This window comes from Notothenia rossii, assembly GCF_949606895.1.
Source record: "Notothenia rossii genome assembly, chromosome: 12".
NCBI lineage: Eukaryota > Metazoa > Chordata > Actinopteri > Perciformes > Nototheniidae > Notothenia > Notothenia rossii.
In genome coordinates this window covers 5,054,607-5,198,785 of record NC_136911.1, presented here as the reverse complement: position 1 = coordinate 5,198,785, position 144,179 = coordinate 5,054,607, and the positions used below count along the sequence as shown (strand labels likewise).

The following is a 144,179-nucleotide window of genomic DNA, read 5'->3' as shown; positions in this document are numbered from 1 at the left end:
TGTGTTTAATTAAAGTTATATAGCCACCATAAATGGGGTTGCCATTATGGATAAGGAAACTTTATGGGAACTTAAAAAATTAAGCAGCTTCTTTGAAGTATGGACCACATCATGGCAAGGAATAGTTAAAGTTGTGTGAGTAAAATGCATTCAAATGATATTTACTTTTTTCTATAAAACACCTGGGTTTGATGTCAAACTTTATTGTCCTAGTAGAAGTATTAATTGGTTATTTTAAAAAGATTATAGAGGCCAGGTTAAGAGTTTTATAAACTGAAAAGCACATTGCTAGCATATGTACGTGTCTTGATGTATGGGAATGGGACAGGGTGCAGGACACTGCTGAATGGAAACACAGCCTGAAATACTTTGGGTTCAGTCACTTGAGCTTAAGGGAAGATGCTGTAAAACCCAAGCTGAGTGTCTGGGTTGGACACTAGTTTTAACTTGACTTTGTTAACTCTTTAAAGTGGACCTATCATGCTATATTTGAATAATATAGTGTAGGACCATACCTATATATGGCATATTTATACTTTTTATTTTTCAAAATACCAAACAGATCATGCATTTTAGCCATCCCTAATTTCTCTCAATTTAACACTGTCTTTGATTCTGTGAGAGCAGCACCATCTACAGGCCTGGCATATGTACTAAAGCGTCTCCAGCGCTTTCGAACGGCAATGTCCGTGGCTGTCTCCTCCTGATTGGTGGAGTTGGCCGAATACCCTTAGCGCCACTTCTGTGACATCACAGAAGTGTTCAAATCTGGATCAGTCTGTATCAGATCCGTTGCAGCCCCTTTTTAAGAGATTTGGGTATGGAGGAAAATAGAGAGGGTTGTGTTTTATGACACTTGGTGAGTTCCCTGGAACACCGGGGACACATGTTCATGTATAAAAGACGTACAAAAGTGCATTTTGCTTGATAGGTCACCTTTAAGATTCAACAGAGAGGAGATTTTTAATTCCCAAAATGTAGATGACGGCATAATGTTTATTACACCGCTTTGTTGGATACTCGATGGTTATTGGTCAATTTGAACATTTAAGAGGTTTGCTGATTTTCGCTAACAGACCGCTGCTAAGGAGAACATACCGTTGCTAACGGTAACCGTTTTGCATTCATACCAATCCACAGAAAGAAGTCCAGTCTATTTAACTTCAGTAAACATTAGTTTTCATACATTAGGAATACTATTTGACTATTAATTTTTATATTTGTGGAGAGCACAAAACTTGTTTTCATGATGGCTAAACTGTCCCCAGTAAAGAAAAAAAAAAAAAAAGTTTATGAGGTTAAAAGACAACACGCTCAAATTCTGAGAAATCAGCAGAAGACAGACAGGAAGTAAACACTAACTCGAACAGCACATTCAAGGGAACAGCAGAAGAAGACAGACAGGAAGTAAACACTAACGGGAGCATGGTGTGGCCTTTCAATGGATAGGGAAATGGGAAAAGACTTGGACAGTTACAGAAAACACAGTTAATGTCATTTTAAGTTATGTTGCACATTACATAACACAATGAAAAAAGAAAACCTTCCTTTTGTCTGTTTTTATTTTCATTAATGACCACCTCGCTGCACGTTATCCCTTACTTAATGCATTTGGATCGATACTTACCGAAACTAAAAAGCATAATAAATACGTAATGCATGCGGGAATGTTAGAAATGCCACAGAAAGAGAGTTTAACCCTCAAGACTGATGTGAGAAAATAACATCTGTGCTAGTGTTTCACTGAGCTGTGATTCTTGCAGTCTGCGTTTAGAGCTGAAGGCTTTGTTGTCAAGTTCTAGCCACAAAAATAACTCCTCGCACCAGACTGCACATTGGCCACCAGTACTCCCACAAATATGCACTCATTCATCAAATCAATGCATTCCCCTCCCATTCACAGAGATCTCCTCCAGCAGAGAACAGCACAGCCCAGCGCAGCAGCAGCTAGACATGTCTGTTGGAGACTTCACAATGGTTCAGCAAGCAAACATACTTCCCTTAAGGCCCTTGGGACAAACACAGCATCAAGCGGAGGGACTCCAGGAGTGGTTGCTGCTGTCTTTGTTTCCTTGTGTCTGTGCATGTGTGTGTATTTCTTAGGTTGTATAGTATGTGCACTGCACTGTTGCACCTTGTGTGTTTCGAGATCATCCTCCAGGTAGTAATAATTAGTCTTAATACACTTTTTTGGGCTTCATTTTTTTTGCATCTCTTGACAACTTGGTGTCAGTTATGTAACACACTGAAGGAATGAAGCACACGCCACTTGTTTTGGAGAAAAGGCGTCACCACAGGGTTGGCTGAGTGAAGAGGTTTTATCCTAAGGCGCTCTTGCATGTATTAATGAGATTGTAGTTTTGAAAAATGAAATAGAACAGACGAGAAGATTTTCTTTTAAATATTTTACTTTTTTTTCCACCCTGATCTGTCTTCACTTAAACTACCAACTCCCATGGGCATCAATTATCTTTCCATGTTGATAACTACTCATTAATTATGTAATGTAGCGGTATCTTATAGAAAGGAAGTTAAGTTAACTTTGGGCACCATGGTAGTCAGACATTTTTTGCAAATCCAAGTTAATTTGATGGGATGTGATTTCAAATCAACAAGGTTGTGGATCCTAAATCTATCCTGCTCTTTCAGTGTAGTGGACAGAGCTATCTATGGGTTGGCATGAATCAGTGAGAAGTGGAGTGGGGGGTCCACCCGGCTCGGTACACCACACTAGGCCTGTCAGAAAAAGTGGGAGGGGTGAACATTTCTCACCTTCCTCAGAATGGCACCTTCTAAAGCGGATCCCCTGTCTGCCCGTTCCCCAGGCCCCAGATAAGAAGCTCATCCATCATCCACTGGGGCCGCATTAAATTTTAACTCTGGTTACCGAGTGTGGCCATTCAAACTTTTATCTCAAACCTTCTTTATCTTCTTTTCATTAAGTTCTCAAGCACTAATAGCCCTGCGAGTCTCCGCCGGGGTAAGGATGATGTTCTGAATAATGAAAGCTCATTATTTCTCCACAGAATGCTTGTTAATTCAAATGATGATATTAAAACTATAGTAGCCCTCAGCAGTCGGGTGATTTCTAGCATACTTTATCATGTATCAATATATACTCTGTTTGTCAAAACTGCCCCGAGCCTGGGCTGACATTCTCCTCCCGAGGAGTGGAGTGCTTCAGCAGGGCCTGCAATACTCTAAGGTGACAACTGGCAGAGTTTGTGCCTTTAGGAAAGTATGGGGGGGAAGGAGGGATGAAGGCAGTGATGGGGAGAAGGATGAAACTCAAAGAGCAGTCATTGTGCTCCCATGTCTATTCAACATTTCTCCATCTTGCACACACCCCCCACCCTCCTTCCACTCACAGCCATGCACGAATACACTCACATCTGTCATCCTCATCTGTCTTGCCTGATATGTGCACGTCAGCAGACATTTGCACATATTCACTTAAATTCATATACACACACAGGCACGCGCATGCACATGAACACCCATGGCCATTAACCTTTAAATATACCACTCCAGTATTTTATCTTCAAGACATGACTTATGCCCAGGGATGTGAGTATAATGATTGTGCATGAATGTTGATACCATTCCCTTTTGGGCCAGATTCATCGTAATTCCTCATTACTCATGGACAGTATCCACATCATGTGTTAGTTTAGTTTGTAACCCTAACCCTATCAGAATGGGCTTTTCATTGCAAACAAATGGTGGAAACAATTTAATATATAAATTAATGATTTACTTTTATATATTTAATGTTTTCAAATCAAATCAAGTTTTATTTATATAGCACATTTTTAAACGGTTTTTGGTCGAGCAAAAGTGCTGTACATATAATAAAAAATAACCTACAGTAAAGACACTTTACAGCAAATACAACAGCACAGCAGAATATCAGTATGAGATAACGACACCCTATGTCCTTAGAGCCTCACATCGTACAAGGAAAAACTTCCGGAGAAAAATCCACTTGTTTAAAGGGAAAAAAGGGAGAAACCTTTTTTTTATACTTTTTTTATACTTTTCTTTAGTTTTTGGAGCTACAGCACTATGACACATTGTTTACAATAAAGTTCTTAAAAGGGCTCTATTATGCAAATGTTCTGGTTCATATTTGTATTTAGTGCCTCTACTGTCTCCATGCTGTAATGTTCAAAAAGCTCTTTATTGTTCTCATACTGCCTGTGCTACAGCACCTCTTTTCACCCTCTGTCTGAAACCAGAGCCCAGTCTGCTCTGATTGGTTAGCTAGCCAGCTCTGTTGTGATTAGTCCACTGCTTAGAGATGTCCCGCCCCTTAGCCTACAACATACAGTGTGTTGGAGAATAGAAGTGCAAGTGTAACATAGGCAGGGGGGGAGTGTGTGGGAAAGAAACTCGCTCTGTAGGGAACTTTGTAACTTTAGCCTTTGCAGACCATTAACATGCAGAAAAACCTTTATAATACGGGAAAGAGAGCCCCCCCCAAAAAAAAGCAAAATGGAGCCTCTTTCAAATAAATGTCACACAGTGAAGAGCGTGAATATGACCTTTATTCTAAAAGACAATGCATTTTCTTCGCTCCCAAAGCAATGTTATTTGTGGTAAATGAGCCTGTCTGCTTTGCTCTTTGCAAATGGCTTGTGTGTTGAGGTGTCCTCAAACCAAATAATAGATAACACATATTCAAATTAGAAGAAAGAAGGAGCAAAAAAAATGAATGAGTCAAGTGTTGAATTGCTCTAAATATATCTATTACCTGAAGCGCAGCATTTATGTTTTGGTATCTCCTGAAAAAAATGCCTGTGGTTCTTCGCTTCAAATGCATATCTGGGGGGTGAATGTGATGACAATATGTTTCAAATAGTGTGGAGGGCATATTTACTGTGGATTCATCGAGAGAACAAACCCTGAGAGAAAGAGGGAGGAGAGTGAGGCGTTCAGAAAGGCCTTGGGTGCCGTAGATGACACACTTCGATAGGTGTGCTCCTGGACATGTGTTGTTAACACCGGTCCAGAGATGCAAGCGGAGGAATACATCTTGTGGATTTTATTTACAGTATAGGTTTACAGAAATCCCTGTGAATGTGTGTGCAGGCTCCTTCAGGAGAGAGGTTTTGGTATAGGAGAGTTGGAAGTCAAGAAGCCACGCAGCAAAACATGACAACAAGCCACAGAGGCCGGACTGGTTGGTTCACCCCCCCCCCCCCCGCAGCCTGCAACACCGCCCCAGGCTGACCCAACCCCACTATCTGTGAGCTTCTGCTGCAGGCGTCAGGTTTCAAAAGGGAGAGCCTCCAGCACAATGTCACAAAGCCACAGGCCCTGGAGGCATTGAGCGGTGTTCACATCTGCGCAGCACACACACACACTCATATAAATGCATGCACTCGGGAGCTAGAAAACACACTTGCAACCCAGACCAAAACGGACACAAGTTCTGAAATATTCTGTTAAAGTTTAACGTTGTGTGTTTTGTTATGAACGAGAGTGGGTGGAGGTTACTGGAAGAAGAGGATAGGGGTCAGAAGTAGTAAAATGTACTAATATATACTCTGATATAGAAAAACATCATGTTTGAAAGTACTTACTTATTTACCTGCCAAAGCAGATCTATTGTTTAGTTTGTTAAGAGAAAACTGCTGACCCTACGGTTCCCTATCTTTGTTGGGAAAAGAGTGGTCGTGTGTCGCACTCTTTCCATCAGTTTTTTTTAAATCTTGCTTTATGCCTCTGTTCTTTCTGTTGAAAGGCTTTTAAAGGAGCACAGTGAGTACTGAGAGAGTGGCAGGCAGCCAAGGACAGTGGACCTGGGGGGTAGACGGCATTAGCCGGGAATTAGACACACTCGAGCTCAGACTGGCACACTGGCCATCACTACTGCTACATTGGCCCCTTGGTTAGTCCACAGTGTACCGTGTGTGTGTGTGTGTGTGTGTGTGTGTGTGTGTGTGTGTGTGTGTGTGTGTGTGTGTGTGTGTGTGTGTGTGTGTGTGTGTGTGTGTGTGTGTGTGTGTGTGTGTGTGTGTGTGTGTGTGTGTGTGTGTGTGTGTGTGTGTGTCTGCCAGTTGCCAGCGGTGTTTCACTGTTCCCAGTATCTGGCCAGTCTCAACAAGCACAACCTATCACCGCACCAAAACATAGCATCAATCTGGGATGTAGCGATGATGAAGAGAGATTTCTGGAGATTAGCAGAAATTTGGCTTGTCTTGTTAAGACACACACCTGGACAGATTAGACTAAAGTAATTAAGCCGGGAATTATTTGCATGATTCACCTTGTTTCATCCTGAGTTATCAAAGGCTTGTAATATCAAATATGAGCTTTGTCTGCTTTTCCGTGATTTGAAAGTGAACAAAGAAAGTGACTCACTTGACATATCTCATGCTTCCACTGATCTTCATCTGTCTGTAGTCATGCAGGTAATACCTTAAGTTGCTCAGGTGTCAAAATAAATCACGCTCCTCTGAAGTAATTTGACCTCATTTTACTCTTTGTGCAGACATGTTGATAATATATTACTCTTTAACACACTAGTAATTAACTTCTGCCTGAAGTGTATTGAGAACCCTGAGGTACAGGATGTATGCAAATCCCTACCAGCTATTTGTTAGCATTTAAGCCGTGTTTCCTTAATGCAGGATCACACTTTAGCACATATGTGTTGTAAAATACACTTGTCTTCTTTAACACTTTAATTTATATTTCCATTGCCATAATCTGGTTTAAAAAGCGATTGCTCCCCCCATCTCTCCTCCCTGTCTTTTCTCCCTCCACACAGTATACAGTGTGAGTGAAACAGAGTGGAAACTGTTGTCCTACCTGATAATGGATTTGGTGGCCCCCCTGCAGGCATGCACCATTGGCAGATACTGAATACCACCGAGAGATCAATGGGAGAACGGGACGACAGAAAAGGAGGAAGGGAGGGAGAGAAAGAAGACGAAGAAGGGATGGGGCGGATAAAAACAGAAATCCTGTGGTTCTTCCTGTTCGCGAGCGGGGTTGGGTAAAGCCGCCGCCGTAATCTGTTGTCAAGACACAAGGCCGCTGTAATGTCTTCCATCAGCAAGTGGATTATGTGCAGGGGAATTGTAATTTACACCAGCTTCACTTTTATGTGTCGCTCGGCTTAAAAGTTAATAGCATTTAGCTTAACAATAGCCCAGCCACATCGAAACCGGTGTGCAGCGTACCAATCTACAAGTGAGGTGCCATTGAATAACGTTGTCCCGAACCCAAGACAATAGGGGGTTCCCGCTGAGCTAATTAGCTGACGCCTGCCTATCTACACACCACACATGTCCATTGTTGCTGTCACTGCTAGAATCTCCGTCTCTCTGTATCTGTACACGCTATTGTCTGCTCAGGTTCTCTTCAATAATCCTGTGTAACGCCTGCATGTTTTGTCTTTAGCTTTCAGATCTGAGTCCAGGAATGACATGACCAGACAAGGCTTTATACACCATATGTGTTTTTCTTTAAATTACTCCATTGTCTTGCAGGAATTATAAGCCTTAAGAGGTAAAGCCTCATGTTCACAACTTAAAGAAAAAAAACCTTCAAGGAAAATGCAGACTTATGATTTAAAATAAGACGCTGGCATATCTTAAAGCTATGTCTGAAAGACTATCTCAAAAACACACCCTGTTTTTGATTTGAGACAGCGAGCTATATATACAAAGTGTTTCTATTTGACCCAGACAAGATGTAGGTCACCGTCTTAAAAATAGCGACAATTTGGAGGGCAACTCTGTGATTTTGAACATCCAATACTTTGTGTTAGACTATTGGCTGGGAAAAGAAGTCATAAGATCTTTTAGAAAACACAGTCATTTTCAGGATGCTGGGGTTGACCTCTCGAGTCGCATTCCAAAAACACATACCACCTCTGGAGTAACAAGACACGGAGAGGGCCTACTTCAGATAATTTCCCGAGCCATGTTGCCCTTGGGGGAGTCAGGTGTGATGTTTTGCGAAGGTGTCCTCTGTTCTCTCCGGGAGAAGTTGAGAGGTGAGTGTAAGGATTTAGGAATGGGGTGCGGGTTTAGATTCACAGATAATCTGATAGCATGAGTTATGCATTTGTGCTAGTGTGTGAAAGAGTTCTTCTTTTGACAGCTACAGTACCTGCACAGGTGACATACAAACCTGTCAATCATTGTGCAAGCTAATTGCGGCCTGCGGTTTCATTGCCAGAAATACTTCATACTGGGCCTCTCTGCTTAGAGGACCCACCTACATGCAAGCCAGGTGCCTAGAACAGCTGAAGCCCTGAACAAAATCATATCAAGGAAAGTGAATTGTAAATCTTAATATATCACGGTCTACTATACAGAAGAGAGTTTGGTATGCAAGATGCTTATTTGATGGCCCTGCCTGTAACAAAACCATCCCCCATCCAAGGCTGTCTAAAGACATTAATATAATACCATTTTGTCCAACCGACTAATTGGTTTAATTCCAATAATTGCTATCTGGAATATGTCTACAGGCCACTTTTTTTTAGAGTAGTGTAAAGGGCTTCGGGCAGGGTAATCAGAGGCATACTGTACACGCCTTTCAGGTGGCTCCACCCACTCCCAATTGACAATATTGTGCGCACACCTGGAGCAGATTTCCACAACAAGGCAGAGGAAAAGGCCAATTCATTCAGAGTTCAATTTGGTGTGGCACATGCTGGTAGCACGACCCTAACCCAGTCTCTCCTTTGAGAAGTGTGTTCATTGACCCTTAAGTTGGTAAGCTGCCAAGCTAATGTGGACTTTGTTTTGTTCTCAAGTGATTTTGAGTTGAATGATCCCCCGACTCTTTGTTTGATTGCTGCACTACCACCTTTTCCCTGGTTTCTGCCCAGTCCTGTTAATATGCTTCGTTGTTTTACTACACCCACACCACACTGCAAATAGTAGTGGAGGTGGATGGTGAGTGATTTGATATTTGATCAGGATTTATATCCTGGACCCAGTGTGTGGTTAGGGTTAGGCAACATAAACACTTAAAGGCTATCGTTGAGGGGAAGAAAATGCTAGTTAGCTTTATATTAGAGTACACTTGTATATGTCTGGAAGTAATCTGCTGTAAATGTAAATAAATACCCTTTTAGCTAGCCTTATTAGCTTCTGTCCCCTTACTGCCACACCCAGAGCCTAATATACTCTAAAGGTATATGAGGCGAATAAGTGCAGTCTTGAATAAGTAAAACTCCATTTCAGCACTCTGCTCTATTATTAATACCGAGCAGGCTGATCTTTGATTAAGCTACTCAAGTGTTCTTCCTGTGTGGGATTTTGATTAAGACTGAGCTGTGTCTTAGAGCAGGAGAAAATGGCGGCTTCTTCCTCTCTATCCAACTCGTTCTTTCTGTGTGTGTTTCTGTCTACGCTCTCCTCTGTGTGTTACTAGTTCTTGTTTCCAGCAAGCTAGGGTTAGTTAAAGTTGTTACCAAACAGCCATCTCTCTCTGTTTTCTTACCTTACTTTCCCACCCACACGCTCAAAATGAATCAACCTTTCATCCCTCGTCACCTGTCACCTTATTAACTTGAGTTCCCCGCATATTTTGGTAATGGTCCCACAGAGGGACAATTAGAATAATTACACATATGTGCATACCTAATAATAATAATAAATTATATTTATATAGCGCTTTTCTGTAACTCAAAGACGCTTTACAGTTTGAGGGAGGGGAGACAAACAAGGACAGGCAAAAAAAAACATAAGTCATCTCTGTTGATTTGGAAACCTTTGAAGTTCGTTCAGTGGCACTCTTGTCAACTTTCACCCCATTCATCAGTTCTTGCTGGTATGCTTGCTAATTTTGAAGTGACAAGTTAATTGATCGCTTCTACCAACCGAACTGGTGTAGCATGTTACACATCTGTCATTTAAGACAAAGAAAATTACCAGTGATGCGCTCGTTGCGTGCTAGGACGAATTTAAGTCACCTGTCTGTCTACAGTATATTGTGTTTTCAAGGACCTCTTGCAAAATGTGCCCTTTCTTTGAAGATGCAGTTATTTTAAATGCTGTAATAGTAGATAAGCAAACAATGTAAGTGTTGTATAACTAGAAAAATACAACTCCTAAGACAAGAAGTTCAGTTTGAGAGATAGCAGGTTGATTACAGAGATAAGATTGACGTTTATGGAAACTGTAATAACAACTTTAGACTAAAATGTTGTTTGGTGGAATTTGTAATTCTGCACAGAAGTGCTGGCTATGAGGAAATATCAGAATAATTCACCTCCCTCAATATTACTAGTGGCCAACACTAGAATACGAGGCATTGCTGCAGTAAGAGCATTTACAGTATCATAAATTAATCTCCCATGGATGAAAAAAAAAGTTGATCAAAGCATTCAGCCTGATCAGTTGAAGCTCACTGATCTCTAGATGCTGGTACAGAGGAACTGGAAAATACTTCTTTGTGCACTTGAGTGATAAGAAAGTAAGCGTAACAGCGCTTCCCTACGAGCACGATATTTTCTTCAGCTGTGATGCCAAGGTCTCGTGACGTTCATCGTTGCCTCTGTCGTTAATTTGAACGGCCTGTTTGTCGCACTGAGCCACCAGATCAACCCCTCCTCATACATTACACACACACAAGATGCAGAAGCACAACTGGTGAGAGATGTCACTTGTCTTCCAAAGTCTTTTTATTTTCCTTGAGGTGCTTTGAACAACATCTCAGCGTGCTCCTGCTCTCCTTCTATCCTCTTGCACCCCGTTTTTTCCCATGATCCTTTTATGAACACCTCCTCATGCAAAGCTTCCTTCTCCACTTGGGGCTACTTCTGTTCCATTATGCATGGTGGCGGGATTAAAACTGTCGACGCGATGGCTTTCCCCCCCCGATTCAGTGTCACATGCACACACTAGGCGTCCAATGGCGTGGCAGTGGGGCGCAACAGGGCGCCCCGCTTGGCCACCCACACATCTCGGGGAGTGGGGAATATGTGTGAGGAGCACGGTATCAAACGGGGAACATCTGTGGCCACTGGGCTGTGGAGACCGGGGACAATGGAGGCCCCGGGGCAGCCGCAGAGCCCTGGCCCGTGCCGCAAAGGCTAGACACAGGCTAGGGAGCCAACCATGCACACACACATGAACACACACACTGCAGAGTGGGGACCCATACACACACACACACCCCATAGGAGGCACACAACAAGCCGGTGCAAACTGAAGCCGGAAACACACACAGTTCATGGCAGGAACCTGGCCTGAAACATGTTTTTAGATAGAGGGCAAAAACAGGGAAATATTTTGTATGGGGTAAAACTATTGAAGAATATGCAACCCTACTTTCTTTTACAGTTTTAGATGTTGTCCTGTAGGAGCAAATTCCAAATAAGGCCTTCGCCATCCTCCGCTTTTCACTCCACTCCCCTGTATTTACTTTCCGAGGCATACCCACCATTATTGTTATTCCAAGCAGCTACGTGATTCCATTTTATGTTTCCTGTCCTGTCCTAATACAATGCAGCGAGAACAACTGAGTCACTCATTGCCACGCTACAGTAAGAGCAGAGAGGTAAGTGATTCTCTATAAGCTCCCCGCAGAGACACATCAGTGCCGTTTATTCCTGTAAGGAGAGATGATAACACACACACACACATATTAATGCCGCGACACACATACACACACACACACACACACACAAACAGTCACACACCATTTGAATAACATATTCCACAGCTGCTGCGGCTCTCAATGGCCTCCCATGTGGCTTTTGTGTGTTGACATGTGTGAAAAGTGTGGGCATGGAAACAGACACAGATGCACACGGACACACACTCTCAGAGCAGATCCCGTATGTGCCGTGATGTCACCTTGTAGAAAAATCCCGCTCCACCTTGTCATGTTGTGGTATCCCATGTCTACTATCAAATGCCCACTGACATGAAATATGACGTGGGAGCAGTGTGTGTGTGGACCCAGGTGCATAGACCTCCCATTAGGGATCTGTAGGCGGGTGGTGCTCCATCTCACTCTACTAGGTCCCCGGTGTGTATACACACACGTGCACACACCTGCGTAGCACTAGCAGAAGCTGGAGTTGTGCCATGAGTGAGAGTAGAGTGCTTTATAGAGAGGGCGATACATTGAAATGTATTCGCTTAGAAATGTTAAAATATTGTGGATGGATTTTCCCTATATGTTCTATATTTCTGATGCAGTAGAAGAAGACAGAATAATACATACTTTGGGTTGATTCAGTTCTTTAATTTATTAGTATTTTTTACATTGCAAACATGAACACATGCACAAACATATACATTCATTAGCGCAGTCCACACGGCCAGGTCCCTACAGACGGAGCTTCTGCCATCCTGAATAGACATTTAATTGTTATTAAAGGGACCGTAGTTTGCTAATTTCACGATTTATACTTGGGTATTTCTAGTTTTTCAATAATAATTGCCCTTTTATTACATACAAAGTTGTACTCGATCATCCGTTGGAGTCTATTGATCAATAGAATATATGGATAAGTAACTCTCTAAAATTATTATTTTTTGAATATGTCAGCTGAAGACTATCAGTGCTATCAATTGTATAGCAAGAGATGTTGTGCTTTTTTTACTTGCTGAAGAGCGCATGCTGCTCTCGGAGATATCTTGCATTGCAGTTTCTGATTGACTTGTAATTCACCTCTGTGTGTTTCCGCCCATTCTCACGCTTTAAGTGAGTGAATCCTCTCTCCACTCAGAGACTCGTGTTATTATTAGACACAACCACCACAGTTTGACGGGGTGATTCATTTCACTTGGAGACAACAACACTGGCTGCAAGTCATTTATTTGTGCATCCTGTTGGAGTATTAGATTGCACACTGCATCCTAAATCACACAGACACACACCTAATCAGAGATGCACAAATACATTTTCCATACACACCCTTTTTCACACACAGTGCAGTCAATTGGGGGGTTTTTGACAAGTGATTCCTTCAACTGGCCTCCGGATAGGAATAAAAAGAGAGATAACTGTGGGAAGGTAACCACAATGACTGACTGATATGAAAAGCTTTCATTACTGGTCAGTGAAAAAAAAGCTCAAAGTCAATCAAGAGAGAATAACTTCAAACATATTGTAGTTTGAAGCAGAGGGGTTTGTAGTTTTAGTTCTTAACTTATATGCTAAACATTGTGAACTTTTCACATGAGTAAATTCTGACTGTAACTTGATACTGAGTATCACAAAACCTCAGTTATTTTAAACAAGTGGAGAAGTGGTGTTTCTTGAGAACCAGTTGAAATGTTTCCAATGGCTCCTCTCTAGGTGTATCAAGTAAGTTAAAGAGTTGCATTATATTTAAATTCCCCTTTTGCTCAAAGTGAGGCTAAATATAAGGCACAAAAGAGTGCACTGTGCTTCGAAAACAAAAAGGGGAAAAGTTTTCGAAATCTCTTGTCACCTATTTGATAGGATTAGTGAAAGACTGATGGAAAAATCATGGTATAATTTATGAACTCATACACAGGAAGGGAAATATGAGCCCCCCGAGGAGAGGTTTCTGCCTCTATACAGTAAATAACACACCTCATGTGGACCAGAAGTGCCATTTAATTTAACTGAGCCCAACAACTGATTGACGTTTGACCAATGCCATGTCTCTTTTGCCTTCTCCCCACATTTATCCCACTTCCTTGAACAAAATGTAATTCTGATCCGTTCATTTATGCTGTCATTCACTGTGCAGCACCGATAGTTCACGGATTTAAAAAATACCAACAAAATGTCATTTCTTTGACATCCTATAATACGAGCCTCACCTGGAGAGTGACAGAGCGTGATGGATTGACGCAAACTCGTACAAACACACAGAGGAAAGACTTCAGGAAAGTCAGGGGGAGAGGGTGTAAATGTAGAAAGAAAGAGGGAGGAAGGAGAAGGAGGGAGGGGTGGAAGGAGGAGAGATTGGAGTGAGAGGGGTTTGGTATTTCTGCGGCCGTACACTTGTAAGCTCAAACAGTTTCTTCCCTCCGAGGGACAGGGTCCGTTAAGTGGCTCTCCAGAGCCTACAGTTTAGAAAAGGACCCAGGCAATGCTGGACTAATTTAATCAAAGGTTACAGGCCCAGCATAGAAACACAATATTATGGCGATTGTACAGGAAAAAGAAAGTGGGGGGATGTGTCATTTCACCAGGCGAGGCTTAGGCCTGCTACTTTATCTCAACAGTGTGAAGGCTAAGTCCCTCTACAGTCTCCAACGGCTGGCACTCACACACATTTCCATTTTAGCTAGCGGGCCAGCTACAGAGGCTGATAGCGTAAGACTGGCTGGCCAGCAAGATGAGTGACTGTCAGCCATGGCTGTAAGAAAGACGAGTGTCAAGGTTGTGTCTCTTTGTAAACTCTGTTAAAGCCTTGTGAGAAGTTTTAGATTATGAGAAGAAGTGCTGGAATTAACCATAACAAAAAAGGTTGCAACCATTTTGCCTATAGGAAACTGAAATGAAAAGAAATTCAGGTTTACAGCTTTTGACCAAATCACCTGTATAGTGTCTTGGAATTATCTCATTCATATTTTTTAGACCATGGATTTATCTTACTTTCCCTCAGTAAAACCTTCATTATGTAAACAAATTCCTTTTTTGTGTGTGCCATTTTCACCTGTATTTTCTCCCCTTAAAGTGATACAAAGTAGTTGCTTATGTGAGAGAACGTTCTTGTTTTTTGTGGTTGGGAAACCCTTTATTGTGTTCTTTTGGATCCAAGAGTGGGCGTTTAGCAGCTGTGTGAATACTGGCAGCATTCAGACAGATTGTAATCTGTTTAGCCCAGCTCACTGGCCGTGTCACTGTATAATAAACTGTCATAAGTGTCAGTGTTCCTCACCCCTAGGGATATACTCTGTGCACAGAAGGGAGGGGTTCATAGGTATTAGCTGTAGAGTCAACACAAATACAGACTATACTGGATTACAACATTTGAATAAGCAGAACCCACAGACCACACACTCAGACATGATATCCCCAACTTGGTTATAACAATAATGATCCAAAGCTCTGCTTACAGAACTAAATACCAAACAGATCAGCATTAATTCTTAATCACAAATCCCATAAGTTCCATTCACATCCTCATGGACAGCTGCCCACAGCCAGAGCTGGATCCATAGGCAGAATTAATACAATTGGTCTATTATGAGATTATGAGACATCCCAGACGCACACATGTAGCCATAAATACCTCTCGATTAAAACCAAACATGATTTTTTTCCTAATCATTCTGCATGTGGGGACTGTAATGGTAAACAAAAGGGGTATATTTAGGTTTTATTTCGTCATTTCGGCCACCAAACGGCTTGGCTGTTCTCTCTTTTGGGCAGCTGAGAAGGAACAGGGAAGGAGATTATGTTGTGTGTGTATGCGCAGAACAGCGTCCACACAAACTGGTTGGGTTTATGGGAAAAGGCAGTTACAGACAGAGTATAGTATTCAGTTTATGGGCTGGAATAGCGTTACACGTGCACTATAGAATATATTACAACTGGCGGATAGATAGCTGAAATGTGAACAGCCAGTGCCGTGGCCTTGCTTGATGGTGATGTAGGGGTTGGGTGGGGGGTTGAGGTGGGGGGACTGGTGTCAGGGCTTTAGCCTATCAAAAAGAAATCAGCTCGCCAGCTCTCTGGGTGCAGAAAGGCGCATCTCGTCGGCTTTCACGGACCAAGATTGCTTTCACCTGCATTCCCCGGGGCGACGCGCAAAACACAGGCCTCAGCCGGCCTGCCAGTCACACACACTCATGCATGGACACACACACGTACATATACGCAGAAACACACACACGTTCTCTATATCTTTCATGCCTGACTACAATAGAATCATATTAACTCGCTCCATGCATTCCCAAACATACAGCATTACGTGGGAACGTTGGACGGTGCAGAAAATCACAATTATAAGCGCATACATTTAAAGTGCCTTTGTTCCTGCTTGCTTGTGTGTGTGTGTGTGTGTGTGTGTGTGTGTGTGTGTGTGTGTGTGTGTGTGTGTGTGTGTGTGTGTGTGTGTGTGTGTGTGTGTGTGTGTGTGTGTGTGTGTGTGTGTGTGTGTGTGTGTGTGTGTGTGTGTGTGTGTGTGTGTGTGTGTGTGTGTGTGTGTGTGTGTTTGTCAGCATGTATAGGTGTGTGCTTGCGTGTAAATGCAGGAACATGCATGTGCCTCCGAGTGTGTGTGAATGTGTCTGATAGCTAGTCTGAAATAGTCTGAAAGCTGCATTCAGTTGATCTTCCAGGAGGTGGAAAAATGATGTCAAAAAGGCAAATCTGTATTTACCGGCAGACAGGTATCCTTGACTTGACAGCTCTACAGTCATTATCTGCCTGTCATGTGTCGCCCGGGGCCACCCTGCCTTCTCCCAAAGCCCACGGTTCCCATGCATCAGACGCAGCCCTATTAGCTTACCTGTTTCCAATTCAAAGGCCATCGCCAACCAAAAAGACGCCAGAAGGACAAAACAAGGTGTCATATTTATGAATGTGTCAGCACGGGCCCTCCTGAAACCCAGGGCGCACCTTGAGCAATGAGCCTGACAACTCGACAGGGGCCTTTTCCAGTCAGGAGAAATGATACCTTCAAAAACCACTGGCGGGATGAAACCGGAATCTGTGCCGCAGCGACGGTGACACAAGGGGAAAAGGCGCTCGTAAATCGCCTCGGTATTATTCAGCCCCAATTAGGGGAAACTCAACCTGTTACGTCGAATAGAAGCGAGTGAATATCAAATGCTGGATAATGACTGGATGACTTCAGAAGTTGAACAGAGAGGTGCAGGGAGGGGGTTGTGATGGGGATGATTACCCTCGCGTTGACTCTTCAGGTGTGTTTTCAGGTGTGTGTGTGTGTGTGTGTGTGTGTGTGTGTGTGTGTGTGTGTGTGTGTGTGTGTGTGTGTGTGTGTGTGTGTGTGTGTGTGTGTGTGTGTGTGTGTGTGTGTGTGTGTGTGTGTGTGTGTGTGTGTGTGTGTGTGTGTGTGTGTGTGTGTGTGTGTGTGTGTGTGTGTGTGTGTGTGTGTGTGTGTGCATGCGTGCATGCTGGGAAGTTGAGATCCTCAACTTTTAAGAATATCCAGGTGCAGGCCCTGTTCTACTATGTCTTCATCTGCATTGTGAGTAAATGGTCGGGTAATTGCTTATCCAATTGCAGATAAAAGCCCTGTGTTCTGCCAAGGAGTCACAATTAGACAATGCAAGAGTGTACAATTTTAGCTGGTGATAGGTTCCCATTACCTTCTAATTCAAAACCACAAATCTGGACATTTCAACACATGGGTGGGGCGATACAGTTTGTGTATGGGGGATAATCTTGCCAATTTGTAAATGGTCAATGGGGACAGCAGTCCAGTCTGTGGGTCCAAAATTCCTATACACCTCTCCCAAGCATTATCCTGACCCCTAACCTTTTACTCTCTACCCTAGTGCCCAGGAATGAGCTATATTTTTACTATGTTTAAGCACAAAGCCCTATTTTTAGCCAATTTCCATAGGCTTTGAGAGCTCACAAACAATCTTATCATTTCTTTCTATGTCTATATTTCCCGAAGTCACATATATTTGGTTTCAAGAGTTATTGATCAGAACTATAGATGAGTAGGCCTACAACATTAATCTTTATTTATTTATTATTTCTTTGTTGAAGTTCTCTGCTGGCTCCATCTGCCATCCTGAGAGCCAAAAGCATTACAGCCAGATCAATACCAACTAGCAGCTCAGAGTGTATATCATCAGCAGTGCCATTGATCTCTATCAGCAGTTAAAAGTTTCTGGGGCAAAAACAGGGCAGCTATTTTTCGTTGCTTCTCCTATTCCTTTGAGCGAAGCAGGCAATGCACAGACAGATAGACGCATGGTTTAATGGCCATTCAGGGGCAGACACGTTCTACATCACAATGTTTCATTTAGGAAAAAACTTGATTTCATCTGCCCACGCTTTGCTTTGTTAAAAAAGGATTTTATTCTTCTAAAGACCTGTTGGTAGACCACTTGTCTTAGTAGCTTCTGCGTAGCAATTCTGTTAAGAAAGTCATTTTTTTCCCTTTATGAAACAGAGTTTGTTTCATCTTTACAAACACAATAGCATACTCCATACAGTATATTATGTGCTATATATCAAGCCTAAGACATAGCTTGGTTTGGTTGTTTGTGTGATTTTTTGTTTAAATAATATTTCATATTTTATTACATTTTATATTTCATATTTTTAGTATATATATTTGTGTAACATCATTTGGCAAATAATACTACATGTGTTTAAGAAAAGGTACTTGATAAGTAGCATGAAATCTGCCAATAGTGTATAATATCCTTAAATCAAGACTTGTTTGTTTATTACTGCAGATGTGCATAGTGCATACATGTACACATTATTTCATTTCAGTTTGGTTCTTTATTGGCATGAAATACTACTGTGATGGTTGCCAAGGCAGAAAACACACACACACACACACACACACACACACACACACACACACACACACACACACACACACACACACACACACACACACACACACACACACACACACACACACACACACACACACACACACACACACACACACACACACACACACACACACTCTCTCTCTCTCTCTCTCTCTCTCTCTCTCTCTTTCTCTCTCTCTTTCAGTCGTGGGAGAATGACAGGTGTCCCGGTCCAGTACTGTGGCCCCTCTGGAAGACAAAGCAGCTGGTTGGGACCTCAGGCTGTGTGTGTGTGTGTGTGTGTGTGTGTGTGTATGTGTGTGTGTGTGTGTGTGTGTGTGTGTGTGTGTGTGTGTGTGTGTGTGTGTGTGTGTGTGTGTGTGTGTGTGTGTGTGTGTGTGTGTGTGTGTGTGTGTGTGTGTGTGTGTGTGTGTGTGTGTGTGTGTGTGTGTGTGTGTGTGTGTGTGTGTGTGTGTGTGTGTGTGTGTGTGTGTGTGTGTGTGTGAGGAGAGAGAGAAAGAGTGTGAGAGGGTATAAGGGCTATAAGGGTTTCTGCTCTATTGTAACTGTTGTATTTCAAGACTTGGTGGTACTAGTGACATAAAAGTGCAGTTTAGAAGGCTGAGGGTGGAGGTGGTGTTGTCTGGTGAGGGGACATCCATCCATCCAACCATTAGCATATGGCTATGTGATGGGTTGGGGTTATTTTTGGGGACATGCAATGATGAGAGGAGCCGGTTTTGGATTAACAGGAACTAGTTTGATCTTTTATATCTATTGTCTATTTGATTGTATGATTCCATGAAATCCCCTCCTGGATAAAAACATGTTTTCATTTTCAATACTGAAATAAATAAATACTAAATAAACATTTTCAATATTTTCAATACAATAATTGGCTCAGTAATTGTTACACCGGAGAATTGGCCTGTATTTTTGTTTTATTAATATGATCTTAGTGTTGCTACTTTTGCTAACATTGCTCATTAAAACCAAAGGGTATTGCTAGCCTGGAGCTGATGATCCATTTGTGCCCTAAATTATAACATTACATTGAAAAGAAAAGTGTTCTCATCTGTAAACAAACTCACACTATCAAAGCATCTACAATAATTTACAATATCAAAGATGTTATTAATGGAAATTAAAACACTCTTTTGGCATTACTCTGCATGATACAGTTGTGAAAAGTCACTTCCATATGCGCTGCCTTCTTTATTGATTCCTCCATAAAAGGCTTCACATTAAACAATTAGGACTGATAAGCAAAATGACATATTTAATACTCTGTGCCATTTATCCATGTATTTTATGTCCTTGTTCCGGCTCCAAGATGTTTGGGGATTAAACGTTTCGTCTAATGTATTGGTTTATATGATAATCAATATTCATAACATCAATATGATGCTGCTTTAGGAGTCGCAAGGATGTTCTGTTAAGGTTGCTGTGACATTGGTTAACTATTAAGGTTGTGTTATGGGTGCATTGACATATGATGAATAACACAAAAAGCCTCTGAAGTTCAGGGATGTTTTGCCTCCTGGTAGGTTCTGTGTGTGAGTAACTCTTCTGTCACGAGTGATGAAGGCTGCTGCTTTAGGCTAAGTCCTTTAGAACAAACAAATGTCATTCATTAAGCCATATTTATCCATCTGTCTGCCTCACAGCTGGTCTATCTGCTCATGCTGCTGCCTTTATGCCTGTTTACCTGCTCATGTAGATGGACAGACAGATAGATAGATGGATTGATAGATAGACAGATGTATAGATGGATAAAGGGAGACGCTCGCCTGTCACTCTGACAGCTCAGATCTCTCTACAATCCCACTCAAGTAACAGATGCAGATTTTCCCAGGCCCGCGTCAATACACACACACACACACACACACACACACACACACACACACACACACACACACACACACTCTGCTGCCTCAATAGGGACAGCCGCTCAACCGTTCGGGAACAGAACACATCACACGCTCTCCGCTCGCTGTCATTTCACTAACAGTGGTCCCAACAGCACTTCCTCTCAGTACTTGTCAACCAGCCAGCCAGCCGCTGATCCACTATCTCCTGCCCACATGCAACTCAACAATGTAATCATGTTTTATTTTGTATCTTTGCATTGCTCTTCAGGGGCTGCAGATTCACCGAGTGTAAATTGGTCAGTGGTTATTTGATTAAATGCACATTTGAGTGGGAATATGTAGCACTTGAGCAGAAAACTAGGATGTATAATAACGATCAACAATAACAACTGTAGGTTAAACAATATCGTCTTTTTTTAACCTGGGTCTATGATGGAAATTGGTTGGTATAGTCCCTTATCATTTGTGATCAAAATCGGAAGGGAGCTACTTTTTTTAAAGGATTAAAAGGACATTCTGGCTACAGCAATGTCCAAAGTATAGCCAGCTGTAAACAACAAAGGCTTTAAATTAAGAAAAACTAAAATATTATCAAAAGCGGGAATGTTACAATCATGTTTTACTGCAGATGTTTTACTCAAAATCTATGTGTCTGCTTTAAACGTGTACAATTCTCTACAAAATGAACAAAAACATGACCTTGTATTTATCTGTTTGGATCTAGCAGCTTACAGAAACGAGGAACAGAGCTGGTATTGACTAATACTGCGTAATGTGTGTCTGTGTGTGTGACCGTGTGTGTGTTTACGTATTTCTGTGTGTTTGTGTTGTGTGCCGAGCTTGGCACCTGTTAACAGTGCCAAGTAATGGGCTCTGTTGAAATTTTAATCACCTGCAAGTGCAAAACAAGAGCAATGCAATCAGGACCTAATTAGCACAGCAATTAACACCTCTCTCTCACACTCTGCTGCCAGAGCTCACACGCTCGCCTCGTGCAATCGCACTTTCCCGTTTTATTAGCATTTATGCTTGATTGAATATGTTTTATTTATCAGCAAACATTTGTTTGTTGTTGTGGCACTGCTAGCTCCCCGGGTCCCTGCTGCCTGTTGCTTTTCATTTTTGATTTTGTCTTTACATTTTTGATTATGCCTTTATTATTGTTTACCATTATATTATTTATATGTGGATATGCAGCAGCAACATATGTAGGAAACAATTTGGATCATCCATTTTTTTTTATGAATGTATGCATTGATGGAATCAGATCCTGTTGAAAAATATGTTGATTAATTATTTTCACTAAATTACCACAAAAGCAGGTATTGAGTGACAATAATTAGGGCAATATAAATAGAAAACAAACCATATTTTCTTTAAGAATCGACTGAAAATGTTCTTTATATAGGAATGCCTCAAAAAGTCCAACAGTCTCATCTGAAGCAGGTCATATGGACTCTGGTTGACTAAGCAGTCATGCCTGTCCACGTCATAACGGTAAAATATGAATAATTAGATTTTGATTGACATATGTGACAATTGATCAGTGACCCAAGCAAACAATTGATTACTGTATTTTGACACCCTGTTAGTCCTGCTGTAAAAATGCATATGCAGCAATAATCATGATGTGCAAAACATTTTATTTCATTAAAATGTGTGCATGAGGCCTGACGATGCACAAACAACTCCCATTTCCGCTTGTATGTACATTCTGGATATACCAAGAGAACCAAACACGCATTCAAAGAGTGTGTGACAGTTTTGTTTTAAGTGACGACCAAGTGGACGAGGTCACTGATGACTATTGATCAGGCCGCTGCTCAGCCAGCCTGGTCTGTCATGGAGGGAATGGGGATAGATTTGTGTGTCACTGTCTGTCTGACTGTTGGCCTCCTGGGGAGCGGACGTGTGTGTTTTCATTGGTGTGCTGCCGTTTGAATGTGTGCGTGTGTGCTGGCCTCATTGGGTTATCCATTACAGCCTGTCCAGGAAACCAATAAGCTTCACTTCAACTTGAGAAATATTAACTTTCCCCTGGATGGCAAGCTAATTATGACCACAGAGCCCACACACTCTGCTGGGGAGTCAAGTCAGCCACAATGACAACAAGTGAGCAATGCATCTAGAAATATAGGAAGGGATTTCACTTATCTGTTTATAAAACCAAATATTTGTCTATTCTTTCAATGGCAAATGTTCGACTATTTTCTACGGTGGCCGACAGGTGCAAACTCTACACAATGGCACAAAAGATTTCTGTTAGTAGAAACGCTCTGCAATAATAAAAAAAAAACCCGACTGTGATTACCAGTGTTTGCTCTGAATATTTTTTTTAACTGGATAAGAACAAAATATCTTGTGGAAAAAAAACGTTTGCATTTTTTGAAGTGATATCATCACTTGCATGGCATGACATGTGCAGATGCCCAGACAATGATGAAGGAAAGCATCTGCCGCAGACAGGAAGTCTACTCGCTTTCAGTGTCCGAGACTTTGTTAGCACTCCATTTATCTTTGCAGATGTCCAAATCATGGCAGCGTCTTTGGTGGTATTTTTGGGAAATGTAATGTGCCAGGGCGCCATAGATCTAATTTGATTTGAACAGATACTTTTAGTAGGCAGCGGTGACATCACTTCCCTCTCAGAGTGCATTCTTCGGCGTCTGTGTCATCCGCCTAATTTTGCCGTTTCAACAGATGACTTATTGTAGTTGGAGTGTGTGTCTTGAGTTGAGGATACACATCTCAGGGTCAATCATAACTTCAGTAATGTGCACCCCGGAAAACAGAAACAAGTGTGAATGTAGGACAACAGTGCGCCTGAGCATTTAACCCCCAATCTCTCTTCTCGAATGATCTCATTATCTGTCATTTGCAAATGATCATTATGACCACTGGTGATGAATGTGGACCATTCTATTATGTGCAATCAGAATTACACACTACAGGAGGGGAGTTCATACCGATTAAAGTAGAGACAATCTGAACAGTGTGAAAGCAGCGGTAAGACAAAGCGTCTGATTTGATTAAGCGTTGAGAGTGAGATGTTTTCTTCAGCGACAGTCATCTGATCTGATGCCATTATGCAAGAACCATGCTTATTTTCAAGAAGAAAGGCGAGGGGAGGGCAGAAAGACAGAGGCTTGCGTATGCCATCAAACCCCCGAGGGGCGTCTGTGTTTTTTTGGCGTTCCAGAGCGATGCAGCGATCGGGGCCGCGTGTGACCGTGACGCTGCCTCCTCTTCGGCCACAGTTCAAGACCAGGGGTTGGGAAGCACCCTCGTTCTTTGACACGATTTTTCTCAATTTTCTGCTTGACTGTGATGATGGGAAACGTATGAAAGCACGCTCTGTGCGTTTTCCAAGGCTCGGTGCGTGCTTGATTCCCCCTCACAGATGGCTCTGTGTGGAGCGACGACTGCTCCCACAGATGGAGGATGAGGAGGAGGAGGAGGAGGAGGAGGAGGAGAACATGGCAGCGGAGTTTGAACCAAGAGCCTTTTCTCGCCTCTGGACGTGAAATGTGTGAAAGTCAGAGAAATGTGTTGGTGTCCTTTTGGCTCATGGCACCTCATGTTTGTTCACTCTACTGTGTGTTTATTTTCACTTTTTGCAATCCCAACATTATGTGAAAGAAGACATTTAACATTGAGACGAATCCTGGAGAAGAGAAAGCAAAAATCATGACCCTAACACATCTCCTTATTTATTAACAGTTCATTTCTACTCCAATATACCTGTTCCTCTGTGCAAGCCAGATAGCACTTTTCTAGCATTTTGAAATTGATAGGAACAATGACATCTGATTCTGTCTCAGTGTGATTGATGATTTTCTGCCTTAAAGGTAAATTCCACGCTTGGAATGCTTATACATTAATCAATCACCATGTGTTCAGTTTTGATTGATTGATAGATAGACAGATAGAGAGATAGATAAATAGATTTTCACACAAACCTGAGCGTTTCTTGGGACTTTATCACGAGTAAGACTCATTGAAATCGTGACAGTTTGTATCTGCTTAATGACGAATTCATCTGATTTAGAGCGAAGACACTGGAGACCTCTTTTTGGTTTTTAATTTGGAGCATATTTGCACTGGGGAAATCATATTCTTTGTCTCGTCCTCGCCGGAGACTTTGATGCTGTGTTTTTAGTTGACTAACAGCGCTGTATAACCAGGCCTACGAAGACGGCACATGAAACTAATGGATGGAGATTATTTCATCATTTCAAGTTGTCGGCTGTGATCTTTCTCTAAGATTCTTGTACACAAAAACCGTTGCACGATGTTTTTCAAGCTGTGCATCAAGTGTTTATTTAACATTTCAAAGATACATTTTATTTAATATTTCAATTCTCCATTTTCTTTCCTCTTGAATGCTCTATCACAGTCTTTCATCTACAGCAAAGCCCGCCTCTCAAATGATTTCATCACCTCAAGTTGGTCAGCGTATTTCCTGACCAACACTTTCCTCCTCCCTGTCTCCACCTACCGTCCTCCCCTCCCTCTATTTCCCCCCCGACCTAACCCAATGAAACGCTGCATCAGCTCTTATCAAAGCTTGATGAATTTGGATTTAGAAATGGAGTATTGCCCAGAGACAAATTTATCCTATGAGGGGGAAAAAAGGAAACCTGGCAGAGGAACTTGGTGCGATCATCTCGGGTGTCTGAGCAGACCGGAATTTGCATTAGCACTGTGATCATTAGCATATTCATGATTTACAAATATATGTACAAAATAATGCAGATGCACTTTTTATTCCTCAATATGAGAAGTTTGCCTTTTTGCACAGGCAACAGCATACTGTACAATTAACAGAGAGGAAAGTTTATTTCGATGCCCCCCCCCCCCCCTCCATCTCTATCTCTGCCTCTCACCATAGAGGTAGGTAATTAGGAGTGAGAGCATGGGGGGAGGTGGGAGGTCCTATAATCTTTTGCTGAGAAGGCACCTTGTCCTCTCCCCTGTTTATAACATCATCAAAGTTTTGCCTCTGGGGGCCCCCGGCTTCGTTAATAATTTAGGTGCTTGCTGGCTGAAGCAGGAAACCCTTACTTATTGAGTTTGTAAACCATGTGATGATTTACGAGAACACCTTTGCGTTCGCCACGCTCATTAAATAAAATACTCACCGTCTCTTTCTCTGCGGCCGGGTTTAATCAAAAACATGGAGGTAAACAGCTTCTCTGCATCAAATACACATGTGCCAGGGAAAACAGGCAAGAGATGCAGACAGGTAGAGAAGTGGAGTCAGAACAAGAGGTGTTAAGATGAGGAAGAATAATGAACCTTACACATCAGGCCATACTTCTGACCTGTTGGGTTTCTTTCCTGAAAGAAAGTTCCAAAAACCTACAATAAAATTGAATTTCCCCCCATATTTTACCCACTCATTTATTATTTAACAATGTCTTTTGTAAATTAATTCCTCATCTAAAAGGCAATATCCAGAGTTTTCCTCACAATTGAATAAATGGGGTGGGTCACCCTGCCTTAAGCGGCTGCTAACCCGCCTAAAATCATTTCATTAGTCTGCCGCGGTGGGAGGAAGGTGATTTCACCCTGATGAGGATAAAATGGGCCCGGAAAGTGTTTGAGGTCAAATTGAATGATAAACGAAATGAAAATCAATACGTAAATGCACAGAGTATCTGCTTTCGGTGTTGGGTGAACTCTGTGAGAGAGTTACCGTGCTGTAAGGTGGTTTATTAAGGTTTGGCATGGCAGCTAGCTTGGACATGGTGTGGAGGGTAAGTGCTTCACGCTCAGATGGCAGTCAAAGTGGGCTGTCTGACCTTCATACAGCCCCTTGCACCCCGCTTCAGCTCATGGAATTGATTGTGATGGCATGGCAGAGCCCGGGCCAGGGGACTATACTCAGCAAGGTGCCGTAAAAATTGAATATTTCTTCACCATGGGATTTACGGCTTTTGGAACGTTTCTTACCGCATGTGAAGTGGATGATTGGACAGTGTCTGTGTGTAGGTGTGTGTGTGTGTGTGTGTGCGTGTGTGTGTGTGTGTGTGTGTGTGTGTGTGTGTGTGTGTGTGTGTGTGTGTGTGTGTGTGTGTGTGTGTGTGTGTGTGTGTGTGTGTGTGTGTGTGTGTGTGTGTGTGTGTGTGTGTGTGTGTGTCTACTGTAAATATGTGTGTGGTGTAACGAAGAGGGATGAAGAAGCGGTTGGTGTCACCACTATGTGCAAACAGCTAACCTTTTTGACCCAAAATCCACCTGAAACCCAAGTATGCACAGGAACTATTCAGTCACCTAATTCAGCTTTATTGTAACAACTGTTTACAAGATAGCAAAGACAAACACTTAAAGAGATCAGTTGCTTCCAACCTTAGGTTAACAACATTTATTTGAGTTTGAATTATGCTTTGAATCCCCCTAACGGCAGGGCAGCTAAGGAGGTTTGTTTGTTTTACTAGCTTTGCTGTTGTGTTAGGCCAAATTAACACCATGACATCTCTTCTTTAAACACACATTATGTTGTCTAAACCACCTCTACAGCATGTTTGCGCAGGAAGCAATCATCCATCTTGCCAATTATCGCAAATATATCCCAGGACATTTTGAAAGTAAACATGTAATCTTTCCTCTTCCTCGCCGCGTTTATAAATCCTCTTGACGGGCGTCTGTCACAATTTAGGGGCCCGCAAAGTTCACTTTCTTACTCTCTTTCTCCCGCACTCCCTTTCTTTCCCCTGTGAGGATTTAGATGGTGTCACTCTAATGGGTTTTACAGTTTTTAAAGAGATTATACTTTGGGATTACTACCTGAGCAGGAGGGGCTTGGAAAAGTTCAGCAATGCCTTTGATGTCCTGGAGTGTAAACACAACCTAAGGCTACCTTGCAAGGAGGGGCCCCCTTTTTTGTTATTCGGAGCCGTGGCCCTTAATTGTGGCAGTTGGGACAAAAGGGGAAGAAAAAGTAACATTTTTCTTAAAAGCGACAGGGGGAGGGGCTTGTGGAATGGTCAAGAAAGGCCATCATTTTGCATAATTGTGTAAACAAGAGATAGAGATTCCACGCTAAGCACATCACACGTTTATTCTTTTTAAACCTTTCTCGAATTCTCCAAATGTCTTGAGGGATGTGTCTTTAAAAAGTGAAGTTGTATAAGTTACCACTGTCAGAGGCAATATCTCCTTTCAAGAGAAGAATTACAAAGAAACCTCACAAGGACAGTTAATAAAGCTTTAAATCATCCAAAACAAGCTATCGTAGGGACTCATTACTTGTTGTGTAAAAGAGTCAGGCATCGTTCAATGCTTCACTTCCCTGCTATATTTAAAACTCCGGCTCCACTGAGCCTAAGTGCAGGGATGGGGTTCTCTGTTGGCGTTATGGACATGTAAATGGGCCTTAATGTGTCCACAAGGCCCTCTAAAGGCAAATACCTCCACTCTCACTCAGAGAAGAGCTCCCCTCCGCTCTGCTCGGCGACACTTGTGTGCTTTAGAATTAAAGTTTATGTGGCTGAACGTAGATCTGGGAAACATGAAACGTTTATCGATTATTGTGATCGATACGCATTGGATTGGTCAGAAAAGCCAGGAAATTACAGACGAGATTTAGCAGATCAATCTCTCCACCTTAGATTCTAATATACCGCACGTTTTATTTTTCAGAGTATTTTTAAATATTTAAATAATCTACTTTTTTAACTTATTTTACTCTTTTAATATTTACTTAATTTTTTGTATGTTTCTGTTCTTGTAAAAATGTATCTTAAATGTTATTTACTGTTAAAATAATTTCTATAATAGTTCTATTTTTGCTGATTTAAAAAAAACATAATCCCTTTTAGTGTGTTTACGTATGCACCATTATACACCAAAGTCATTTTCTTGTATGTGTAAACCTATTGGTTCGTATTCTAATTGCTATGATTTTTCAGAACTATAATATAATTTAAAATGCTGTTTTATTGACAACATGTATGACACAGACAAGAGTCCCTAATATAGAATCTTATTATCTACACTCTCTTCTCTCGACAAGAATAAATGTGCTATTAATATATCACACGACCAACGGTAGAAAGAGCAGATACACACAGAGACATGGTGAAAGGCAGAGGAGAGACAAGAAGAACAGCATGTTGTGTCAGTTATAATCCCCATTAACTTTGATTCTGAGTCGCCATCCTGCCCTGTCAAAAGAGAAAAGGCAAATCAATATTGTCATTCACAACTTCAGATTAAACCCCGCTTGCTTTTACTGCCTCTATGTTCTTTCTTGGGCCATTCAATCTGCCGTAACAGTGACAAACACATCTCAATCGATGGTTGGTGAGATCAGCGAATTAACAAGTGCTTTCTTTCCCCCTCCTTTTGTTTCCCCCCTCCAAAATGGGCAGGGAGTGAAGCAATGGAGCAAAACACATAAAAAGACGGCAGTCATCAACAAACACAATAAAACTCTGATCTAGAAACTACTTTCCGAGGCGAGGGGAGTATTGCCGTGCAAATGTTTTTGCAATTTAGAGTCAGTTGCCACAAACCACTAAATGCCCTTAAATAGTACTGTGCAGTTAAGGTTTTCAACAGAAAAGTAGTTCCAGTGCTTTATGTGGGGCCAGACATGGAAATCATTAAAACAAAAAAAAGATGTTGGGTAAAAAGCAAACACAAAGTAAGTATTGAAAATATCCTACGCGATTCATGCCAGACATTCGCATGTATCGACAATGTGGTTTTAATAGGTCCCCGTTGTTCCTCACGGCATCTGCAGAGATGTAAACAAAAGTCAGCGGTGTCTCTTTGCCACATGGACTATCCACATGTGTTTCCGTAACAGATCAAGTGTGCTGGCATCCCAGAGTTCTTTCCTAAATCCTCAGTAATGCTGATACAAAGACTCAGCCTGAATGGCATGGAGGCACAGTTGGCACGCACAGGACTCGGTCCAGAACCAGTTAGGTGGGGGTTGGTGATTAGGTGCATTATAGCTGTCATCTGCAAAAAAGTTGATGACGGGAGATGGGCACTTAGACGTGGCTGATGTCTAAGACAGCGCCAAGGTAGATTATAGCTAGCTTTAGCGCGTGAATGTGTCATGGGATAGGCTCGAAAAGGGAGGATGCTGCTTTGGGTGTGAGAGGTGCAGGTCGAGGTCACGGGTTCACATTCTGAGTGGATCAGCATCATCGCACGCTCAAGTGCTGCGGTAATACTCTGCTCCCATCTACCTTAGCTAGGTAAAGAAAGAAACCTAGATCCTCCTCCTCAGAACTACCTTAACGTCTCCAAACCCAATCTGCATGCAGACGTCTTAGAGAAGAATAGAAGTGTTTAGTTGTTGGATAGAAACCGATGACTGCAGCTTTGAAAGAGTCTTCCAGGGGGTTTAGAGGATCATTCCTCTCTTTCTCATGCAGTAGTCATCTGACTTTTTGACCCGGGAGAGGTCAGAGAACCGGGTGAAACTGGATTAAGACGTGCAGGTAGAGTTGATTCAAAATGACAAAGAGTCAAAAGTGCAACGGCTGCACATTGCAGTAAAGATTTTCCCTCTTCATCTTTGTTTGTTAAACCCAGGAGTTTTTCATTCAAATAGTCTGAAGGGGATTTGACAAGACGTTACACAACAATCGACTAATGTTTGTGATTCAAAACAATTAAAAAGCCAGATGACTCTCATGCAGATAAACCATCTGACTGAGAAACAGGATTTATCTGTCAGGAGTGTGCCAGGCAGAGCCATGTGTTTGTGTTCCAGTGTGATTACTAACACATGGGACAGTGTAAGCATGCATTTGTTGTCGTATAAGTTGCATGCTTTTGTGTTAATGTGACACGCAGTGAACTCACCTGGCTGTTCATTTCTGGTCTTCCAGCCGAGGAGCAGGGGTCACACATCAAAGCGGCCAATGATGATTGAATGAGAAAGGTCTCCGTCTTAAGAGCCTGCCCGAGCCTGCTCCCCTGGATTTAGACACTTAGCGGGGGATAAACAAAAGGCACTGGATTTGACTTCCCGGACACGCAATCAGACACACACACATCTCCATACACACACCTAGATGTACTCTCCTAACCGTGTGCACGTTCAGAACCACGTGTGCTCTTTTAAGGTCTGAACAACTCCCATCTTTTTAATTTCAAACATATCTATGTATTAAAACGGCAATAGAAACATACTTACTACATACTGTTAGTACTTTTAACCATACACTTCTGAAAGAGCATATCTCTATGACATATCATTATCTGTGCATGCCTTTCTACGTCCCCAAAGCCGAAAGGTATTTGTTTGTGTTTTAAATAAGATAAATGACAATGTTTTAGTTTTTCCAACTGCAATGTAAACAGAGATAAACTATTGATATCATAGCAGAGAGTACTGCCAACACACTGCTTGTGACAGGTGTGCTGCTGAGTCTCACCTAAACAACAGAAGTGTTGCATGCCTTCTAAGAGACACGTATGCAGGAATGTGCAAAGTACTGTACTTCTGACACAGGAAATTATTTAGATTGGTTTGATTATTCAGTCAGGTACACACACACACACACACACACACACACACACACACACACACACACACACACACACACACACACACACACACACACACACACACACACACACACACACACACACACACACACAAACACACACACAACAAGGCGTGTCCGCTTTGCAGTGTTGTTAAAGTAGCCAAGTATTTACGCTCCTGCTTGGCTTATCACATTTCAGTATCTTGCCTGAGGCGCTGTAACACAAAAAGATAGATAGCCATCCAGGCATGACCTCAGACATGCACACAACGCGCACAGACACACACACATCACACAAGAAAGTAGATGGATGACAACCCAGGCATGAAGTCAGACATCATCAGTGATTACCTCCTCGGAAAACTGTGATTAAACAGGAGCATAAACAGAACAACAGTTGTGGTTTGAGACAGATTTTGAAGTATTTGAGTGTTTTAAAAGTTCGTTTTTTTTTCTTTACAGTACATGTTAGAATACTATTTCCCAGTCTGTATTGTTCAGATTCACTCACTTGCGGTTGACATGGGAACACCTGAGTTGCCTTTTTCCTGTATCTTAATGTACCTAGACGTATACATGGCTCTGCTGCCTGCGTGGCCTTTGTTGCTCCGTTATCAGAGATCTTGGAATATCTCTTCGGCACACTGAGCCGGAGAAAAATAGAGCTTTGCCTCGGATTGATCGTTTTCAATTATGGTAATCTGTCCGCACATTGTTTGCACTGATAAGCCGGCCGAAAACTTGATCAGATCAGCGCTGATGGTGTATTTTCTGTATGTCAGGGTATGGTGGGAGGTTAGAATCTGAGAGAAGACTTTTTTCCAGGATGTTTTTCTCTCTGTGGGAGGAGTTGAACTCTCTCTTACATTTTCCACACACTTTCCGGGTCGGCCTATCTGCTTTGTAAAGAAATGTAGCTCAATCCTGATCATTTACGGCACGGCAGTTATTCATGTTATTGTCGTGGAGCCAGGTGAGCCAAGCTTCACCTGGCTGATAGCATCTGATTTCACATCAGCTCCTCTGCCTCCACGCCCCGAGGCCACACCGCCGTTTATTTAACTCTAATCATTTTAAGGCATCTTCTCTTTACCACCGTCACTGGAAGATAGATAGATGGAAAATGGAGCAACAGAAAAGAGCAGAGAGAAAGAGATGAAGAAATGTAAATTTATAAACGGATAAAGCACACCTTCAGATCCTAAATTCTATCCTCGTGAAGTCGTCTTTGGTACGAATTCATTTTTCTCAGAAACACATTTATTCCTCTTTTAGCAGACAGTGCTTCAGCCATTCAAACTGTGACAATAATATGATGGGGTTTGCAGGGGGTGAAAGGTCAAATAATGTAGGTGACAGCTTGGACTTTGAAGTTTCGCAGCAGGTAGCCCTCCACTCCCCCGCCTCTCCCATCCTCCCTCAGGCTCTCCGCCTCCCTTCTCTTACGCTCAACACTCTCCATTTTTACGCCTTTCTCTCTAAATATCTGCTCATCCTATGATGCGTGACTTGCGTTGCTTGACATAGACATAATGTGAGCTTTCTACTTTTTTCCTACCAAATTACAAAACCCCACTTTTTGTTCTCTGATTAAATTGCATTGTTCTTTTATTTTGTATTCAACGTTACATGAGCTCTGTAGCCTGTTAGCTGCTATCTTAGCCTTGTTTCACTTTTCCCATGTGACGTGTACGCTCCTGTTGAGTGCCCCACAGCTTGACATTGATACAATTCATTCACAACTCCTTCCTTGTCAACGTGTGCCATGATTCAAGCATGTACTACACCCTGTCAAATTTTCGCAGTAGAAAACAACACTTTTTTGGGAGAGTTACAACCTACGTGAGAAATAGATTGTTTAGTGAAAACACTCTGGAATAGCTTCTCTGCCTTAGGGTTGGAACTGAGATGTGCAACGCCCCCCCCCCCCCCCCCCCCCCCCCCCCCACCCCTCCCAACCAACCTCCAACAGTCAGTCCAAGGCCCACTAAAGCATGTACGCACATGCACACACAGTTATACATATGCACAAAGTTAATGCAAGAACACACATTAACTTATTTAAGACATCTGTAACATGTATGAATGTACTTGCACACTCTCCCAGAGTCTCACACTCCACAGTTCTCAGATCAGTTACTTCCTGTCCCTAGAGTGCCAGGACTGTGTCGAATAAAGAGCAGACATTTGTACCTGTTTCTCCTTCAATGTGATGACAAGCTGTGAAGCAACCACTTCTAGTAGTTCCCTGGGTGTGTGTGAGAGAGAGAGGGAGTTAAACAGAATGGGGATAGCAAAGAGGAGGAAGGCAGACAACGGGGACAGATAGAGAAAAGGGAGAAGAAGACTTAGGGACCGGTGATCAGTGTCCAAACACATTATAATAAGGAAAATATTTTTTAAATGATTTATACGGAGAAGTTCTGTCTCTGAAAATGTGAGAAATGTTTCAAAAGTATTGAGCACATTTCTCTCTTAAAATACATGGGGCACAGTTATTTAGTGACTTAGTACAGCATCCAATAACATTTTTGTGAAGTATGCACTCCCACACTAAGGGGCCTTTGATCCCGGCCCCATAATAAGAGATGTCTCCATCACAAAAAACACATAATCACATGACTGATGGTAATTTCTCTCATTAGGCCACAGTGAGACTTATTTGAATGCATCTGATTTTATTGCGCTGGAAGATCTTTGACTTTAGCTCTTGCATTTGAATGTTAGGAACAGACATAATTGCGCCTCGGGGGATATTTTGCCGTGGTCTTTTTTGGGGGTCATCGCCGCAGGCAGACATGGAATCGCCTCGGGCTATACTTGTGTTCGCCTCTTTAGCTGAGTAAGCCTCAGAGGCCCACAGATTTGTACTGCTGTGAATTTCCTGGATGTCTAATTTTAGATTCTAGATATGTTATTGTCATATACAGTATTCAAGGCAGTTGCACTTTACAATGATATTCTTACGCTCACCTTTCCATAACTGAATATTAAGAAACTTTAAATACAAACATATATAAGATAAAACTAGCATATAAGAACATTTAAAAATATAAGTTGACACGCATTAAAATAAATCCTGTCCTAGAATAAAAGTGAATGATGTGCTGCACGCTAAGAATACATAAGATATGTAAACAGCAGGTCAGAGTACGGTGTATAAATATGCATAGGAATAGATGGATACAACAGTATGAATATGAATTTGACAGAATAGGTATGGTACAGTGTGTGAATAGAGACAGCCAGCCAACTTAAATTTGAATTTACTTCCCTCAAAATAAGCGCATTTACTGCTAAAGGCGTAAAGAAAAGTTATTTATTCTGCAGTAACTTGTATGACCCCTCGCTGAGGATCTCTTCCATTCATGTGTTTCAAGTTGCCCTCATGTTGGACACACTAATGGGCCTTCTCTTTCTCTTTCTCTGTTTCTCTCTCCTTCCTCACGCTGTGCTCTCGCTAATGGACAGATGGCATCCCATTGTTTACTGGGCCAAGGTACAATGCCTTATCGGCCATAGCAGCGGAAACTGGGCTAGCGTTTCTGCTTGACCCAGCTTAAATCTGCCTCCTAAAAAAAAAAAGGAGGAGGGAAAAGGAGGAGGGCGGGAAGAAAAAAAGGGAGGGAGGGTAGAAGGGTGGGCGGCCAATGGAGATTGCTTCAAAAAGAATCCCCTGCAATATGATTTCTGACCCTCTGTTAACACCTCTTTGACCCTGGATTGTGTGTGTGTGTGTGTGTGTGTGTGTGTGTGTGTGTGTGTGTGTGTGTGTGTGTGTGTGTGTGTGTGTGTGTGTGTGTGTGTGTGTGTGTGTGTGTGTGTGTGTGTGTGTGTGTGTGTGTGTGTGTGTGTGTGTGTGTGTGTGTGTGTGTTGTAATGGTCAAACCCACCTCCCCTCTATTCCCCTCCTCGCCTCCCAGTAATCGAGTAAGCTGTGACCGCCACCATCATATAACCACACACACACACACACACACACACACACACACACACACACACACACACACACACACACACACACACACACACACACACACACACACACACACATACACACACACACACACACACACACACACACACACACACACACAAGCCTTGGGGCTAGAGGGGATTTCTTGATGATGGGATGCAATCAGCTCACAGCCAATCAGTAATGAGGGATAATCAGCTGATCGATCTGAGAAGAAGGGCTCACTATGGCTTCACTGTGGGCTATTTTTTATTCAAAAAATGAGCGACAGATATTGTATTGGTCACAATGTGAATGTGTAACTATAATACTATAAAACGTGATCATCACAAAACAATATATAAAGCTCATTGTTGAAACGAGAGATCCAAAACAAAAATATTTAATTTTCATATTAGAGCCACAGCCAGATTAACAGTATCAGGGTGTGAAAGATAAGTGATACGCACATTAGCCAAAAGCCTGCAACAACCAGAGGCTGCTAAACTGATCATCCATGAGATTTTGCTTTGTTTTTTTGTTTTTATTTTTTGAGATATCTCGCAAACATCACTGATGCTTTGTTTCAGTGTGGCTGTGATGTCTTTGTCCTTACATTTTCTGTGGGTACGGCATCTTTTGTTTCGGGACTTTTTTTCTTTTGGGCAGGACATACTAATCAGGTCGATTCTCAGATTTGTTGAGCCACCCAAAAGAACGACTTGTCCATCACATGCCACTGTGTCAGCGCCTCAAGACCCTCCTTTTGACCCCTGAGGGCCATAGACCTGGGGAACTTTTAATTATCCACAGCCCCAGCTCTCCTCTCCCCTGGCCACTGAATGGTCAACAGGCTTTTTACTACTTACCGAGGCATCACAGCCTGAATAATAACAGAAAACAATGTCAGCGCGCAGGGAGAGGTGTCTAAGGGGGGTCTCGGCTGAGAGACAGAGAGACGAACTAAAAAAGAGAGATAGGGGTATCATTAGATAAGCCTGTCGGTTAATTAGCCTTGCTTCAGGAGGTGGGGACCCCCCTCCTGGTGCCAATAATGGCCATCAGGCGTTATCTGTGGTCGCCTATTTTTTATGGACCTTTGCAGGATCCATTGACGATGGTTGTTAAGCAGCATGGAGGGCATATGGAGCCAGGATGGAAACACGCTGTTGTCAGTCAGTTGCACATTGACAGGGAGAAAAATCTAAGTTTTTACGTCGCTGCAGAGGCGGGACTGAAGAGGTTTCGCTCCAGCTGCTTGTTAGCCTTGGACTCTAAAACCAGATCTCCCTCAGTGGTGGAGGATTTCTTGGACTTTTCATCAGGTTAGCTGTGTGGGGTGTCCTGAGAGCCGACTGCTGTTTCACAAGATTTGTAAAACGTTAGCATGGGCACATTTTCCCAAAGACGACTGCCAGAAACTTTGCTCGGGGAGATGTTGAAGGTTTATTTAGATCGGATTTTTCTCTTATTTAAAGAGTCGCTTCAAATACCAAAAAAAATATTTTCCCACTTTCTCCAGACATATATAGTTTCAGTTTTATTTGGCAGGGCTTCCAGATCTACGTTGGCAGATTTACCAGGAACTATAGTCTGTAAACTAATTGTATCAACCAAGAATGTTTGGCAGTGAGGTTGTGTAACAATAAAGATTTTCCTGGAATGATATGAACGTTTTTAGATGTATCTTTTGGATGTTTTAAGCACCCAAAACTAAATATAATTCATTTCCATTTAAGTTGAGTGGCAGCACAACCCTGTACGTCTCTGGCAAAGATCTCAACTGACCAGTATTTAGTTTGTGCAAAAATGTTAATGCAAGACAGAATTTGATTAGGAAATGAGAAGAAGCCCACAGGTTTCCTATATTATGGGTGTTATCAGGGTACAAGACGAATGCATTATTCATAAATGAATTATCAATTCAGTTGAATACATATTAAGAGCTTTGAACACCTTGTTTTTCACTCCCTTGCCAGATATTTGCATCGCATTGTATGGTGCTCATATAATATTTATGTTACTGTATGCACTGGCTGGTGGAGTCCCTTCATAATAGTCCACTTTCTTTGGAATTAATCACAAAATATCTTTTTATTTTGCCTCTAGCATATTCAGGGGGACTCACACTAGTAAGCAAGGACCAATACATCAAACACACCTCCATTTCTTTGTCTCTTTTTTACCTTTTTTTATGCTCTTATTTCTCTTTCACACTTACTTTTTGTCCCCTTTCTCTCACTCGTCTTCCATTTCCCCTCTTCCACCTCCCTCTGTGAGCCTTACAGATGTTTGCCCTTTACCACCACCTTCTCCCCTGTCCACTCCATCCATCCCCCAAACCCTCTCTCATTTTTTGCCATCACCTCTTCATCCCTCCCCCCTCTTCACCCTCCTCCTCCTCCCCCTCGCAGTAGTGGCTGGGCAGGCCGAGCCCTGAGGCGAGAGAAGCAGCTCCCAGATCTGTTCTGTGTCGTGTGACTAGTTATTTTTATCTCAAGTCACTTTCTAGGCCCTCTCCATCCCTTTCTCCTCGCCCCCTCTCTCTCAGTTTCATTTTTATTTCTCCTTCCTCACTTCCTTTTGATATTTTTCACTGGTTTTTGGCAGGGGTCCTGGTGTACTCACTGTACTGTATTTACTTCTTACGAGCTGTGTAAGATAAGACGAGTGGGTAGTGTTTGCGTGTATACAAGCTTGCGTAAGTATGCGTGTGTGTGTCTCTGTGTGTTGAGATGATTCACCTTGCTTTCTGTCATTGATGTTGACAAGCAAAACGACAAACCTGCTCTCACCGCTAGTAAATTAGTACCGCACACAAACATCTCAAGTTATGAATGATTGACAAAAATGTAAATCTCATGACATGATTTAAATAAAGATATGTCTCTCCATCATTATATATATACAACTGCATTAAAGTATATTAGCATGCTGGTACGACTTCCATGCTGTAGCAACAATATATGAACATCAGAATCAGCCTTTCTGGAAAACACCTTAGAGACTTGTCCGGGAGAGTTCTGCTACATGTTGGCTAGAACAAAATATGTTGCCAGGAAAGAGGACACACACACACACACACACACACACACACACACACACACACACACACACACACACACACACACACACACACACACACACACACACACACACACACACACACACACACACACACACACACACACACACACACACACACACACACACACACACACACACACACACACACACACACACACAGCCTGCTCTTCAGGAGGAAGCCCATTGTTCGGAGAGGAGATCGATGGAGAGGTCAGACCATGTCAGAAGAGGTAAGGCAGAAACAAGCAGAAGATTGTTTTCTGCGTCTCTCTCCGCTCCGCTGTCTGCAGACCCCGCTGGTCAGTGCTTTGCAACAGGGTACAACCTCTCAGCTCAGGGAGAAGACGCTGTTCCTTTGCAACAAGTTATTTCTGTGCAAAAAAAGAAAACAAGCAGACTTTTCTGAAATAATTCACAGACAAAAATCACAGTGAGTAGCCTATTTAGTACACAGTAATCAGTTTATCGAATCCCTTCATTCTTACATTACATTTCATTTTGCTGAGGCTTTTTTCAAAGGGCATTCAACCTCGAGGAAAAATGTGGATTCACTTCACTTGCTCATCCTCTCTACTCACCTGCTCCACATTCCCTAATCAGCTCTGGAGTAAATATATCTGTCCACGTCCACCAGCTTGCTTTCAGGTTGTCTTTGTGCCGTGTCCGATCTCCTGCATTAGAAAAACGTCCTGCATTTGCTTGTCTTTGACCAGTGAGTTTCTGATTTAGCCCTCAAGTCTTTGTTTGCCTTTGTCTGGATTTTTGTAACCTTGTGCTTCTTAAAAGTTTTTCGCTTTAATCTCTCCATTACTATCGTTCTGGTTTTAGCTCAAAAAGATGTCAAATGACATATAAATACAAGGTGTTAATATCACCTGAAATGCACCATATTATGTGAAAAGATGAGATTTATTGATTTATTTTAGATTTCTGTGATTTTATATTTCTCTTGCTACAAGACAAGTGAGAGAAAAAATGTAAAAACTTAAATAAAATTAATCCTAAATCCTTCACCTTTTAAGAAAAAAAAAAAAGTATTTTACAGCAGATGATAAAGCATTACTCCAATGCATGTAGCAAGTAATAATATATTATTTAAATTAGATCTGCTTTTGACAATATTTGCAAATCAGTTCAGAAGAATGTAAATAGCACAAGATATGTTGGACTCAAAATAGGATTCAACAGAACAGTGGTGTGCTGTCTTTATCAAAACTGTTAATTCCTGCTGTTATTAGCCATCAGATGTTATTTTCGGATGCTGGCCCCAACTGATAAGTGTGGGAAAAGAGCATGTGGTTCTCCACAGCACTCCTCCACCCTCACCCACAATGCTCTGCTTTGTCCATCTCACCTCCCTCCTGCCTTGTCTTGGGCGCTACATAGTGTTGGCATTGTGCTTAATAAAGTTACAGTGGCCCTAGGACGTATGACTTCCCTGGATAGCAAAAGCCGGCACATCAGGGACGTAACAAGCTGGGACAAAAGAGCTCAATTGCCGCAGCCAGACCAAGCGTAGCTCAGCAGGACTGTGGCCAAAACTGTCCAGTGAGGTTATAACAAGCCATGAAATGCAATTACCATTTAAAAACCTAGCTGCGTGGTGTATTCTGATGTATTTAAAATAGAGGAGATTCTGTCTGGAGGGCAGATCATTGACGTAGCTAATGAGTTAGCCCTGGCTGGCACCAAACCAAGCTAATGATTCACTTGGGCTTTTTTTATGACCCCACATCCCTCACGTGCCTTGTGTCACATCTTTTAGGGTGGGGGTTGAGGGGCTGCAGAGATGCTAGCAGAGCCTGTGTTGTCAGTCTGTATCAGCTGATGAAGGCTGGTTTAACAAAACAATGTGTAATAGTAAATGTAAGGGTGCATGCTCGCTAAGCATTATCAAATGGCTGCCAAGTAGTTGTTTCATTGATACTCACAATATGAAAACAGGAGATATGTCGGAGATGTGTTGACAGTGATTGATAGGGTCAGGGTTAAGGTGGGCAGATTGTTTCAAGGCCAACCTGTGTGCTCATTCCTCAAAATGTTCTCCAAAAAAATATAAGTGTTGCCCTATTGTCACACAATTTACCTTTAGAAATTAAAAGTGATTGCATAAATGGTGGATTTAAATGAAATTATGATAAGATAGCTTGTCATTACCAGCGCTTGTTTCTCAAAACCTTGCTTTTGCATTGCTCTGTTTCTTTGAGATGCTTTCATTTCATACACTGTTCCTACAAAATCGTTATCAAACAGACCTTTAGATATTCTGATTTTCCACTTATATCACATACTCTGTAATATGTTCAGTACTACTGATCTTTCTTTAGTTTTGTTTATTGGTACCGTTGTTCTTGTGTCTCATACTCATTGCTCAGTCAAAGTGTGTTCCCCATACTGCCATGTTGCTTATGTCACAGGCAGCACATGGCCATCTCCTGACTGATGGCACGCTCTCTTTCCCCAGAGCTGCTCGGTCCCCTGCTAGTCTCACCCCCCTGCCACAACATTCCCTCAGGGTGTCACCACCGTGTGTGTGTGTGTGTGTGTGTGTGTGTGTGTGTGTGTGTGTGTGTGTGTGTGTGTGTGTGTGTGTGTGTGTGTGTGTGTGTGTGTGTGTGTGTGTGTGTGTGTGTGTGTGTGTGTGTGTGTGTGTGTGTGTGTGTGTGTGTGTGTGTGTGTGTGTGTGTGTGTGTGTCTGTGTGTGTGTGTGTGTGTGTGTGTGTGTGTGTGTGTGTGTGTGTGTGTGTGGCATTAATCTGTTTGTGTGTGTTGTAGCTCCCCTGTGCAGGTAACTGTGACAGCTCGGTCCACAGGTAATAGTCAGGTGGCTTATAGGAGGACCCCCTTGGGAAGGTCTCCACAAGCCAGACCCAAAGGGACAGTTACAGGGGGGGGCTAACAGATAGTTGGGTCAGTCAACCAGCAGAGTTTTACAGCTGAGCTGAGGTATTCCCTTGTGACTTGCCCACAAACCCAATTTATTATACTGTGCCGGGCTCTGTCCCCACCCGCAAACAAATGTGTGCTTTTGTGTGTTTTGAGTCACAGTCAAACGGATTGGTGGTCTTGGGTTATTCTGAACGCACAGGCAGAGTTCATATGAACGCTGGGCAACATCTGCCGTTTAATGGTAGGGAGGTCAAAATCTGACAAGTGCATGATGAATGGATGGTTGATTTCTGTTTCCCGCTTCTATTTGGTCTGTATGACGCTGGGTGGCTGGGACCAAGGCCATTTATTATAAGGGGTTGGAAGACATCAACTTAAGAGAAACTCATGGCTGTATGACAATCATGCAACCTGGTTGAACTAAATTAACATATGTGTTTATGTGTGTTTGTCTAGGCTCGTGTTTTACTTTTAACAAGTCTTTGTGTAGTCAATGTCTCTATTTGTTTAGCTACATGTCTGCTGTATACTGAGCTTACATGTAAACATGTTCCCATAAGGTAAACCCCTACTTAGGGCCTCTTATACCTCACAGGACAATACATCTCATTACAAGCCCACAAATGCTCATAAGAAAATATATACTAAAATGCATGCCACATATGGTATATATTTGGGACAATATAACACAACTCAGTACGAGCACAGAATTCAGGATACAATTATTTGGTGCAAAATCTGACAAACATCCTCCCTAGAATACTGGGCTCACGGTTTAAGACACCAAAATAAAATACATGAAGAAGACGGTACAGTAGCCAGACAAATCTCTATATGTGATAATTATATAATGATACTTTATTGGTTCCTGCAGGAGATGGGATTTTCTACTGATTTAGGTGCCTGAACTTGGGGCATGAAAGGGTAAACTATCCATGGTTAATCACCTGCTTAATAACAGATACACTTCGAGACATTCATGAAAAAGGTCTTACCTCCACTTATACCTGTGCTTAGACAGGTGGTGATTTGATACCCACACTCAAACTGCAGAGAATTATAGCAGGTGTTTGCAGGATTCTTGTTAGCTCCCATGTGCCTGAACATGCCTTGGCTTACGCTGACAGTAAGTGTGCATTCAGGGGACGGATCAAGGTGGATTTGCACGCATGCTCTTCAAAACTTTTTTATCTTTCCAGACAGACATACTTGGTGTGGATGCTGAAGGGGAATGGGAGGGGAAGACTGTATTATCTTGTCTGTTCCTCTACCCAACCGCACGATTTGAGTCAGACAGTTTACTTGGTCATGGAAACATTCCTACTCATGTGTCACAAGACGGCAGACCTCCCCAATCTTAGCAACGAACCCCATTAAGAAAACTCTCCGACGAGGCAACACAAACAAGATTCTCTTCCTCTTCACTCTTCTTGTCAGGGCTGCCCTTTATCACTCCGCTGGTTTTTATGAAGGGAGGCCTATCTTTGGACTATCATTTGACATCATGTACACATTCCTCCTACCAGATGCTCCCTTGTGATATGCTGTGTGTGTTCCCCCTTCTATGTGACTCAATGGGCTGCTTTCTTCCTTTGTAGCTTCCCCCCTCCATACAAACATATAGACCATGTCAGCCACAAAGTCCATTGAGTTGATTGAGACTGCTGGCTGAGGGGTAAAAAGCCACCACATGACAGTGGGTCCAACCCCTCGCAGAAAACCACCTTTTCTGTCTAAGGGGGGGAACAGACAATGCCTTGTTGACCATATAGAGGGAGTCTACCCCTTCCATTAAAGGCACTGACGCCCAGCTGCTTAAGCACGTCGGCCAAACTATGGACCATTGTTCCACGCAAGCCTGCTTTAGTCACATCCCTTCCTCGATAGGCCCCCAGTGATGATCAATGGCCAGGCCCTGCTGGAGTGGCCGAGGGTCTGTGGCACCCCACAGGTCTCCATACTGGGCCCACTCATCTTGTGACGGATCGCCTGTCACTCTCCACCCTCTCCACACCCCTGGCCTGGAAGAGGCACTCGTACTGTCCCGTCAATTAAACCCACACAGCAGGTCACAGACTCCTTGGTACTGGTTTCTGGATTTGCTTTATCAAACCTCATAGAAACCACAATCTGCATTTTTCATTTCCTTCATATTGAGGTGTAGTTTTTATTGACTGAGTTTGCAGGAGATAGGTGTACCAGTTGTTGTGTTTTTCATCCTGTCTCCATTTTTACGACGGCCTTTAAAAAGCTAATGTCTGTCATCTCATCTGTTTGGTGCAATTAAATTCTTCTTTTAGTGGTATTGAGAGGAGGCCTCAGATAACACGTCCATCAGAGGCGGAGCTGCGTATTGGAGACATGCTCAGTTAGAGCGCACGGTCATAAAGGTTATATTAATGGTTTATGTACCCCACTGCAGCATTGTTAATGGCAAATGGCATTTACTGGGTGCTGCAGAGGAAGGCCATTCAATCCACTGTATGGTTTATCTATCATGTCAAGAGCTCAATAAAAAGCCTTCAGTAATATCAAAGAAGACTCAACACAAAGACTCTACCCCTGGGCTAGGTTTAAACCTTCTCTTGTGTTCTATGCAACAAAATGAATAGTTTATATTTCCAAAATCCGTCTGAAATTAATCAAATTTAATTCCTCTTTTCGCCGTGCCTAAGTACATGCACACGGACACACAGAGACAAACACACACCATGGTATGTCTGTGTGTGCACACACAAGGCAACAAAGCCATCCCTGCACAGTGAAACAAACCCTATTAAAAGAATTTCAGGGGTCGTTTCAAATCTGGCTCTGTGAAATAGCTCACGCCTGAACCAGCGACTGATTTCATGTGCCTTTTTGATTGTTTAGCGTCCTTTTATTGGTGGTGATGTCATCAAAGCGAGTCCTCACGCCATGGCAGAAACTCGCCGGTTTTACAGTTAAGCAATTCCCACTATGCTGGCTGAATGCTGGAGAGGATAACGATAATGATGATGGAGGTTATCGTAGAGTAATTACTGTGCATGGAGGATTCCGCGCAGTGTGAATGAGTAAAACACCCAAGCGAGAGAGATTGAAAGAGGGAATCAGGGAGGAAACATTGAAGGGGAGGGGGTGTGGGGGAGTTGTATCTCTTAATGTGTCGCTTGATTGAAGTGCGTAAGGTTCTGAGCTAATTACATCCAGAACCGCAGCCTAGGAACAGATGCCACACTTGTGCATCAATAAATGCTTATAAGTAACTTATTTAGGGCTGCCTGCCATGCAAGGAAATGGCATGACTTAAAGCACAAGCGCCCGGGGGCTATTCCCTAGCTCTTTGTCTTGTCATCCTGCATCTTTTAAATCTATTCACCGCTTCAAAACAACACAGGCAGACAGCAGGGCAGGCAGAAAAGAAAAGAGTAGAGGAAGGAAGGGAAAAAAAAAGATACAAATATTCACACTTTGCAGACAGTATTATGTTTGCCGTTTGGGTTGTCTGGCATCAAAGAAATGTTGTCTTCTCTTAGATTTGTGAGCGGTAAAGGACTAGTGCTTTCAAGGCCAAGCTCCCGTTTGATGAAATGCAGCTGTTCTTTAAAGTTTTAAGATAAATATGTTTTGACTTGAGTGTAGAAAGATACATTAGCTTGACAAGTCGGTGCTATGTTTTGTTTACTGTTGGTGTTATGGACAGCATTAGGCCTAAACCTGAAAGTTGTCAAACAATTAAAGGTACCTTCCTGCTTGTTTGTTGTATTTCTGGTGGAACGTACACTGACATGCCGGTATCTTTACTGACCGCTGTGAGTGACAGATGAAGACAGACAGGTTGACAGTTCCCCAGTAGAGCACATACGAGCAAGTATGCAATCAAAGCCACACCTTAGCTATCTGCAAAGATAACAGGCAATTAGTGTTGCCACAGACAGGTATTTCCTGTTAAGTACATTTGACAATTCATTTCAATGTTAGTTCTGAATTGTTTGTCAAATAGGTACTACAGCATGTCATATTTCTTTGCGTGTGCATGTTCAGGAGCATGCCGGTGATCCTTGCCTTACTCACAAGCTATTTAAAGCAGAAAAGCTGGGAAATCAACTATGTGTTACATTAAGGGCCTCTGCACATTCCCAAGGATTTGCATACAGAGAGAAAGAGCTTCTTCACTCATTACTGTCCCTTCTTCCTGATGTAAGAGGACGAAAGTCCTTGGGAATTCTGCTTAATTTCGAGCAGCCTGCATGACTGACCAGTGCTAGAAACACTGCAGTGCTTAACACAAAAATGCTAATGCAGAAGGGGAGCAACATTTCCCTCCTCGACTATTTGTTCCCTCTTTTTGAATGCATAAAGCTGTTTTGCAATTGATGATTGTCCCAAAGAATAATTAGACAGGTTTGCATTTTTCATGAGATTAATTCATGGCTTTCTAATGTGCGTTTTGTAACCTCTCACTGCATATATTCCGCGCAATATTAACATATTTGAAATATGTATGATCTTTAAGGAATATGCCATATGTTAGTAGCGGGCTCTGCACCGTGGGTTTAACCATGTGAAAGCAAAATGCGAATAGTTTGTTTTGTAATATTCATATAATAAGCTCTGGAATAAGTTTGAGATGCCATTTTCACGTTGACTTGTCTATTCATGTTCGTTGTGAGCATTGTAAATAAAGATTTCTGTCAACCAACTTTAAAATGTAAAGTAGATCAAGCTATTTTAAAGACATTTTAAATATTTGTGTTTATGTGCATTTGAGCAAGCATCTTCGACACCAACATACTGCAGGCAATTAGTACATTTGTGAACTGTCACCTCCTGCGTGGACAGAGGGTGTATGGCTAATGTTTCCATGACATCACTAGTGTAGTATTAACAGTGTAAATGCACAGTCCTCTCCTCTGCAGTGCCACCCAAATGAAAGGGATATGGCAGGAAGACTACGCATGTTGCTGTTTTATAGGGGCTGCAAGTGGCCTGCTGCCAGAATCTCTGTATTTCCTCCTAGGGCTAATCCATCACCTCCTTTTTTCACCCATTTTTCTGCAGGGGTGCAACATCTCCTGGGATAGATTCACGTTCAGTGGGACACAGCAGTATTCTTTACCCTGTCATTTTTTAGCAAGCTCCTATTCTAACATCTTTAGAAGATCAGAGGGAAATCTTGATTTAATTATTTTAGTTTTAATCTGCGATATTTGGTTACAGGACATCAATTTCATGTGCGCTCTTCCCAATAAAAACTAATAAATACAGGATGTACAGGCTAGAGGAACAGCATCTGTATTTTCATTAACACTCTATTAAGTCAATGTATGAAATGAAAACCCGGTGTATAAAAACCTTTAAACTGTCAGCTAATCAGACTTTAGGCGTCGTTAGTACCAACGCAGCTGGAACATACTTTTCTCCCAGTGTGGAGTGAGTCTTAAAAACTAAGCTCAGCGTGTGATGAATGCAAAGAAAATGTAATCCAAGGTGTCTGATTTTACCTCCGGGGTAGGAGGTGGGGTTGATGTACAATATTTTAATGCTTTAGAAATCAGCGCTCACTATTTGTCGACTTTGGGCAGTGAACAAACACTGGTGTCATATATAGCTCCTAGCCCCCCCTCTCTGCTGCACCCACAGCTGCAACCACCACCCCCGATCGTTTTGATCTAATTTCCTCTTTTTTTTTTCCCTTCTTCCTTTACCTTTCCTGCTGAAATTGATTTCTGCTTGTTTGGTTTGGCAGTAATAAGATCAACAGTAGGATCATGTTTCAATGGCATACTACCTTGAACCCCAGGCAAATGATTTGTCCAAACTTAATAATGGAAATACTTAGGATGTATTGGGAGATGTAAACAGTAGTTGTAATAAAACAGTGCCGCGAGGTAAGGGCTGCTTTAAGTTGCAAAGCCTTTCCACTTATGTTGGCCGTACACACCTCGGGCTCTCCCCAAACACTGCGAATAAAATGTATCCCCATTTAGCCTGGCGAAAAGTCACCCAATAAAAGCTATTTAACTGGAGTGCGGTCTGGAGCGTGGCATGTTCAGCCGCTGCAAAGTTTGACCGCCAATGACAAAGCTGTCAACACAACAGGAAATGGCTAATGCTTCAGTACACAGACAATTACTTTTAGCCTGTCAAACACACATACAGACAAGGTTTAAGTCCCACTACTATAATGCTACAGTTCCTTCTCTACCAAAATCCAACAGCAGCAATTTGGAGGAGGACACATTTTTCATATTTTACTGTGACAGCAATCCCAATGATGGATCTTTACTAGTAACACATGTTGTTTCTCTGAAGCTAGTTGTGTTGTTTGTCCTCCTTGTAAACTGTAAATAGCATCACAATGATAGTAAACTAAACAGTTTCTAGCAACATGGCAGAGAGAAAAATAGTTGTTGTGTGAATGCTGGCTAACAAGTCAATCAATCAACACGTATGGTTTTCTTAAGAGCTGTCTTAACCTACCTAGACATTACAGTCAAACCTCAAACGTGGAAAAGCTAGGCATTTTAGGTTATACTTAGCTTTTCTGAAGATATATTGTATGTGTGTCAGGTTCTAATTTAACCCTCCACAAGTTTTGTTTACAGGCCTCACACCTTGTATGCATTGGCCCACTTGCATTCCTCAAAGTGAATTAGATTAGTTTCACTCCATGCTGGATGGCAGACTTACTCCCTGTCTTCTGCCGTAACCTGAAAACGTATCCATTCAGGAAACGCTTCACATCCTCCTTCTCCCTCCCAGACAGATCTCCTCCATTTCCCCCAAAAAATGATACCTCGAGCAACCCGAGCGTAGCTAAGGGCCTGAAATATAAATGTACCTTGAGTCCTGAAGTCAATCGTCAAATAAATGGCAGTACCCTTAACTGTGTGAGCAGATGTGATCGAGGAGAGTTTCTGCAGCTGCGTTTTTGTGGCTCCATTGACCCAAAATAGACATATTCATGCTGTGTTTAGTTCTGTATCATACCCACTGTTGTCTGCCGCATGAAGTCCTTGTGACCAGGCCGCAGAATCAAGATAAAAACGTAACGGCTGCGAAGAGTTTAAAAAAAAAAGCTCAAACACACAAATCTTTCCACTCAGAGGAACACACAATCAAACATAGATGCATTGAACATTTGGAAATCAAACGCATTCTGAAGACTTAAGCACATGTGTGGGAAAAGACTCAAAATCAAAACACTTGCTCGGTCACAAATATATTCTCCCAGAAATTCATCTCCCAAAACAAAGATCCCATTGAACCAAAAGTCTTTCCAGCCTGTGAAAAATTAAATTAAATTGAATCTCCAAATCCAATTTGTTATCATGATGTTTTTATTTACTTGCAGCTTGGTACAAGTGACTTTGTACATCTCACACAAACAGTAAAAACAGAGAAAAAAAAAGGGGACATTGGGTTTGTTTTGGAGGAGATGCTGATCGTAAGCCGGACATGTTTATACTTAAATCAATTTGTACCCTTTGCTATTGTGAGGCGGTGTCACGCCTCTTGCATCCTTCATGGCCGTTTTTAAAGTTCCTGCAGCACTAATTATTCTGTGTCGAAGAACCAATAAAAAGAGGCTAAGTCAGTGATCAGCCATAACACGGAAAATATTCATCGTTCAGCTGCAAAGGGACCAGTGTTTCTCCTCTGTAGCTTAAATATGTCGAAGTCAGTGTAAACCATGTGATTCTGTCATCTACTGAGGTGTTTGATTTTTTTTGAACCCTTGGTCGGGTGTAGAAATGGAAACTCTGAAAGTTGGTGGAAATAAACAGCAGGCGGACTCGTAAAACACCTGTTTGCAGTATGGAGGCCTGAAAGCAGGAGTTGTTAATAGCCAGCCATAAATCGCTCACTCCATTGTTCTGTCACCAGGTTGCAGGCCTGCATTTCTCTGCGGGATTCATGAGGTAAAACTTTGTTGAAAGTACTGCGCCCTCCCCTTTGACATCAAACATTTTAAAGCATCAATCGCCGGGCGTACCTTTGATACTAAAAAAACTAACTCCTGAAGTGTGACCCTGCAAACACATGCAAATCACATTTTGAATTTTAACTTCTATGCAAGTAATTTGGAATGTCTCCACACGTAAAAAAAACAAAACAATTCATAGATTTGAATAAAATATTGCTGCCTTCTTTTGAGGGACACAATTTGACTACACTGTTAATTAGTCACATTTAACAGCCGCGTTTTGGTGGATTGCTGATATTGTGATTAATGTTTGCACACGCAGATTTATCAGACTTTAGCGGCTGTTGACCTCTCAGCGTGGAGAGGGGGTCTTATTCCTAATCAGTCTTTTGACAACAAACACAAGCTGTTTGGGCCACAGAAAGCATTGAAGGTGTGTGCATTTATGTCTGCGTCACCTGGTCAGTAAATCCCCCACCCCTTTTTATTTTTTTAAAACAGGGACGTCTCATTGATACAAGTCTGACTAACAAAGGAGGAGGCAGAGAAATTGAATGGGGGGGGGGGGGTGGGGGAAAGAGCAGTCGTCACAGACAAGCCTGGACGGGACAGGGGGGAGACCTCTGGCCTTCCAGCAGTCCTCCCTCAAAGTGTCCTTTAGCGGGGGGGTGGGATCAGCTCACTGTATCAAGCTGCAGGAGAACACCTGAGATCAGATCTGCTGATCGCCTGCTGCAGTAAAGGGTCATCCCTGCATTCAGTCTGCTTCTAAAGAGCCAAGCCTCCATTGTGAGGGGAGAACATCAGGGGGTTAGAGAAAAAGAGATGCATTGTGTCTCTTATAGGGACTAGGTGTCAGGTTTTTAATATTTGTTGCAGCTTTTAAGCTCAAAACAGAGGTGGGAGAAGTACTCAGAGCTTGTACTTAAGTAAAAGTAGAATTGGCAGAGTGTAGGAATAATCTGTTACAAAAGTAAAAGTCCTGCATTCAAAATGTAACTCAAGTAAAAGTTGTCATTGTGCAGATTGGCTCATTCAACAGTAATACATATAATATGTTTTGAGTATAATTATTGATGCATTAAAGTGTTATCAAAGCTGGTTATAACGGTGCAGCTGGTTTGAATGACTGTGTACTGCAGGTGTAACTAAAGTCTTATTTAACTGTTGTTTATAGTTCACATCATTAATCCAAATCTGCAAAGTAACAAAAGGTATTAAATAGAGTGCAAGTAGACTATTTACCTCTGAATTGTAGTAGTAAAAAGTATCAAAAAAGTCAAATACAGGTAACTTAAAATGGTACTTATGTGCAGTACTTGAGTAAATCTACTTAGTTCCTTTACACCACTGGCTAAAAACCTCAAGTCAAGCTATCGTTTGATTGTCTATCTGCTTTTAACAGGCGTAAGTGTTAGTTTTATTCATTACATATAAGATCTTATAAGTGTAAGTGAAAGGAATTTGAAACCTGAGTCCTGCTAAATGCTATAGATACTTTGGCTTTAAATGGTGCACAGGAACAGAAAAGGCCACACCAGCTTTTCTACATTCTCCGTCTAGTTAATGTTGGGAGGCTCTAATAAAAAGCCACCATGTGCCAATTGAGCGCCTACAATTAACAGATTAGAGTGATAAAGAGGTTGCATGGCTGGGAGGCATGGGGCCGCCTCCTCGGGCCCTCGGGCTCCACGATGGGCAGGAGCAGGAGGAGGAGGAGGAGGAGGAGGAGGAGGAGGAGGAGGAGGAGGGTGGGGGGGCTGAACGGCTGATGAAGGGCCCAGATAATCTCTTTCCTCCCTCCTCCCCTCTCCCCCGCCGCCCCACCCAAACCCAATCCCTCGCACTCTGTGCCCTGGAGCACCTTTTCACAAATACCTGCTCAATATTCTAGTTGGGGGTGCAGCAGCAGTGGCGGTGGTAGTGGTGGTGGGGGGGGGGGGGGGGGCGTGTGGTGTGTCTGCAGAGGGGAGATACAACACACAAAAAAGCGGCTTGAAACAAAAAGCGGAACATCTGCTAAAGCGATTGCGAGGTAAATATGTTTGACAATTATTGTTTACAGTGACAGTGGTAACAGTTTCAACACCCAAATCAAAAAACCCCACCATTTCTCTATTTGCAGTGAAACAGATGGGCCTACAGCGATCCATTAGCAACCTGTCAAAAGCTTTATTCTCAACTTACTTTTATGTCTTTGCTTCTTTGCTGTGTGACTGAGCAGAGGCACTATCTGGGCGTAATGATTATTATCTATTTGCCCAGCATAAATCAGATACCTACAGCTCATTGTGTATCAGATTATTTTCGTCTTCACGTTCTTGTCCTGCCAGTGTTTACTGTTCAAGGAGAGCTGCTTGAATCCACATTTGTTTCCCCCCCCCCTCTTCACATATTATTGTATTATTGATGGCGATACACTCTTCATTGCACTTGCATAAGGATTTTTCACAAGTTGTTGTTTTTGCCAGTGAAATCTAATACATTTGGGGCATTTTCTTATTTGTGTGAGTGAGATTATTCAACATTACAAATTATTAACAAGTTGCCTCTTTTATCTGTATTCACACGCTACCTTGAGACTTCAACACTGGGCTGTTATGAGTGAGAAATTCAAAGCAAAAGCACTTTGAAGGATGTGAGGATCCAACACTGAAGACTTTAATTAAATGTATTATGTCAACATATTTCACATGAGGTTAATTGAAAGCAATCATTTTAAGTTTAAATAAGAAGGCTCAACTTAATATTATTGCTTTCAACTAACCTAATACAGTTCTGTGATTTATTTTTGACATAATACATTTAATTAAAGTCAACGTTTCAGATTTTTCAGTAAAATCAAATCAATTGGACGTGGTTTTGGAAGAAGGGAGGTGCAACATTTTGCATTTGTCCACCTTTTTTGTATTGTTTTAGACAAGGAACATTATACAGTACAGCTTAGCATCAAGTATCATGCGACAGGAAGTGGAATAAAGTCATTTCAGCTGTTTAGGATGAGGATTTGGATGTGTGTGCACGTTAGCAGGCATGTGTCTGTCACTGTCAGCAAACACTAAGGCGTTATCTACCGCTGTCACTATTTTTCCCCAGCACTGTACTGCTCTAAATACGCTCAATCAAATAATGTGTTGGGAATAATTAACCCCAGAGCCCCCATTGGTTCTAATTGGCACCTATTAGAGAGCTGTATGATTCCTTGATAAACACAGAGGAGAGGGAGCGAATGGCAGCAGTGGTGGGCGGAGGTTTGATTGGTAAGCAAAGTGCGGGAGCGATGCATACCGGGGGTAACCAACATTTAATTATCAATGAGGTTTTTGCAACACTTTAGAGAGGCCTCGGGCATCGTTTCCCTCAGTAGTAGTAATGGGCTCTTTTTAATGGAACTTGTGTTAAACACGGTGCTGCCACTGCAAAGCTTTGGCGTTCAGCCCCAGCCCTTAGTTGTGGCTGCTTTAATTTAGGTGACTACTGAAAGAAGACGGAGCTCATTTGGGTTACACACTTTTCAAAGTGTGCACCAGGGCCATGGAGGGAGATAAAGAGGGTGCCCATGGTGAATTCATATAGGCCGCATTTACATTTTCTCATTTGTATCTGCTGTGCGACTTCTTCAGGAGCTAGGAAAATGATTAATCTTTTCAAGTTTGCATCTAGGAGGTTTTGAATATCCTGCTAGTTAATTATTCTAGTCCTTGTATTAAAGAAAATACCATATTCTGCTTTAGTATTTTAACTTCAAGCTGCAGAAATGAGCCACACTGTTTTAATTGACTTGTGGTTCAATGTCACTTTAATGTCAAACTCCACCCGCTGTCACCACACTCTTTAAAGTGGTTTCCCAATAAGACCAGTGAGAACTTTATGATATATAATTTAGTTTGACAAACAAACAAACTCGCCTCCGTCCTACTTTTGAGCTATTTGTTTACCGCATAGTGTCAAAAATACTTATTTGTTGCGCTTCTTTTGAAATGTGTGTTATATAAACACACTGGCCGGTCATGAACTGGATCATGAGGGCTCAATATGTAACCAGACATTTAGACTACTTTGAACATTGGGAGTTCACAGCAAATCAACATCCAAACTCTATTATTTCTGAATCATCACACAATCTGGAGACAGCCTAATAAGCTGTTTGTAATGGAAGAGTGTAAACAAAATCAGGGATGTGTGATCATAATTGGAAAAATCTGGGTATCAGAAAATATGAAGTTGTGTTATTTCCATGTGTTTGACTCCCTACCACCAACACATGACATTCAAGCAGCAAACACACTAACAGTTGCTTGTTTAATATAGAAAAATAAATTAAACATTAGTTTTGATTGAAACAAATGTGAAAAGAAGCATATATATGTGTATATATTTATTTTGACTTAAACTGATATATTCCTGCACTTTAACTTTATCTGCATATTGAAGTATAAATGCTTGTTGTTTGTATGTTGTCTTCTCCTGAATGTTGTACGTCTCTTATTTATTTTTTGTATTTTTGATGGCACCTTAAACAAAGGAGTAGCTCTACTCATCTCATTGTACCTGTATAATGACAGTAAAGGATTCTATTATATTCTATGTCTGTACTGAATGCTTTTTTGTCAAGCCATTGTGTACAAAAAAAGCAATCAATACTCATAACCAAAAGTGTATTATCATTTGTTCTCTCAAATGCTGGACCTTTAAGAAAGCTAATGCTATATGATTCTGTTTTTGGAACAAGGGAAGGTTGAGGAAGTGGCTTTGGCCTTCATCCGAGGCCTGAGGCTCCATCCTCCTCTTCCACAGCTCCTGCATCGGGACCAGCGCTGGGGCAAAGGGGCTCGGGGCAGAGCCAAGCCCAAGCCTGACCCACTTTTCAGGGGTTCAGACGGCTGGGAGTCTCAGGGTAACCTTCCATCAACACCAGCTCCTGTAATCCGGCCTAGCATGTGCCAGTCAAGCCCAGCGCGATGACAAGCTCGTGATGACACGGCCTCCGTCCTCTCTCCTCTCTTTGCTGCCTGGACATCTCAAACGCAGGAAAACATCCCAGTGATTATGGCATTTCAGTGTCAACTGGCATGTTGAGTTTGGCCAGAACCTTGAGATTGACAATGTGGAGACAACATGTTTGCGAAGTTTATTGGGAAAGGTTGAGGTTTTTGGCACACAAGTGTTCAGAAGTATTAGATGAAAGTTGTTTGTGGAAGCAAAGCATCAGATCGCATTTAAATCCATGAAGATTCCAAAAACATGAGAGAAAAATAAGTACATTTTCCCACATTCAAAAATAACATCTTAGACAGGATGTACGCAGTAAACACACAAGACAAACTTCAACTAGATTTAAATAGTGGCAAAAAAAATGAATTCATGTGAACAAAGCCTCGTAGAAAGTTCCATTTTTTCCCTCCATTTTGGATATGGTCTTTTCCGTTTTCCAGCTGTCAGTAGGGAATCCTTTCTCTGGACACATGTACTGGGAAAGAAAGAGTGATATAGTGAGTATACGAGAAACTGAGGGAGGGAGAGCAGCACATCTGACAATCCACTGGCATGAAAGTGAGCCCCTCAAGCTAACAAATTCAGAGGGAAAATTACAGTTTTGCGCGTTTGTGTCAATATGCATGTCAAAAGGTAATTGGGAAATTGTTCTGCAATGTCAAGTCCTGTTGGCAGTGTTTAGCCTGTGGTAAGATCAAAACCATTTCTTCACAGGCTGCGAGAGGCCAGACCAAGCTCTCTAACTCCCAGCCATAGACTCTCCTTTAAGCTAATAATGTGGCTGTTTATCATAAAGGAGAGTCAGTTGCTATCAGCCGCTCAGGAACTTCTGAAAATGACAAAAACTGTATTGTACTTCCACTCTGTCAAGAACAATTGAATGTCTATGATGAATTTGGTACAAAAATATTATTTGAGTGGTCACTTATTTGCAGACAGGATGCAATATGCTCAGCCATATTTGTGAGGTTAAAAATGTACAGTTATTCTAAAGTGTTGTGTTACTATTGACAGGAGGTTGAAGAGTTTTAATAAATCAGCAGAGGCTAAAAACAAAACCAGTGTGGAAACATTTTCAAAAAAGAAATAATCAGGAATTTATCTAAAGTGTGTTATTTTGTTGTAAAAATATTCTTCTTAGGATTTGAATTAACCATAACCAAAATGTGTAACCCTAACCTTAGGCAAAGTACATTTTATTGTCCAAAATAATTGACCATATAGTGTAGCCAAATGGATGCCATGTCATGTAACACCACCATCAAAATCCAGCAACATAAATAGCCTACAGTTGGGCTATTCTAGCACATTATTCATGAATTGTTTTCATTAAGAATTATAAAAGGTTCTCTAACATTGGATATGTGCACATGGGTCACCGTGGCTTAACTTCCATTAGTTTTGGTTTCAATATAGACTTTCTTTTAACAATAGTCTAAATGCATGTTTCGAACTGTTTTCCACTGTAGGGTAAGCAATGAAATATTTTAGCATGAGTAGAAATATATTGAATACAGGCAGAATTAACACAGTGAAATTCCAAAGAACAATATATGAGACAGTTTTTTAAATCTAATAAAAACCCCAATCATAAAGATTATTTTATCACTACCCCTTTACCATTTGACGGGGTGAAAGTGTATACATCGAAATCTTCTTTATGAGGGTTACAGGGTAATGATTTGGTCATGCTCAGGCCTGGTTCAGTCACACTTCTTCACGCATATACATTTAAGTGTCAACATACAAATAAGTCAAAGAACAGCCTTCACAATCTGGAGCTGCAACACTTCTGACACTGTGTGCTCTCAGGAGCGTCAGATTGAAACTGGCGCATGACCTTTGTCACCTGTCACTATCCCCCCCCCCCCCCCCTCTCTTTCTCCATCTCTCACTGTCACTCTTCACTGTTCACACTGAAATGACAATCAATGAAGTGAAACAACTCAAAGCTTAAAAAAGTAAATGTTATAAGCAAAGAAAGAGATCTTTTTATAGTTCTGATTCCTCTTAATTGATGTCCTTATTGGGAAGTGAAGAGGATGATGAAGGACACAAGGGTCATTAGTATCTTCCATATCCATAGTTTTATATATTTTTATTGGACTGGCCTTCCCAGCAACATCACTCTTTACAAGGGTCATTTTAATTAAGTACATATTTTTGTTATAATTCCCAATACCCAAAGCACTGCAGCAAGTCCATTTGGCTGACCCTTTTATCCAAAGGGACAATAACTGCAAAATCCATTAAGATTCAAACAGCAAGGAAATTGCAGATAGAGTCACTTAAAGCAAGTAATACCATTGTAAGTGCTGGTGAAAAATTAAATAGTAGCATTTGTAGAAATTCAGCACCAAACATACTCCCTTTTTCATCCAAGAAAAAAGATTGTAGTGACTGCATCAGAGTTTCTTTCCTGCTGGATGAAGTTAAAACTGTCTAACCTGGAGGCAGGAGTAAAGCCACATGGAGAGAATGGGCCCATCACCTGGCATTAGAGTTTAAGGACTTATCAACCTGGAGGCTCCAGGGGAAGAGGTCCTGGTATTTTTAGTATCTGTCCCATTTCTTTATGAATGTCTTGCTTTTTATTCTGATGGGAAATAATCATTTATTTTTGTATGTATTTTTGTGTGTAGGAGTAAAAAAGTGAGGAACTTGCAGTTATGAATAACAACTTCGGCTGGGTTTAAAATGACCTTAATGTTCTTTGTGACATAGTTATATACTTTTATATGCCATCCTTTTTTTATATGTATATTCATATATACACACTGTATAAATTAATGTTTGTATATATTTATATATTTATTATAGAATTCATATTATTTCACAGTGCTATATTCAACTCCTTTCGACCAGTATTTATTTCTTTACACTGTTTTATTGTGTATTTATATGAAGATGATTTAAAATAAGAATAATCATAAATGTTGTCATTATTATTATTATTATTATTATTATTATTATTATTATTATTATTATTATTGTAATTGTTATTAATACTATTATTGTGACCATTTCTAAAATAAATATAGAAATACCCAACAAAACGTGCAGCAACTCACAGAAAGAGAAAAAGAGAAAGGGGGGAGAGAGGGATGGAGGAAAAGAGGCAGGGGGGGGGGGGGGGGGGGTTGTATACCAATCGTTAAGGGCCCAGCCAGTGAGTTGATTAGGTTCAGAGAGAGAGGAGCTGCTGCGGCTTTCTTTGCGCAGACAGAGTATAAGTCCTTTATCATGGGGAGGCACCGGCGTGGCCCCGAGCTATTGCTGGCCTGAAGCGAAGTACCAGAGAGAAGAAAAAGAGAGGGAGAGGAGAAAAAAAGAAAGAGAGGGTGGGGGTCTGTCATCAAACTTCATAATAACGCTTGGGGTTTGACACAGCTGCGCAGTGACCCTTTTATTTTGCTGTGATGGAACAGATAGCTCACTATGAAATAGTGTGAAATTATCATGTCTATTAATTCAGTCAGACATCCACGCTGCTCCCCCCTGCCCCCCCATCTCTCGCTCTTTCTTATTTCATTTCTTATCCGTGGAAATATTTGATTTCCTAGTAAAATGCTACATTTTACTAGAGTGATTTTTCCATCGTTGATTCACACGAAAATAAGGCAAAGGATTACACGGGCTGTTAAAGTGTGTGTGAGAGTGTGTGTGTGATCAGAACACAGGCCGATGTAAAACTTGTGTATGTTTGGAAATTCATCACAGGAAAACAGACAGTTCTGTTTCCTTATCGAATAACCGAATCGAATTATCTTTTATCATAATTGTAATGGCAACATTTGGCACAGTGGGATACTGTCTGTCCAAATGTTGGCCAAATAAACCCACAACATTTGCAATTTATTTTAAATTAATTAATATTGTATTATTATTATTATTATTATTATTATTATTATTATTATTATTATTATTATTATTATTATTATTATTATTTCTGTTTGGTTACTACTGATACAGTAAATATTTGGCCCTCAGCATTTCATTTTATTTTCACGAAAGTGCCCCAAGGACAACATCTGTGAAACTGTGCAGATCACGTCATTTGTCAATCATTTTAGGTCTGTTTTTAACAACACATTAAATCCAAACAAGCCATAATCAACTCTGTCAGATTTCTGCTTGAATGACCAAGTGGATTTCCCCTTCTTGACCGAATATTTCCTAGTGCCTGGAATCTGTGAAATATATTAAAAATACTCCGGCGCTGAGGAAATATTACCCCAAAAGTCTTTTTTAAATTTGTATTCATTGCTCATGCGACCGTTTTGCCAATAAAGCCTGCCAACGTGCTGCACTGTCAATATTAATGAAGATGGGGCTCCAAATGTGATGACCTGACAGCAACAACAACATGAGGGGGAAATACAAAAAACGCCTTTTAGAGGATGTGGCTGTGTGCTTATGGAGCGTGAGGGTCTGGTTTGATAAAAGGTCCGAGGTTTGATACACAGAGAGAGAGAAAGAGAGATATAGAGGCTTGATTGAAATGGCGTGTGCCTGGCTGACGGGAGCCAGTGAGGGACAAAGCCCCTGCGAAGCCACGGCCACTCGAGCAATTATTCCTCCACGCTGCATTTGGATTAGTGCAATGGAAAGAAGCATATGTTTGGCCCGGGGCGACACTCCCCCCTGGCTGACTGCAGAGGATGCAGCGAGAGACAGAAAGAGGGAGAGAATGACTAAAACTAGAATATAAACTGCATTAACCGAGGAGGGAAACATTAACACAATTTTAATCCCCTCTTTTTTCACATATTTAGGGATACACAAGCCCATGACATTGACAGACCTCAGTGTTTGATACAATGAGACCTGTAAGTGCAAACAAAATAATATTTCCAAAGCCTTACTTGGTTTAAGTGACACAGAAACCACAAAAAAAACGAATATGTGTTTGTGCATGTGCAAGGAATTGTGCACGTGCAATTGATCAAACATCTCTAATTTTTTGTGAATGAGCCATATTGCTCTGCAGTTATTGAGCTCCTCCTATCAGCAGTCCCTTGTTTATTCAAAGTCACTTAATGTTTTCTAATCGATTACCTAATGTCTCCAGTAATCAGCGGTGATTTGATGATTTGCTTGAGTCATTGACCTCTCTTGGCTTCTGAGCCCTGCTCTCAGTGGGCAAGGGGGCCCACAGGGGGGGGTCAGCGCCAATGACGGCTGATGTCAGAGTTGAGGACAATTAGCCATTTTGCGCTTCATTGCAAACTTTAGAGTCACACGGCCTAATTCGATTGCACCAATAACCGTATAAAATGTCATTTAAAGGAACCCTGCGTCGTGTCCGAGCCATTTAAAGCGAGAGCCGGCCGTTTGAAATGCGTAATGGTGACACATCTGACTAGGGCCTGCTCTACTGCGTTTGTAAAAATGGTGTAGTTCGAGTATATATCTGTCCCTTATTATTTCTTGAGCATCAACATGTGTATTCCTTAAACACATCTATTTTCCATCAATAAGGCAAACTTACAATGATCTTTTGGAAAGTATTTTTCCCCCAAAGTAATTCGCTATGACTGATCATCTTTAAACAATCACTTCAATCTCCAGCAGATCCCTCTGTTTAAATGTCAGGAGGACAGCTGGGCTTAAATCAAACTCCAATCACCCCAATATAACATTTGTGGCAGAGCAGGGGAAGGAAGAAAAAATCTAGTCCTTGTGTGCTGCTGTCCTATATCTCCCCATGCAGGCAGGCAGCTCCAAAGCATTGCCTGCGAGCGTTACAGTGCAGATTGTTGTAGCCATGGTGCTGCGGGGTAATTAGGCCATGCAGGCACTCCTTTCACCAAGCAGTGACCTCAACAGCGTCAACTAAATACTTTCTGACCACATACATGGCTGCTGGCGTGTAAAGTGGATGGAACACATGTGTAAGGCTGATGAGAGAGCAGCTGGTTGAAGATGAAAAGTTGCGTAAAATGCGCGACAGGCGCAAATCCGTCAATTAACGGAGTTGCATGAAGAAAAAAAAAAATCTTTGCAATGTTAGCACACAAGCATTCAATAGGGAAATGTCTGAATCATACAAAAAAAGTACTGCAAGTTAGTGTATGAAATTAATAAATAAAAAACTATCCACACTTCATCTTTACGCATCATCAGTCTGCAGAAAACGCTTAATCACACACAATGCGTCACTCTAACCCCTCTCATATTTTATTTCGCAAATCCTCCAACATATTTGATAACAACAGGCCTCACACTTATTAATTACTAACCGGGAATCAGCTGTAATTGCTTTACTTGAGACAAGCAGCAGCTATGGATTGAATTAGCCAAATTCATCTGGGTATTGCTGACTGGCTCTTCAAATGTCACATTTCCTTGTTGTGTTTTTTTAAACTGACTTTCACTGAGGAACTAGCTCTACCTGTTTAAGATCGAATTTGGGTATAATTACAATTTCGTATTAAAAAGATATGCAAATTATATGCTAGTATCAGTGTAAACAAACGCCTCACAATAGGATTTGGAGTTTCTTTAACACCAATTCCATTACACAAAAAGACACAATTACAGGCCCTGCCATACTCCTCATCTCACACTAATAATAGGCACAAACATCCACCATTGTCACAGATACCACTATTTATAATGCGTTCGTTTCACCCTCCGAAACCTGTTTTCATTCACCCAAACCCTGATGCATTTATTAAATAACATTAGCATTAATGACACACGTGAGGGGCTTCCTTTTTGGCTAATAGCAATGCTGTTTTTAATACGATTGTTTTCCCCTAAAGTGACTATTTATGCTATTCCCCCCCTCACATGCACCATAGCAGGAGCAGCCGGGTAGTCTCTCCCCTTTATGAGTGAGCTATTGTGCCTGAGGACAGGATCCCACACACAATCTGAAGACTGAGCCAACAAAAACAGGGCCTGACAGACAATGCCTCGCTTCACCTGCTCCAGCACTGTGCATCGCAATTATGCCAAGGACATGTACAGTTAGGCTTCATTCACCCTCCTGCAACAAAAAAAACAACTGCCTCAGAATTAAACCAGGGCCCGAAAATCATGCAGATAATAAATATGGCTGCTGAGGAGAGAAAGAGGAGCAAGCGAGGGAGGGGGGGTGCTCTCACAATATTTTAAACTGCACGGTTACCAGACAGTGAAATAGGGAAAAAGCAGATGCATATATCACCGATTCATGCTCCATATCAGATGATTCCGAGTTAGGTGCAACGCCATCAATATACAATCAAAGTCAAGTGTTATGCAACGCTCTCTGCAGCTCTGCACGCAAAATAAAGCCAAGGCCAGCATCAGATTTGCTATTACAGCCTGCGTGATAGTTATAGGCTCACTCAGCCAAACAAAAGACCAACAAAAAATACCAGCCAGAGATGAAGATTCCGCATGAAAGTGGTATGATTATCACGAAATATAGATTAAAACGCCAGCGTACTGCGCGCTGATTGTGCATTGATTACACTGAGAGGCAAACAACATAACAAATATTTGATGCATGTCTTTAAATAAGGCAGAATAAAAGAGGGGCGGAGTCAAATATAGCCGATAACAACCAAACATTGCACACCAGGCCTATATACATCTCAGAGGGTTTTAGCTGGAGGGGTGGCGCTGCACTTCAAACGCGAATACATCCATTGTTGTGAGCCATTTGGCCTGCATAAGATCCTGTGCTCTGAACTAGGGAGTTTAAAGTAAGATTTTTTTTATTATACTTGAGGGAAGCAATGAGTTCAGCTGCTTATTGCAAGGAGCAATCGTCGGGGGAGGCTTAAACTCAATTACTGTAGCCGTTCAGAATGGAAAAAAGACCAACAAAATAAAAAAAACAGAAAGGAAAAAAAAACACCCGGGTGCAGTGAATAAAAAATTAAAAGATATGAATAAAAATCGAGATGAAGCGTATCAAATATTTATTTTTTTCTGGGCAACAAAGGACTATAATACATTGACAGGCATGGGAACTTGCCAGCACATGTCTATACAATACAGCTAAAACCGCCTCCAATGTTGGACATTATCGGACATGACAAGATATCAGGTGGTCCCAAAAAATGTTTTTTTTAAATGTCTTCCAACATTTAAAAAAAGACAATATTCCATTTATTGCTTTTATGGTGCTTCAAGGAGAGAACAAGAGGTGATTCTGATTGGCACAACACATAAAAGCTTGTATAAAAACGAAAATAGAAACACAAAAAAGTTCTCCTCAGGGTGTCACCTTTGCTCTGTCTCAAATAAAAAACTGATAAGGATGATATATATAGAGAGAAATGGAAGTTTATTTCTATTCAATTTGTTCACTTGCTTCAATGTCGCCTCAACATGCTACAAGAGGGCTGAATTGAAATATCCCAGAGAAATAAAATACCCCAAACTTCTGTTTTTCTAAGAACCATAAAATCACATGAAGAAGAACTAACCGAATATTCAAACCCACTAAAACAGGAGGCACCAGATAAATAAAAAAGAAGTTTCAACAGACGCACCATATTTACAATTCCCATTAAATTACACATAAATAAATATATACATACATGAACACTGATTCCCTTATATAACCGTGAATCGTGTTGAAATTTCAAAAAGTTCAAGTTGGTCGCTTGGAGAGAGTGAGAGTCTACAACTGAAGTCATGACATGGAGCTCTGTGGAATTTCTCTTTGTTTTTCAAGTTTATTATTCACAATACTGATAAGAATTCATCCTCTTTTCGCTTCGTTTTTGTCACAATCGTAAAATTGAGATATAGAGGGGTCGCTGGATTTCAGTCCATTCGTTGCAGCTCATAAAAAATAAGGGGAGTACATAAAAAGTCCTCTGGCTGAGGCAATACACCTTTTTCCTCGCCCTGGAGCTGTTCCTCCGCAGCTTTTTTTTCTCTTTTCTTTTTTTAAAATAACATTTCATATGGTTCAGGTGTTGGAAGAAGATTCTCGCTTCGTTTCCCCCGTGAATCCAAAACAAAACATGTAAAACCGCTCGCAAGATCAGGAAGTGGCACGTTTAACTTTATCAATAGTATTTATAAGGTATTTATAATATTTATATTGGATGGGTGGGGGCCGGGGCGAGGCGGAGGGGTCGGTGTAGAAGAAGGGCCTCCGGGGTGTTGGCCCGGTGAGGATGGAAACATCACTTTCTGTGCTTCTCGTCTTTGTCTCCGCCTTTAGTGCCGTCTGAGTGACTGTTGGGGTTGTTGTTAAGGTACATTTTGTCCATAGCTTTGATAGCCTCGGTCAGATAGTTCTGCATGGCCGTGACTGCCGCGCACAGTGCCGGGGTTCCGAACCCGTGTGAGATTAGACTGAAGTGGGTTAAACAGCTCTGGATTCCCGGTTCGAGGATGGGCTGCGGCCGCGAGTTTCCAAGCGGCGAGCGGTCCTGGGACAACAGGTCTGTGAACTCTTTGCAGATTTGCCTAAAACAGAGAAAACGCAGAGTTAATGACAAACACACAACACTGCAAACCCATGCATGATGAGAATAAATCAAAAATAATGTGTAATTAGTCAGTCCTGCAGGGGTGCTGGGTTGTAAACTCAAAATTAGCCTAAAGTGAGCCGATCCTCTTTCTGCAGACTTTTTCTTCAGAACATTTATTAGTGCACTGAAATTGTTTATCTTACTCTGCTTTGTTTTCAGAAATTAACCCCTGGCTAAAGAAAATGTCCTGCAGCTGCAAACAGGTGGAAACTCATCTGTGAGCTCAAGGGCAGGATATCTCTCTTTTATTAAGAATAAGATTTTAAGAGAAAACATGAGTGCAAATGACTTGTCGGTGAACAACCAACCATTTCGCAGTGTAAACGTTCAGCTGCTTATTATCAAATAGAAACAGCAACCAATACAACTATGAAGTAAAAAACCCGGAATTGAATCCTTAAAAAAAACACCTTTATCTTTGTGCAAAATGGTCACGTTAAATGTAAATCTAATATTTTTCGTTTTCTCTTCATTTCAATGTATTGGTATTTTAATACACTCTAAGTGAACAGCTGTTTGATAATAGTGGCCCGTTATCAATATTAAATGCAGGCCAGTTAAGGAATCCCCCTGTTTCTCATAATAAAAACACCTATAGTGCTGCATGTGAACCAGCTATGTGTCAGTGTCACTGAAATCACAAACGAAACGGTGCTTATGGAAGAGGAAAAGGCCCAGTCAACATACCAACAACAGAGCATTTAACTTCACTTTTAATAATAATATATAATATTATATTGAATTATATGTGTAAATGAAAAGGTCTGAAGGAAATCCATAATTTGCAGAGATGTCCAGTAACAATTAAAAGTAGGCCATGTGGCAACACAAAACAGCTTGTTAATTAATTCATATTATGCTAGCTATTAGTGGACTGAAATTGGCATGGAGCAATGATGAACGTAATGTATCATGATGACATACTTTTATTTGTAAGTGTGAATTTTAATAATCCAATCCCTGTCTTCGTGTGTGTTTGGATGCATTTGGTGTGACACAGGGAAATGTGATAATAACGCTTACTTTGTGGCCAATAGCATGTTTTTTCTTTGGACTTGTTCGTTTGGGTCGGAATGCTGACGGTTTACATATTCAGCTACTGCCTTGGCTGGAAACTCGGTCTCGCATGTATAACCAAAATCCCTGGCAAGATGAACCGCTTCGCCTGAGAAGGAAAGAAAAAACGAGGTTGAATGTGTTTGCTTATTAAATATGGTTACATCAAATTCAGAGGAGTTCACACTCCCTGCTTGGACGACACATGATTAATCTGATGTGTCCAGACAGCAGGGTTACAGCACCTGTGCCTTCACAACAGCACTAATGATGACAATAATAGCCCGGGAATAATAATAATAAAACTGCGAGCTGTCAATGCACGTCAAGCTCCCCCCCCCCCCCTCCCCCCCCCATACCGTGAGAACGGAATAATATGGAGGAGAGACAATAAGTGGATATGAAATATAGACGGGGCGTCATGCTGAACACCATGTCATTGATTACCAATGGCTGCACATTATTGAGAGTCCAGTAGATCACACAGGCATGGGGAAGCAATTTTAAAGGGCTATAGCTAAATCTCGCTTTGTCTTTACATATACAGGTTTCATTCCGTCCCTGTTATATATTTTTTTCCAAGTCTTTGGTTTTAATTTCCTGAAGCAGTTGAGTTTTTACTGCGGGGCTTCCTGCCCATAAGCTTCCACTCCGGAAGAACGCATGCGCCAATTAGCATCAAAGCTCAAGTCCAGTAAACTGGTTTCCATAAAACGGAGAAGATCATAAACAATGACAGCACTTCAGCAAACGCACTGTCCCTTCACTAAATAACCGGCTGCCTTCTCCCACCCTCCCCATGCCACCCCCCCCCCCCCCCCCCCCCCCCTTATCACCCAGAATCATACATTTCTCCAGGCTCATTACAATACAGCAGCACATTTTCTACCAAGCACAATGAACACTCGGCCCTCTTCTGCAATAATGATTAACAAGGACCAATGAACCATCGCAGGCATTCACCTTTAAAAGCCCACAGCACAACCAAATACCACTGCACTGAATAATAAGGTTAAACTCTGCAAGCAAAATGGATTTATTCAGTGCATCTTTTCATCGCGCCATAATTGACTAATTTATTCTTTAATAGGACCAAAACATATAGCTCCCAATAGGTCAGCGCCATTCCATTTGCATCTTCCCGAAAAACCAAAGCTATTAACGAAATAATTAAGTCACTATTAAAAAATCAGCCCTGCGCCGACATACCCGGCCTGTATTAATGTTTGAAATAATGCAGGGTAATAAATCAATCCACTTCTCATCCATGAGGTGAAGCAGCTCAGTGGTGCCCAATAAACAAGCAGCACTCAATAATTAACTGGACTTCAACACGAATTCATCCTGTGTATAAACTAGGCCAGCCGTGGACCTTCAAGTGTGCTCCTGAAAGCGAAGGCCAACGCTGCAAAGCCATAGAATAACCAGCAGCATTCTCCCCTCCTCACACACATACACACTGCACTGCACAGACACACACACATCCTTCATGCTTTATTACTTGCGAGGCAAAGTCGGTCCACATTACACGGATGAGCGCATATGCTGATTTCCAACACAGAGAAAGAAAGAGAGAGAGAAGGGGGGGAAAAATCCCACTTTGCAAGCACCTGATATCGCGGGAGCTACAAGAGTGGGAACGTGATTTACGGCACTCGACTTACCTTCGACTAGTGACGTCAGCAAGGTGACGTTAGCTGCCTTGCGTCTGCCCGCAGGTAGATTCAAGCCGATTTTATCCAACTTCTCCCGTAGGGATCTTCCTCCGTTCTTAGACTTGGCCCTGGGACAGAACAGAGTGCACATTTTATAAAATATATAATAATGTAGTTAATGTATAAGTATAGGACAACTGTTTGGCAAAAAGTTAAACGTATTTTTATAATGTTCTCTGATCTCTGGGACGTGGACCTCCTATGGTGGCTATATATTTACAGTTAATGTGGTTCAGGAATTGAATTAGCTTTTTTATTCTATGGCTTTTCTTCACTAATTAAAAGGTGCATTTGGCTGGCTTTACCCTCCATTACATCCCTCGTGCGTGCTATAAATAATACCAAAAGAGCCCAGCCCTTTTTCACCAGCAAACAAATACTGTACAAAATGAATAAATAAAGCCCTACTTAATAGGCAGCGCTATTACTGGCTGCGTGTCTACAGCACTTCAGTAGACAGTTCACTGGAGACCAATGTTTTCATGTGTAATGCCTTCAGTGGGCCTATAGAGCTGGGGTTGAAACAGACTAGGCCTACATTAATTTGAGCGAGAGAGAGAGAGAGCACTAGGGGAAGTTAATATGGAATTTAACAGACCCCTCCTGCTTTAAATGCAGGAGCTAGGTGTCATGGTTGGTCGATTTTAATTATTCTTGGTACAGAGGAGAGAGAGAATGGATTGGAGTAGACAAACAGGTACAGAAAGAGAGAGAAGGTGGAGATTCTTTTTTTCTTTTCTTTTTTTAACTCACCTCCTCAGCACTCCTCCCAGCAGTGAGGCATTCAGGCATTCGGGTGGCGAGAGGCGTCTCTGCACCTCGGCCACCGTGACCTTGTACTTTGATGTGGAGCTGAGCAGGGACAGGCGACCCGGAACCGAGCAGAACACCTCGTTGGGGTTTACCACCCCTCCGAAGAGCCCGTCCTTATTTACGGGGATGGAGGAGAGGTTGTTGTTCTTGGATAAAGACACTGGACCTAGCAATGGGGGTAAAGAAAGAGAGGGGATGGAGGAGGAGGGGGGGGGGGGGGGTAGAGAGAGAGAGAGAGAGAGAGAGACCGTGCTCAGTGAATTTCATGCAATGCAGAGCCTTAACTAAATGAGAAGGGGGGATTTAGGCCCCGGATTTAGAGTTTATCACCACATGTGTGTACACTTTCAGCAACACGAACATAATAGAATCCATTATAATAATAGCAATGGAAATAGCATAGAATAATAATGTGTGTGTTTGCGTTGTCAGTAATATCAGCTCTATCAGGCATAATTCTCGCACACAAAATTAAAATGTGTCATTAATTTGTTCTTTATTTTACAAAAACGAAATGTATAAGATTGAGCAGCAGATAGAGAAACTCTGGGCTATATGGGAGCTCACGTTCTATTTTTGCGCACAATGGATCGTCTTTGCACAAAGCAGCCACACCATCCGAGAGATTTGATAAAGTCACATATGTTGACATTTCATCGTATATCCAGCAAAAATCGCCCGTGTGTGATTTCAAAACCAGGTTGGGGGGGGGGGGGGTTGGTTGGTGGGTGGTGGAGGGTCTCAGCACTACTGGGCTTTACACCGTTTTGGTGTGCAGTAACCGGAGACAAAGGGGACTGTGCGCCTTTGGATAGATCACTTGTGACATTAATGGCTCAGGGGAGCCTAATAGAGACAATAGGAGTTAAACGAACTCTTGAGATTACTAATATAAGAAGCCAATTATCATGTTGATGCGCTGATAGACAGACTCAAAATAGAGAGAATCGGAAAAAAAGATAAATCTAGTCTGTGACCTGACAAAATGCGTTTAAACATGACCGTGAAAAGGGACTCCAAGTGTTGTATATTAACAATATAAAACATATTATTATCCAACATGAATTTTCCAAGCAGATTCCCTCCATAAATGGCACAGTAACACCCTGCACACACTGTAGGCCTACGCTTCAACTTCCATTTTAAATTTGACCATGCAGTGTGATTGCAGCTATTGGCTTTTCAACCACTGAAGTCTATGGGACTGAATCTTTGACCATCAATACCCACGGCCTACAAAGCCCAGCAGCCCTACTCATCTCCCCGCTGCTCTGAAACGCTGACAGTAAATTCCATCAGCGAGAAAAAAAGGTGCAGCCAGTTTGATGCACTTGGAAAGCATGTAATGAAAAATAGGCTACTGCGTATTAGGATCAGTCAGGCATTACCGCATTGCATCGAGTTCTCTGGAGCAGAATGGTGTGTGTGCATGTGTGTGTGTAGCAGAAACATGCATGATATCTCGGAGGAAAATTGCTTACCTTTCTTAATTACAGTCTGGTCGGAAATGTGAATTCCTTGATCGTCAACAGACTATGGCAAAAAATGAAAAAAATGAGAATTTTAGCACAAAAGGCAGGGACATTTTACCTCACAATGCAACTCGAACAAAGCCTGGCACAATTAGCGGACACAATCACCATGGAGGCTCTCGAGGCCCATACCTGTTATTATTGTCCATGTTTTTTCAGCGGGTTGCACTAGATCACAAACTCAGACTTAAATAAAGAAGCTGTGTCGCCCCATAATCCTGACCTAATTTCGCCCTCATATTGGCTCTTCTCACAAGGAAACTTCTAATCTAGATTGGATAGTAATTACGGCAGCGCAGCCTATTAAAGGCCTATGAACTAATTAGAGGATTATTGGTGTTTGTTTCTGATTAAAAACTGGGAAGAATCTTCTAAATAAGAATAAGGGTTTTGGACAATTTTAGCTCTCATTTATCATGCATCTTTAGTCATCGTGAGCTATTACCTTAAACTCAATTTTCCTGTTAGTGCAAGCTATGTTTTATGTAATTGTTCGCAGACATCGGCGAGCTTCAGCTGTTTTTTAAACTGAGAAATCAAATTAAATCAGAAGACTTAAAAAGGACGTAAATGGCACATTTCTTCTGTTTGCTTTTATCTGTTTATTTTAATTAGATTTAAGAGATAATATCAATAAATAAAATAAAACGAGAATTAGACGACTGACAACATGTGTAATATTGAATGTTTACAAAGTGATAAAGCTTTTCATAAATGGAAATAACGATGCATAATTAGGATATTCTTATTAGAATTACAATAACATCTCAGGAAAAAAATGTCATGCTATTTTTTCAGGTAGCAAAAAACTGCTAATTTAATCCTCTGTAATCCTTCTTATATTTATTAAATTAATACCCTAATAATGTTAAAACATATTATATATGAATAGGAATTTTGAAATGCACATTGACATTTGATGATTCTATTAAAATTTAAATAGCACTATTAGTTTTTTTTTTTAAATTGTAATATTAGTTCAACTCGTAACAGTAGTCCCTAACATTAATAAGAAATGTGATTTTTTTTTAACAGCCCAAAGAAGAGAAATGCTTCCTCACCCCAACGTCGTCTAAAGAGTGAGGTATTCCATGGATAGGGATAGAGTCCGACAGTCCCGTGTCGATTCCGTGGCCGGACGGTAGCAGCACTTCCCTGCGGTAATCCCGGCACAGCTGGTGGGGCAGGCTGCGGTGCTGGTGTAGCAGGCCGCTGTCCTGGCTCTGCCTCTGGCCCGGCCAGCCCGGGTGCTGCTGCTGCTGCTGGGCGTGCAGCGAGTTCAGGGAGTATGGGTCGTTGACGTGCGAGTAAGGGTCCTGAGACTGCGGGTAGATGGGCTGGTAGGGAGGGGGGAAGTACGGGGGCTGGAAGTCCGAGTTCGGTGTGTGGGAGAGCGGAGGGGCGCTCGTGTAGGGACTCTGACCCACGCCACCCAGCTGAGGTAGCCTGGCTGTCCCATTGCTGGTGCCGTCGTGACGGTCCTGGAGGAAGAAGGAACAGTGTGTTTAAGGTTTGAACACTTCAGAAATAGACAGCTAAATGATCGCAGTTACGCTCTTTGTTTTTACTAGAGTAAAAGAGCTCTGCGGGCTTTTGCTCGGGCATTATCAAATATGGCCTGACAGGAATAGTCTGTATTAAATCTGAATAACTTGTCCTGGTTGCTATTAACCGATAAAGATAAGACTTTCAGATATACATTACTTTTACGCACGTTTTAATAATGTTATTAAACGGTAAAAAGTAAAAACACAAATTAAAAACATCGAAATTCCGGAGGTGGAAATACTCTCAAATAAATAACCAATTTTACAATGTTCTCCAAAGAGTCCCACAGATGTTGAGCATGCAAGCTTCACCCAAAAAATACTCAGCGAAATGAAATATTACATTATTACAAAATCTGGTGTATAAACAAATTCAAAGTCTGTCACGGAGAGGCTTCTGCAAACTTACCATCGCGGAAAAACTGTGCACTAACATGTTTACGGATGTGTGGTGCCCACTCAAGAAAAGAGTATTCAGTTCAAAAACACTTTGCGTGTTTTAGGGGGGCGAGCAAAAGGGAACCAACCAGCAAAATAAAAAACTGTAGCCCCCCGGAAAGACTATTCTCTCCTGGAAGATCACGATGGCCCCGCCGATCAGATATGTGCCTCAGAAGCAGGACGATAATCCATCAGAAAACAAATGGTTAGATCCTGCCCTTCACGTGAGTCGAAAAAAATGCAGATATTCGTCGGATTTGGGTCGAAAAGTTTCTCTTGGAAAACCCTCTGTTCTCCCTGCTCTCCTGGCTTCTATCACAGTGCTGCCGTCCCCTGGCTTGAGCTCATATTAGCAAAAGAGCCGCTTCTTCGTCTCCCCCTTGGACTCCTAATAGAACGCATTCATGACTATTAATATTACAGGAATACTTAATAATAAGGAAAGAATGGTCGGAAATCGGGCGTGAAGCGGAGGACGCAACTCAAGGCAGGAGTCTGCGCTTAAATGACGTCCATTGAAAGGAGGAATCAGTATATCTAATCAGAGGTGGATGAGAGAGAGGGAGTGAGATAGGAAGAGGGAGTGAGATAGGAAGAGGGAGTGAGAGACTGTTGAGGGAGTGGAGAGAGGGAGAGACAAAAAGAGGGACATACACTCTCGTCAGACGAATCAGAAAGAGAGAGAGGGAGGAGGGGGGGGGGGGGCATTTTAAAAGGGTCCCAGGGCCAAAGCGCAAAAGTGAAAGAAAGACATAGGAATGAAGGGGAGGTGGACCACAGTAAGAAGAAGCCTTGGAAGGAAACAACTCAGAACTGGGTAAAAAATATCCAGCAGACGATAGTGGGCATTCCGATCGGCTCATTTCGTCCCTTTGTTTTCCACCTCATTCTCTGCGCGAACTGCCCTCCATGGGTCTCCGTTCTCTCCTCGGTCTCGGCCGAATTTATCCACCGGTTCCTCCTCACCTCCAAAGCCAGAGTCACACCGGCTCACTTTTCATTTTAACCCGGAAAGACAACAAATAAATCCTCAAAGTCTATGACAGGGCCGTTTGGAACTTTTAAGCACAGCTCCATTCTCTTTCCAGCTAAATCACACATTACAATATATATTTAGAAAACGGTCTGTGACTGGACTGTATTTTTTTAAATCCACACCAGCGAAAGAAAGTGCCTGTAAATTAAAAATAAACACTGCAACATCAACGCGGAGGTGCCCAGCTTTTGTTTTCCTACTACCGGCCGTCCCTATCTACAGGACGCGGCTGAAAACACGTTGGACTGGCTTCTCCACTCCCAAACAAGTTCCTGATATTACTGCCTAACTTAGTAAATGCCCATAACAACAATAACTTGGTGTATGCACTCCACACATGCAGGCACACACGCGAAGTGTAACGGCTCAAATTGCAGATGAAATTAAAAGTGAAGGGTAAATGTCCATGCCATTTGAGCAGTGAATAAAGCAGGCTGCAAAAGTAAATACATCTGTCATTTAATTTTAAAAATATATATTTTAATAAAATATATATTGTAAATGTAAAGTATGCTATTCTTCCAATACGTGCCTTTTAATATTATGTTATATTTTAAAATGTGAATTTAAAGAAAACAGAATTAAATCATGGTGAGATTGTAACCATGCAACTAATGTAATAAATTCAGATTGTATTGCCATACTGCACAATTATTATTCTCATTATTATAACATTTGTTGTTATTTTTCCCATCATTTTTTAAAAATTCTTATAGTTTTAATTGTACCGTACAAAAAAACATAAAAATAATAATCCATGCAATTAATAAAAGACATGGATCTATTCATCCTGCTGCTGAATTAAATATGTTCCCTACCAGCTGTCAAAAAGAATGACACATTTGGATCCAAACAATACAATCTCTAAAATATCCAAGTTTAATTTTAAAGGTTAAATTAAATTAAATAAATGAAAGAGGAGCCCCTTACCTCGCAATCTTCATATTTAATGTTATCAGTTAATTTCCAAAGCATGTTCATGGATTGTTGAGGTGGATATTGAGTATAGGTTTCGCCTTAGTCTTGTTTTCACTCAGTGAATTGTGCTCCCCGCTCAGAAAAACTACTTTTATTGAAGCTGTGGGCTGCTGTCTGTCTTGCGCTCTGAGGTCTCCCTCTAATGGTGGAAGTGAAGGGCTGGAGCAGCTCTGTAATAACACTGGCACAGGGCCTCATTAGCATATCAACAGCCGTTTGATTCCCCCCATCTGCTCACACAACACCAATGGACAGCGCACAGGTAAAAACTAAAGCAGCAAGACGCTACACATGCTTAACATTTCTACTGTTCAGCGAGGTGTTTGTTATGGGGATAGGGGGGGATATAGCATGGGGACCTGCATGCACCTGGGACGGTTTTTGGTACATTTTACAGTATTTTCAAAAAGGGAAGGACTACAGGAATGCTATTTTAGCGATGTAGTTACATTGATTTGATTAAAAGGAAAAATGCTATGAAATAACTTTTTTTTGTCCCTTGATGACTTTTCTAATACTCGATGTGAAAACAGCATGCCTATGCAAATACACCACTGTCACACACTTTGTTTCCAGCCTTGATTTTCTAACTCCCAAACTGTTATTTTAATCCCATTGAGAGTGGAGACCTTGAGAGGCTATTCTTACAATGTTATGTTAAAAAGGTGAACCATTCCAAGCCCCTCTACAGGTCCATTGACTACCTGTAAGGGCGCAGGGTTGAGGGGGGGGGGGGGTGTAAATAATTAACACAACAACATGGCCTTGTTTCATTTGAATGAGCGGCTCGGGAGCCCGGCTCTGCCCTGACGCCGGCCCAGCATTCACCTCAGCAGGTCGTGGGTCAGCAGACAGGTCGCCAGCTCTTTAAGGCGTTGGCCCCTCTCGTTCAAAACCCGGATTACCATTTTTGGTGGAGTGCCTTTTTTACGAGCAGTTGTTATTAATGAGAATGGAGCGATGAAACTGGATGATGCGGGTGCCTTTCTGGAGATGTGGCCTGGCCGTCTGTGGGGCTGATCTGTTCTTTAACGAGGATTCTTGTAGCAGCAGTTTAAATCCTCCACACCTCACCAAAACAATGCCAGGTTTACAGGGAAGACCTTAACGAAACTCTACAGAAAGTGCATAATGGGATACTTTGTATTTTTTAGGTTTAAAAACATGTAATACGAATTTGGAACAGCTTTTAAAAAGTAGGCTACATTTATAATACATTTGATTTTACCTCAAAGACGCAACGAGATATTTTTGAATAAGGGCTGCGTTTCGTCAATACTCCACTTTTAAGAAAAAAAGCAATTTATGCTTGTTTAGACACATTTGTAATTTCTATTAAAACACATAAGATTGTATAGGCCTATTAAACGTGTGTGGAGTCCTTCCAACATCATGCAAATAACATCATCAGGTTTCAGAGAAAAACAAATATGGACAAGTTGACACTTAACCGCAAGAGTTTCCAAAATGAATTATATTAACTTCTTCCTGACAGAACAAATATATACGCCTGTAAAATACACAAGTGTTGTGTAAACACTGTATACAGTCTTTTCGGTGCCTGTGCAGGCTCATCACACAACAGGTAGACACTTTGACAGTTTTCATGGGCTTCCACAGCTGTGTCTTTGTCTTAAAGTGAGCGACTCTTACCTGCCAATCCCCCATTTTGCCCATAATTGACATTCTTTGTCTTCTGCTGCCTTTGGTAGTTTTCTTGTCGATCCCGTGCCGTGTCTATCTCATTAAGCTTCCGTTCCCAGAGTAAACCTTTTACTTTCTTACCTGGACGGAATCGCCTCACCTGGCCTTAAAAAAACCGGTGCGGGGCTACCTGATGACGCATGCGCAGTCTTTCGGGTGTGGACGATGGGGAGAAACTACCTGATCACATTTGACTAGGTGCCCGATAGGCCTAAACTGTAATGTTGTGGTCGCTAATGGACAATCAAATGACTTTTCTTTAAACGATGATGGTGAAAACGAACAAAGAAATATACATTTGACTTATTAAGTGGAAAAGTCAGTTTAAGCTTTTTTCCCCAACAGGCAATTTTACATAAAGAGTTCGTACAAGACAACTTGTGATGTGATGTATGGTATAAAATATATACTAATACAAATAATAATGAATAAACGTGTTTTTAGAGAATGTGCTAAAACTGTAAATTAAAGAGAAAGCAAAGCAAAAATAATATTATTTTTGTATGTTTCATATGTTTGTCTTCAATTGACAAACAGTTTTTAAGAACATACGTTTGTTTTCTTAGCTTTTCTTCTGGTAGAAACCATGAATTCTCAAATGAAACTGTGTCAAGTTAAAAACTTGAAGGTTAACTGCCAACATCATTACTTCTACAAAGAACGCTATACCCTGCTATTGTGAGGGTCATTATTTATTTATCCACTGTTTATTTTCTAATACATACTTATGTAGGCCCCTCGGGCCAGGAGCGAATGAGCTCTCCCTTTTACGCACGCACGCACGTACACACACACACACACACACACACACACACACACACACACACACACACACACACACACACACACACACGCAGACACACGCACACACACACACACACACACACACACACACACACACACACACACACACACACACACACACACACACACACACACGCACACACGCACGCACGCACACACCTTTTTGTCATTGCTTTGCACACGGGAAGCGTTGCATGGATTTACATTTAACACTTATATTACATATTGGACACACTTTTTACGCACACTTTATTTGTGCCTTTTTCTCCAATATATTCGTTATACTTGTGTTTTTTCACAATTGCATAATTCCACATAGAATCTATAGATTTGTTTTTTTTGCGGTGTTAATATTTAAAACAATTGCCTTCATGTTTGACTTCAAAGGCGAACACATTTTAACTGCACACACAATACCTGCAGCTATAGACCTTCACCATGGACTGGACAAAAGAGAGGGAGGTGGAGGAGGGGGGGATCACAAATATTGTTTGGGGCTCTATAAGGGAGGAGTACGTTTTAAAGCAGAGCTGTCTGGGAGTGCAGGAGCGGGGTCCCTTTTGAATATCCAGCCTGTTTAAAAGGCTTGGTTTCAACCACTTCCACCATCGCACCGGCCTCCGGCTACTTCCTAAAACTGCGAGTTGTGCTTAACAGGCTGCACCCCAAGCACTTTGCATTCATATTTGACACGAATGAAAATAAATGATTGTGGTAATTATATTGCATTAGTATTATTGTATTTGTATTGGCTGTAGTATGATAATTAGGCTGTGTTCCTTTCATTGAGAAAATGTTGCAACATACAAGGAACCTTCTTATTATTGCCTCTGCTCCATAGGTGTTTTGACATTTTGACCATGACTGGGACTTATTCTTTTGCCCCGCATGGAAAAGTTGATTAGAATATTACAAAAATGCCCAGCTTGATTTTGTTGGCTGCACATTCTCTCCAGCTGGACGTGCCTGACTGCTGAATTAACCATCCAGTCACAAGAAGTAGCTCCGTGAGATCATGAAATTGATGTCTGCTGAGTGAGAAGACTTCAGGCCCTTTGAATGAAACGCTGCTTCCAATGGATTATAAATTGTATTATAGCGCCACCTTGCTTCTGGAGAAAGGATAACATTTAAGACAATATTGCAGGTAATTGAAACCAAATGAGAATGTGTGCGCAAGCATTCCAGTAAGTGAAAAAAAACAATGCCATTCAAAAAAGCAGGTGGTCACAAGGAACACGTTAAAATTAGTAAAATATATAACATGGCCATGGGTCGAAATTCAGGCAGGTTTTGTTTATTAGCCTACCTTTCCAACTTAATTGGACACATTCATTGGAGTATGGTTAAGTCATCTTTTTGATTTCATTCACCTGTCTGTTTTCATGTACTTTAATCATACTTCCAAGACTTAACCTGCCCATTTTCACGGTAATCACCCAGCAGGGCTCCACTACTGAAAACACACATTCCGATGTGAGTGAAGATGTGTGAGAGTGAGTGTTTTGTTCTGCCTCTGTGCAGACATGTATATCTGAGTGAAAAACAGAATATATGTAAAAGTATTAAAATAAAAGCAAAATAAGTCTACTAGAAGCTTAGGTTGTACTTAAAAAGTAGCAGAATATAATCCTGTGGTGCCATCTAGTGGTGATGCAAATAAAACAAATGTATCTGTCATATCAGTTAGGAAATTAGATTATAGGAAGACTTTCTTGTAAGCAGGGTTCAGTTTCCACACTGTTTGTATTTTTTTCTACAGCAATTAAATAATACATTTCATTATGGCATATCAAACAACAGAAGCCGTTATTTTCCTTAGAGCAAATCACTCTGAAATAATGCTCTGTTGTCTAATGCACATCAATGTGGAAACAGATGGGGACGCTTTGCTCAAGGGTACATAATCAGTCTTGGGAGGTGGCAGTGTCAAATGATATGCAACAAATGGTGCTATTACCAACGTGTTAATGAATCGTTAATCCTACACATTATGTTCCATTATTGATTTAGATTGCTCCTGTTATTTTCTGTATGCATAGATAAATCAAGACATTGAATGTATTGTGCAAAATAGACTACGTTTTATAAACATAATTATTTAAATGTATCTTAAAACCATAGGTTGAACAGCATTTAGAGAGTTTGACATACAGCTGCGTTCAGGGGGAAATTAAGAGGGAAAAGGGTAAGTTTTAAGAGAAGAAATGTCTAGGCGAACACATTTTAGAAGGTTTTATTTGTGACTTTAATGTATTATGCACGATATACTACGTTTTATAAACATAATTATTTAAATACATCTTTAAATTGTTTTGGTTTTACAGGATTCATAGGAGTGCTGGACATTTCAGCTGCGTTCAAGTACAGGGAAGTTAGGGAGAAATTGTTAGTTTGAGGGGGGAAAAAGCCAAAACCTTGTGCCAAGTTTTGTTAATTTTTATGTCAATAAATCATGTTTTCATGAACGCAGCAGCACCTGCTTCCCAACCACTACGGCCTACATTTCCCATCAGGCACCCTGCCGCGTTTTGTGTGTACCACTAAATTGTGCTCGGTGGAGAACAGGCTGCCGTGTGTTGACAGTAACAGAGGACAAACTGAGAGCAAGGTTGTATGGAGCATACTTGTGGTTCATGTTTTCATACTGCTTTTTTAGACGTTTAAAGCTGTAAATACAATACAAACAATGGCGTGTATATTCTGTAATCCGTCGTGTTAGCATGTCTGCAGCAGCAACACAGATGCTAGTTTGTGGTAGGCGTGCATGGCTAAGGCTCTATGCTAAATAAGCTAGCTTTATATAAGAAAGCCTTACACACACACACACACACGTAACCCACTGTTGGTCCACAATGTAACGACTTCTGATTTTTAAAAAACAGACAAGGGTTGCAATTGGAAAACTCTCTTTAATGATACAATGTTTCTATACGTGCTGTTTCCTCAGCTAGTTAAGTGTACCACCTCTGCGTTGCAGCATTCAGACAGTCCTTTTGGTGTCTTTGCACGTGCAAGCAGGGGTTGAAGAAGCACTCAGATCTTGTACTTGAGTAAAGGTAGAAGTACCAGAGTGTAGGAATTAAAATGTACAAGAAAAAGTCTTGCATTTCAATAATACTAAAGTAAAAGTACAAAAGTATTAGCATCAAAATACAGTACCTAAATTAAAAGTACTCATCATGCAGATTGGCCCTTTTCAGAATAATATATTATATATTTAGTTTTATAATTATTAATGCATTAAAGTGTTATCAAAGCTGGTAAAGGTGCAGCTAGTTTGAATGACTTTGTATACTGCAGGGTAGCTTGTGAATTTACTCCAGGTGGAACTAAAGTCTGATTTAAGAGTTGATTATATTTTACATAATTAATACAAATCTGCAAAGTAAATAAAGGTATACAATAAATGTAGTCGAGTAAAAGTACATAAAGTACCTCTGATTGTAGTGGAGTAGTATACTTGAGTAAATTACAAGTCTCTAGTACTTAGTTACTTTCCACCACTGCAGCTAGCCTTATCTGAGTTAGCCAGACACACAAATATGTATCCTCCGTTGGTCCACATTGTAACGATTTCTGAAATTAAAGAGACAAGCACTACTGTTTCAGAGCGGGAGAACTCTCTTTAATGACACAATGTTTCTCTACCTGCGGTTTCCTCAGCTAGTGTTGTGTAACACCTCTGTGTTGCAGCATTCAGACAGTCCTTTTGGTGTCTTTGCACTTGTAAGTTTATTATGTATTCAATAGGAAGCTGTCTGAGTTAAATAGTTAAAGTAGGTCCACTCATTAGCCGTTTTATTTGCAGCTGTCCAACATGTCTGTGGATTGGGTAGGATATGGTTACGCGGCCCTCATCGCTTCTGGGGGAGTCATAGGTTACGTCAAAGCAGGTAACCTTATATTCTTGTATGTTTGTATTATTGTGTATGCTTAGGTTGTGGATGTTATCTATTTCATTCAATTATTTTCATGGCATATAAAACTAAAGTGTTACTCCCACACACACCAGTCTGTTCATGCTCTTCAGTCCTTGATATCATAAATGCAGGTGTTGATGTGCTGTGTGTTCTCTTTCAGGCAGTGTCCCCTCTCTGGCTGCTGGTGCTCTCTTCGGCGGACTCGCAGGTTTCGGTGCCTACCAGATCTCCAATGACCCTAAACAAGTTTGGGTGTCCCTTGGTAATTATACTGACAACACTGTTTGTGTCCCATGAGGATCATTTCAATTTCTGAACAAGTTGTATTACATCTTAGTTTGTTCATCCTGTGTCTTCCAGCTACATCAGGAGCTCTGACTGGTGTGATGGGAAAGAGGTTCTACGGATCCAGGAAGTTCATGCCAGCTGGCTTGATGGCTGCAGCAAGGTATTTGTCATATGAGTAAACTGATTTATTTTGCATACATGAACATATTCAAGGAGAGGTCAAAAGGATGACTCAGACAAGGTGTGGTGGTTGCCTCTATGAAAGACCATGTACTTGATGAACGTCTGTGATAGGCTCATTATATGGACCTTTTCTGTTCACCCCAGACGATGGGCCAAATGTCAAAAACAGAGATGTGATTTTTATTTTTTTTCCTGTTTCAGTCTTGTGATGGTGGGGAAGCTCGGTCTGTCTCTGCTCCAGAAACCCCAGGAGTCGTGATGGAGTGAAGACTCTGAGGCGTACCCTGTGACCTGTTTCATGTCAGCATCTGTCTTTCACAGTTGACCGTTAATGTCATTTTGTAAAGTGTATATTTGAGGATGAAATATAGAACCTTGTTTATATAATAAAAATGGTTGTCTTGTCCTTTTTGTATGAGTGCATTATGACATTTCATTTATTTATTTGTATAAAATGTTTACAAAATGCTCAATTAATTCATTGCATAATACAAATAGGTGTGCCATTGTCTTGCGGCACAGAATAAGTTGAAGGGATCGTTTTTGTTGTCATTACAATTTGTTATGAGATTTGAAGCAGAGGGAGCTGTTCATAAATTACTGATAGTGCTTTTCTATCAGTATTAAAACAATACTTAACAATAATAAACTACAGTATAAAAATGAAAAGCTATGCTACATTTGAATTGTACACAGAGTATCTCAACACTAACAGTAGAATTGGCTCACACTGGAGTACAGTGGGATTGTCTAGCAGTCTTATTTCAGCATCATGGCAACCGTCATCTCCAAAACATGTTTTCCAGTAACATCTTTTGGGTTCTCTGGAAACAGAATTATGCAATTGTGGCATGAAAAATGTCTCCTGAAAGCATGTCTTTTGAGACCAGTTTGTTCCCCTACCAGCTACCTCTGTGGATTTTTTTTTTGTAATTTGTTTCAGGGGAACATACTGCATTCCCTGTAGGGTTTCAGTATGTTTAAAACTGTGCGTGGGGTTAACATCCATTATCTAAAGATGTACACCAGAGTCCATCAAGCAGGAGAAGCTGTATGACTTCTCCGATCTACCGAGTTCCACCATATTTGGATGTCCAGTCCACCCTGCCGTGGACCGGCTGCACTGGGGGGGCTCGGCTTAGGAGATTCCCAGAAGTCTTCCCCAGGGCCGAGTAGCTGCTCCCCTTCATCTGAGTCCTGTCTGCCCTCCTCTTCAAGCCCTCGTAATCTGCAGGAACACGCAAGTCAGTGAGTTTTCTCTAATAAAAACAGTATTAAACACATAAGCTATATAGCCAGGTAAAGCTAGCAGGACACATCCACATTAGCTAGACAGGATTTTAGGATTTGAATGTCATCAGCAGTCAAAGCACTGGATCATAACAATACAGAAGGACAGCTTTGTTCCATCTGAAAACATCAATCTAAGAATCATTATAAAAGGCCAATACCTTCATTACTTTCGCTCAAAGAGGAGTTGGATACAGGCTTGGCCTTTGCAGATTTAGATTTCTCTTTTTTGTTATCAGGAGAAGAGGAAGGATTGACTGAAAGAGTGAAGAAAGAGGAGAAACACAGTACCAGTAAGTAGGTGAGAAATTGATTAGAGAAAGGGAGTAAAGGAGTACGAATAGTCATGGCAAACTGATATTCAGAAAGATGAGGGAGTGAAACCGTTGGAGCTGGAAAAAGGGGGATCAAGTGAAGTTACCAGATGTAAAGGTTTTAAGAATAGCTTGCATGATCAAATCTTACTTTTGTGCTGACCAGCCAAAGGAGCGAGATGGATTCTCTGCCCCACTGAGCCCACCTCTTTCTTCTGGAATGAAGGAATATAAGCGCCAGAGAGGTTGTATTTGGTGCTCACAAAGTTCCCTAAAATAGAAGAAAACATAGTTAATGTGTCTTTATTTTAATGTAGTAACCTCCAGGTACCTCGCTAGCATTAGCTGCTTCTCACGGTCATATAAGATTAAATAATATACACCATTGAAAACATACAAATGAAGTCACATTTAGAAAACACACTTAATAGATGTTCTCACACATGGCTTTACTGATACAAATGATGTGTGTGAGGTGGCTACTGCATATGCAAAAGCTACTGAGGACCCAAACAAATGACTAAGGCCGAGTGATTGAAGTCATTCGGCTTCTGCAGCGACTCCATCCATCTGCAGCTCACAGATGCTTATCGGGGTAATTAGTGAAAAGCCTTATTGTTCCCCTAAGAAGATGTTGTGGTTGTAGTGCAATCTAACATCTATTTAGCAACTGGAGCTCTTAGTTCTCTGGCTAAACTGTGTATTTGTACCCTTGTCTCCTGCAGAGTCTTTGGCAGTTGGGTTCATTCTCATGTTAAGATGCTGGGTGAATAACTGAAGCTTGTTGCATCAGCAAACACACTCAAAATACAACACAGAAGTTCACGTGAAATAAAATACCATTGGAGAGATCCATTTTCTCCAGTATTCTTTCTTTAACAACAGTTTTCTCTGGCGGGCTATCGTCAGATTTAGAGGCATTGTCTTCTAGTTTCACACGGAAAAGGAGGGCCGGAGAAGAAATGCATGCAATCAGAAAGTAGAGGAAAAGGAAAACAGAAATGTGAGATAAATATCATGTTAGAGCTCAGTTAGAAAAAGGGTTATTGTTCTTGACTGTAAAGATATAACTAGGTGCGTTCATACGTGTATCAAAACAAACGCTGTGTGTGAGTGTGGGGACAAATGAGTATGGGGTGCAGTTGAAGGCCTTTTAAGGAACACTTGATCTTACACCGACAGTCTTAATCTCATGAATAAGCAATGGCGAGGGAGAGACAGCGTGAAAGAAAGAGACAGAAGAAGAAGAGAGCACAGCGGGGACCCATATTGTGTGTCTGTCTACATGACAAATGATTTATAGAGATCTCCCTTCTCTAAAGTCGCAGACACTTTAGACTCACTCCTAGCCCTGCTTTGTCAATGGCTCCATAACTACTGATCAGGAGACATTAGCTGCATCATTAGCATGTAGTGCCTTGGTGGCACAGAAGTGTTGTATCATGTGACACTGACAGTAGCCAGGTTTCCACTGCATGGCATAATGAGGCAGGTGGAGGTGAAGGCCTGATTCTTATCTCTGATAGATTTGATTTTGTTAACATGTTACTCAAATCTGGACACTTAACACCTCTACGTTAGACATTGGTCCTCACCTGCTTTGGCTCTCGTGACTGATAATCCTCCTCCAATAGGAGCGAGCGGTTTATTTACAGTGTTTGAGGAGTTCTCCCACAAGTCCCGCAGCGTCAAACCACTCAACTCCTTATCGCCAGAAGAAGTCTGATGCTTGCCGATCAACCCTAAAAGCAACAGGAATGATGTGATGAAAATCAACACAAACATTTAAATCACCCCGTTGAATTTTTTCTGACACTCTCTGATCAGGTGGCCTAAAGTATGATGATAACGCTTTGTTTTTAGGACCAATATTTAGGGAAATTTGCATTTGCTGATTCTTAGGTTTTCTTACGATATTTAGTGTCATTCAGCATTAAACACGAGATCTACCAGCAGTTATGCTTTACAATAGCTCATCTGACATTTTAAACAACGCATATAAAGACTGTAAGAGGGGAAATTATGCCAAACTATAACAACAATTAAAAAAATTGCTTGTAAAATGCTACAATTTGGTGCTCTCTTTCCCAAGGATAAGGATTTCTAATCATGCAGTCTTACCTGGCATATATCGAGACTGGCTCAGGTAGTGCTGTCGTGCAGCAGATCCTGGGAGATTGGGGTCCATTTGGCCCATCTTAACATTGTTGGGTAGCTTAGTGACTGTGCTGAAGGAATACAGAGGCTTCTGCTCCGACGGCTTGGGCCTGAAAACATAAACGAGACACTTTAAGAGTCTGTACCGAAAAAGCAACTCAATGCATAAAGTCAGAATATAAGTCCTACTCCTATGGTGGTAATAGATTTGTTAAATCATTTAGGGAAGTTAAGGACATTTTGCATACATATTTTACTTAAAGGGGACCTATCATGCAAAAATGCACCTTTGTACGTCTTTCATACATGAATATGTGTCCCCGGTGTGTCAGGGAACACAACCCTCTCTCTTTTCCTACGTACCCAAAATCTCTAAAAACGGGGCTTTAACGGATCTGATACAGATTTGAAAATAGTCTGACCTCAGTGACGAGGAGCTCCGCCTATATGGCCAACTCTCCACCAATCAGGGGAATGAGAGGTTGCCGTGGCATGCCAGGTAACAGCATGGTAACAGCATGGTAACAGCATGGTAACAGCATGGTAACATGACGCTCGTAACCCGGCCCCCTCCTTTGTAGCCTTATATAGGTATGGCCCTACAATATATTATTCAAATATAGCATGATAGGTCTCCTTTAAACTAACTCTTGAGAAATGCGAGAAGCTTGAGGTAAATCACAATTCACCAATATAGTTCTGTTAGGACACTTACTGTGGGCGATGCTCCTGAGGGCCCCTCTCCTCCTGAGGGCCCCACTCCTCCTGAGGGCCCCACTCCTCCTCTGCGTCCCCCAGGCTGGGCTTCTTGGAGTCGGAGGCGGCGGTTTCTGAGCGGTCCGATTCCTCCCAGCTGTCTGAGGTCTTGGCGACGGTCTGGCCCCAGCGACGACGGCCGCTCTTCAGCTCCGCCATCCCCTCCCCACCAGCGCTGTTCTCACTGCCCAGCGATGCTGCTTTCTGCAAAGTAAGGGACCAGAAAGACTCCTTTATGTATGACAAGGTAGTGTTTGAATCTGCATAAACTCAGGCGACTCCATTATTTGATTCAACAAGAAATACAATAATGTTTGTGATACTCACTGCATGACCTCCTGCTTTACTCTCAGTTTGGGGAAGGGGGATCTGCTGAAGAGGATGATGATGGTTTTTGGAGGAGGAAGTGGAGGCTTTGGAGTCAGAGGAAGACTGCTGGGTATCAGCCTTGGACTCCGAGACCGGCGGCCTGGCCTGGACCTTCTTGATCTCCTGGCTCTGAGGACGAGGCCCTAAGATCTGGCCTACCTGGAAGTATGGGTAACGCAGGGACTGGACAGGGAGAGGGAGGAATACAGATTGTTCTTTAGCTATTACGATTAGTCCCTGAGCATTGTTCCCTATGAATCAACATTTCCCACTCAAACCTGTAAGGAAGTTTGCTTTAATGTATACAATGTGACAATGCATTACAAAGAATAGCAATGTAGACTTTATCCTATTCAAATATGTATATGTTGTGTGGAGTAAGTTAAACATCATTTGAATTGTTTCCTTGGAATCAGCTAAATCTGAATGTGATCCTACACCTGGGAGCTTTGTAAGCAGAGAATGGAAAAGTCCCTCCCTCTGGTAAGGTGTCCCATGGCCCACGGAGTAATCAAACCGTCTCAGTGGAGGAAATTATGTTTAATCATGTAATGACCTGACCAGGTTTTCTGCATGATATGGATACGTGATGCAGAGGGCCAGAGGGAATCCGGTATGACTTCAGAACTAATAACAAATGACTGGGATTAGGAAGCTAATGCAAATAAAGCTATGGTTTCTTATACTCTCCCCCACCTGTACAGCAGTGGGTCTTTTTTTGGGGTCCCACTGCAGCAGGTCCCTCATCAGTATGATGGCCTCGTTGCTGGCATTTGGGATGAGGGTCTTCAGGTGGGTGGGCACACATTGGGGGAAGCGAAAGTTCATAGCAGAAGCTAGCTGGTAGCCCTCGGACCAGTCCGTCTACGGGAGGAAGACACAATCAGACGGTTAAATGTATGTTTTATTTATTAATCAGGTGTTTTTATGCTGTTTTCGTCATTCTGTTTCTTCTCACCTTTTTCACGGTGCCTAGAACTTGGCATATCTTAAAGATCTCATCCACTTCACTGTTTCCAGGGAAGAGAGGTCTGAGAGTGTAGAGCTCAGCCATGATGCAGCCCACCGCCCACAGGTCAACAGGAGAGCTGTAGGTAGACGATCTAAGCAGGACCTCTGGAGCCCGGTACCTGGACAGAGGACATAATCAAGTAAACAAACGTGCAATCAGGGTATTGCAAAAAGTGAATCGAACTTGCATCTGTACCAAAGCAGTTAAGCACACTGCAATGGATGCACATGCTCTCCTCTGTGTTTTAGATGGCGATTCATTATGCTTACCATCGGGTTGAAACATAGTCTGTGTACGGAGGTTTGGAGCGGATCTCTCTGGCCAGTCCAAAATCTGCTATTTTCACCAGTTCTGGACCCATGCACAGCAGATTCTCTGGCTTCATGTCCCGATGAAAGAACCCTGTGGATTGGTAAGTATTACGCTTAAGTCATTGTGTAAAGCACATTGCCAGATTACAATCATATGCAATTGTTCCACATTAGTATTTAAAACTTTAGAAACATTTAAAAGGAGAAAAAGGGAAAACGGTGGAGCTGATGATTGGGTGTATATAGCCGCTGACAGCGCTGGCCTTGATTCAATGGTCTGTGTATTCGACATTGACATTTTGAACCATGGATACATTGTTTCTTTAACCTTAAGCAAGCTGTTTTAGTAGCCTGTTATTGATGGTATACGGTCTATTTCCACATGTACATTAAAGGGAATTTATCTAAATGTTGGCAGTGCACTTAGCACTAAATTACAATATACACCCAAACCAGCTACTGAAAGGTTATTCTGATTATGAACAGGTAAAGAATGACAGAGTAAAGCCTCTTACCATGCTTATGTACAAAAGCCAACCCAGATATCACTTGAAACAGGATGTTCCTAATTTCATTCTCTGAGAACATCTTATTCTCTCTAACAGAAAACCAAAGAGATAGAAAAGGAAGGAAAGAGGGTTAAAAGAAAAATGAAAGAAAAGCAGAAAGAGAGATCCTGAAAAGAACATGCATTCTGGTTGTGTGGAAGAAATTAGCAGCTAGTGCAAGGTAGCTATAAAATCCCCCAAAACGTGAACACATCCATTGTTTAAGGTAAAGCAGAGCAGAAGGTTAGATGATTAAGGGTTTACAAACGACAAGATTCTTATTTATTTATCACCAGGTTGCCAATTTCGAACTTCGATTGAAAAGCTCCACTTTTTATAGCTTTTGAATTTTCTCAATGGGGCCGTGAATCTTGCAGTATGCAACCACTGTCATGCACTTGCAGGCCATGAAGGGAACACAGTGCACCTACCATGTTTGTGAATAAATGACAGGCCTTGTAAAATCTGAAAGCTCATGTTTCTTGTAATTGATTCAGGGAACAACTTTTTTCTGTAAACATAAAATGTATAAGATTCAGGAAGAATCAATACAGGAAATCTCTTTTTTTTTTCTTGGTACACACTAACTGATCAAATGAGTGGAAAAAACATCACAATCCTATTTGTGTGAATGAATGTCTAAACTTTTCGCGCTACAAAGAGGAAGCTCTTGAAGCTCAAACTAGACTTCTGTGCAGACATCTGCATTGTAGAGTTTATTGATGTCTTCTTACCTGTCCTTCATAAGCTGGTAGAGGTTCTCCTTCATGTACTCAAAGACAAAGTACAGGTGATCGTTCTCTCTGATGACCTCCTTCAGCTTCACCACATTCGCATGGTTCAGCTTCTTTAGAGACTAGTGTGACAAATCATGGGAAAAATTAAGAACAACAATAATTATACCACACGGTTCTGCTCCAAGGCATAATTGCTTGCGTAACACAGCATCATCTAAAGTATTAAGATCATCCTCACCTTCACTTCTCTTAAGTTCATACATTCCTCCCATGAATAAAATTTCCTTTTCATCCTGTGGGAGAAGTCAAAACCAGATATTAATGATTACATGCAACACACTACATTTGCAGGGCATATAACCGACATACAGTATACTAGTTAAAATTCCTTTGTTTACCTCCATCAATAATTCTGCTTTTCTGAGGTGTTTCAAATTTCACCTCATTTCATTTGAAGTATAAAACCAGCAAAAGCTCAAGACATAAAGTGACATAAATACATCTTTACCATTTGCTTCTCTTCTTAAATGAAGTGTGAAATGCAGCTTGATTCAGTTGTATTAGGTTGTTATCGCAGTATGTGTTGCTATTAAAACCACACCACAGCTGGTATGCGAGACACATTTACGACAGCTTATCTTCTCTGATCAGCGTTACCTCTCCCTCCACCTGCCGTTATGTAAAAGTCACAGAACGTGCACATATCTCTTTCTCCCCTCTGGTCACCTGCCAGTTTCTGCGGTCCCTTCCACAATGACAGCAACCCGACACACCCCCTCTACTTTCACTGCCTTTCACCGTCACCACCTGTATTGACTTGCATGGTAACCATATAATCAGCTGGTGGATGCATCTCCCTGGTTTCTCATCTATTATTGAACCCTTCTGCCACGCTGCTGGAACAAAGGCATGTTAGCCGGTTCGTTTGCCCTAGTGATGGTAGGAAACCAGAAGTCCTAAACTTCACTTTGAACATTGTTTTAGATGTTGATACAGGGTACAAGTACAATTCAAGTTCAGTTTTGTATATTTTTTTGAGTGCATCCTTTCTAAAAGTGTTAAGGTGGGCAAATATTGCACAGAAATTGGTTTAGAAATGTGTGGGTAAAATTTCATTTGATATATAACGGGCAATTTCTTTAACGAATGTGTATATTGAAACTTAAACCTTGATATTATATGCTTCCAGAGTGTGGTTATATTCAAATATCGCACTATTTTTATTAAATGTCTTGCTGTGATGACATTTTCCGAGTTATTGTTAGACTTGTTATTCAATGTAAACCAGGTTGTGCACTGTTTGAACTTTGAGAAATATTAAAATATTTAAGATTCAAAGATGTTAAGTTAGTTATTGCACTTATATAGAACTACCAGTACTGTATGGTGCACTCACTTGTAAAGCTGCCCTTAAAACTAGCTAAAGAGCACATTTATACTTTGTCACAATATCAAAATAACCACAAATATTGCGATATTGTCATGCTATAACAAAGACACGCCAAAACAAAGAGGACAATATGTATATTTAAAAAATGATCAATGGCCTCACCTCTTGATAGCTACCAGTTCTCCAGACTCGTTGCTTCTCCCCATCAGCACGCTGCCGTAGGTGCCGTCACCCAGCTGCCTCAGGGTGGTGTAGCGATTCATCATCTCTTAAGACGGTTTCATTAGGGTCTTAACTTTCCTTCTGCATAAGGGTGGGGGGGGGGGGGGAATGAGTAAATTCAAATGATCAAAAGTCTTTCATCTGCCTATTCTTGAGTAGAGTTAATATCCTAGAAGACATCATTTTTAAAAGGCCAGTATGTCCCGATGCTCACCAACCCTTGCAGCTCCACACTCATCCTCCAGTGTCTGATCCGTTGTTAGAAAGGTTGGATCCTGCTAACGTAGGTCAGCCAAAAGTGGACACCGTGCCAACAGTTTGAAGCTTCACCCACTCCTGGAAATCACCAAACACAAGGGTTTTCCTTAGATCTACAAAGCTAAAGGAGGAGCACTTCTTGTTGTTCTGTCAGGGAGGAGGATTAGGCGTGTGTCTCACTAGTAGGAGGCACATGACCACCCCAAGAGAGATGACAAAGCCAGCCCTAGGCAGATTAAGTCAACAGGGATGTAAATAGGATGTTACATCACCATCACGCTTACCGGCATCCACTACCTTCCCCAAGCACCCTGCCTGGAGGATCTGATTCACACCAAAGGCCTGAGTCATCATAATGTTGTGATGCATATTCAGCCAAAGGGCTTTTTTAACCGCACCTGTCAGACTGATATCGTTTCATTTCTCTAGTAGTGAAATGCATAGCTGTCCACGGTGCTGTTTTAGGTTGTAACATACAATTATTGTATTATTATGCATATGTATCGCATCATAAATATGTATTCTTGCACCTGTCTCATGTATTTTAACTTAAAGCTAATAAGGTAAAGTGAGTAGCCTCCCTGAAATGTTGTAAGCCTAGTTTAACCTCTTGTATTAAGGCATCATGATGTTCAGTTTCTCTTAAAGAAAGGCCAAGAGAAAGTCTGGGGTTTTAATGGTCGTAAAATGTATATTTTGATAACTGAACGTACATCTACTGTATAGACCTTGTAGGACATGGTAGTTATTTTTCCCATTTGAACTATCCTCAAGGTGTAAACTATTCATTAAATGGGGGGGATTGCACTGTCAAAGAACCTCTTCTGATAATGAGAGGCAACAAACGTGGAGTTATGACCAATCATTGTTAATTTCTTTATCAACCATCAGAAGAATCTCTTTAAATGTCAAGGTTAAACAGTGGTAGCCCTGTGGACTGAAAAACAGCATGCATACTCTGACATAATCCAGGTAATAAAATGTACAAAAAAACAAGTATTGTTTTGGATGAACTGTTAATAGATGGATTGGTTGAAGAACAATGAAAAGCATACACACATGTAAAGCTATGAAAGCATAGTTTTGAGCATTAGTGTTAGGATTTGATTTCCATCTGTCAGCTATTTTCTTGAAACTTGAGTACATTTGTCGATCGCTGACATGCTGTATTTAGATTAGAAGAAATGAAGATGCAAGTAAACCAAGGGTTACCAAACTAAATAAGATCAGTGTACATTTCATTGAATGGGGCCATCCAAACAGTATGTCCAAACTGGATTGAGCTCTATGTCTCCTAATAATCAGTACAATTACAAATATGTAAATGTTTATAGATTAGTTATACATTGTGCATGCTGTATATAGACCATAAATGATTTCTCTCTCAGTGAAACAATAAGCTCTAAGACAAGAAGAGAAGCCAGCCAAAGGACTGCTGGCCTGCACTCAGCTTTCGCATATGGCAATCTGTTGTGGAGGGATTTAAAGGGAATTAAGAAAAGTATCCAGGCCACATGACATTAGGAAGCTATTCAAGGTCAATTATATTGGAAACACGTGGACACTAACCGGACAGCGGAAAATAAACAGAATAATTCAATTGGATCATAAATTCTAAATGTCATTTCTTCACAAAGTACATTTGGAAGTAATTGATTCCCTTAAAATCTACTGTCATAAACATTCAATGTAACACACAGCAGGGAAAGACATCCTAGTCTAACTCCAAAAAATAACTGATATCATTCCTGTAAAAATAAAAGACAGTGGAGTTCATCAGAAAGAGTTAAAACCAGAGAAACATTTGTTGTTGACATGTCTGCTTTGACAGTTCAGTTCCTCAACCACCAATTTCTTTCAAACCCCCCTTTTCTTCTTTTTTTCTTCCAGTTTTTAACTCACCATTTAGGGGCGTTGCTCCTTTCCTCGGCCGTTGTCTGCGCCTGCTGATAGCTCGAAGTTTCTTCAGATTAAATATCTAAAGCTAGCTCCTGCGATACTTTACGTGCGCGTGACTGCTCCCCATGGCAACGCACATACAAACGTGACGCTTGTTTCCAGGTGACGAGGGGCGCGCTCAGACGCATTGATTTCTGGGACTTGCGGAAGTGTTTTTTTTTTTATCTAAGGAAAACAATACATCCATGAAAACAATTTAAACCATGATTTAGACAAATAAAATATATACAGATTGAAATGTAGTTTTTCTGAAAGAAGTGTAATTGACTTGAAGTTGTGTTGCCAGTAATATTAACAGTCTTTGGCGAAGTTCTTAACACCTTTGAGTTCATGTTTTGAACTCGGCCACACAAAGCAAGAACCAAAGCGACAGGTAGCCTAATTTATGTTTTAATTGTTTTGTTATCCATGCAAATAAGTTTCAGACCCATAATGACGGAGATGAATTGTTAGCTGATGAACTCAAATCTGTCCGCCAAGGTGATTTGTTTCCAGGCTATTATTTACAGCATAAATGTTCAGGGCGACAAAAAGGGGTCAGTGAGACCTATTTACTTCATATCTGGACACTGTAGTGAATGTGCTCCACCACAAGATGGAGCCGTAGTTCTGTTCTGTGTTGATTTTCACATGGACCAGTATAGAGCTGTCAGACTCATCAATCTCACCTAAAGGTAAGGTAGGTAAGAATGGAGAAACCAGCTCGAGTGCGCTACAATTTAAAAGTACGCAGCCGAAAAAAAGACTTCCTTACAAACCCCCTCCTCCAACACACACGAACGCGCACATGACCAATGAGGGCACGAGATAAATGTGTGCACGAAATGGAAGGCTGACAGACAGGTTGGCCATCCAGTTATTTTAGCCTGGTTGGCAAAAATAATTGGTCGTGAACACAGACATGAGTCCCTGATGAAGGTTACATGCACGAAGTAGTCCCCATCACCGCGATGATCACAGACATATGGCATAAATAATAACTTATGGATATCATGTTTATTCTTACAGGCTACAAGTCATGATTTGCTTATTCTAATTTAAAAGGAAGACAACATTCCGATATTTTCTGTGTAAGCATGTGTCCAAGTGGTGGTCTGATCACTAACACACAAAGCAGGCAAACCCAAGAAGCAGGAGAGGGGAGATAACAAGTGTAATTTTGCTCTAAGAGGATTAGCACAGTCGTTAGCCACCCGCTGCTTGTCTCCACTGTTGCCAGTTCACCGGTCGGAAAACAGCGCGCCTCAAAAGCGTAAGAGCCTCTAAAAAGAAACCGGGATAGGTAACGTGTCGTAAGAGGTTGATGTATTTTTGAACCGCTGGTATACGTAGATTAACTGTAACTTTAGAACATGATCTACGGTAGTTTGTATCTTTCGGGAGCACACAGGAATCCTCCTCCAGGATTGCATCTGCACCAGAGAGCGGTTTCATGAGGTTTTGTTTTTAATTGGCTGTTTCTGACATGAAGACCCGACCTGCAGGGATTGGCAATGTCAATGCCGACTGGATGGGTTCTCTGCCCCCCAAGCTCAGTGCCATGCCCCTCAAACACCTCGCCGTGCCAGGTGAGCCTGTCGTGGTAAAGATGTGTCTCTGCTCCTCTGTCCATCCCACCTGCATGGATACCACAACAATAAAGCTACAAGTGTGAGAGGGATATGATTTGATCCTCTCTCTATTCAATTGTAATTTCTCTTCATCTCTCTTGCAGGGTCTCATGATTCCTTTACCTACTGGGTGGATGTGCATGCTCCTGTTGGCCCCGACCAGAAGGCATTTGTGAAGTACCTGGCCACCATGTTCAGCGTGTTAGCCAAGAAGGTCATGGTGAAGTGGGCCATGACCCAGGTAATGAGTTAAAATGTACAAACCTTTAGTTTATAGTTGTCATTTACACAGATTTTTGGTGCAGATTTCAAAAGTCTATGTAACAGCTGTTTTCGAAGCCATTAACTAAGCCTGTGATGTAATAAAGAATGTGTGTTTTCCTAGAATCTGACATTTAAGGAGCAGCTGGAAGCAGGAATCCGATACTTTGATCTACGAGTCTCCTCCAAGCCACGGGAGTCCGGAAAGGAGATCTACTTCATCCATGGTCTGTTTGGCCACAAGGTGAGTGGACTACATATTTTCTGACATTTTACTGCTTCACGACATGTGCCGGGTCCCTATTTGAAAAAGTGTTTTGCTGCAGGTAGTGTGTCACCTTTAAGGCTTGATGCAACAAGTGATTTCCAACCTTTCTCCCCCACAGGTGAGTGAAGGCTTGTTAGAAATCAACTCCTTCTTAAGCAAACACAGGAAAGAGGTGAGAATCCTTCATAAAAACATAATTTCCAGAAAGCACAGACACACTAACTGATTCAGTCTGTTCTATGAATGATTCAGGTAGTGTTTCTAGACTTCAACCACTACTATGCGATGGGCGCAGAGCATCATGTGTACCTCCTCACCATGCTGCAGGAAGTGTTTGGCAGCAAGCTTTGTAACATGTGTGCAGTGGACAGCATCACTCTGGACTACCTCTGGAAGAATAAATACCAGGTGATGAATGAAAGTGGACGCACAACATCACTTGAAACATTATTCCAAACACATTTTTTGTGTATTGACTCCAGTGTTAAGACCCTTTGAAGCTCATGTAGTAAAAGCAGCATGGAAGTGTGTGTGTATTTGACGTCACACTTAACGCTTGAGATCAGGTAATCCTTGTCATCTGTGACCTCCTGGACAAGAATTAGTGATGAGCGTCATTTGTTAAGGAGATGACACTTAAACATATGGACACATGCTTCACACACATCTGTGTGCGTGCAATTCTGTCTGCATGGCCCTACGTGCATGTCAGTGCCTGGTTCGGATACTATCAGTTTAACTCCTGCTCCTTTGACCCTAATCCGTAACTGGTTTAGTTGGTAAAGAAGAAAGGGAGGCAAAGTAGAAGAAGAAAAGGGAGGAGACGAGGAGAGATTTGTACAATTAGCAGCTCAAAAGGAAGCCAAACTATCTCATTAAGTTTCATTAGTAAAGACACGCAACCAGTACTCTTTGCTTAATCTCTTTAGTGAAGAGCAAAGTCAAATGTGTTTTCATGATTTTAAACAGTCTTTTTACACCTACCTTTAGGGATATTCAGCACTGGTGCCAACAAGTTGTATGCATATAATGTGCTACATTTAGTATAAATGCAAGATTAGAGAACTTAAAACATAATTACCTGATATTTACTGATATACCCGATCTGTGCAGCTTATCTTCTCACTGTCTTTTATTTACTTTCTCCTCAGGTGATTGTGTTCTACCACCATCCATCAGCTCAGGGCATCCCTGTCATGTGGCCCGGCAACAAGATCCCCGCTCCTTGGGCCAACACCACCGAACCAAACAAGCTCACACAGGTCAGAAAACAACACAGACTGTGGCAACTACTCACCAGCATGGGAGCCTCATGTATATTTATTGTATTTTATCCAGTGAAAACTGTAAAGATACTAAGAATTCACTAACACACAATGGATTCAAGCTTAAAAACAAAGTAACAACCACATGTGACCCAAGTTATGTTCCAAAAAATCTCACACCACATTCATTTTGACTTTCTCCTGTCTAGTTCCTGGAAGCTACACTGAAGGACAGATCAAGTCATGGCTCCTTCCACGTGTCTCAGGCCATCCTCACACCCAGGGTCAACACTGTGGCCAAGGGCCTGCTGTGGGGGCTGCGCAACTACCTTGTGGAGAGGTCAGTGACTGAGTTTAAGATTTCTGTTAACTAATGTAAGGGTTTAATCAATAGATTTTTAATATATTACCTGCTTTGAAACATTTATAACAGATTTAGGAATCCATCCCATGTGTATGAGTGTTTATGTTGTCATGTATCTTTGAATCTTGTCCTCTAATGCTCAACTCAATGTAATACTTGTTTTTGGCCAGCAGAGGGCAGTACAGTAAATGCTGCAAATGCCTACAGTAAAAAATATTATCCTCTTTAATACAAGCAAACTAAATATGTGGTGCAAATGAAAATACAAATAACACATTTAAATGAATCACTGTTCAAGCAGTTGATAACTGTTATAATTTTAGCAAAAGTTATGTTTTTATGTTTTATTGTTTGATTGTATTAATTGTTTACATTATTTTGTGACAGTCAAAGTCAAATAAATAAATAAATAAACGTCTTTACAAACATTTATTAATATCTACTTCCTTCATATTTGTACAAATGCATTCATTGTGCTGCGCTGCACCACTTATATAACAGTTTGATTTCCTGAAAAAGCCTCCATTTGTAGTCCTATTGTTATTCTTCTCTGTGATTGCCAAAGCTGTGTCAGAGCTATGAAGCTATTGATGTGACGGCCAGAGATTGTATCTTTTATACCATATATTTACATTTGACTCCTCTATTCCAATATTATGTCACTTCACTGCTTTATTTGGCTAAGGATAAGCTATAATCCACTTAATCCATTTCGAAACTTTAGCGGATCAAACAGAAACGCATTTCACCCCTAGATAAGAGATCTTTCCCTAAGTAAGGACTACATTATTTGCACACAGTTTAGCAGTGAAAGTGGAATTCCTGACGAAGAGTACCTTCCCTTAAAAGTGAGAGAAAAAGCCACTGATGCTGGGCTATAAAACTCCAGAGCGGAATCTGTGGCGAGACAGGAGGAGGCCTAACTCTGCACTTCCGAGGAAATAGGATTGTTTATCACTGCTGGATACACAACAGACTTCCTGGTTTTGTCCTGCTGCAGGCGGCTCAGACATAGCGGAGAATTTAAGAGTGTTGGAACTGCTACAGTACAGAGCCATGGTCAGTGTGTGCCTCTACGACAAGAACTAAAACAGAAAGTGTTTGAATTCAAAGCAATACGAGCAGAAAATGCAGTCACTGACAGACAGACGGAAACTAACAGCACTCCCTTTCACTTTTTCCCATCAGGTCCATTGTCTCCAAATACCAATTACTGTATCTCAGAATCGTATCAACAAATGAAATGAGGTGGACAGACAGACATTCAGCTAAGAAACAACTGATTAGAGTTTGGCACATGTTATAATCATAACAATAATCCTTCCAGAGACAGAAACATGGCTTTAGATAATTGTTTGTAAGGTCAGGGAATCTGTCAGTTTAACATTAAGAAATGTTATTGTTTGCTTTCTCATATACACTATGTCCTCTAGGAACCTGCCCACCATCATTTCCTGGGTGGAGGCTCAGAGGCCGGGGCTGGACGGGGTCAACATCATCACCTCGGACTTTGTGGAGCTGACTGACTTTGCAAACATTGTCATCAAACTCAACAACCTGCTGTTGTCTGAACAGGAGCGAAAACAAAGATGACACGTGTTTGCACGACAGGACAAATATGTGCTGACCCACAGCGTATTGGAGGTCGGAGGTCGGACTGCAGATTCTTCCAAAAACATTGTTGGATAAGGATTCTCTACATAATGCTGGAGTTCCTTCAGTTATTTTTAAAGGATTTTTTTTAAACCCAAAAAATGACCATTCCTATATCAATTAATAACTCTTTGTTACGTTGAATTGTTACATATCTCCAATGTGCATGAAGTTTTTACTTTTCTGTATACAGTATAATTGATTTTCTTTAATCATGGATCCTTTATTATATAAATGTTGTGCTATTTCAAATACTATATTTATAGGTATTGCATTTGGTTTACAGAGTACTAGCACATTTTTATAAAGAATTGTTAAAGAAAATATTCAGCTTGCTGGTATTGGGATTGGTTTAATTGTAAACAGATGTTCAGTGAGCTAAAGTTGGCTTTTTAACTATGCACTTGGCGGTTTTCCAATAATGAAAAGTACAGGTTTTAGTTTTTTTGTTTCTATGTTAAGTCACAGGTCGTGAAAAAGCAGCCTGCTGTGCCAACACCTTCTTAGTATTGTCAAGCTATTCCATTAAACTAGAGCCTCAACCCGTTGCACCTTTATGGGGGATTACCGAGGTACATATGTGTGGAAGTTGTGCCACAATGCTCATAAAAGATGTGCATGTACATACATGGCTATAAATGTTTCTGTTTATAGTATTTTTGCTCAGTATTTTTTCCCTTCCATTGTTTGACTTGAGATGCTGGAATGGAAACAATTTTCTGAGACAGTTAGGTATGTGGGGTAAATGCATAGAGGAGCATTTGCAGTATATATGACCATGTCCAGGTTATTTAATGTCTGCATCGGCCTCTATAAAAAATACATTGTCGACTACATGTTGAAATAGAAAAGGGCAGAAAGGCTCAAATATCGCCGTCTGAAATGAATATCTCAGTGTGTGTCTGAGTTAGTGTGCGTTACTGTGTTTGTGCTCTGCTTCGTGGGCTAGGTGATTACTATGCGTGAAATGAAAGTAATGCAGGGACAGTCGACCTGCATTCCTGTGGTTACCAGAATAAGAGGAGACTGCAGAAGAAGATAAGAAAGTAAGAGAAAGGTCAGCTTACATTAAGATGGAGAAAGGGATGATTTAAGAGCTTTTCATTTCCCTCCTTCAGCAGCATCATTATCTAACTGTATACTGTTTTATTTCCATCCACTATGCCTTTCGTTTTTTCACTCTATGACTCACTTGTGTTAAATGGCCTGATATGTCCAGGCCACATTGTTGACATGGTTCAGCATGGTCACCAAGCACCGCCAGGCTCACACAGACCAACACACACACAGTCACAAGCTGAGGCACTTTAATTGCAGAGTAATTACACATACCAAGGCAGGCAAGTGGGAGAGCGGAGCGCTCCAACTGATGGAGAGCATTCCTTTGTTGTTTGGATTGGTCCCCTCTCCTTCCCTCTCTTTTTTTCTGGATCCCTGCTGGCTTCCAAGGTTTCAAAGGAGAAGACGTTAACTCAGGCATGATTTTATTAAAAAAAAGTCTTAAAGTACTGCATTTGAGCCTGGGTTTTTCAGCCAGGATTTTGTAATCCAACAAACATTCTCTGCAGAAATATATGCAAACATTGACACATGTGTATCTTTGGGCACCACAGTCTAGATCTGCAGCCACACTTTATTGTTATGACCCTTTAAGTCCCATGACGTAATTTTCCTAAATAATACAAATGCAGTCTTTTCCCCCATCTACACCAAAAGTTAAACCTCACAATCTTCACTTGGTTTCAACGCAGCCAAATTGATAGTTGGTTTCCAGTCTTCTTTTTGCCATTTGAGTGTTAGCAACATCGTCACACTCATGCTTTGGTTGCATGGTGTGTTTGTGTCTTAGAGAGTATGTCACACTATGAAAGTGAGTCAACTCTGCAAATATCCTGGTGAGTAAACCAAGTTTGACTTAAGTAACCACTGCTATATCCCGGGTGTTAAGTGATGTCTGACCTGAATCAACCAGGTCAGTCAACACCCATCACACACAGATGTGGTAGTGTTCCCTCATTGACCAAAACAACTACAGTATTGAAACAGCTGTAAAAACCGGTGACACTCTTCTTATGACTAAACCTCTGACACATTGTGGGGTCGGTAAAGAAAAAAGGCAGAACGAGTAGAGGCACATCACCAGACGCCTGCAAGCAAATACAAATGCACCTCAATCACCCTTAAGCCACAAACAGTGTCAGTGTCATCCAATTATCTGTCATTAAGTTGTCATTTAAAGTGTGTGGGTTGAATAGTTTTATACACAATAATCCTCAAAGCCCTTCATCATTGATGACAACGGAGATTTGATGTCAAGTGGTTCAGATGTTTCACAGCTTTTTTTTTACATCAGACAGGCAACATTTAAATAAGACTGAAAGGTATGATGGATTTAAATGAAGCTGTCTCTCACTGCAGGGTCGCCGGTTTGAATCCCTGTCCAGACAGCTCCAGAGCTCCTGCTCAGCCTCCTGGGATCACCTCGGAATGCTGTCAAACGCTCAGCTGCCCTCAAACCAAACCCACAGGCTCCGTTAGATGATGTCATTGGGAAAGCTTAGCCGCTCTCATGCTAGCAAGCAACCATGGATGCATAATAACTCCTGGAAACACTTCAAAAGGAAATGAACCATTTTCCGAGAGCCTTATCCTGATAACATTTAGCTGTGCCCCTTTTAAGGCTTCAGGATACATCTGTTGAGCCAAGACCTAAAATGACCATGTGAAATATTGCCATATCAAAGCAAACATAAAAACATAATGGACAGCATTTGCCCCCTACCCAATTAACCTATTCCAAGTTTGGCCTTATATCAAATATAAAGGATACTTATTTGTTTCTGTATTTTATCCTACAGTTGGATCTTTTAACTTTATTGTTGATTCACTTTCAAGGAAGCAGTGGTGAAAGTGGATCGTGCTCTCTTATCCACAGAAAGATCCCAGTGGTGCCTGTGAGATAAGATAGTCCTGCTGCCTTAAAAATGTGCGTGCCTGTTTGTTTTGTGTGCGAAGGCAAACCCTCCCTGGCCTCAGTCCTAACCCGAGAACCACTTTCAAAGACGACATCTGTCATTTTCCGGCCATAAGAACACACCGGACATTCCACTTCAGTTGTGGTGTGTGTGCACAGCCTAAACAACATTCTGCCTGAATAAGGTTGTATTATAGTCGTGCATAAATGTGTGTTTTCTGCAACCTCTCTGATGAACTGTGGAGAAAACTTGAACCTCTGCCAAATAATATGAGATACCTCTCTGATACAGAACTCCTGGCCTCTCCTCCGTGATATCTCTAGACTGGTGCATGACTGTACATGTAGCAGAGAGTTCTCAGATGGTGCACATAACTTATACTAAGAGCAGCCTGCCACTGCTTAAATACCAACAGTTCTTGGCTTTTAGGGAATAAATTGCACATATTTTTTGCATAAAGTATGGGTTTGCATGTTTGAAAATAAGATAATCTTTTTTTTTTTTGCTTTATAATTACCATTTGGATGAAAATGCAAAAAAACTTGGATCATCATGCTTTTCTTTTTTGCAAATCGGTGTGTTTATATCATAAGGGTGTTTATGTTGGGTCTGTCTCCAAGATATGCTTTATACCTATATAAATATGACCTCTTCTTGTATATAAAAAGGCCTATCTCATACAGTAAATATCCTTCGAATGAGGTAAGAGGCATTTTTTATAGCAAGAGAAAATACTTACACTTTATTATCCTTTTTTAAGTAATCAAAGTTTCTGCTGCATTTTGTAGATGTACCAGTTTGTGCTCCATTCTAGATCTCCAGAGACTGAATGAATCAAAAGATGCATAATTAGGACTGCATTGTGTCATGTGAAGTGAGTCTAGACTGCATTCCTGTTCTAATATCATTAGCCAAACATGCCTCTTATCGTGGTTCCTTATCAATGCTGCCAAGTATCTGAAAGAATGCTCTCCCTCTCTTTGGCCCTCTCCAGCCTAAAGGCTTCTCATTTTGAGCCAGTGAGAATGAGAGGTCAAGTGTAGGTAGTCTGTTAACACCTGCACATTATATCCAGAGTGTGTGTGTGTGTGTGTGTGTGTGTGTGTGTGTGTGTGTGTGTGTGTGTGTGTGTGTGAGTGTGTGAGAGAGAGAGAGTGTGAGAGAGTGTGAGAGAGAGAGAGAGAGAGAGAGAGAGAGAGAGAGAGAGAGAGAGAGAGAGAGAGAGAGAGAGAGAGAGAGAGAGACTCCCTCCCCAGCTCCACTTCCAGCTGTTCCTGCATTCCTCCACAAGTCGCGATTGGCTGAGGCGGCCGCCGGCTTTTTTACGCTTGTGAGTGTGTTGTGATCGTGTGTGTGTTAATGTGTGTGTTAATGTGACAGATGATTTAAAGTATCTCCAAGACATCCACAGGTTGCTCATGCTGCACAGGGAATGTATTCGCAGTCAGGACTTTGATCACAGTGAAGCAGTGACAGACCTTTGTTGGATTTGGAGCAGCTGCGTAATTGCGACCTTTTCTGCACGATGACAGAAGTGGCCAGTCACGCTTCAATAATGGTAAGCGCGGGTTTTTATGGGGAAATTACAGAATACACTTTGTTCTCGTGTTGTTTCAACAGCCACTGGTTTTAAATCTACAGCAGGTAACAATAAACTAATTATATTCAACTTTAATTCCAGATTAGTGTGGCAAAAATCAACGCAGGGAACGTTTTGTTTGTTTCTGTGAAACTGATTTAAAGTAGAAATGCTGTGGGGGATTCCACTCAAGATAAAACAAAGAAAAAAGACAAACAAAGACTCATTAATGCTGATGACATAGAAGTTCACATTGGAATATTACTGATGTATAAATGATATCATTTGATATTCCCAGGTCATATTGTGAGGCCCAAAGAGGACTGATTTAGTTGTAGACTTGTCTGTTGTTGTGTGTATAAGGGAGTCATCCCACATTTGACACAAATAACCCTTTGAAGATGATTTCTTGACTCAGATGAGGACCTTCCTTGAGTTCATTGAAGCATACATGTTGTTTCCCCTCTAATGCAGCCAGTCATGTGACCTAACTTCAACCATAACATTTAAGAAACCAAATCTTTCCACCTCTCACCTCTTCTACATGTCCGATTTTAAAGAATGGATAAAGAGTAAGTATGGCTGTAGTTTGGGAGTTTATGAAAAGTTCACATTAGATCATGCCCTGTGTATCGAATTGATCTGATTACCTTTGATTTCCCAATTAGGACATTGTACACTTGGGTCATGTGGAGTTGCTCTTTTCAGTTCTGTAATTATTAGGTTGTGGATTTTTCTTTGGTGTTCCATACACCGTACAGATGGCAATAGTGAAACTAAAAAAAACGTATGTACATCAGAGGGACACATTTAAACTCGCTTTCAGTTAAAATCTTAGAAATGGAAAGGACGTCCATGGCTTTTTAAAATAAAAACTGACATCAGAATGCTAAGCTAATGTTAAAACCATTATATTTGGAGTGTTGGCTATTGCCATGATGTGGAAACCAGGAGAATACAACCGTCCTGCCTCAAGTTCTCCTACCAGATTCAAAACAGCACTTAAAAGGTTAATTCATGTGCTGAACCAATTATAATTCCACTTGTACTGTAGTTGTAAGATTGTTCCCACAGTATTTACTATGAATGTGTGTGCCAGGTATGCTTGAACTGTAATCAGTTCAGTTTATGGCAATATTTAGTTTGGAGGCAGTGATGCAGTTTTTTTGGTCAACAATCTATTTCCCTACTCTCTGAATTCTTAAGTCTGTTTTTTTATCCATTTCCTTTTCCTTTGTTTCCCCGCTGCTCAGTTTGTTTTTCTTATCATCTCAAAGTCGATCCTTCTGCCTTCCTCTTCTTCTCTTATCTGTCCAGCAGTTCATTTCACAATGCAAGCTTTGTTAAATTGAGCTACATCTCACTACTCTCTCTCTCTCTGTCATTTTTCTCCCTGTCATATCCGGCCCCTCAGAAACCTAAACATCAGTTGATCCCCTCCATATGGCGGTAAAGGTAATCTGGGCTTTTCCAGAGACGCACAAACCCGAGATAAAAACTGACATTAGATTTCCTCCGACGTTGAGTCAGCTGCAAAAACAATGGACTTTCTTTCCTGCGAGGATTTTGCACTTGGGTAAATGATAAAGAGAGAAATCGCTCAGTGGAGTGTGAGAAAGATTCAATTGGAGGACAATGCTTGTGGATGTTTGCTGTGTTTCAGCAGCGGTTCAAGGTCAAGTTCTGTTTATCAGCTTGAAATGTTTTCAACAAAACACACTGAGACTGAGAAGAGCATGAACAAAAGGATGAAATGTGAGTGGGAATGCTGACGTCTATGGTGTGATGCATGCGTAAGGCATATATTAAACTACTTTGTGTTTACTATGGGTAATTGTTGTGAAGAGAAGGGAGGAAGATTACCCCATTTAGCTCTGAGAGTTGCTCTATAAGAGGGACACAGAGAGGGGGACTCCATATTAAACAGCATCTGTGATACAATGCTGGCTTTGTCAGGTGGGAGGAGGAGAGGGTAATGCTGGAATGTAAGGGGAGGGGAGGTTAGTGAGAGACAGAGGGATTGGAGAACGGGAGAGATAAAGAGAGAGGAACAAGGGTAAGACATGACATTTAAAGATAACACATGAGAATTACAGCTGGGGAGACAGCATTTTAGACAAATAAGATACTTGGTATAATCAACAATACATGGACAGAGAAGAAACTGAGAGAGAATTGGATGGTTTTGGCTTCATAGATAATGACAAGAAAGAGATGAAGACACATGAAAATGAGACAAAAAGGATTCTGTTATATAAATGTATCATATTTTGAAGAGCATTCTGTTTTTCTTAACAGTTTTTAAAATCTAAAAATCCAAACATAACCACAGATAGCAATATTTCCCTAATTTAAAGTCTACAAGCACCCTTTTCAAATACTTATTTACGAAACCAAAGACGCAGAAAATAATTAAATATACAATCTTGTCAACATTTGTTGTCTTAACACCCACCTTTGGAGGGAGTTGAATATAGATTGAAAAAGAGGCAACCAGAATCAGTGCAACATATTTTATAGTTTTCCCCTGTCATGTACTCCGTGTAAAAAATAAATTGACCATATTTAACAAAGAGTGAATCCTCCCACTCCTCAGCACAAATGGTGGTCTTTACCCATGCACATTTTATTTGTGTAGCACGTTTAGAAAAAGCTCAAGAGTCACCTTGACTGCAGCTAGAGGTATCATTATTCCCACCATCATTCTTATAGTTGGTCAACTTTAAACCCCAGGGTCTAAATCATCTTGAGTAGCGGTCTGCTTTGAAACACCCTTAGCCTAAGGCCAATGTAAGCTGTTTCAATAAAGCAGGAGAAGAAGCAGCTGGCCAACATGGAATATCTGCGTTCAATGAAAATAATAGTCCTGATGATTTGTCTGTAGTTCATTGTACTCTGTGCATACCGCTGTAGTTATAACAGTAATGTTGATGCACTTATCTTAATAGCTTAACTCAATTTACAATATTATAATATATGTGTGCAAGCAACATGTTCCAAATCACTAACATGAGCAACAGGCTGAAATGTCCTGAATGCAGTTTGCATGAAAAACAGACAGCAACAATATCAAAGAAGGTAATTGAAATGGAGAGTAAACAAAACAGATGCAGAGGAGGGACAGAGGGATGAAAGCAGAGGATGAGGAGAATAAAAAGGATGAGATGAAACAGTCCGTGAACGCTGGATCTGTTTGTCCTTCTGCTTTTATGAGTCCTTCCATCACTTTCTCTTTGTCTACCTCCAGATGTGGGGCAAACGGAGCATTCGGGGGGAAATCAGCTGTCCTACAGATGGGATCAAAGAGAGACTGTGTGCGTGCACTTGATTTTAGAAACATTGTATGGAGTTGTTTAAGCTGTTCCTTTAATATCTAAAGCGCTAGTTCAGGTGTAAAACAGATTTGGGATTAGTAAAAGTAGGTCAGCTCTGCACATTAAGGATATTTTCCCATAAAAGGCAAAACACACATTTGTATAAACGTCCCCAGCCTTTCATTGCATTCCATTCCAGGAGTTCATTTGTGATGAAATGTTGACGCTTTCTCTCCTGGACGTTCTTTCTCTCAGTCTGCCTCATGTCACTCGATATCTGGCTGAACCTGATACTCATTATTCACATAGACTGTAATTCTGCCATCAAACTCAATTGAAGCTGTAATGTGACATCCTGTCAAGTTACTGTTAGGCCAGAGACATAACCTTACACCAAAACACCTCAAGTCCCTTTAGCCATGTTGAAGTTTCAACTAACTTCTTAAAAAAATAACAGTTTCTTTAGTAGATTAATGTTTAACTATATGCACCAACTTTGAGTTTAGAGGGGCCACAAAGCAGAGTGATACAAATCTAGTTTTTCTATAAACCTGCAAATACCTAAACCATCCAGTAATCTCATGCTTGAGCTCTCCGCTCCAGATAGCCTGATAGCATCAGGTTTGGTGTTTGCAGATTGTAAAGACCCCCTGAGGATGCCAGAGCTGAAATCTGTAAATCTAGAAGGGGGGTTGATACGCCTCACTGCTCTGCTTAAAGTAAAGCACAACAAGGTGAAAACTTGTCTTGACCTGCCAGACTGCAGCTCACCTGGTGAAAGACGAAGGGGGGAGGTTGTGGAAAAAGAGACAATGAGCTGGGGGAGTAAGGAATATATGACATAAGGGGAGAGTCAGGGAGGCGGGAAAGGACGTACAGGAAGGAAGCGGGAGGAGACCGCTGGAACAAAAGAGAAAATAGTCTTGTCATTACTCTCACAGTCCCTGTTGAACTTCGTATCTTCATTCAATCTCTATTTTTGCTGTAGCACCTCCGATCCGGCTGATGTTGCCATCATATAGTATGTTTGCTTTGTCTACACTGTGTTGAAAAAAAGGGGAATGCGGGGCCTCATGTCTTCATGAGATAACAAAAGAGCTGATTCGTGACTTTATTTGTAGATGTTTGTGTGTGCGCATAAGGGTAACAGGGGTGGCTGAGTTGTAAAGAATAGCAAGTGTGTGTGTGTGAGAGTGTGTGTTTCCAGGCAATAAGGGTGTCAAAGCAGCAAGGGAAGTGACCTCAGAGAGGAAGCTGGAGCTGAATTAGAGGAAGTGCAGTGGCGTTGACTTTGATTTGGTTTTCCTTTACTGGAGGAGGAAGGAAAAGAGAGGAGATTGAGATTAAAAAGGCAGGATGATGGGACACAGAAAGGACAAATGAAGAGAAAATAGGGTGAAGACAAGCAGGTTGAGTAAATAGAAGAGAGTATTTTAGTGAAAGGAATGTAAAGTATTGAAAAGATTAGAAACTAATGGTGAAACTGCGTGAGGTGGATAATGTACTGTATATTATTACAGTAATTATTACAGGATATAGGAGAGAAGGGGAAGAGAGGAAGGAAATAACCGAAGGTGTAAAAGGAGATGTGGCCGGGTTGGTTTCACATATACTGTAATCATCTCTTTAGTGAGAAGTATTTCACTCCATCTGGATTTTTTTTTTTGTGTGTGTAGCACACAAATAGGAGTGTTTTTCCTTCATTGAATTGTACGTTGCTGCAGGGGTTGTCCTTGGCACTGGATCTGAGTGTGTTTACTCAAACACACACATTTCTGATTGTGTTCCCTTTCATCTCGCCCTGTTTTCATTCCCATTTATAGTTATCATTTTCTTCCTTTTATGCCAGTCTAATCCTGCCTTGCTATTTCACAGTTATTAAATGACTTCATACTTTTTCCCACCCTTAACAACATGTTTCTTTATCTTGGACTCCACTGTCAACCAAAACAAAATAAGAAAGTAATGACACTGAAGCCCTGCTAGTGTCCCCTAGAGGCTGAAATGTATATTACACTCCACAATTTGTTGGATAAAACAAACAGTGTTTCTGATATAATAAGGCTTGTACTTAGGCAAACACTCAACTTAAATGGGTTGGTTCCCTTGGCAGCATGAATGTGACCAGTTCAATCTGCCTTTTGGATTATGACATTTCTGGACATTTGACCGGTGGCACAAATGAAAGCAAATGGATTCCCACAATGGAAAGGGTCTATCTTCTGGGGAGCATGAATTAACTCAGTGAATTTCATTAAAAAAAATAAAATGGTTTTGGTTAATAAAAACTTTAATTGTGGCCCTCATCCTCCTCATGAAAGCCTATATTAATTTCTGGACAATCTCGACTATATTTAAAGATACTTTCTTGAGCTGGACCAAATAATTCAACATAGAGTTAATGCAACTGACAGCCATTGCTATAATTGGCCTTTTTTGCTTATTGCGCGAAACACAAACACATGTAAAGCATCAGGCAGTAAGATGGCATACCATAAATAGTTGTTTAAACTCTGTTTTCATGGAACCTTTTTTTTTACCAGTTCTTCCCACTGGAAACGGGTTTGTTTTAGCATTTAAGTGTCAGAGGGTGTGTGTATGAATTTGTCCACTCTAGTGGTATTTTCCCCTTGGAACACTTTCACACAGAGAGTTCCTCTTATGTGGCAGCAGCTGTTTGCAGTTGTTTAACTTTGTGTGTGTGTGTGTGTGTGTGTGTGTGTGTGTGTGTGTGTGTGTGTGTGTGTGTGTGTGTGTGTGTGTGTGTGTGTGTGTGTGTGTGTGTGTGTGTGTGTGTGTGTGTGTGTGTGTGTGTGTGTGTGTGTATAATCATTTGCGCAGATGTTTTGTTTCTTTTATTTGGTTCTTACGCCTACTGTAGCACTTTGGGATTGCTTTTAGCAATGAAAAAGTGCTTTATAAATAAAATGTATTATTATTAGTATGTGTACTTGTGTGACCCTGCTCTTAGTGTCTTTATTATGTTAGCTTACATGAATGGATGAATGATTGTACGTTTACACCATTTTCAGCACAGTGTGGCCTTATATGCTGAAGATGATTAGACTTCAAGAGACTGATCCAAGATACTGAAAAACCCTCATTTACATTTCAATATAAAAAAAATGATGAGAACAAAACATTAAAGACTTTTGTGAATGTATTATAATTATATGTCTCAGAGCTGATTTTCCTTTCTCTCTCCTCCAGGACTGTGAGATGATGTTCCAGCCAGAGTCAGATCAGATGTCCCCAGTTGAACATAAGGTTAGAGAACACACACACAAACACACACAGAAACAATAATAAATACCTTTGTTTGGAAATGACCTTTCCCCTCTGCCTGATGCTCTTAGTCTCCGTCTCTGGACCTGATTGACACAGGGAAGGGTCTGAAGGTCCAGACAGCCTCTCCCCATCTGGTGAGCCTGGGTAGCGGGAGGCTCAGTGTGGCCATCACCCTGCTGCCACTCAAAGAAGGTAACACACACACACACAAATACACACAGCATAGAAACCATACACCATGGGCTTGGATTACCATGTTTTTTAACACGAGTCATGTAAAGCCGTCACCTGTGAAACCAGATATTTTTGTCCCTTCCTCTTCCCTTTCTTTGAACTTCCCTCAATGCTTTGTTCCCTGCTTTTCCAGCTAAATGATCCCCTCTTTTTCCTCCCCGCCCAACCATTGCTTGATTTTCACGGTTGCTGGAGAAGTGTCAGGGATAGGGGAAAGTGAGACTGGGTCGCAATAAAGTCAAGACAAGAAGCCAACACTCCTTCCTCCCACAGGGCTCCCCTGGAACAAAAACACATATTCAAACAAACTACTACAACCGCGTCCCTGGTTATTTATTTTAACTGTCATTTGGGAAGAAAATTACCCCACTTTCTGGTTTGTGCGCAGACTGAACGCACAGTTAACAGTGGAAAAAAAGAGGGATACAACGAGCTAGAATCAAAACAGCTATAAAACAGGGATGACTCATGGTTTCATGAAAGCGTCTACAACAACAGAGAAACTAAAAGACCAGAATCAAACACTGTTCCTTATAGAGAACTCGTGTCCAAATCAAACACACCTGATAATTGTGACATAATGGCGGTGCATTTAGAGTTATTTAAATATTCTCTATCATCAGCCATCCACAGGTATTTTGCACACCTTCCTCATTCACTCTCTTTAAAGCACACACACACATGCACACACCATGCATTCATCAGATCAGCAAGCAACAGGTGCCGTTGCTTAATCATTATTCCAGACAGTTGGCCAAACACAGGAAAGCGAATAGATGGGAGCACAGATAAGTAGATCTACAGCGTGATATAATGAGAGACATGCTTGTATAACTGATTAAAATTCAATGGCCTGCAGACAGAAGAGGGAATATAATAACAACTGACTGATATGAGATTAATATCCTTACATTGTAGTGAGGATCTGTCCTTAGATAACACTGGTCAAGTTAACATGTCTTATTAACAAAGCTCTCATTATATTCCCAGTGCAGAGGGACAGAGACGTTTTGTTTGGCCTCCTCTGGACCATGAGAACAGTGCAGTAAAACATTGTGATTGCTTTTAAATACATTTTATTAACTTTTTTAAATGAAGCTGCTCCAGTATGACATGTTGTTATAATAAGTCAGATGTCTACATTTATAGAGTTTAATTGGTTGATTCTCATAAGAACAAAATGTACAAAACACAAAATGTGCCCTTCCATTTCAGCGAGGAATGCCAGCAATGTGAAAAATCCCTTTAAGGAGAACTGAGGGTCTATTTTTCTCTAAATGTCTAATGACGAAGAACAACCAGTTAAAATGAATGATTCTGAAGTAACCTAATACATTGTGCCACCCATATGGTTCAAACGCATGTATATGTATATTTGCTAGTAACAAGTGTCCAGAGTAATGGAGATTCAATGATGACTGGAACACATTAAAAAAAAAAAAAAATTCCCTATACTGTTTTTTTGTCTTTTTAAATGTTTTTGTGTATTGCTTGTTGTTCCAGGGGTGACCCGCATTGGCCGAGAAGATGCTCCAATTCCTCAAGATATCACCATCCAGGGAGCAGGCATCGAGGCAGAGCACTGTCTCATCTTCAATGAAGGTTGATGTCAGTTCACTTTTCACAAAAATAATTCATTATATTAGCAGTTCTCTTCACTTTTTGGACTGACAAGTGTGTACTAAAAGCTCTAGCTGCCAATAATTCCTTTTAGAAAGCTTTGCTCGGATCTTAAAATCTCGCCTTGCTTAAAGAAGAGCATTAAATCTGCCAATGAAAAGAGATTTGTCAAACTGTTAGAAAGTCTGCTATCACAGACACACTCTGTAATTTGTTTCAGGTGAAATAATGTGTCAAGATAAATATTAAATTGAGTGAACTCGTAAGCTCGATATCTGTCGGTAGATTGGTAATGTATTGTGTGAATGAAAGAAAATGATCGTTGCCAGTGGGATGTCAAGTGATTGATTACACTCTTGGTGCTTTCTTCTTTTTTTGTTCCTGTGTGAATCATCTTGTATAATTACTATACACAGTAATTATACAACACACAGCGCTCAGCACAAAGCCTTTTAGTGAAGATAGAAATAGCATGGCTTTGTGTGTATGCTGTTATTACAACTGGTAGTGTAGTTTGGAGTCATCATTCACCAGGGAAGTATTTGTGTGTAATTGTGCGTTGCAATCTGCAGTTGCTTTACTTTGAAGTGAAGGAACACATTTTTTTTTAACCTCGTCATTATAACCTCTAACACAGGAGGAGTGGTGACCCTTGACCCTTGTGGTAACCTCTGCAGTCTGGATGGAGTGCAGGTCACTGTGCCCACACCACTAACACAAGGTAAGATATACACACTCACAAACACACACACACACACACACACTTTTATGCTGAGAGGGGTAAGAGGGATATATTGCCACCTACTGGTCATACAATATGTGGAGTAAAAGTTTGCTTAATTGCATGGAGTGTGCATACTTCAAGTATTTCATAACTTGTGTGTGAAAGAGTGAGGGTGGTTAGCTTGTGGTTTGGTTAACTTGCATTCCTTTCAATGTGTGTATGTCATATGGCCAGAGTTAACATTGTGCTGACGTTCTGCATGGAAACACGGGGTGTACTGTATTTGTGTGTGTGTTTTCATACAAATGTACAGGCCTAAGTATTTGTGAGCAGTTCCACATGTTTAGGTGTGTGTGTGTGTGTGTGTGTGTGTGTGTGTGTGTGTGTGTGTGTGTGTGTGTGTGTGTGTGTGTGTGTGTGTGTGTGTGTGTGTGTGTGTGTGTGTGTGTGTGTGTGTGTACCTCTGGATTGGTTTAATTCGCTGCGGTTTGGAGCTAGCTGCTACAGTGAGTCACAGCTTCCAGCGACTGCAGAGCAAATGCTTTACATCACATTCTGTTTCTACAGGATACTTGCAAAACACACATAAACTAAAAGATGAACCTCCCAAATTCTTAAATATTTGTTTCTTATCTTTCTGTTTACCTCTGCTCACATGTCTGTTTTTTGTCAGGCAGTATCTTGATATTTGTATCTCTGGTCAGTCTGTCCTATCTCTTCTGCCAAATTCCCTTTTTCTGGATTTACCCTGTTACAAAGCTCTCCCTGTTTTACTGGTAGCTCCATTCCCTTTCTATGTACCCCTTTCTCCTTTTCATAGTGTCCTGTGTGGTCTTGCAATTTCTAGTTAAATATTGACAGGCCTAATTATCTTCCTGCTGTGCCTGGCTGATTCAAATATTGACATCATGTTGCTGTGTCCACTCACACAAGGACAGGGCATTGTGAATTCACAGGGGTGGAGAGAGGTCAGAAAGAGAAAAAGGGGTTAAAAAAGTCAAAAGGGCATGGTTTGGAAAATTATGGGGAAAGAGAACATCTTTCAGAAATACAGGCCTCAGATGCTCTGGGTTGAGTTAGTGTAACCACACACAGCAACTCGTAGAGACACACACAGAGACACATGCTCGCTGTAGATCAGCCTGGAGATGATTAGCTATGTTTAGGAAGTGATCTGTTCTGTATTTGGGACTTCAGAGCTTGACCTGGAATCACATCAGTTCTCCCACTAACTCACTGGGACACCTGGAAGTCACTTTTTGAAAAGTAATATGTTCATACAGCATGGTTACAATAATCATCGTGAAGCAGAAACAACCTCAGGCTTTCTTCTTTCTAATGCTTACAAAAAAACAATGGGATAACCTCTATTATGCATCTAAGTTCATATTAAAATGGAGCTTGGATATAAAACTCAATCTCCCAGCATTCACACTGGTCTGAAAACAATGCAAATCAGTTTGCTGAACCAAACACAGCTGGTCTTATACCCACTCTGTTCTCTCTCTCTCTATGCCTGTCTCAAATACACACACATCTGCATGCATGAGAAAAGAATGGGTTCATGTTTTGTTGGAAATTCTTGCAGTTAACAAAGCATCTGAAAGAAACCGTTTCAAAGACTACTTTTGACTCTGGCTGAAGGGCAAAATAAAGTAGTATTCCATTATGGGCTGTAGCCAGTAAGTCTTTGTGGCCTACCACCAAATATCTTACATGCCCTTTCTCTACTGTTGCTTTAGTCAAATTCGATTATTCTTAAATTAATTAGTGTGTCATCATAATAGAATCCAACCACCAGTTTTAGAGGATTTTAAGTCAGTCTCTCTCTGTAGTGCAGCTGTTTTGGGGGAACACTGGTCCAATGGATTTAAATGAAAAGAGAAGGAAAATAGGTAGGTAGACAAAGAAAAGCTGAGGGGGCGTCCTGCAAATACCTCACTGTCTAAAAGCCTTTGAACCTACCAACTGCAGATAGGGGGTAGTGGTATTATTGTTTAGTTTTACTTGTAGTTGTAACTACTTGCACTATTGTTTTATTCTCTTTTACTTGTCGATTAGACATTATTAACCTTAAATAATGATGCTGGGATTATTGACAATATATACAATTATTTTCTCTGCTAAAACTCGAGACTCCCACCCCTTTTTCAAGAGTTGGTTCAGTCCGGACTCAGTTCATGCTAAATCAGTAAACTTTCTTCCACACGGAGTGAAGACGGTGAGGAGGTTGTTGAAAGCTGAGGAGCGAGGCAAACAACAACAACACAGGGACCGGCACGAGTGTATATATACATATATATAATATTCGTTTTATTTGACTTTTCTAGAAGAAGTGACGATAATTTGTTTGACGTTAGCACGAAGAAATTCGTTTTTTTCGTGATACGTGTTCACTGAATGGGACTCAAAAGGTATGTAACGGACCTTTATTATGCTAGCTCCTAAAGAAAGTCGCATAAGGCTACATTTACTCATGCAATGTTATGACGCACTACTTCATGTAAATACATTTCAGCTTTTCATATTTTTATTCTTCTACTTTTTCCTTAATTAAATAACGTATGTGTATTTTAGAATTCTTATTTGCGAGGCTGAACACCTTACAGTTGCAACTTTAGCGTAGTTGTGCTTTCTTTTAATCTATATCTATCTATATATCTATCTATCTATCTGTCTGTCTGGTAGTGTGTCTACATGCTCTTTGAACAGCTTGAGCAATGCTATTCCAATGGATCGATGCATTTGTTTATTTGAAGACTCGTCACACTGATGAGTAGAGCTGAACTGACTACTTTACCAGCCGTGATGTGGAGCATTTGCTGCTATTATAGATTTTCCTTTCAAAATCAAAATCCCTTGTGATTGGCTGTCATTGAAATCCCATCTGTCCCCTAAATCAATGGAGGCACTGGTGCATTAAACTGAAACTCTTTTGAATGCTTTGATTGCGTAAAAATGACTGTAAAGCACAACTTTATATGACTTATTGTTGAAAAATGTGGTGGGAATCAGTGCTGCTTCTGCAGTTCAAACCACCGAGTTGTGAAAGTCACATTTCTTATTTACAGTCGAATCAACTCTTGGAGGCTTTCCATTGCAACATTTTGGCATATTGTCTGCACCTTCTGGTGGAAATAACATGGGTGTGCATGCCTCAGGGTCATAAATTAGCAGGCAAGTTCACAGACTGGTGTGGATGCACATGACAACGAGCCCATGGCTGTGAGGACAGGCAGTGGTCAGGACACCTGACACCTGAAAACAATACGGCTTCATTGTTCTGGATGTTATTGTCTTCACTAGTCTTTCTCCTCCCTGCCTAAAGCACCGTTTTTCCGTTTAACAGCACAATCTTGCACTATAAACCAATTGAATAAGAAATACATCTTGTCATCAATTGTTATTGATATATACCTGTTGGTTTCCCCAGGCCTGCAACCTTTGTTTAAGCACAATGTATCTGTTTGGGGTGAGGGTCAATAGATTGATGCTGTGTGCATGAGAGTTGAGATAAGAGCAGAGACAAGATATCTACTGAGCCGCCGGCGGGGAGACAATGCATGCATCTGGTTAGTCTGTGTTTGTGAGAGAAAGAGAGACTGGAAAAGTGTGACTGACTGACTGACCTAATCTGCAGCAGCTCCCCTGAGAAAGACCAGTCTGTTTATTTATGATGTTACTGCTGGACCCCTTTTCCCCAGAGAGAGCTTGTGGTTTTTGAGGCCAATTTACACTCCCACTGGGTCCTTGTGTGTATGCATCTTTTCATGAATGAGTCAATGTAGTGCAGTACCATATCGATTTAAGGGAACATTGCAACATTTTGATAAAGCAGAATCATGGAAGTTTTCTTTCAGACTGCATCAGGAAATGTTTGGTGATTAGTTGTGATTTTTTTTTGTGATTACTTCACACGTCAAACCAGACCAATTAGCAGGTAAGTGAGTTTCATCTAAGCACATGTTCGTCATGGGATCTTTGCCATTGGTTTATTTTTCGTTCTAACCTAATGGTCTTCATTTGGCAATTCCTCCACTTCAGTTAACCAAATAGAGAAACAGTTTTAAGTTTCCTCTTCCATAACATTGTGGTGAGAGTGAAGTTTGGTCCGCTCAGATCTACATGGAAACAAAAATTGGCTCCAGACGTGATACGGCTCCTACATCTGCTCCCTCAAAGACTCTGAGGTCTGACTCTGTAGATTGCAAACTTTAAATGATCCTATAAATGTATATACAGACTAATTTCAAGTTGTGTTGTAGTTGCAGAGGGTCTGTCCATATGTGTTTGTTGGGGGGCTGCTTTGACGTGGGAGGCAAACTTAATTAGCTGGTAAACAAGTAAACATGAAGGAGATGAAAGATGTTATGTTATAGATGGTATGTCTTTCTTGTGTGTGTGTTTGAAGGAAGAGGGGATGTGTTATTGAGGATAGCAGAATTAATTGGATTTAAATTGCATTTCAAAATTGCATTTGTTGAACTTTGAAACTTTTGAAAGTTGAATCTTCACCTTTTCTAACAGTACTGTCTCCATCTTCCTTTCATTCTCTGTCACCAACAGATATTTGCTTATGCTCAAGGAGAGGATTAGCAGTTATTTGTTAGCCAATAAGCACTAAGAGGAAATTAGATAGACCAGAGAGCTGGGGGTTGTGAACAAATCAGGGCGACACACTTTACTCCCCACTTTAAAGGTGGCACATGGCGAGTCTATTGAGGGAAGGAAATTAGATTTTTACAAGAGCTGACTGCTGGTGGAGTGTGTGTGTGTGTGTGTGCGTGCCTGTGTGTTTGCTGTTGTGGTAAATACTGAGACTTGCTGTGATTCATTAGGCAGACAGTGTTACGAGACATGTTTCCACACACACAGATACACAGGAGCATCCACAACATTTACTCATGTCTGGCAATGAGAAACATGTCATTATTCCATGCTCACACTAACCTTCACGGTGACATGTCCGTGTGTGTTTTCTATCCTTTGTACTCACAACACTCATCTCTTGATCTCTCTGTCAGGATGCCACTGCTTCACAGTTTGCGCCCAAACCTGCAGGATTGTGTTGAGTATGTATTTGAGACGTTCACAGTCCAGCTGGTGTGTGTGTGTGTGTGTGTGTGTGTGTGTGTGTGTGTGTGTGTGTGTGTGTGTGTGTGTGTGTGTGTGTGTGTGTGTGTGTGTGTGTGTGTGTGTGTGTGTGTGTGTGTGTGTGTGTGTGTGTGTGTGTGTGTGTGTGTGTGTGTGTGTGTGTGTGTGTGTGTGTGTGTGTGTGTGTGTGTGTGTGTGTGTGTGTGTGTGTGTGTGTGTGTGTGTGTGTGTGTGTGTGTGTGTGTTCCACCTCACCACAGCACTCAGGTCCCCCCCTGTGCTGAGAAATTACAGCCTTGAAGGCAGAATCTGCTCTCTCTGCACTCTTAAGGCATCGTCTAGACAAATATGACCTCTTATGTTTCTATTAGCACAGCTTTTCATGGCGATGTTAGCGAAACTGGACATTAGGTGAAGAGTGAGAAAGAACAGGGTGTAAGGGATACGAATGAGAGAAGGGGAAAAGAAAGAATAACAACTTTTTCCATTCGGTCTTTTTCCATTCACCCTGTCGCTGTCCCCCCTCTTGCCTCTGTGTCTGACTTCAGGTCCAAGGAATCTGATGTTACTGTAATGGAGCTATTAAGGAGGTTCTTTTTTAGCCTTTTACACACATACTGGGGGTTTACTGTAGTGCTCATCTGACGCTGCTACCCTCCGGGGTGGAGGTTAAAAGAATGGAGAGAGCAAAGAGATTGTGTGTGAGAAGGGACAGACAAATGAGAGGGAACTCTTTGTTTTAGTCAGTCTTGTGATTTTCTCTCCTTTTTTTGTTTGCATCGGCTTTTCATCTTTGTTTGCTGTCTCTCTACTGTTGCCCTTTCCCTGTGTCAGATCTCCTGTGAGTGTGTGTCAGCACTGTTGTCTCTCTCCACTCTCTTCTGAGCTATTTGTACAGCTGTGGCTGTCTGTGTGTATTACAGGGGTTGTGACCCTGACATCTTGTTTAATACCTGGCGCTCCAAGGCTAATTGATGGCAAGAGCAAACACTGTGGTTGGGAATGGCCGGCTGTGCACGAGTGTGTGGAAGTGAGTTTCTGGCTGTGAACAAATACTTCAGGCTCAGACCAATTTTAAGCTGTATTTATGACTGCCTCTCCATACTTCAAACAGACAGCGGTGTATGGTATATATACTTAATAAATATGTCAAATGGCCTTGTTCTGTGCTCTCCAATATTTTTTTGTTTAAAATGACTTTTTGATCCATGATTAAATGTGTATCTGTACATCTATTTATACTACACATTACCTAAATATACTCAAGCTCTGTCTCAGTAAATACTAGATGTATCTCTAATTTGACCTTGTGTTGTTCTCTCCAGGTTATTCTCTGTGTCTGGGTAAATCCTACTTCTTTCGGTTCAACCATCCCGAGGAAGCAACCAGAATGAAAAGTATGCTTCCACAAAAGAGCCCCGTGTCAGCTTTGGCCTACAACACAGGTACACACACACACACACACACACACACACACACACACACACACACACACACACACACACACACACACACACACACACACACACACACACACACACACACACACACACACACACACACACACACACACACACACACACACACACACACACACACACACACACACACACACTCAGATGGGTGAACTTTTTCCCCCACCACGACCTGTACTTGATCCTCTTTGTTCCTCCTCCCTCTTTGTTCTGCCACATCACCTCTTCGACCTCCCTCCCTTTTTATCTCCTCAACAATTCTTTCCATCTGATTTTCACCTTTTCTGTGCGTGTAGTTCATCACCTTATTCTCCTCATATAACATCTCTTCTCTGCCCATAACATCTTTGCTCCCTGATAAGGATGTCATGGTAAAGTCACAGGAAGTCACGTCCTAGTCAGGTGTGTACGACTGCGATGTTATTTCTGAGTGTGTGTGTTAGAATGACTCAAGGGTAGGATGAGGGCAGGTGTTTTTCAGCCATCTCCTATGTCTTTTATAAACATACTGTCTCACACCTGCTAAAAACGAAACTCAAAACATATTGGAATGTTATTGTCATGTGGTGCCCCTCTCCTTCTGTTTCCTTGGTGATGCAGCTGGGTTCCGCTGTCTCCGTAGTGATTCATTGATTGGACGTTGAGCAAGGTGTGTGTCATTATCAGTGGAGTCCTTGCTCTTAAAACTCCCAGACGTAAGGAATGCACTCCGCTGATTCTCTGCTGTTTTTGCACACACATCTCACAGACATTTGTTATTACAGGCAGCCAAAATCTTAACTTAAATCCCGCAGATTGCCAACACTCACACTCTGACATGTGCACCTACAGTGAAGACTCCACATGAAGCAGACTGAGCTTAGCCTAGAAGAAAAGTCACGATAGAAGGAAGTTGATGCACGCCAGGCCTCCTGTATAAATCTGCCCATGTATGGAGACAAACACCGTGTGTGTGTGTGTGTGTGTGTGTGTGTGTGTGTGTGTGTGTGTGTGTGTGTGTGTGTGTGTGTGTGTGTGTGTGTGTGTGTGTGTGTGTGTGTGTGTGTGTGTGTGTGTGTGTGTGTGTGTGTGTGTGTGTGTGTGTGTGTGTGTGTGTGTGTGTGTGTGTGTGTGTGTGTGTGTGTGTGTGTGTGTGTGTGTGTGTGTGTGTGTGTGTGTGTGTGTGTGTGTGTGTGGATCTTATGATGTCTTTAATTTTCTGCCCAGTTTCTCTTCACCGTGTAAAGTTTGACCTTTTTCTCAGACAGGCTTATATTCAGCTATGGCATGTGCTATTCGGTACTGCAGTTTAATAAAAAAGCCAATAGTTGAATGTTCTCACTTATTCTTAAATTCTCCAAAATATAATGTACACTTTTGGTGTTTGTGTGTGTTTCACTCAGGCGGACCCACTGCTGTCAGTTGTAGGAAACCTTCTTTGTGTGTGTGGGTGTTTTTGACAGTTAAACACTGGGTGGTCTCAGCTTGAACATTGTTATAGCTCCTTTTCCACATAAAGGCGCAGATGGATTAAAAACACTGGCTAGGTTTCTCCCATATCGCTTTCCACTGCCGTCCTCCTAGTGTTTCACCTGCATTATGGATGATAAGACTATTCAGGGAGTTATTTTTGTAATCCTGACAGAAAAAGTGGAAGCTATTACTCAAACATACTCCCACACACCTCAGCAATATTTTTCCCAAGTAAAATATTGTCTAAATGTGTCTTTCTAACTTCCTTCCTACTAAATCTGACTGACTCAGTTGAGGTTTGGCAAAAAGACCACCTCTCTGTTGAAGCTGCTTTAAATAAAAGGCTTTAGGAAGGGTGGGGGGCCTCTTGAGGGTATTCCAGAATATTTTGTGGTCCTTTTCATCCCCCAAAATCCTACTCTGCAGAACTGAAGTCGAGTTAGCCTTAGTGTTTGTCTTGGATCTAATGGATGGTTGTGCGGAAGAATGTATTTGCATGCTGTGTGTGTGAGTTGACTCCTATTCTGGGTCATTCTCCGCCAGCAGTTACGGGTTGTTTTGGTTGGGTTAGTTGTGCCAAGGGCCAATCTATGAATAGCTGCAGCTTCAGGTACATACTCAACCTCTCTTCAACCACAATGTATAACTTTGTGCCCTTCCCCTTTTCCTTCTTCTACCTACTTATTTTCCTGTTACTGATCTTTTTTCCAAAAACTGAACGGACATAAAAGCCGATCCATCTCTTTATCCCTTTTTTCTTGTGTATTCTTGTCATATCAATTTTCTCTTGTTTCATCTCTGCACTCTTTTTCTTTCACACAGTTTTCTTCAATATTCCTCGGATTTACCCGATTTGGATCTCCTCGTTCCTCCTCCCCATGTATGCACCATTTCCCATATTATACAATTCATTTAACGACTCTCTCTCTAACCCCCAGACTACCTGAAGTTCAGCAGTGACTATAGCCATTCGGTGGTGGGTGGCACCGGCAGTTCTCGGGGGATGCGATCTGCCTCTGAGCTCCGGGACTTGATGGACACCCTGCAGCGCAAGAAGGTCGCCCTGGAGAACAGCCTGAGAGCCAACGGGAACGCAAACCCCTCCTTCTTCAGCGTGACGCAGGTCAGCCATCGTAAAGCACCACTTCGGGATTTGTTATTTTGCTTTCTACGTCACCCTCCAACAGGTGTTGTAGAATCTATATGGTCACTCTGGATGTTTGTCGGGGTTTACTCATTATCTCTAAGACCAAACATGGCTAACCGCGGTTACCCATTATCCTTGGTGATACAACAGTGTTTCACTTGCAACACTAGATGTATTCATTACTCTGGTTGCCATGACACAGCTTTAGAATAGAGTCATGCCAAACCAAGTTCTATTTATATAGCACATTTTTAAACGATATTTGGTCAAGCTTTATACATTATACATGTGTCAAAGTAGTTTTAAAATGTAAATGCAATGAGGTACAGTCTTAGAACAATACACACAAATTAAAACTATTTCTGTATCATCTACCTCTGTTATACCTGATATGAAATATAGAACACATTAGAGTATTTCAACGTGTAATATATTTGTATACCATTCCATCTTTCAGTCTCCTCCCACCACACCTATCACGAGTCCTACCACATCCTCATCATCCTACCAGGAGCAGGCGAGGCGCTTCTATGGCTCAGAACGTTCGGCCATGTCTTTGAAATCCCCTCCCCCTCTTTCCCCTGGACGAAGATCCGACCCCTCTTCTTCTCTGTCCTCACGCTCCTCGGTCAATCGCAACCAGGACAACTACGGCAGTAGCGATAGCCGACGGCTGCACAACACGGGCTCCTCGTCTTCGCTGTCCACATGGAACGGCGGAGGCTCCACCACCTCTGTTGATGCCAGCAATAACTATCTCCTGTCTCTTCCTCCACCGTCATCCCGCACTCCATCAGGAGGAGGTGCAGCCAGCATGCCCTCAAGTCCCCGTCTTGGCCGCCGCAGTTATGGCACCCAAGAGCCAGTGCCCAGCAGTAGGACCAGGAAATACTCAACAGGCTCTCTTAATGGCTTGACGGGAGGAGGGCACAGTCGCTCGCTGCCACGCCTCTGCCCCACCCAGTCTCCCCGTGACAACATCAACGGAGTCCTCACCTTGTCGACGCTGCCTCCACGGCGATCCGATGGCGCTGGCAGTTATAAAGTGAACAAAGACTATTACAATAACAACCACAATGCCAGCCCGGACCTCAACCACAACTCCAGCCAGCATTCCTCCAACAGGAATCAAATCCGAAACACAACTCAGGGAGAAAGTGTTGTGTCTATCTCCCTTTCCTCCCCTAAAATCTTGCCCCCCACCACTTCCTCTATCTCTGCCACCACTGCCCCACCGGATGTGACCCTCCCATCTAAGACAGGGGGCTCCTCTTCTCCTCGTGTGGCCAAGAAAGTCAGCCTGACCTCCACCAGCTCTGTGGGCTCCATCAGCCCCACGACCTCCAACCCTCCAGAGCAGGAACGGCTGGCTAGCAATGTGTTCTCCAGCGAGAGGGAGAGGCTCACTGCTGCCCCGGGGCTTGGATTTGGAGAGAGGGGGTCTTCCTTTGGGAAGGCGGGGCTGGAGCCTTGGATGGGGCTGGGTGAGAGGAGGCAGTCGTTTGGAAAGGCAGGAGTGACCCCACCTGGAGGTTTCAGGGAACGAAGGGGGAGTATCAGCTCACTGAGCGGGAAGGAGGAGCTGACCGACTACCACCAGCACCAAAAGGAGGAAAGACTCCGCGAGCAGGAGGTGGAGAGACTGGTGAGTTTGAGTGTGTTTGCACATGTGGCTTTCTTTATAATGTTCCTCATGTTCCCCGCATCTGCCAATTCCACTGATGGAAAAATTATGCAATCGGATCAAATGTCTCTGGATAGAAGTTATGATATAAGCTGCGATTCAGACCACATCTGGTGTCATTTGCAAATCAGTTGCAGACTTGCAGACTGTTCACAGGTGAGCAGTGTGTTGCTGTAAGGATTGCTGAAAGAACATAGTGTTTACATTTGAATTTGAATATAGTTTTGCATAAAGGTGCAATCACACCCAGTTTAAGAATGCATCCTCTACACCAGTGGTTCTCAACTGGTCAGGCCTCGGGACCCACTTTTTACTTGGTCAACACATCGCGACCCAACATTTTGAAGCACTCAAATCTATTCAACAAAAAAACGTGCTGTAATATATACGCTTTTCAGCATACAATATTAATACAAGTGAAGTACAGTGCATATATCCCTTCACAGAACTAAAGTATGCTTTTAAAAAAGGTTTAATGAGATGATGGAATCAAGGCTGAACTATATAAAAAGGCACACATGCTGAAAACCCAACCCCAGGAGATTTCTAGAAATACATAACATAAACTATGCATTCTGGTACACTCTGAGAAGAAAATAAATAAATAAATCTATTACTACCCGACATATTAATAATATTTTATGCCATTGTTTGTTTTTCACTTTGTTCTGACATCTTGCTGCGAGAAGAGTAAAGAGGAGATAGTCTGTGTGACTTACTTTAAATTGTGGGTAAGGGTAGATAGCTCCCATTGTTCTGCGACCTGTCAATCATCAAACCGGGGGTCATATTTCATTATGTGTTCATTTTTATCTGAAGTTGTACCCATGGATGTATAAAGAAGAGTTCTACCGCAAAGTTATTCTCCGTGGGGACTTCCGGCAACAATCTTGATTCTGATTGGCCAGAAGACTCGAAAAAACATCAGCAAAGATATTTTATTGAGAAGATGATCACTACGTGACAGAAGTTTTCAAATCCGTTTATGGTCTCCGGTACTTCCACGCCGACTGCATGCACAGCACTAGAAAATCGGGCCTTCAAAATAAAAGTTTGACCCCCCCCCCCCCCCCCCCCCCCCCAACCAAAAAAAAAAGAATTCCAATTTTTTTTTTCTTTACTCACACATCCACGACCCACTCGAAACGGGTCCGCGACCCACTTTTGGGTCAGTTGAAAACCACTGCTCTACACTATCCTCCTTGTCCTCTCAAACTCACTCTCCCAAGGAGTGTCTCACACACACACACACACACACACACACACACACACACACACACACACACACACACACACACACACACACACACACACACACACACACACACACACACACAATGAGGTACACCACTCAACAGATGCCTCTGGCAGTAAGCCCATACTAACAGGACTATTCTTAACCCTGTGCTTGGGGTGTGTGTGTTAGTGTATGTGTGTTGCGTGTTTGTGTCAGTCATCTGGAGGTCCGCCCAGTGCGGTTCGGACCACTAAAGAGCCACAGAACACATCAGTCAGATGTGGGCTAGAGAAACCATGAAGATTAGAGAGTGCAGTGGTAGTGTAGCAGGTGGATAAACCCACAGATGCTCAACATGTAATGACAACTGGACTCATAATCCAACATCCTCCTTCTTTTAACCTCTCTTTCACACAGCCATATTCTGATAAGTGGCCTGTGAGAGATAGTTTTCAGGATGCTGTTCAAACCGAACTGCATTTCCCAAGCATCTCAGCGGCTTTAACCTACACAATTTGCACTTTGTCCAATATCAATATCGAACACTTACTTAAACCCAACAGTTTTGCATTAGATGTGGTTTTTCCATCAAACCAATAGATTTTAGTTTTAGGTGCAATTTAAAAAAGCAGCATCCCAAAGTCTAATTTAATCTCTAAATTATTATTATTTTTAAATATATATTTGTATAATGAATCTGAAAGACAACAAAGAATTAACTGTTTTTGGTAGTTCTTATAAGATATACTGCTAGATATTATAAAACAACTTCAAGTCTAGTGTCTGTGAATCCAAGGCTGAGCTCAGGAAAGTCTTAACCGTGTCTGCCCTCTAGTGGTGTGACAGGACACGTGCACTATTTCCATGTTGAGATGTTATTTTAATTAGCAAAATAAGTCGAGCTGCAGCAAAGATTCTTTGAATACAAACGACTTTATTTCACCTCAAAAGCACAGCTGGTTAGAGGGGTTTCCTTACTTTTCTCTCTCTTTTCTCTTTTCTTTTACCCTCACTTTCTTGTAATTTTTTCTCCATTTTTTTCTCTACTGTACGTAGCCTTCTTGCTTCAGTGTGTCTTCCTCACCCTCTCTCTGTGTGTCTCTCTAGTTGACAGCTATTTACTATAAGGGCTCCAGAGAGGCTTGTCTATTAGAAAAGAACAAGGTGATAAACAGACACAGCATCAGCTCCTGGTTCACATAGCACTATGCATGGGGTGTGTTTGTGTGCTGTACGCTGGTAAACAATTTGGAATCTGTTCATATCATTTATTTGATTTGAATAAAATACAATTTCTAAACTAATGTGATGAATGACGAGGAACATAATGTAGGCTTTGTGTAGCTCTAGGACAGGGGTCTGCAACCTTTTTGACCAAAAGAGCCATTTTGCTCCCTTTTCCCCAACATTTTTTTGTCTGGAGCTGCAAAACATATTTCATAGCTTGATAGCTTATAAAGTTGTATTTATTGTTATATCAGACACAAATTACAGTTTTTTTGCATTTATTAGGCTATTTATTACATTATTTAAACTGTTAGCCTCTAATAAGAAACAAAGGAGAATTAAAAAATAATACACAGGCCTACTTTAAAATAAATTAAACACAGCACTTGGGGAGTCCTCTGCACATTTGAAGGAAAAAAATATAATTAAAATGGGCCCACTTTGAAATAAATAAAACATATAGCTACACCCTAAAAAGAGTTAACGGTGGGGTAGGTAAGAATGGAGAAACCAGCTCGAGTGCGCTAGAATTTGAAAATACACAGCCGTAAAAAATCTGCCACTTCCTTACAGAGCCCCTCCTCCAACACACACGAACGCGCACATGACCAATGAGGGCACGAGATAAGTTTGTGCACAGATGGAAGGCTGACAGGCAGGTAGGCCATCCAGTTACTTTAGCCGGGCCGGCTCAGATGATTGGCTTGTGCTTTTTACAGCGCTACGGCTCCCAGAGATTAATTTGTTTATGTATTTATTGTCAAAGCATTTAATATATTCATTGCTATCGGGACGTTAAGAGCATTCCATGGAATATAACAAAAAGTGTTTTCTGAAATAAATTACATACCCCATTGAATTATGACTGAAGATCGTCAGCTGTCTTCCTCTGCCTTGTTGTTCCTCGATACGTAAAGGCTGCAGCACCTTTGACAACTTCTCTCTACATATCAAACATACCGGTAAACCAGCATCGTTTGCTGTGAAACATATAACTCTCTCCAGTCCACGCAGAATTAAATCCTGTGATCCTCCGGTACTTTTCTTTTCTTTGATTTATCCATAGTCCGCTCATGGAGCCGGGGGTAAGGTTATTCACCTGCAAGAAAAGACGCTACCGCGGGACCGTAGCAGGATGTGACGCATATTTTAGTTGACCTAATTAAAACCGTTTTTTATTTTATTTATGTGTCACAGTATCACTTCAAAATACAAAATACGAAACATTTTCAACCGTGCAAGAACATTTTAATAGCCCTACAAATACTTTTATTTTATTTCCTTCTTATTTTTGTCTAAACTCAAGGGAGCCAGAGCAGAGGGCTTAAAGGGCCGCAGGTTGCCGACCCCTGATCTAGGATGTCTCTCTTCAGAACTGCTTATCTCTTGAATCTCTCATCTTTCATTATCATCACTTCACCTGGTTCAGATTCCTTCCTGCAGCACAAAGTGTCCTGTTTCCAGTCACATTCCTGTGTTTGAAGTCATGGCCTGTTCTCGTGCACACTTCCTATCATAGTTGACAGCTGTCTACCTTCTCATTAGCTCACTCTTTCTCTCTCTCTCTCACTCACACTCAAACACATTCACACACCTCTGTTCCACATTCTTTTTCCTAACCTCCATTTCTAATATTACATACACAGGCTTGCTGTGTGGCTTACATACTTCCCTCCTCCAGAAAAGCTACTGGTGAACCTACCAGGGGTATTTTGACCCTCTGCAGCCTCCGTAGCTCCTCATATAGCTATAGTTAAGGAAGGCAGAACTGTGGAAAGGGAAGCTCTTGATTCCCAGTTAAAGGATAATATTATTTCTAGGCTCTACAAATGATGAACTTAACTAAATTATGTAAATCACAAACAAAACAGGATTGTACTGAATTTATCCGGGACTAAACAAGGACATTTAAACTAGAGGGAGTGACTTCTGCGATGCTCCCCCAGGTAACCTGATCATTGGAAACTTTATTTTATGATGGAAAGAAATCATACCCGCAGAGCTGTTGGCACTTCTATATAGTATGGAACAAAACAGAACATTCAATCTGTGCATTTTTTTTTAACCAAATTGAAAAAAATATGCATGTGAAGAAATATAAAAAATGCAATGTGTATTTTATACTGGTTTTGAATATTTAAAATCTGACAAATGTAAGTTTGCATTTACGTATAATCCTAAATTGCTTGTTGTCTCGTTTAGTGTGTGTGTGTGTGTGTGTGTGTGTGTGTGTGTGTGTGTGTGTGTGTGTGTGTGTGTGTGTGTGTGTGTGTGTGTGTGTGTGTGTGTGTGTGTGTGTGTGTGTGTGTGTGTGTGTGTGTGTGTGTGTGTGTGTGTGTGTGTGTGTGTGTGTGTGTGTGTGTGTGTGTGTGTGTGTGTGTGTGTGTGTGTGTGTGTGTGTGTGTGTGTGTGTGTGTGTGTGTGTGTGTGTGTGTGTGTGTGTGTGTGTGTGTGTGTGGTAGCACATAATTATGATACATTTATAGAATGCACATCGGCTACACATCCAAAACAGCATTAGAGTTTAAACATTTTTTTTTTAATATAACAAATTGTTATAACTTGTTTGGTTGGGACTTTCTTGAATTAACATTATCACGTCATTCTAACAAAAATAACTTCAAAACTAGATTATTTATTTTGAAAAGTATTGTAACTATTTGTAACTGCTACAGAGAGTCAAATTCCTTGTTTGTTTATCCTCTTACTTTGCCATTAAAGCTGATCCTGATAACTCACGCACATGCGTTCTCTGACATCTCAGGAGCGACAGCGTCTGGAGACCATCCTGTCTCTGTGCTCGGAGCTGGGCCGGTCTGAGAGAGACGAAGGCGGACCCGCTCCCACTTCAGCCGTGACGGATCTCCAGAAGATCAACCAGGAGCTCGAGAAGCTTCAACTGAACGACGAGGACGATGACGACACACCATCGGTCTTTTCTGATTCTTCAGCTGTTAACGGAACGGGGAACGGACACATGGCGTCCCATGGATCAGAGAATGGCTTCTATGACGATGATCTGCCGGTACGACGGAGGCGCAGCAGTGGTCAGCGAGACAACAGGGCCGAATCACCTGCTGTCAGCCTGCGGAGCTTCGCCGCCTCACCTTCTCCACGTGCACAGAGGAACAATGAGGTACAAGAGATTCAAATTGGCTCCCACTTGTATCACATATTCTTATCAAAGTCATTTTTTAAGGTTACAAATGTAATTTAATTAGAATAAATGAATGTTCTACTCTGTGACGAAAATATATGATCCTGTCTCTTTTTAATGGGTCGAATACATGTTAAATGTAAATTCAGTTTCAAACACATCCATTAAATGAAACCGCTAAAGGAGCAACTTTTGACTTTGGTCAGCTTCTTCAAAGATTCATCAGGATTGATGTGTGAGGTGTTTTTGCTCCCTGTTCTTTCTCAGGAGACAAGGATCACTCCTTAATACTTGGAAAGTATCAACATACACATTCTTAAAGCACACAGATGGGATATATTTACAGCTCATTTATTAGATTAGAGCAGGCCAAGTGTTAGACATTAGAATGGACAGCTGTGGTTTGTGTGTTGGTGTGTGTGACTTGAGGTTTTGTGGCTGCACAAGACCAGAACTACAGAAGTTCAACCAATTTCATCACAGATAGAAATGGTCGTGTTAGTGTTTATGGTGACAACTAACTACCATGGAACCCATATAATGATTATGTTTTAATGTCTTAACAATCTGTGGTGTTTGTTCCCAGGCTTTTGATGATGCAGCTCGTCGCCGCGGACAGGCAATAAGGGCTTCAGAGGAGGAAGTGAGGCGTGTAGAAGAAGAGAGGATCCAAGTACTGAACAACATGGAGGAGCTGGAGCAAAAGATCAAGGAGCTGGACAACCAAATAGAAGAATCTGCCCAAGAGGTAAAGAGCGAGGGAGGACGGCGCTTTGGGCTGACACACACAGCAAAAAAGCATTTCTTTCACACATCATTTATTGTATGTAACCCAGGATCTCTACAAATGACTCACGTACAGCTGTGTATTTATGAAAGGTGGAGCTGGAGCGAGCTCTGGTCGAGGCTGAGCAGGAGTCGGAGGTAGCCGCTCTCCAGCAGGAAAGAGATGCTCTGGAAGCGCTTCACAACAAGATGACTGACCTGGAATCCAAGTCCCAGCATGAAAAAGAAAAGGTACATAACAGGCTCGGTTCATTGTAAAGCAGAGAGTGAAATTGATACCTTCTGTGATCGATAATGGCGGAGAAGGGAGAAATATACTACATTTCATATTGAACATACATACACTACTCTGAGACTCTCTCTGACACATTTCGGGGTCATGTGACCAACTGGTAGGTGTTAATCCTTCCCATGCTGTCTCTGGTCCAAATATATATCTGTTAATACTGCCCAGGGTATAGCGGGCACCATTTGATCCTATCTCACACACACTCTGGGTGTGGTTGAGTGTGTGTGATAGTCGGTCGCCATTTATACCAACATATGGTGTCATTGACAGGGTGGGGAATAAGTGGCTAAACGGATTGAATTTGTCGTGTGTGTGTTTGTGTGCACATGCTGCCTTGGTATCTGGATATTTTACACTCTGGGATTCCTAGCCTAATCGTGAAATCGTGCTGGACCCCACGGCCCTTAAATACTGTTAATGATGCCGAGTTAGACGTAGGGAAAGATGTTTGTTAGTGTTGCCCTGATGGTTGAATAGGCAGGTGAAGTTGAGTGCTTGTACAGATTTTGGACGTGTGTTATTCGAGGAGCATTAATCCACTGAGCCATTGCTTCTCATCCAATCATTTCCCTTTAAACAAACAGAAAAACCATCAGGTGACAGAACTCATGACACTTTCATTCTACCTTCATTACTACTCCCCAGATCTCCATCCCTTTAGTTCATTCCTGCAGCTTTACCTCCCTTCCTCCCTCCTGGCTAACCTCGCTGACCTGATCGCCGTAGTAACTAACTGTGGCTCCCCATATCCCACTAACGCTGCCATCCTCTCTCTGTCCTGTGTGTGTGTTTGTGTGTGTGTGTGTGTGTGTGTGTGTGTGTGTGTGTTTCCTTGTTCGTCTGTACACATCATCAAATGTGCACATGTACGTCTGCGCGTCTATGTGTCGTGAACATGTGTGTATGCCAGGCGTGCGAGGTGCTACAGGCAGAAAGGGGCAGAGTAGAGAGGTTGGCTCAGATTGTGTGCGAGCAGCGCTCCCAGCTGGACAGCTGCCCTGAGGCCACCAAGGAGCCCCTGCAGGAGCAGCTGGCCAGGGTCAGTGTACACACACACACACACACACACACACACACACACACAGAATGTACAACACATAGAAAAGCAAAAAACTCAAATTAAATGGGAAAGGGCTCTGCATGCGTACATGTATAGAACAGAACAAAGGCCGATGTAGAGATACGTAATGCTGGCATACTTGAACTTACACACATCTTTTCTCCAGAGCTAACTTGCTCTCCACCCCAAGGCTACCTCTGATCTAATCTTGGATCCTGTTCTCTTTGCAATATCTAACTTTTAGGTTTCAATGTCTACACATCTTTATTTCACCAGGGTTTGAGCCTGTATAAAGTAACTCAAGAGTTTGGATTCAAGAGTTTGGCTATTAGAGAAATGTTGCTGATGTTCCGGCATTGGGTCTAATTGGCAAAATGCAGCATGGCAAGTTCCCTGTGTGTGTCAATACAAGTCTTTTTTGTTTACCTGCATCTTAAATGTATATAAAGTGTATGTGCATAACAGTATGTCTAGTTGAGATGAATTTGTCTTGCCTATTTAACCTGTGAGTGGTTCATTGTGTATGTCCAGGACTGTGAGGTTTTGGATGCAGAGTCAAAACGCTTCGAGGACCTGGAGTTCCAGCAGCTGGAGAAAGAGAGCAGGCAGGACGAGGAGAAGGAGACGCACACACAACATCTTCTCCGGGAGATCGCAGACTTCCAGCGGAGCAGTGTGTCTCGCAAGGTAACAGCGCTCTGTTTGTGAATGAGTCAGGCCTGAGTCATGCTTTATGAGCGAGCTATAAATGTGTAACAAGCTTGTTTTGCTTTTCCTTCAGGAGCGACTGTTAACTCTTAAGAAGCAGGCAGTGCAGATTACCCAGCAGGCTCAGCGAGAGAAAGAGAGCTTCTTGAAGGAGAGGAGCACCCTCGAAGCAATGCTGCAAAGAGTACGAAGACCTCCATGTTTACAATTCATGCATGTGGTCATCCTTCCTTCTGTGTATAAGCGAAAAGAAAAACCATCAAATAAAAGTTCCTTTCGTTTTTAACATTGTTTTTTTGTCTATTAGGAGAAAGAAAACCTCTCCATGCTGGAAAGGAAATATGCTGAGCTCACTGGTGGCCGAGGTTTCACTCTCAGAGAGGTAGGTTTGATTGACAGCTGTCAACAAGGAAATCAACTCTGTCTGCCTCTTAGAATTAAGAAAAATCAAGTGGGCTGGACTCTCATCATTCTTTATCGTTGGGGTTTCCCTCTCTGCTAGGAGACAGCCTCTGTGGCTGATGTGTGTCAGTCCTTTAGCGATGGTTGCCATGACACCACCTACTCCAAACTTTCTCTTCCTCCAGTCAACCCTTGCGCCTTCTCATCCCTCCTTTCCTCTATTTCCCGCAAGAAAGCAGAGGTATTTTTGATGGTTTCACTAATATTTCCTTGCTCTGTTCCTTTTTGTTTGAATCCATCTGATCCTAACTTCCTGTCCTTCGTTCCTTCCTCCTGGTTACTTCTTTCTGCTTTTTCGATTTCTTGTTGTAACTACCAGGACAGAGACTCATTTCATTCATTCTGAGCACAAATTATACTCATGTGTATTAATACTGAGGTAACCTTGTAACAATGTCTATTGTCTCATGTAACCAACCCAATTCATGTTCTAAGACAGTGTAAGTTCTAATTGTTGCTTTGAAACGGCTAAAATCACCACTAAATGTGTCCGCATCGTTCTAACAACTAATTCTCAAGTTTGTAATTAAACGGCTGACTCACTCCATGCTATGCCTCACCCCTTCTCTCTCCCTTCTTCTCTACATGACACTTTTCCAGGGCTATGTCACAGTCAGTGAAATCAATGAGCTTTACTCACAGCTTGGGGGGGACCCTAAACCCGCCCCTGCCCCCGCTCTGACCAATGCCTCTACTGAGTCCGGGGGGAAGCCCTCCTCTGACGAAGACACCCCTAAACCACCGGAGGACGAGGTGTGTGTAGTGGTGTTAGGGGCTAGATGGTGCAAAGTGTGTGTTTGTATGAAAGAGTGCGTTTCCCTAATTTTCCACCTTCTTTTGAACTCTTCCAGTTTTCTGACAATGTGCCTTTCTTCTCTCCGAAGCTCTGTCATTCTTCTTCTCCTGCCGACTGTGTCTCCTCTTCTTCCTCCTTTCATTTTTCCCCCCGCCCCCTCCCCAAAACACCCTCTGTGCATTGGCCGGAGAACATGGTGTCCTATCGAGACCCCTCTCCCCTCCCTGACTCCCCCCCACCTCCCCTTCCTGTCAAAAATCACCGCCAGCGACACAGGCAGGTAACGCGTGTGTGTCTGTCTGTGTGTGTCCGCAACTTTGTGTTTGTCTGTTTTTAGTGTGACATAAAAGAAGCAAAACAAATGGTGGCACACTCCTGCTCCATATGCATTTCTTCTTTTATCTAGATGACGTTTCGTCCCTCTTCAAAATCAGCAACACAATGCGTAGAAGCCACATTTCACACTATTGCTTTGATTGATTCATTTACATCTCGTTTGGTCAGCATTTCCGTTTGCTGGAAGAGAGGAAAAGGTCTGAGAGAGGAGGGGGGTCGCATCTAAGTGACACATTACCCAGGAAGAAAACCACACCTATGATGACCCCCCAGTTCACCTGTGCCACACTGGGACGCAGCTACCCTACCAAGGTACACATACACAGTGATGTTGACATAATGCATCACCAACACCAATGATTACAAATTCATCAATGCCAAACTTTTCTCTCAAACTATTTTTAGCTTATGTGCTTAAATGTAACATTCAATTGTATTGTGTGTTGTAAATATGGCAGAATTCTGAAGATGCAATAATGTTTATTTAATTTACAAAACATGGAAAGGAAACAGTTTTTCTTGTTTGTTGTTTACAGTCCCATCATCCCCTGGTACAGAGCACAAGTTGTGGCAGCATTCTCCCAAGATTTCTCTCCTTATCCAACAAGGAAGCTGAATCTCGACATCTGCATAAAGGTACACACACACACACACACACACACACACACACACACACACACACACACACACACACACACACACACACACACACACACACACACACACACACACATAAAGAAAGTACATTGAGAAATCTCTCTTTTTATTCTGTTCTGTCCACACTCACACTTCCCTTGGCTGTCACATGAAAAGGCCCCTAATATGGTAGCACCAACGTGTGTGTGTGTGTGTGTGTGTGTGTGTGTGTGTGTGTGTGTGTGTGTGTGTGTGTGTGTGTGTGTGTGTGTGTGTGTGTGTGTGTGTGTGTGTGTGTGTGTGTGTGTGTGTGTGTGTGTGTGTGTGTGTGTGTGTGTGTGTGTGTGTGTGTGTGTGTGTGTGTGTGTGTGTGTGTGTGTGTGTGTGTGTGTGTGTGTGTGTGTGTGTGTGTGTGTGTGTGTGTGTGTGTGTGTGTGTGTTCATTTGTTTATCTGACGGTGGAGATAGTGCAGGAATGTAGGTGGAGGAGGACTGCTCCATTAAGTCATATTGTCTATGCGTTTGTTTATGTGTGTGAGTGAGTTAACAAGAGGTGCTTGTTTGAGTATAAATTATATATTCATTGTTTTAACAATTAGACAAAAAAACAACTAAAAAGTAGATTTCTTCATGTCAGCTTTCTGCCACAAACATCACCCAGCTATTTCCAATCATTAAGATAACTGGTTCATTCACCACAAGACACAATTGAGGTCAAGTTGATGATGTGTATATTACTGTTGTGAATGAAAGTGTAATAACTTATGGGCAAACCACCCAATTACACATATAATAAATAAGATAACTCTTCCATTGCTGCACTTTTTACAAGACATATATCCAAAAGAGTATGATTTGCTCTGTGTTGTTATAGTGCTGCTGTGTTTCCCAGACACTGTGCATGTGTCTGGCCCCTGAGTCCCTCTGGTCCCTTGATCAGGCTCATCAGATGGGTGGGTCTGCTGCATGGAGCAGATGCTATCAGGCTTTCTGTGTGTTTATTCCTGTAGTCAGAGGCCGTGTTAAGTGTCTGCACAGTAATTGTGTCATTATTTCTCCTTCTACTTCTGAGGACATCTCATTTTCTTTCCAGACATCTTTGGTTGGCTTTATAGGACTTGCTCTTCTTCATTTTGAAGCCTGTTGGTTAATTTGCGAGCCCTTATATTTAAACAAGAGTAGTTACATCTATGAGGTTTGGATTTATATTTTGACTAAGAGTTTAAGAGCGTTTCACAGTGGCGGGGCATTGTGATCCAAAATTGACCCCATCCGGGCAGACTTCTGTCTCAGATGAGAAGACAGAGACAGGTACAACATGAAGAAGAAGAAGATGGAATAGTTCGTCCCTCCTGAAGCTGTTGTTAATGTTCTCTTTCTGTGTGTGTCTCCAGCTCAGTCCGGGTCCCGAGCAGCTTCCCAGACCAACGTCTACCTCGATGCCTTCGGGTACAGCGACAACCAGGCCTTCGACACGATGAGTGTGGATAGTTCGGACTCCATTGAAACCAGCATCTCTGCATGCTCTCCTGATAATGTCTCCAGGTAGGTGTTGCAGGAATGTGTTGTTTGTGTATGTACAAAAGGAAGAGAAGCAAAGTGTAAAGAAAAAGAAGTGCATGACGGAAAGGTTGTATAGTTGAAATATGACAAACAGTTGAAAATTCAAAAATATCTCTTTGTGTTTGTAATATGAAACATTGACTGTAGGAAGGGGGTTGGGGTTGGGGGCTTCAAAGTGAGTAGAAAGTGGGTTAATGCAAAAAGTGTGTGGAGCTGCAAGGCAGAAGTCTCCCGCCTTTCACGCTCCCTCCTCAGAGACTAAGATGTGTAGTAGTGTGTGTGTGTGACTCGAGTTAAGGGGGACTCTTGATTAGTGTTCTATGGGTCAGGTTACAGAAGAAGGAAAACGTGAATGTGTGTGTGTGTGTGTGTGTGTGTGTGTGCGTGCGTTCACATTCAAACCCCTCAGGTTCAGATGAGTGTGGAGGTACACTTTGGGGTTCACCCCCCATCTGGACTGAAACCATGTGTTCTTGCTTTCCTTCTCTCCTTCTTCCAGTGGTTGCATCTGTCTTTTGTTTCCCCTCCTCTTGTTTCTCTGAATGGTACGGTCTTGTTTCTGTCGTTGGATTTTGAGCAGTGCCAAACCATTTGCAGACTGACCTCTCTGAAAGCTTCCCTGGAACAGGCTGCCTCCTAAAATGCTTCCAAGTTGGATTGTGTTGTACCGGCTTAGATCAGACTTGAAGACGTGTGTGTTGGACCTGAATCTGTGCTGGAAAAAAGGATAGAGCTGGAATTGTTGTTATCCTGTCAGTGATGTGTCCTGATTTCTGGAGATACATGAAGTGTTGCATCGAGAGAAATACACATCTTCTCAAGTGATCTAATTACTTGAATAATCAGAGTTGGTCTACAATGACTATGAGGGTGATTCATTCTCATCGACGGAGGTAAGAGAATGGCTTGGGGAGGGGAGGAAGAGAGGAAAGGATGGACGTTAGGCTTGGATGGATGCATTCTTATGCAAGTACGAGCCTAATTGCAAGTACTAGACTAAATAAATAATGGCAAATGAATGAATTCTACCCATCAGACTGTTATTTAAGTAGGAGTGCATGTCTATTTGTGTCTATGCCTACGTTGTTTATACTGAAAGTGAATAATAATGAACACGCTTACTAACAGCAAACATGTTTAAGAAATATTCACATTTAAAAATGCATTAATTCAAAAGTGAAAAGTCCTTAACGTGTAGGACAGAGTAAAGAGTGCAAGGTATGTGGATTTCTTATGAAAGTGAAAATAGATTTGCAAAAAATAGTGGGAGGGAGCGGGAAAGGATTCTTTTTCCTTTTTTTGCTCTTTTCAATTATTTGGGGTACCCTACTTCTTTCCCCCTCGCACTCCCTCCCTCCCTTCCTGATTTGTTTAGACTGAGTCTAATGTGGACCATTCATCTTAACAATGTTGTTACATCATCACAAATCAACACTGGGTATCCATTTCCTTTCTGGCTCAGGATGAGAGAGAATGTGTGTTTGCTGGTCAGAGGGAGGCGGAGAGGAACTTTTGAGAGCAAAATACTGTTTCACATGAGTACCATATACACACATCTTTAGCCTGTGATGTCAGGCAGGAATGCATGTCATGTGTAGACCATCTGCAGTGTGAGAGACCTGGAGCTGGGTGAAGCTGTCCTAAACCGAGGACAGGGACAAAAAGCAGAGAGTCAGAAAACTTTACAGAGACGAAAAAGAGAGGTCTGATCCCTAGATTGCCTTGGCATCGAGGCTTCCTCTCATAATGGAGTTCCTGTTTGAACACACACACACACACACACACACACACACACACACACACACACACACACACACACACACTGTATGCATAAACACAGCCTTTTTTGGAAGGGTTTTTTCTGGATACTTGGATAATTGCACAGATGTTTAACGGAAATTAATTTTTTTTTTTCTTAAACTTGGATTATGCTTATACTTCAACACAGTCATCTGTACATCCACTACTGAACTGAGGTGCTCCGAATATGTAACACCTGAAAAAACATGGCGAAGACAGAATGGCGGCGGTTTGTCACGCTTGCTGCCTGTGCAGAAGGTTTAATTGATTAACTTCATGACACTTTAATTGTAATTTAGGTTCAGCCAGATGACAGATGATTTAGAGTTTGTTTTCCATGACTGTAAGCCAAGTGGTTAATTGTGCAGAACCAACGTTTTCCTCTACTGTGTTACTCTAATGTGTGTAACGTGTGTTTGGGTGCTGCAGTGCCAGTACGTCAAATATGGCCAAGCTAGAGGAGATGGAGCGACTGCTGAGAGAAGCCCAGGCAGAGAAGCACCGCCTCATCGAAAACAAGGTCACTACCAGATCACATCACAATTATTCTATCAGTTTGTTTTCACAGCTTTGCCGTCTGGAAAGTTTAGGGATAAATATCTTTGTGCATTTGTGACAAATCCACAAACTTAAAGACACATTAATAAAACATTAAAAATGGCTATTTCAATGTTTTCTCAGGAGCAAGAAATGGAAGTGCGAATGCAGGCGCTGGACGAGGAGAGGAAAAGAAGGGAGGACCTGGAGAAGAGGCTGCAGGAGGAGACGAGCAGACGGCAGAAACTCATAGATCGTGAGGTGAAACTGAGAGAAAAGCAGAGGGCACAGGTAAGAAAGACAATGAAGAGATGGGATATCTGTTATCCACTAGATAAAGGGTTATTATGATAAGAAAAGTGTGGTTTGAAATGTGTGATTATTCTTTATTTGTTCATTTTACTGTTAAGTTCCTGTAACCTTTTTAGAGATTGTTTTCACTTTTTAACAACACATTCCATCTTGTTTCTGTGTTTCATATATAATTCCCTCTCCATATGTTTTCAATCCTGCCTGCTTACAGTTCTCAGTATAAGCTTCATCCATCATCTTTTGTTCCTTTGTTTGGACCACCAACTGTTGGCAGAAGAAGAAAGAATCTACTTAACATATGATAGACATCGCATGATTTGTATGAATTAGATCAGGGGTGGCCAACCAGTCAGAGGTTAAGAGCCACGTTTTTTTCTATGCTACTGCAAAGAGCCACATCAAACACACAGTCACTGACACCGCTTGTTTCAGTTTTTTGTTTTCTGGAGACAAGATTTCAACCACGTCACTGATGCATTTTTGTGGCATTGGGATATATATTTTTTAAATCCTCTGGAGCAGAGAGAGGAGCTGTGGATTATTGTTATTGATTAATGCATCAGTGTTTCTTAGGGTCAACAACACTAAACTCACAACTTCAAATGAAAGCGTTTAGTTTATTTAATAAAAGAGCACATGTTCAATGTGAAAAGTAACAGTAGTTATAGATTATTTGCAATGTGGTGCATTATTTAAAAAAAAAATAATTATATATATATATTTTTTAAACACCTTGAATTTCAGGACAATGGTAGGGGAAACACTGGATAGTGTTTAATCAACGATAGGTTTCCCCTCCCCCTCAAAGGTGATTGGTTCTCTGCATCCAGGTATTATTGTGATTGGCTCTTGGGCCGCATCAAAATTAGACGCGCTGTCATCCTCTCATACTGACACCTGACACCACACATACACACGTAGGGAGAGCCGGGACGAAAGTAACACGGGACGAAAGTAACGGAGCGATTTTATCCGAGCCCAAACAACTTTGACCCGCCAAATTACGTACGTGCAACAGGAGTCAGTGTCTCTCCCCCAAACTCACATATATACAACTCGATATGAACTGAAGAGCCGCATGAAAGTAGGCAAAGGGCCGCGGGTTGGCCACCCCTGAATGATATAAATACATCTTTGTCATTACTTGAAGCAATGCCCTCTTTTCAATGAACCCTCTCTCTCCTCTCTCTGCAGGCCCGGCCGCTAACACGCTACCTGCCGGTGCGTAAAGATGATTTTGACCTGCGGGCTCACATTGAGTCGGCGGGTCACAGCCCAGACACATGCTTCCACTTATCCATCTCTGAGAAGACCTGCAGGGGCTACCTGATCAAAATGGGAGGCAAAATCAAAACCTGGAAGAAACGCTGGTTCGTGTTCGACCGCAACCGACGCACACTCTCCTATTATTCAGGTAGGGGCGGCAAGAGCACACACAGACACAAAAGCATTTGAATAAATGTGATTTATGCGTCATGGCTATTTCTTCTGCAGACAAGCATGAAGCCAAGCTGAAAGGAGTCATCTACTTCCAAGCTATTGAAGAAGTGTATTATGATCACTTGAAGAATGCTCACAAGGTAATGCATGGAAATAACTCCTGTGGTGAAAATGGTGATCTATCATCTTCTAATTACATTTTTAAATGATTTCTCAACCTTTCTCCTTCTGTCTCCTACTTACCATTCATCATCACCCGTCTCCCTCCCTCCCTCCCTTCCTCGTTTTCCTATCCTTTTTCCTGGATCAGAGCCCGAACCCCTCCCTGACCTTCAGTGTAAAGACTCACGACAGAGTTTACTACATGGTAGCTCCCTCTCCTGAGGCCATGAGGATCTGGATGGATGTGATCGTCACAGGCGCTGAGGGATACACACAGTTCATGGTGTAGTGAAGGATACGCAGCCTTCGACGCCTCTTTGTGGCTTTAAAGACTACAATTCATTGAGTCTCCGGATGGATGGTTGCATCATCTGTGCTGAAGAATGTTGCCTTTTGTCCACCTTGTTCACATGAGCACGGTTTTCTATCATATGCGGAGAATTCATGTGAAATGGTAAGCAGATCATTATTTGGATATTTTACGGCCATGGGTTCAATCCAGAGACTTCATGTAGTAAAGTAGATCTGAATGTGCCGTTGTGCTCTCAACGTGTTGTTTAAAGACATACATGTTAATAACATATATTTTACATGAGCTTATTACAACCTGTGTTCTCCAGAGAAGAGCAGATTGACTCCATTTGGGTCATAAGAAGCTTTTTACAAAGGTTGTTTAATGTGGAGAAGCTTTATCTATAATATATCATTATCAACATCACGATTGTCCTTTATGATCAACTAAAAATACCAAATGCTATGTGCCATACAAAGCCTTAACCTTTTCAACTTCACAGTAGAACAGGTGGTCAATTTCACAGTTGTATCAAATATTTTTGACTGTTTCAAGTGTATTTTAATCATATTATGTACAAAATAAAGAATTCATATTCAGTAAGTAAAAGCAGTTGAGCAAATATATTATCATTTTTAACTTTTATTGCCTTGATTTCTATTTTCTGTGGCATTCTCAGGTCTTAACGGTGTGCATGCATGCATCAAATGATCATGTGTGAAATACACGTGTTACAAAGTGCCTCTTCAATGTAAACTCCTATTTACTGAGAGCTCCTATTGTAGCTCCATGGTGCTATTCTCACATGGTTGAATGACTAGTTATCCAAGTACAACCATCACAGAGATGTTCAGTTGATTTAGCTCTAGTAATTCAGCAATGTAAGGATTACTGTTCTGGGTTTACAATAGTGTCGCCACAGGCTCAGTTATGAAGCTCTATTCAAACACCTTTTGAGTCATGCTTGTTATTTTCCAACACGAAGATTTAGTTGAATAGGCCTGAGGAATAATGACTTTTGTTAAGGCACGAAATAGAGATATTTGTACATTTTGTTTCTAAGTTGTAGTTAAGATTAGTGAGGACGGTTATGATCCATATTAAACTCCTTTTGTGTGATTGACACGCATATTATCTTTACTTTTAAGAGCTTAATGTATCTATATGCCAAACTGTTAAAGGTGAGAACACACGAGTGTCTTTTAAGATGTCAGACAGAAAGAATATGGTACAGGAACTCAAAGAAAACTGACTGATATCAAATGTTGTGCTGCTTTGGTCCACTAGCTTTCATGAATTGCTTTTATTACCACTGATTCAAGTTTTTTTTTAACATTGATCACTAAAGCTGCTTTTATATGTCTTATCATACTCCATACTGATCAGTGCCTGCCTCTTGCTATTGCTTTTTACATATTGACCAAAGTACATGTTTATGTGGTGTATTGTATTTGTTTCTTTGCTTTAAATCTTTAAGTACAATAAGATCAAAATGGTATTTGTTTGTTCAACCACTAAAGGAGCTGTTACAGTGGACGTTTCTATGAGCTTAAATGTTCTTCTTTTTCTTTTTGGAAATTATTTTGTATGTTGACCCTTCTGTATTTATGCCGTTACAAATGCATGTATCTTAATTTTGTATTTCCATATATAAATAATAAAAATTGTATATTTTACCTTTTACTGTTTAAGAACTTTCTGTGAGTGCATTATTTCCAAAAAAGTCTTAAAAAGCAAAAATGGGTGGATGTAACTGACTCATTACATAAAGATTAACATTGTAACTGCTGATTACAGGAATAACAAGAGATTTAATTGCATTCTTAACATCTAACTCGAAATTGATTTATTAACTCACTTACTTTAGAACAACAAACCTCAACGGGTTACATTTTAAGTTGTGTACAGACGTGCAATCTTTTGTGAACAACCACACATACCCATGGTGTTGGCCAATTGTTCATAGATAAAAGTATTCATCCGTCAAGAACTGACTACAAGACCTCAATCAATCAATCCCTGATCGTTCAATCCTAAAAGCACAAATAATAATATATAAGATTTTGTCTTTGTAGGTCAAAGACGATCACAAGCGTTTAATGGTTTTGCATTAGAGAGACGCTACACTGCAATGAAAGGAAATATAATAGTTACTAAACAATAAAAACAAATACAAGTTCATATCAAATTGAAATATAAAACTTATATGTGACCGGTTTTAAGGTTCTGTAAATATTTGTACAAATGGCCATGGTTTAGTGAGAACAACAACAACCTTGTATATAAAATACAATGAATAATAATAATAATAATAATAATGTGGCCCAGACAACATTAAAAACGAAATGCTCAGATGCAGCACCCCAGAGATGCAGGGTACAGTGTTAAAGCTGTTCAATATCATATTGCAGTCAGGATGTTTTCCTGACATCTGGTACAAAGGGCTCATTTCCCCCATTCATAAGAGTGGAGACAAATCAGACCCTAATAACTACCGTGGCATCTGTGTCAGCAGCTGTCTGGGGAAATGATTCTGTAGTATTCTAAATAAAAGAATACAAGATTTCCTTAACCAACAATCCATCTTCCTTCCAAAACACCGCACCACCGACCATGTATATACCCTTCACACTTTAGTTAACAAACATGTACACCAAACACAACATGGGAAGATATTCACTTGTTTCATTGATTTAAAAAAAGCTTTCGACTCTATTTGGCACGAAGGGCTCTATTATAGACTTCTACATTGTGGTATAGGGGGCAACATGTACGATCTGGTTCAATCAATGTATTTAGGGAATAAGTGTGCTGTTAAAATTGGAGACAAACAAACTGAATTCTTCACCCAGAGAAGAGGTGTTCATCAGGGTTGCAATTTAAGTCCCACTTTATTTAATATATATATAAATGAACTTGCTGTTCAGTTGGATCACTGTGCTGCTCCTGGCCTCTCCCTCCTTGAGAGAGAGGTGAAGTGTCTGCTTTATGCTGATGACCTTGTTCTGCTGTCTCCTACTGAACAAGGACTACAACAACAGCTGGACATAGGAGACCAGTACTGTAAGAACTGGGCCCTGGCAGTCAATATGAAGAAAACTAATGTCATGGTTTTCCAAAAACGCCCCAGATGTCAGGAGAACAAATACCAGTTTACCATAAATAATCATATCATCGAACATAGTATGAGTTACACCTACCTCGGTTTAACCATAACAGCATCAGGAAGTTTCAACATGGCAGTGAATGCACTCAAAGAAAAAGCCAGAAGAGCTCTAAATGCAATTAAGAGAACATTTTATAATGTCCAAATTCCAATTAAAATCTGGCTCAAAATCTTTGATAGTGTGATCCAGCCGTACGGTAGTGAAGTATGGGGTCCACTCAGTCACCAGAGCTATACCCGCTGGGACAAACATCCAACAGAGTCTTTACATGCAGAATTCTGCAGATACATTTGACGTGTTCAGAGAAAAACACCAACAAATGCATGTAGAGCAGAATTAGGCAGATACCCACTGATCATTAACACTCAAAAGAGAGCACTGACATTCTTTAACCACCTTAGGTCCAGCCCCCGAGACACCCTCCACTCCAAAGCCCTCCAAAGCCAAGAGCTAACCCCAGAGAAGAGTCCCCTATGTCAGCTGGTGCTGAGGCTAGCTGCCCCCTCTCAGAGCCACTCTAACCAGTCTCTCAACAACACTGCTCTCCAAACACCAATCACAGTCAAACGCATTATAACACAATGTAAAGACAACTATTTACAACATTGGGAAGAAGAAACTAAAAGCCAAAGTAGATTAGAATGTTACCTGGCTCTAAACAGAGAGTATGAGCTGGCAGAGTATCTCTCTACTGTCAGAGATAGAAAGCAGAGACAGATCTACAGTACAGGCTCAGTGACCACAAACTGGCAATCGAAACAGGAAGACTCAAAAGATCCTGGCAACCAAAAGAGAACAGAATATGTGGTCACTGTACGACAGGTGAGACTGAGGCAGAGATGCACTTCCTCCTGAAGTGCCAAACATTCAACCAAGTAAGGAGAATTTACTGGAACAAGTTGAACTCTGTAATCCCAGGTTTCAAGGAGGTTGATGACCTCTCAAGACTGAGAGTACTCCTAGGAGAAGGAGTCAAGGCACACCTTGCTGCCCAATATGTATACACATGCCACAACCTGAGGGACAGTGAATGAGACACACACACACACACACACACACACACACACACACACACACACACACACACACGTGTTGAAATGTATTTGTATCACTGTATATATATATCATCAATAATATGTAAACATTTGAAATGTATGTTAATGTTGTTAATTATTTTGTATTGTGATGCTTTGGCAACATTGTTTAATTTAACTTTCATGCCAATAAAGCCCAATTGAATTGAATTGAATTGAATAAAGGATTTTAATAAAATGTATGCTGCACAAAGGGTTAAGCTAATCAAGCTTAGAATATGTGTGTCTATAAGTGTCTGTATGCTATATAAATCAGAAAGGTAAAACAAAAGTCATGATTTGTATTACTTTAGCTTATTTTTTATTTCCACATGCACAACCTTTGTGCTTTTAAAGTGCTACATGAAGGAAATACACGTACAACGTACTTCACAAACCATCCAGCAGAGGGCAGCATAAGTGCATGTATGTGTCCATTTGGACAAATGATAAAATAGTTGTTGCCTTTCAAACTGTCTGGGACCAAATCATTAAATTGAGGCATGTTTGTTTAACATATTTGTGTGTGCTAAAAAAGAATCAACCTTCTAGTATTGAAACACAAACCAAAGGTGTGTGTGAGGAGTGCAAGTAACTAAGTACATTTACTCAAGTACTGTAAGTAAACATGTAAGGTACTTGGAGCTTATGATACTTTAAGCTTTTACTCCAGTACGTAAAAAGTAACAATTCCTACCAAAACGTATTTATGTAAGTTTGTCAATTAACACAATATGGAAAATAATTGCAGCGTTAGAAACATGGAGAGCTGCGCCGCCATGTGGCAGAAGTCGGTATTGTCCCCTCAGATAACAGTTAAAGGATACTATAAACTCTGTTAATTGTGATCTATGCACATCAGGATTTAAATTCACTGGGATTACTCAATCTAGGTATAAGCCATTTCATTTTAAATTGCTTGCATAGGTAATTTAATCTGCCCTCTGGTAATGTGTCTGGACACTTTGTACAGTACAGTTATGGGATTAGTTTTGTATCATAAAGATAAAGCAACACTTTCTCAGAATAAAGCAAAACTATGAGTTCAAAAGAAAAAGTGTGTGATGTCACAGCTAGAGTGGAGGACAGCTTGAAATTCGCATTCAGATTTTTTTTTTAAGCTGCCATAATTCCCAAACCCTACATTCCTGAGACATAATTTATCATGACAAACGTAGGAAAACATCTCGTAGCTTGAAAAATGACAAATAATTAAGCAAAAAATAATTTCCACACTGGCGTTACTATTATCACTTGCTCAGTGTCATTTCATTTGACCAAATGTCGTTACATATACATTTAATATATTTTATTATTATCCACCTTTTTGTTTTATGTCCTTTTATTTAAAACATTCTTTGAGACTTCATCTTCTGGTTCAAATTTCAATAAAGGTAATTTGTATAATCACTCTTTTGTCTTTATTCTACATGAAAATGTTAGAGATTCCATTCAAATCTGTTGATTATTCATATCTTCCTTTAGGCTAGGAATAGTATGTCGAATTTTTAATGCTAAATGTATATCATTTTCTCACAGGATATAGAATGAAACAACACCGGTTTTATCCATTGTGTATGAATGCTTCAGCTCTTCAGACCAACATAGTAAGATGTGAGCATGTTCCTAATTGTGTTGGTATGCAGCCTAGGTCTGGTCTGTTTAATAAAGCAAATCTGCCACTTTTATATTGCAGAATTTGTTAAATTAAAGCAGTCTTAAATAGTTTGTCCTAAACATAGCAATATATGCTTTTGAAATGTAACATGTCTTTGAAAAATAATAGTATACAGTTTATATTGTGTATCACCTTTAGCTTGAAAATACATAGATGTGTTTTTTAATCTATAAAATAAATACACAGACACTATCAATCCCAAATTGGGAAATTATTTAACAGCAGCAGTGTGTTCAGGTATTAAAATATTTAAAGTTGGAATAAAGTATGAACTACACATCACAAGTATAATGCACAGCAATCCATAAGAGAAGTTCGATAGGTTCATGAAACTCCCCAGGAGACACCGACACTAACGTGGCCGAGTGGACTCTGGAGTTTGCTTCATGAGTTGCACTGTATGATCTGTGGTGTAGTGGGCTGTCACTCAAAAACTGAGTAGCCAATGGGGACACACCCCTGAAAGTCCCGCCCACCTGGGATGTTTGTGTCAAAATCTCAAACAAAAAACGAGGGAGCGCAAACGAGAAAGCTGCAGCCAGAGCAAAAGTCTGATCATTGAGAAAGAAGAAACAAGAACTGCAAACAAAAACCTATGTTAAAACAAAGAAAAAATACTTATAGTTTACATGATTACACAAATGATTTGTTTGCAACTTATAGTTTTATTTTTGAAATTTATTTTATTTTGCTTGACTTAGTTTTTTTTTCTTTTAAACTCATATTTCTGCTTTATTCTGAGAAAGTGTTGCTTTATCTTTATGATACAAAACTAATCCCATATACAGTCCAATGGTATGGACTAAGGCTGACATCTGAGCGGGGGGGGGGGGCGGCACATGACATCACTGGCTTAATAAAACACTGGAAGGTGAGTCTGTTGTTGTATGTCTTTTTACACTTTCCATTTGTATTGTCTTTTAAAGCCTAGCTGCTCTATCTCTACTCAGAAAAACTAGATTAAAG

The 144,179-nt window shown here is 41.3% G+C and overlaps 5 protein-coding genes across 16 annotated transcripts; 3 read left to right on the top strand and 2 right to left on the bottom strand.

Annotated features, from left to right (window-relative positions):
• Window positions 1-61,558: 61,558 nt before the first annotated feature.
• tfap2a (transcription factor AP-2 alpha) lies at window positions 61,559-74,045 on the bottom strand. Of its 4 annotated transcripts, none has more exons than XM_079661398.1 (7): window positions 73,917-74,045; window positions 69,323-69,742; window positions 68,211-68,262; window positions 66,670-66,895; window positions 65,866-65,984; window positions 64,169-64,310; window positions 61,559-63,080 (listed from the first exon to the last, which is right to left on the bottom strand). In XM_079661398.1, exons 1-7 carry the CDS (start codon window positions 73,947-73,949, stop codon window positions 62,795-62,797), a joined length of 1,278 nt encoding a protein of 425 aa, XP_079517524.1. In that variant the 5' UTR covers window positions 73,950-74,045; the 3' UTR covers window positions 61,559-62,794. The 4 variants fall into 4 exon arrangements, with proteins under 4 accessions (XP_079517524.1, XP_079517522.1, XP_079517523.1 ...); XM_079661396.1 differs by lacking the exon at window positions 73,917-74,045 and adding an exon at window positions 72,216-72,359; XM_079661397.1 differs by lacking the exon at window positions 73,917-74,045 and adding an exon at window positions 72,216-72,358 and having other exon boundaries at window positions 66,670-66,889.
• Window positions 74,046-77,252: 3,207 nt separating this feature from the next.
• tmem14ca (transmembrane protein 14Ca) lies at window positions 77,253-79,571 on the top strand. The gene is made up of 5 exons (XM_079661240.1): window positions 77,253-77,382; window positions 78,583-78,667; window positions 78,855-78,956; window positions 79,055-79,142; window positions 79,367-79,571. The coding sequence occupies exons 2-5, from the start codon at window positions 78,592-78,594 to the stop codon at window positions 79,422-79,424; spliced, it is 324 nt and encodes a 107-aa protein (XP_079517366.1). The 5' UTR covers window positions 77,253-77,382; window positions 78,583-78,591; the 3' UTR covers window positions 79,425-79,571.
• Window positions 79,572-79,717: 146 nt separating this feature from the next.
• On the bottom strand, window positions 79,718-90,553 carry mak (male germ cell-associated kinase). Of its 4 annotated transcripts, XM_079661236.1 has the most exons (16): window positions 90,432-90,553; window positions 88,486-88,607; window positions 88,212-88,352; window positions 86,898-86,952; window positions 86,657-86,778; window positions 86,354-86,433; window positions 85,333-85,465; window positions 85,010-85,181; window positions 84,748-84,915; window positions 84,010-84,234; window positions 83,642-83,886; window positions 82,891-83,036; window positions 82,365-82,511; window positions 80,921-81,040; window positions 80,617-80,712; window positions 79,718-80,393 (listed from the first exon to the last, which is right to left on the bottom strand). In XM_079661236.1, the coding sequence occupies exons 3-16, from the start codon at window positions 88,313-88,315 to the stop codon at window positions 80,233-80,235; spliced, it is 1,974 nt and encodes a 657-aa protein (XP_079517362.1). In that variant the 5' UTR covers window positions 88,316-88,352; window positions 88,486-88,607; window positions 90,432-90,553; the 3' UTR covers window positions 79,718-80,232. The 4 variants fall into 4 exon arrangements, with proteins under 4 accessions (XP_079517362.1, XP_079517364.1, XP_079517363.1 ...); XM_079661238.1 differs by lacking the exon at window positions 80,617-80,712; XM_079661237.1 differs by lacking the exon at window positions 90,432-90,553 and having other exon boundaries at window positions 88,486-88,640.
• A 741-nt stretch (window positions 90,554-91,294) lies between these two features.
• Window positions 91,295-96,108, top strand: plcxd2 (phosphatidylinositol-specific phospholipase C, X domain containing 2). Of its 2 annotated transcripts, XM_079662127.1 has the most exons (8): window positions 91,295-92,056; window positions 92,203-92,339; window positions 92,484-92,603; window positions 92,746-92,799; window positions 92,880-93,035; window positions 93,779-93,889; window positions 94,102-94,232; window positions 95,690-96,108. In XM_079662127.1, exons 1-8 carry the CDS (start codon window positions 91,954-91,956, stop codon window positions 95,847-95,849), a joined length of 972 nt encoding a protein of 323 aa, XP_079518253.1. In that variant the 5' UTR covers window positions 91,295-91,953; the 3' UTR covers window positions 95,850-96,108. The 2 variants fall into 2 exon arrangements, with proteins under 2 accessions (XP_079518253.1, XP_079518254.1); XM_079662128.1 differs by lacking the exon at window positions 92,746-92,799.
• Window positions 96,109-100,242: 4,134 nt separating this feature from the next.
• On the top strand, window positions 100,243-138,971 carry phldb2b (pleckstrin homology-like domain, family B, member 2b). Of its 5 annotated transcripts, XM_079662282.1 has the most exons (25): window positions 100,243-100,442; window positions 106,988-107,044; window positions 107,134-107,257; window positions 108,803-108,901; window positions 109,557-109,640; window positions 116,063-116,182; window positions 118,603-118,787; window positions 119,269-120,456; window positions 125,724-126,095; window positions 126,703-126,864; window positions 126,996-127,133; window positions 128,102-128,230; window positions 128,783-128,938; window positions 129,033-129,143; window positions 129,267-129,341; window positions 129,462-129,602; window positions 130,022-130,174; window positions 130,722-130,865; window positions 131,090-131,189; window positions 132,584-132,734; window positions 134,982-135,072; window positions 135,234-135,380; window positions 136,596-136,815; window positions 136,896-136,981; window positions 137,152-138,971. In XM_079662282.1, exons 1-25 carry the CDS (start codon window positions 100,410-100,412, stop codon window positions 137,290-137,292), a joined length of 4,407 nt encoding a protein of 1,468 aa, XP_079518408.1. In that variant the 5' UTR covers window positions 100,243-100,409; the 3' UTR covers window positions 137,293-138,971. The 5 variants fall into 5 exon arrangements, with proteins under 5 accessions (XP_079518408.1, XP_079518409.1, XP_079518410.1 ...); XM_079662283.1 differs by lacking the exon at window positions 128,102-128,230; XM_079662284.1 differs by lacking the exon at window positions 129,462-129,602.
• Window positions 138,972-144,179: the final 5,208 nt, after the last annotated feature.

What these genes read in the sequence shown, in the direction of transcription:
- tfap2a (XM_079661396.1), bottom strand. Translation starts at nt 72,266, where the DNA reads ATGAACATGCTTTGGAAATTAACTGATAACATTAAATATGAAGATTGC. An exon ending in CTGGGAGGAGTGCTGAGGAG is followed by an intron (nt 65,985 to 66,669) that starts GTGAGTTAAAAA and finishes GTTCTGTCCCAG; the next exon opens with GGCCAAGTCTAAGAACGGAG. An exon ending in AACATGCTATTGGCCACAAA is followed by an intron (nt 63,081 to 64,168) that starts GTAAGCGTTATT and finishes TCTCTGTTTTAG; the next exon opens with GCAAATCTGCAAAGAGTTCA.
- tmem14ca (XM_079661240.1), top strand. Translation starts at nt 78,592, where the DNA reads ATGTCTGTGGATTGGGTAGGATATGGTTACGCGGCCCTCATCGCTTCT. An exon ending in CATAGGTTACGTCAAAGCAG is followed by an intron (nt 78,668 to 78,854) that starts GTAACCTTATAT and finishes GTTCTCTTTCAG; the next exon opens with GCAGTGTCCCCTCTCTGGCT. An exon ending in ACAAGTTTGGGTGTCCCTTG is followed by an intron (nt 78,957 to 79,054) that starts GTAATTATACTG and finishes TGTGTCTTCCAG; the next exon opens with CTACATCAGGAGCTCTGACT.
- mak (XM_079661236.1), bottom strand. Translation starts at nt 88,315, where the DNA reads ATGATGAATCGCTACACCACCCTGAGGCAGCTGGGTGACGGCACCTAC. An exon ending in TGAACTTAAGAGAAGTGAAG is followed by an intron (nt 86,779 to 86,897) that starts GTGAGGATGATC and finishes TTGTCACACTAG; the next exon opens with TCTCTAAAGAAGCTGAACCA. An exon ending in TTCTAGGCACCGTGAAAAAG is followed by an intron (nt 84,916 to 85,009) that starts GTGAGAAGAAAC and finishes TTCCTCCCGTAG; the next exon opens with ACGGACTGGTCCGAGGGCTA.
- plcxd2 (XM_079662127.1), top strand. Translation starts at nt 91,954, where the DNA reads ATGAAGACCCGACCTGCAGGGATTGGCAATGTCAATGCCGACTGGATG. An exon ending in TAAGCAAACACAGGAAAGAG is followed by an intron (nt 92,800 to 92,879) that starts GTGAGAATCCTT and finishes TGAATGATTCAG; the next exon opens with GTAGTGTTTCTAGACTTCAA. An exon ending in AACCAAACAAGCTCACACAG is followed by an intron (nt 93,890 to 94,101) that starts GTCAGAAAACAA and finishes TCTCCTGTCTAG; the next exon opens with TTCCTGGAAGCTACACTGAA.
- phldb2b (XM_079662282.1), top strand. Translation starts at nt 100,410, where the DNA reads ATGACAGAAGTGGCCAGTCACGCTTCAATAATG. An exon ending in TGTCCCCAGTTGAACATAAG is followed by an intron (nt 107,045 to 107,133) that starts GTTAGAGAACAC and finishes TGATGCTCTTAG; the next exon opens with TCTCCGTCTCTGGACCTGAT. An exon ending in TTTCCCGCAAGAAAGCAGAG is followed by an intron (nt 129,603 to 130,021) that starts GTATTTTTGATG and finishes ACACTTTTCCAG; the next exon opens with GGCTATGTCACAGTCAGTGA.